The 107,637-nt window shown below is 44.4% G+C and overlaps 6 protein-coding genes across 7 annotated transcripts; 3 read left to right on the top strand and 3 right to left on the bottom strand.

The window, feature by feature from the left end:
• Positions 1-49,931: 49,931 nt before the first annotated feature.
• LOC138629239 (homeobox protein engrailed-1-B-like) lies at positions 49,932-54,193 on the bottom strand. Its single transcript, XM_069712818.1, has 2 exons — positions 53,529-54,193; positions 49,932-50,787 (listed from the first exon to the last, which is right to left on the bottom strand). The coding sequence occupies exons 1-2, from the start codon at positions 54,109-54,111 to the stop codon at positions 50,468-50,470; spliced, it is 903 nt and encodes a 300-aa protein (XP_069568919.1). The 5' UTR covers positions 54,112-54,193; the 3' UTR covers positions 49,932-50,467.
• A 546-nt stretch (positions 54,194-54,739) lies between these two features.
• On the top strand, positions 54,740-82,467 carry LOC138629230 (metalloreductase STEAP3-like). 2 transcript variants are annotated; one of them, XM_069712798.1, is made up of 9 exons: positions 54,740-54,765; positions 57,034-57,178; positions 58,673-58,744; positions 65,760-65,821; positions 76,135-76,383; positions 77,471-77,737; positions 77,831-78,358; positions 79,144-79,308; positions 81,062-82,467. In XM_069712798.1, exons 5-9 carry the CDS (start codon positions 76,153-76,155, stop codon positions 81,347-81,349), a joined length of 1,479 nt encoding a protein of 492 aa, XP_069568899.1. In that variant the 5' UTR covers positions 54,740-54,765; positions 57,034-57,178; positions 58,673-58,744; positions 65,760-65,821; positions 76,135-76,152; the 3' UTR covers positions 81,350-82,467. The 2 variants fall into 2 exon arrangements, with proteins under 2 accessions (XP_069568899.1, XP_069568900.1); XM_069712799.1 differs by lacking the exons at positions 54,740-54,765; positions 57,034-57,178; positions 58,673-58,744 and having other exon boundaries at positions 64,133-65,821.
• LOC138629242 (complement C1q-like protein 2) lies at positions 66,578-69,503 on the bottom strand. Its single transcript, XM_069712823.1, has 2 exons — positions 68,658-69,503; positions 66,578-67,911 (listed from the first exon to the last, which is right to left on the bottom strand). Exons 1-2 carry the CDS (start codon positions 69,246-69,248, stop codon positions 67,732-67,734), a joined length of 771 nt encoding a protein of 256 aa, XP_069568924.1. The 5' UTR covers positions 69,249-69,503; the 3' UTR covers positions 66,578-67,731.
• Positions 82,468-82,472: 5 nt separating the features above from the next.
• On the top strand, positions 82,473-84,888 carry dbi (diazepam binding inhibitor (GABA receptor modulator, acyl-CoA binding protein)). The gene is made up of 4 exons (XM_069712832.1): positions 82,473-83,102; positions 83,263-83,380; positions 84,348-84,410; positions 84,572-84,888. Exons 1-4 carry the CDS (start codon positions 83,097-83,099, stop codon positions 84,643-84,645), a joined length of 261 nt encoding a protein of 86 aa, XP_069568933.1. The 5' UTR covers positions 82,473-83,096; the 3' UTR covers positions 84,646-84,888.
• A 161-nt stretch (positions 84,889-85,049) lies between these two features.
• Positions 85,050-90,702, bottom strand: sctr (secretin receptor). The gene is given in 14 exon segments (XM_069712835.1): positions 85,050-85,650; positions 85,728-85,769; positions 85,852-85,990; positions 86,210-86,301; positions 86,701-86,770; positions 86,859-86,919; positions 87,022-87,175; positions 88,135-88,267; positions 88,427-88,536; positions 89,209-89,317; positions 89,810-89,927; positions 90,343-90,442; positions 90,558-90,629; positions 90,631-90,702. Coding segments are annotated over 14 exon segments (1,419 nt in total). The 5' UTR covers positions 90,664-90,702; the 3' UTR covers positions 85,050-85,464.
• An 879-nt stretch (positions 90,703-91,581) lies between these two features.
• On the top strand, positions 91,582-107,172 carry cfap221 (cilia and flagella associated protein 221). Its single transcript, XM_069712729.1, has 23 exons — positions 91,582-91,815; positions 92,056-92,156; positions 92,694-92,780; positions 92,905-93,000; positions 93,375-93,475; positions 93,699-93,802; positions 94,261-94,420; positions 95,819-95,948; positions 96,156-96,282; positions 96,414-96,525; positions 96,695-96,782; positions 98,453-98,542; positions 99,004-99,099; positions 100,378-100,465; positions 100,731-100,855; positions 101,278-101,358; positions 102,349-102,456; positions 102,592-103,035; positions 103,135-103,220; positions 103,303-103,381; positions 103,602-103,702; positions 106,789-106,875; positions 107,061-107,172. The coding sequence occupies exons 1-23, from the start codon at positions 91,686-91,688 to the stop codon at positions 107,170-107,172; spliced, it is 2,733 nt and encodes a 910-aa protein (XP_069568830.1). The 5' UTR covers positions 91,582-91,685.
• The last annotated feature ends 465 nt before the right edge of the window (positions 107,173-107,637 follow it).

Raw genomic sequence — 107,637 nt, 5'->3', positions numbered from 1 at the left:
GTAGAGAAGGTCAAGGGTCAAAAGTCGAGGGTTTAAGGGCTGTTAATGCTCCCACTGGGCCTGACACCTGTCACACATGTGGGAGGTAGGATAAGCTGTCAGTCTGATTCAGTGTGTGTGTGTGTGTGTGTGTGTGTGTGTGTGTGTGTGTGTGTGTGTGTGTGTGTGTGTGTGTGTGTGTGTGTGTGTGTGTGTGTGTGTGTGAAGATGGACACCAGCAGCACTTCAGCGGGAAAAAAAACGGAAAGCATGTGTTGAATGTTATGGGGTTTAAAATCACTTTAGACCGTGTCAAGTGTGTGTGTGTGTGTGTGTGTGTGTGTGTGTGTGTGTGTGTGTGTGTGTGTGTGTGTGTGTGTGTGTGTGTGTGTGTGTGTGTGTGTGTGTGTGTGTGTGTGTGTGTCCGAAGTCAAACACCTTGCACGCTGCACCTGTATGAGCGGCTAAAGTTACCTCAGATGGACATTTGTGGAGAGGATCGGTATGTGTGTCAAGCTGTCAAGCTGTGACACACACACACACACACACACACACACACACACACACACACACACACACACACACACACACACACACACACATACATGGCATAAATCAGTGTGTCCCTCCTATGTGGAAAACAGATTAGTACATTTCTCTCATTGGTTACTAATTATGAAAAGCCCGATGTTTGTTTTTTTTCACATCGCATTCTTTGGTGTTTATATAACAGAATGAATTAAGAGTAATCCGTCTTCCACGCGTTTGTCCTTCAGTCCCGGGAGGCTCCATACATGTGGTGGCTTGACTCGCCAGTAGATACACCAAGTGTCTAATTGTTGCGATATTCAACTTTTTATAGCAAACATGTCAGCGTGTTAGAATACAAAATGTTCCGCTGCAATGGCGTAATGTGATTTACAGCACTTAAAGATAGTACAATACAGCGCAGGGAGAATAACACAAAAACTCTAAGACGAGCACTGTAGATTTGGGATTGTTTATATTTTATAAAGCTGGATACCAACACAGGACAATATTTGGCTCATATGCTGTGTACGTCCACAGATATGTAGGTTGCGTGGACTCCTGCGGATGAGACGTACACGTATGCCAACACAGCAGATGGCGGAAGTGTCTCCATGAGTACAGGCACATATGAAATGTCCAAAAACAACAACAACAACAAACAAACAAAAAACCCGCAGGGAACTGCAGGATTGTGTTTTCAAACTTAAGTGCTGCACTTATGTAAAAAAAACAAATAGCTGCTTTCTATCCGAGCGGTCCCCCCCCCCTCCCCAAACATCTCTTCCCCACACTTTGGTGCCCAGCAAATGAGACTCGACAGGACATGAAATTGGTGTTTTGACTGGGGACTTCCTCCCGTCGGCCAGCTCTGTGTTTGTCTGCGCTCGTGTGACAGTAAAGCTGCGAGCCACCCTTCAGTCGGTTTGCAAACGGCTTCTGTTTTCGGCTTTGCGCATTTGCTTACGGAGCGAGGCATTGTTGTTTTCCGCCTCCCGACATCCAAAATGAGTTGGAAACGGAGGCGCCCGCGGCTGCCAAATCCGCAGCTCTGAAATGGATCAGTCTGCGTTACATGTAGATTTGCTTCGAGGAGAGACAGATTTGATGTATGGCAGCGGCTCCGGCTCTTCTCCGTTTCTTAATGAGAAGAATTAGAGCGACAGTGATGACGGTTGTGCCTCCGCCAAGTGTTTTAAAGGGACACGCACTGGTTTTACATCTGAAGATCAGTTTGTGTGTCCCGACTCGGGAACACGTCTTCTGTGGTTCTGGAGGAAACTGTTAGAAAGATGCGGGCATTTAGCGAGCAGACAGATATGGGTGAGTTGCATTGTGGGAAGTGTAGGATTCAGCCTTTTTCTTTTTAAAGCTCTTTTTTTGACAAGTCCCCTGTTGTACCCACTCGAAATAACATACCGCTTACCTAATAAATCATCTTTACTTAATGCTCTACTTTTTAGATGCTTCATGTAATATTTCTCAAGGTTAGCTTTTGCTATGGTGATAATTATATTTAAAGTATACTCGTTTTTTACTATTAGATCTGCTAAATCAATCAAAGTAAACAATAAAGACCTAAACTTGAACCAAGCAACAAGGTTTATGAGTGTTGCAGCCATCTTGGTCATTGGAGCCAGAAGTGACCATATTTGGACGAGCTGAGGAGGAGTGGGGGGGCGGATCCAATGACACTACGCCCCGCCCACCTGTGCTGGCAACATTACTGCACCCCGGACCTGTCAATCAAACCAGGCACGCCCCTAAGCATAAAGCTCTCTTTGATGCCTAATATCTAATTAATGAACACTGATCAGAAGGAGTAAATCTAGCAAATGACATCATAATGACTTGTGAGGAAAAGTGTATTGACTTTATTTTTAATGAGAGAAGGAGCCAGAGATTTATTGGAGACAGCCCCTAGTGGCCCTCAGTGGCATTGCGTTTTAAGACCCTTTCTGCATTGGCTTCACTTTGCAGATCCAAAAGCATCCATCAAAACCAAACAGGAAGTGTTGTACATCGTGTATGTTTGTGTGTCTCCTTTACTGCGTCTGCACTTCTGTGTCGAGCGGGTTGATTGTCGTCCAAGTGTGCGCCTGCTGCGGCATCTCTGAGTGTGTTCGCTCACTAAAAAAAAAAAAAAAACGCCCAAAGCCTTGTAAGACAATGTTACTGGTAATTAATAAGTCAGGAAATGGCAGAAAACACATCAGTCAGAGTTTGGAATAATGCCATTCTTCACTGTGTGTGTGTGTGTGTGTGTGTGTGTCTACAGTATGTGAGTGTGTGTGTGTGTACAAGCCACGCACTAAGTGGGATATTACTACAGTGACCCCGGGAGGCAAAGTGATTAAATTATAATCAGCGCGGATTAATTAATCTATAATATTTATTCCTATTATGGCGAGGGGAGAGGAGGCACGGAGCTAAGAAAAGGTTATGTACGCACGCTCCTCGCTCTTTGTCTCCGTGAAAGGCGACGCTCGGGGGCGGGCGAGGCGACAAGGCCCCCTTGACAACGCAGGCAGAAGGTTATTGCTGATATCAAACGCCCTGCATGCAATTATCTGTCACAACAAATAATTAAGAGGGCTGATAATGAGGAAATTAACATTTCCATTGTGGAGATGCTTTATTGTGTGCTTGGGTCACTGCAGAGTCGGCTTCAAGAGCGGCTGAATAAATTATCTCTCTTCTGTGTGCGTGTGTGTGTGTGTGTGTGTGTGTGTGTGTGTGTGTTGTAGTCTTTAGAGGATGATAAGCAGAGAAGATCGTATCAGTGTGTGTGTCTTTGTGTGGAGGCATTTTAGTGCAGAGCACCACGGTGCAGCGTGGAGGGCCTCCGGGTCACAGACAAGCAGTCAGTGGTGTCAGATTCGAGTGACACCTAACGGACCAATCAGAGCGTTGAACCCGCCCACTTTTCACAAAAGCATCCCAGGATTTAAAGTTTTATTTGTCTTCCAGCGCGTATGTGTATGAAACAGTAGTTTGTTTTTGTTTAGAGCGGTTTATTCATTGATTGGTCGATCGCCAAAGAATTAATTAGCAACTCTTGGCAATTCCCTATTTTTTTACGCTTTATAGACAGAATAATAACATTATATATAAAAAAAAAATAATAATCATTAGTTACACTCTTAATTATGTCGACATAACACATGCAGCTTGGTGGCTAATATGGCTGCATGTGGACGGCACTAAACATAATTTCACTAATGAACTAACATGCATAGATTTATTATGATTAGAGGTTTACTTGATTAGTAAACGAACAAAAACTATAAGCTACAGAGGATCTAACTGTTTTGGTTTGCTGTTAATCATTAAACTTAATTTCCTAAGCAAAGACTTTTGCCGTTTTCTGCCTCCAGTTGAGGATTTGCTTTAGATCATACCTCACTGAATGATTTTGGGTACCTCCAGGTTACAGTTATATTGTAGCAATAAAAGATGTTGGATAATGTTATATTGTTTATATTGATACAGCCATGGTGGGCATATGAGGCTTACTGCACTGTCGCCATCATACTGATCAAAGGATGTACAGTTAGGCTGCGTTTCACCAGGAGAAAGCCGACACTCCAATGGTATCCTAAAATATCACAAGGCGCCCTAAATCATTTTCACCCACCCAGTTAAATAAAAATCAAAGCGCCCCTGGAACAGGAAAGGAGGGCGGAGAAGTTCGACAATTAACCCGGATCACAGTGTGAAACTGTGGTCTCCACGGCAACGGCGGTTTTAGTCACATCACAGGATGAAGCAAAGGATGGAGGAAAGATCTGGCTCCATCTGTGGTCGAGTCGGGGCGGGTGGGGTGGGGTGGGGGATGGGGTGGGGGGGGGTGCACGTCGGGGGATCTCTGGGTGGGATCTGTGTTTTCACAGGAACTTGACCCCCAGACACACACACACTCACACACCCAGAAAGGGCCCTGGTTGCCATGTGTTTTGACTGACACATCTTTGACGCTCTGTGTGCAGCCAAGTTTAGCTCTCCTCAGTGTGTGTGTGTGTGTGTGTGTGTGTGTGTGTGTGTGTGTGTGTGTGTGTGTGTGTGTGTGTGTGTGTGTGTGTGTGTGAAGGAATATTTCCTGGCTTTTGAACTCCTCCTGATTGACACAAATGGGTTTGGGACAGCCCCCCTATAGGTCAAAGTGTGTGTATGTATGTTTGTATGTGTGTGTGTGTTGGTATGACAGCTCTCGCTCCGGCCCCCCCCCCCCCCACCCCACCCCTGTGGCTCATATTGAGGGTAATTTTAATACCCCAACATGTTTAGGAAGAGGCAGTGACACCGCATTGTTCCCCCACAATGGAGGGCAGACGGAGGGAGCTGGAGGTCGGAGGGGGAGGGGGGGCCGCCGGACAAAAGGAAGAGCGAGAGCTCGCGGCTCGTCTTCTTTCACCCGCCGCGTCTAGACGGCGATGCTCCACGCAGGGTCTCGGAAGAAAAAGAAAAAAAAGATGGAAAGAGAAGGGGAAGGAGGGAGAGGAAGGGAGGAAAGGATGTGGAGGAGGAGGGAGGAGGGAGGCGGGAGGAGGGAGGCGGGAGGCCTGTTTTGGTGGTCTGATGGAAGCCACAAAGGTCAAAGCTCGCTTTATGTGTGACGGTGCGGAGAGGATGATGAATCAGGGAAAATCTGCAATAAGGTTGCTTTGGTTGACTTTGTATTCATAAAAAAAAAAATATATATATATATATATCTATCTATCTATATATATATATATATATATATATATATATATATAGATAGATAGATACATATATGCCTGGTCATGTTGGGGTTTCTGTTAGTTTCTGTTATCTTCCAAAGGAGCAGTTTTAATACATTATTTATCCCACTTTTTATTCACTCTGTTAAAAATATTTTGACAAAACAATTTTTTTTTTAAAACACTTTACATGAGATCACAATAATTAGTGCAACTTCAAGCAATCTGTAATATTTGCGAGCTCGCAATTTAGCAAAATTCCCGCTAAAATACTTTCTGTAATTCCCTGCAAACAAAACTCAGCATAATAACAACAATAACAATCATTTACAGTCAGCAAGGCTCTGAAGCGTCAAAACAAACCACAGCACTGGCAGCTTGGAAAAACTGGAAGTGACGGGGTTTAATGGAAGTGTGGTTAAATGACTTTTATTCACACTTTGAGTTGTAAGAACCTGCTGTTTGTTTTTGTACGCGTTAAATTAATATTATTAAAATAAGCACCTAAAGCGCTTATTTTTATAATAGGTGTTGCCTTTTTTAGCATTTATATAATTTCCAGTGTGCCTTTTATAACAGGAAGTGATTACATATGACTCCTTTATTTGGTAGTAGTTTCGAGAAAATCTAAATTTTCTTCTTCGACTTGCAATTTTTGCGGATTCCTGCAATTTTAAGGCGAAAAATTACTTAAAACTCTGCAAATAAGGAATTAAGTTACAGCCAGGAGACGCTCAGTTTAGCTTTGCACACAGAGTGGAGGAAAACAGCTGGCTTGGCTTTTTATTTACCTTTGAACTAGGCCAAACTAGCCGTTTACCTATTTTAACCGTCTCCTGGCTTTAGCTTCATGTGCAGCCTTTCAAAACAACCAACCTCCAAACCTAAACTCACAAAGAGCATCTGGAGGCAACACGTGCGCCTCCATCTTCCTCCATGATTTACACGGCGTCATTAACATAAATGTCAGACAGTAAACGTGGTATCATTGTGGCACACTGATCCCCGTCTCCGGGCAATCACGGAGGAGAGCTTCAGGTTTTTGCGGCTTTAATTCCAGTTTTCAATTCTGCACATGTAAAGCATGAAATGACACGGCGTTGACCGCAGACCCGACATCATGGGGGAGTCCGCACTCGGACTTGGTGGCGAGGAACTGCAGATGAGACGGAGAGGATGAGACAATAAGGCCGGGACAGACATAAACAGATCGGCATGTGTCTACGAATGTGCGTGTACAGTATGTGCGTGGATGCTCGCGGCAGGTGGCGGCGGGACCTCCCGGCCTTCACCGGATCCTTATTTTAGCCCCGTGCTACCTAGCCCGGTCCAATACACATTTCACCCCGAGGGCCGTAAATCGCCAAACAACTGGTGTGGTTGGGCCTGCCACCCACTGTGACACGCCATCGGGCGGGCGTAAAATGGGCATGTCAAATGCCATCAGAGGGCGAAACTCTAGAGGCCCCGCCGGCTGCGTCTTTCCCCTCCTACAGACCCAGAGATGGAGGGCCCACTGAGGCCTCCGTGGAGGGAGGACCAGCAGATTTAGGTGTTTAGCAGCACCGCTGTTGACTCACTGTCACGTCGGAGGCAGAACAATATCACTACTTTTTATTTGATACTCAGCAAAACCTTGATTTTTAAAACGCTGGAGAGAACGTTTCATACGTGAAAATATAGATGCAGCATTTAACTGGAAATAAAGAAACAAAGCTAAATGTCGCTTAAAGGAAAAGTCTGGAGATTTTCTACATGTCTAACCATCAACAAACCCAAACAATGTCCTACTTACACTGTTAAATTGTGTTTTGAATTGTGAAAAATATCCCACTTGATCTACTTTGAAAATAATTTAAAGTAAACTTTTTGCATCAGAATATTATGTAGATCAAACAAGACTATTCTTCTTCCAAACATTTTTTTTTACATAATAACATAAATTAGTAAGTAAAGTTAACTTCATTTTAGCGTTGCAGTCGTCTCTTTATTTGGACTATTTTACAGATTAGCGCGTGTATTTTTTAATTTCAGCCAACTCGACTGTTTACTTTTCCGTACTGAAGTGAGATGTCCTTTGTTTTTCCAAATGTTTCTTGTATTATACCGTAAGTTTGTGTAACTGTGGTTCGTTCCAAACGCAGCCACACAGTGTGAGTGCTGCACCGCGGTGAGCAGCGAGGAAGAGAGAGGCAGCAATGCAAGCTGCGTAATGATGTCCAGCACAGTGGGCGTGAATCCTGAAAAGCAGTGATAAAAACCTCATTAACTGTAGTTAGTAAAACAAGGCTCCTCCCACTTTGTAATTCTACTGGAAGATAGTAAATAAAACAAGAGCGTTGTTCGTTATGTGGATAGACCTTTAACAATTTAAACCGAAGGAGACAATGCACAAGAAAAACGGGGTTGAAATGCTCCTTTAGTAAAACATTTAAAAAGGCCTCCGAGTGACATTGAAATCCATTTAAATCACCCAAATGAAGATTTCCCCGTGTTTTCAAGAAACGCAGATAATCTACATAACTAGATTATATTTATGGCGAGACGCAAACTTTTTTGCACGTTCGCGTCCCGCTCAGATGTTGTTTTTTTTTGTTGTTTCATTCAGTTTTGCACGATAAACTTGTCATACATGCGTTGAGTAATGATTTTTGAGCATTCGCGGAGAACGTGGCAGATAAAACAATAAACCGTCACGTTTATCTCCGGATAGACGGAAACGCGATCAGTTGTTTACATCGCTCGTCTTCAAGTCAACTTTCTCTTCTCCTTCTGGGATTAACACAACGTGGCGTTGTGGTGTTGAGTAACGTTCTGTAAATCAGAGTGTTATCAGTCATAGAAGAAATGTTAAATAGGAAATAAAAACCTGATTTTAAGGTTTGATATATGGCTAAATAAGGACGGGGGGGGGGGGGGAATAATCACTAACAACAAATATAATTCTGAAGTAATTGAATTTGTATCTTATTTCTTTAAATGAAGATATTTGCAGCTCTATGTTTATTCTAAAGGATTAGAACAGCGGTGAGGTTTTTCTTCACCACTTAAAATTGAATTCCCTTAATTGTAAACGTTTCTTGTGTTCTCGTTTTAAAACCCCATTTTACGTCTTTCGTTTATGGTGTTATTTTGTTCTCCCTTGCCAACAGACCCTCCGCCCAAACAGAAACAAACTTTCTGAATATGTCCAGCAATGTTTGGCCTTGTTGCAGTTAAACATATAGAAACTAGGATTATTTATTTTTTTCACTTCAGAAAGGTGCAGTTCATTTCAGGTTTATTTTAAATCTCCCACCACGTCGTTTCTTTCTGTTTTGCCTCTCACTGAGCGGCTCCCTCCTCCTCCTCCTCCTCCTCATCACACACACACATACACACTCTCTCCTGCTCTCTCTCTCTGTGTGTCAGCCTGGCCCCTCATTTCCATACGAAAGTGCATACGGGGGGGGGTCCGGTGGTCCCCAGAGCGCACCGGCAGACCGTGCGCCGCCCCCCATTCAGCTCTCATTTCCTCGAGCCCCCTCGCTGGATCCGTCATAGTGTTGCTCCGGCGCCCGTCCGATAGCGTCAGAGATGCACCTTTACGTACTTGTCTGTGTGTGTGTCATCATATCACCAAAAAAAAAAAAAAAAAAAAACTCAACAATACACACGCCAAAGCCACCACACACACACACACACACACACACACACACACACACACACACACACACACACACACACACACACACACACACACACACACACACACTCTGTCACCATCTGTCAATAAATGGGACAGCACTTAGAGAAGTGATTCACCTAATTAGCAATCAATTAGCTTGTTACCACCAGCAGTAATTACCTTTTATAGAGCCAGAGAGGAGTGCAGCTGCTGCCACTAATAAAACCTGGACCCTCCTCCCCGGCCCTCCGCAGCTAACAAGCCCTGTCTGAGAGAGAGAGAGAGAGTTATAGGCCTGTGTGTGTGTGTGTGTGTGTGTGTGTGTGTGTGTGTGTGTGTGTGTGTGTGTGTGTGTGTGTGTGTGTGTGTGTGTGTGTGAGAGGGAAAGTGTGTGTCTCAGGCAGGGGGCCCCGGCAGAGCAAACACAGTCCCCAAGGGGCCTCTCTCTTCTCCCTTTTTAACGGGTTTAAATCCTCTTTTAATGAATATAGGGTCAAGCTAAATGGGAAATCCATCATGGCGATAAAAGCAGGGGGGAGGGGGGGGGGGGGGCTCCAGCCGGGGAGCTTTTCAAACGGGTCGACTTCTGGACCGCGGGGGACGCGATGCTGTACTCCCAACTTGTTCTCACTTTGTTTCACGTAGCCGCGTCAGCGCCGGGGCTGCGTGGACGTCCAGAACCGAAATGGGAACACGATACAGACGCGATCCCCAGAGGATGAACCCCGATTTGCTTCAAGCGTCGCCATGTCGGTTGACATTTGCGGTTTTGAGTGACAACTACCGAACGGACCGGCTTTAGATTTTTGTACGGGAATCTGTGGTCTTCCTCAGGGTCTCTTCGGTTTGTCTTGAACTTTGGTTTATGATCAAATACCCGCAAAACTCACATTCCCATCAGCCCCTTCTGTGCTTCGCGTTTGGTGTTCATGTCTGGAAACCTTTGCTCTTGTCTCTCAGGATATTATAAAGCATTTTTTTATTTTATTTCTATGTAAACTAGAGCCCAGCTGAGTTTATTGACCCATATTAGCCTTTCACAGATATTGGCCTCTATTTTTAACTTCCTAATATTGGTATCGGCCCCAAAAACACTAATTTGTAATTTTACACTCAATCCTAAACATTAGTATTGATTTAGCTTGTTATCCCTCCATTCAACATTATATCCTGAGTTGCAATGTTGGTCGTGCAGAGTTTATGCAAGTGTCTTAAATTCCAATATTTTATATTATTGGCTTATTTTTGCTGGTGTTTTAACATGTGAGCAGCTTTTTTTACTGCGGCTGGCCGAGGTGGAGTCGACTTTAAGCACTTCATAGTTTAACGTATGCAAAACATTGACACGTGCAGGACTGCAGATTTATCTGATGATTATTTCCTTTAGTTTAACGAATGTGGAAATATAGTTTCCCTGAGGCCAAGGTGACCTCTTGAAATGTCTCACGTCGTCTCACCAGCAGTCCAAAACCCGAGCACATCTCCTCCTCCTCCTCCTCCTCCTCCTCCTCGTGTCCTTAAGCACCTCCTCTTTGAAATCCATCTCTTATAATCCAGCATGCTCTGCTCTCTCCTCCCTGCGACTATCCAGGCTTTCACTATTTATTAAACAGCAACTTTGAATCCTTTAATCCTAAATGCAACGCTTTATCCCCTGGAGCAGTGAGAAAATAAATCAGCATGTTTTTTTTTTCCTTCTTCTTCTTCTTTTATCCAGCAGCTCACAGATACCTATGTGGAGCCGTGGGCCCCCTGTTTACTTGTAGCAGCATGTGGGCTAACAATGGCCCCAAGTGGCAACCAAGGTTAATCCTATATGTCGCCATTATGCGGGGTCAAGCTGCCTCGCCGTATATTTAGTGTGTCATTAATTTCCAACCTGCTACTGCTGCTGCTGCTGCTGCAGGAGCAAGCTGCCGCTGCTCAGGTCCCTCAGCACACACACACACACACACACACACACACACACACACACACACACACACACACACACATGACTCGCTACATTAGCTAAATGGCCAGAGCTCCGTCTCTCTCTTTTCCTCCCTCTAATGAGACGGGTCTCTGGATCGTGTAGTCTATTCATCATCCTGCTTGTTCCAATCTAGCTCTCCTTTTATCAGGGTTTGGTTCGAGGGCCGAAGTCGTCAGCGGCGACATAAATCACCTGTCAGCATCGGTCCCCGGGCTCCCATAATGCTCTATTAGCAGGTCCGGCGCCGTTATTATTGCCAAAGCAGCAGCCAGGTATCACAGCGGCGGAGGCTGCGATCATTACAGCGCGGTGACTGTCCATTATTTTGTTGTCGTGTTGCTGCTAATAACCGAGGCTCTTTTACAACCAGTTTCCCGTGTCGTGGTTTCAGCTGTAGCGTCTGTGTACAACCGCGAAGAGGCTCTACAGGATTTGGCCTCTTTAAAAGCCAAAGGAAGGCGTACACGTAAAGTCACACACCTGAACAGAGGAATACACACACGTAAAACTGCAAGAGACGCTTATTAACGAGGAAATTAATTTACGAGCCGGCTGCCTGTTTTCCGGGAGGACACACAGGAACATCAGAGAGACTCACAGCAGAAAGATTCAGAGTCCCCTGATTAATACAGCTCTTTGTTAACTCTTTATATAAATGTTTTGTGATTACAGATTCAATCACATTCTGTCTTGATGCTAGAGTTCTCTTTCATAATGTGAAGCTCTCTGCTGAGGACCAGGAGATGAAAACGAAACGTTGCTAAAGCAACACGGTCTTCAAGAATATGATGGAGCCTGCTCGTTAACGGCTTTAATATGCAATTCGATTCTTGATTTCACAAGGAGCCAATGCAGAGAAGTAAAGATCATCTCTCCGGTCAAATCCCGTCGGTAAGTTATTGTCAAGAAATCAAACTAGTGAGCTGAAAATGACGTAATTTGACATCTTGACCGAGGATTCAATCTGCGACATTAATTTAGGACAAAATAAACAGATGTAACACAAAGTCAGCGCAGAAACCGGGAGCTTCAAAGTTGAAACCAGCCAGACTCTCCTCTAAAATCACTTTGAACGCGAAAACCCTGAATGTGCACTTGTGCATATGGCAGCTTCGTTACATGGTTCATATATAAAAGGGAGTCTCTACTCGTGGATTTCGGTCGCTTCGCTGATGTGTCCCATGAGGGGGGAGAAAGAAAAAAAAAAACCCACCCGCACACAGACACATTTGACCCCCTCCACAAAAAAAAAAAAAAAAAAAAAACCACTGAGAAATTGAAAAACAAAAAGTAGACGCAGGACGCCTCCGCTATCTCTCTTCATGAGAAACTCGACCTCTTAGCACCCACATCTGCAGCCGGTCCCTCAGGTCTGATCAGTAGAGACAGGATATGACCTCATCTGTGATCCCGCGACCCGAGGAAGTGCTTCAAAAGAAAACGAGAGTTCATCTCAAGACTTGCACGAGAGATGAGGTTGCTGCTTGACCTCGTATGGAAGCGATGCTCTGATTTAGCTTTTTGTTTTACGACGAACATGTGTCGGGTAAATGAGTAAATGCTGTCTTTGTTTGTTCTGCGCAGCTGTGAAGGAGCACGTTGGATCCGGAGCTGGAAAGCTGCTTTGTGTGCAGCCGGTTCAGGCGGACTCCTTCAAGTGGCGTTCGGATACGTCTGATCGTAACGACGATGCCTAACGCTCTTTCAGATGCTAAATATATCGGCGCAGCCAGCTTGGCAGTGACGCTTAATAATCAGGCGATCGTGTTTTTTTTGTGTTTTTTTTTTTACAGTGTAGAAAACAGAGATTCATTTTCTTTGTTTTGTCGCACCAAAAGAAACATCAGGATTCACCTCGAAAACGCTCGTCTGTCTGTCTGCTCGCTCTCAGCTTTCCTTCATGCGTAGTTACTCTCCCATCAGCCTCCTGCACTCAGCTCTGTTTGTCTGGTCATGGATGGCTGTGTATGTGTAGTGTTTGGATTTGTGTGTTTGTGTGTGTGTGTGTGTGTGTGTGTGTGTGTGCCGACCAACCAAGACAAAGAAGGGAGGTCGCCAGGGGAGAGGATGGAGGTATCCGTGAAGGCGCACACACTCCTGTGCCGACTGAGAGAGGGCGAGTCAGGGGAGGCGGGGAGACAGACACTGGAAAAAAACAGACAAGGGGGGGAGAGAGAGAGAGAGAGAGAGAGAGAGAGAGAGGGGCTTTACCCATCATCCTCTGGTCCACAGCCAAGTGCACAGATCCGTCCGATGGGAGCGCAGTCGGTACACCTGTTCGAACCAGCTGGCCGGCACTACCTGTCTCAGTGGCGGCTTCAGCCCCAGACACACCCACACGCTCAGGGAGGGAGGGGGGGGGAGTCACGGTGGGAGGAGGGAGGGTGAGGAGTATCTGTTCAGTGGGTCCAGGTGAAGATCCGACTAAATGTAACGGAAACAAACCTGCAAAATCATGAAGCCGGTTTGAGAGACGGCGAGGAGGAAGTGATCCCTTCGTTCTGATTGGTCACTTTCATCTTTTGTGACCTTAATCGAATTTTTTAAACGTTTTTTTTTTTTTTTTTTGTTAAGTGCAGTATAATTTACAGTTTGTGAAATGTTGTTGTGGTTCAACCTCTTTCATGTCCCGCCTGTTGTTATTTATGAAGATCTGTCTGCAGGAAGAAGCATCAGCTTGTGGTCTTGCAGCCTCATATTGTGTCTCAGACTTGTGCAGATCTGTGATCAAAGAGGAATTAGCAATTTAAAAAAAGGAGAATGGAGCATGCATATATGTCTCACAATGATAAGACGATGAATGGAAGGAGAAGAGGGACATTTCTTTGACTCTGTACATTTTAAATTAGTGAAGGAAATAAAAGGGAAACATGGAGGAGTGAAATAAAAAAAAAAAAAGGCAGCAAAAGGAGGAGATGTCCATATGAATGAATGAATGAACAGATGACTCCCGGCACCTCCCCTCCTCCTCTGCTCTGCTCCGGGCTCCACAGATGTGCGCCGGGTGATAAACCCCGAACCAATTGAGGTGATACGACAGTGGCCCCGTATTAAAAAGGCCTAAATGGCATTTGCATGGTGTAATTACTGCTGGCTGGCATCGCTCTTTGTGTTGTTGAGAAACCATCCCGACGAAAGGCGCAGCGAGGTCGGAGCGGCAGCTTGTTCACAGCTGACTGTGTGTGTGCGCGTGTGTGTGTGTGTGTGTGTGTGTGTGTTGTTTTTTTCATATGACGCATCCTGACCTGCTCCTCCTCTGTGTTTCAGGCTGTTGAAGACGGCACCTGACTGAGCCGCCGCTGCCCTCTGTATTAAATTCCTGCTGGAGACAATAATGATCCTGACATGGAAGATCACATTCAGCAAACATGACACCCCGGCTGGTGCCAGCCGCCGAGGCCCCCGCAAATGTAAGTCTCACCAGATTAGATGTCTGTAAGCAGCTTCGGTGTGCGTGTGGAGGAGATTTTCTAGTCGATGGATGGAGAGGGAGGAAGTGTGTGTGTGTGTGTGTGTGTGTGTGTGTGTGTGTGTGTGTGTGTGTGTGTGTGTGTGTGTGTGTGTGTGTGTGTGTGTGTGTGTGAGTGAGTGAGTGAGTGAGTGAGAGTTTCAGATCTCATCCCCTGAAATAGACTTTAAAGAAATCTCACTCCGGCCCATCCAAGCAGCGTTTCCGATCATTCACTTCACACTAGAACCAAACACACACACACACACACACACACACACACACACACACACACACACACACACACACACACACACACACACACACACACACACACACACACACACCAAAGCTCGACGGGTTTATGGTCGCTACCTATTTGATCAACTTATAGACGGGGTTTTGTGTCAGATGGTGAAGTTGATCCAGAAACACGACTCTCTCGCCGCGTGTTTCCCATTGAAATCATAATCGTGTAAGAATCAAGATATCGTCTTTTAATTTCTATTTGGTTGATAAATAAAACACGATATCATCAACCTATAAACATTTCCTCAAATCTGCAATAGTTTCTTTTCTGAGGAAAGACCGGAAGAATTCAAAATGCCTGAATATAAAGGAATCAGACAGAATGTCAAATTATGTTTAATTGGTTATTAAAGGCCATAAGCTATATAATAGTTCTTACATGTGTTTCATTAATTATGTGGTGTCACTTTGTATGTGGTTATTTAATGAACCAGGACTTCATTAATTACCAGTGTACCAGTCAACTCAATATAAACACGCAGATTTAAATGAAACTAGATTCTCTACAAGCCTTAGTTGATGTTGGACATCAGGAGTCCACATTCATCAACACATTCAGGTTCACTCTGTGAACCTGAGGAGCTTCCAGGGCCTTCGGGGGTCTGAAAGCCTTTCCAAGCTTTCGCGCCCTTCATCCTGTTGATTTTCCCGCCTTAGCAGCCAGCTGGAAGTGGCTACGTCAGGTAGCTAAGAAGCAGACTTATATCCTTTTTTTTTTTTTTAGAGCCCTTAACTATCAATGGCGTCTGCAATTTTCACAAAACTTCATTGTAATTTGTGTGTTGTTTTCATGGAGGCGGAAATAAGGTTGGGCCGCACAGCAGCAGCTGAAACTCTTAAACCAAACTGGTGTCTCAAACACTTTCTTCTACTTTTTATTTTTTTATTTTTTGAATATCTAACATTTCAATCTGAAACATAAATAACAGAATTCCTGTCAAAACTGCCTCCTCGGCATTGCGACCAAATTTAGTTTTTAATGCTTTAATGTAAACACAGATCCCCCCCCCTGATAGAACGAAAGCATCACGTCCTGTCTAAATGTATTTTGGGGGATTAGGCCGAGCAGCTGACAGTATTGATCAGTGATGCGTGATATCTTATTTTCTCCCCTGCACACTATCAGTCTATATACTGTACGTCTCATCGTCTATCAGCGTGTGATTTAGACACGTCTGTCTTGTCGGCTTGTTTTCTGATTTTTCTTTTTTCTCGGTACAAATATGTGCATTCGAATAATTTAAAAGCAGAAACACAAATCCGAAACCGCGCCCGCGCTTTCAGTGGCTTCAAAAATGAAATTCCTTGTTGTTTTTTTTGAGCCCGGTTTGTTCTGAATTCTGAATTTTGTGCTCAGACACAGGAACACACTGCGATTCTCCTGCGTCAAACCCCACCCGCCCGGCACTCCCTGCGGGGTTAAACAAACACAACAGTTGTTTTCCACCTGCTGAGCCTGGAAAAAAAAAAAAAGTGTGTGTGTGTGTGTGTGTGTGCATCTCCACGTGTGCAAATCTCGCGCCCCCCCTTTTTGAGCATGTTTGTGCTCCCACTCGTGCGCGCGCACACCCGTGCGTGCCGCTACAGTATGTGCGTGTGTCAGCATCGCCGCTCCATCTCCCTCTGCGTCTCCTGGAAACTGACAACTGGATAATAGCTTTTTACTTTTCCAGAGCAGGGCTCCGGAGAGAACTAATATGATTATAAATCATTATTCAAATAGAAAGGTGAGCAGCGACGCTCAGGATAGTAAGAGAGCATGATAATAGCATCATTACCTTTTATTTATAATTCCGATTTTTTTTTTTTTCCTTGTTTTTTTTCCCTCTTTTTTTTTTGTGCAAACGTGGCAACTCAACCTAATGCAGGACTAAGGGGGATTTTAACCGGCACATGAGGAGGTGCACATGCATCAAACCGTCCTGCAGGAGAGCGCTGAGATGGGAAGATGAAGTGATTTGAAAGAGGAAACATTTATAATACGGAGAAGCGTTTGAAGGGGATTTAGCTGGTTACCATGAAGAAAAATCTTTTACATGGGAATTATATATTTATTTGATAACAGATACTTTAAAAAAAAAAAAATGTGTCCCTCACCTCTAACCAATCAATAGTGACCGTTCACTCCCAAGTCACCTGACCAGGTCATACAGCCTTTCTTATAAAAAAAAACAGGAAATGACCTCAAACTGGGAAAAAAAAAAAAAGACTCCAAAGAAATGTTGAATTCACATATTTAAACTAAAGTAGACCGAAAGCAAGAGAACATGAGAATAATAATGATATATTATAACTATAATAACATGACAATTTAGTATTCTGGTTGTAAAGAATATCACTCAAAGTGTGCACGTGTAAAAGTGACGCTTATGTTTCAGGCTAGTTTCTCTCCGTTTTCAAGGCTTCTCGTAGTAACATGAAGTTTAACATGAATGTTTGTGTGTTTGGTCCTGAATTCTCTCAGACGTTTGAAGGCTGCTGCCAGAGCTGCAGAAACTGTCCAACTGTTGTCCCACGCTGAGCAGGAAGATTGACTTTGACATGTAAAATTGATCAAGCGAGTTATTTTAAAAGGGCAGAACGTTCCTTGGACTCAGCTTTTGCCGGCTGACACATGGAGGTAAACCTCGCGGTAGCGAGACTTCCCAGCATTCCTCACTTTACCGCAATAAGTATGTGTAAAAGAAACATTTAGGACGCTCTCTCTTCCTTAGATTCAACTGTGATTTATTGGACTTTGCCGACCTGGACGTCTGAATTGTGTCGTACATCGAAGTCAGACTTTGAGTTTTTGTTCCGTCTGTTTATTATCCGCTGCTCTTAGTTTCAGCGACGTCTCGACAGGGGAAACCTCTCTTTGATTTTTACTAACCGCTTTGTTATTCTGCTGCCGTTCAGGTAGGAGCGCCTGATGAGCAGGCAGTGCCTCGAAAAGCGTCGCGGAAATTCAGATGATTTAGCAGCCGATTAGTCACGAAGCCGCGGCTTTGTGCGCAATACGACAGGGAGGGATAATAGAGCAAATCCGTCTTTGTCAGAGAGCGCGGAGATGCCGCTCGCTACAGACTTAGCGATTCCCCCCCGCTGACAATCCCCAACGATGTAAATCTGAGGAGATGTGAAGTGACTGAAACAATGTCGTCTCCAGTCGAAGATAAGATTGCCATTAAGAGCAAAGAAGATCCCGACTTAAGAGCTGATTGAGTATCAGTTTTTTTCCTTTGAGGTGATGTCAGCTCTTCCCGGTCGAAGATCAAAATCGCTGCCTTGATGTTCGCTCCAACGAAATGTTTCTGTTTAATCCGACCATGTAATGAGGGTTCGTGCCAGCGTTGTGCATCTGTGTGCAGCGTGCCTGCAAATCCAGCGGAGGTGTGTGTCGTATGTGTGCCGGCTTTTTCATTTTCCACGGCGTCCCACCGAGTAGGAATCTCACCATTTGTCCTCCAGCTGATTTCTGTAAATGCAGCAAAGAGGGGCCCAGCCCAGTAACTTTATTTTTGGCCTTCCAGCTCTAAGGCGTAACAGATGTCACTCTCAGCTCCTCTGGCTGCAGAGAAGAAACTCTCAGAGAGGGCTGACGGGTGAGAGAGGAAAGACAAACAGAAAGTGTCTCCTAAAGTCCATCGGAGAGGAGAAGAGAATATTTAATCAGGGACTGCAGTGGGTTTCTGGGTATTGAAGTCCCCAACTTGACTTTAAAGGCTGAACAGTGCAGCTTTACACTCACAGCCAGCAGCTAAGCAGCATCTGCAAACAAACAAACAAACATATCTACATTTTTCAAATGTGGACACAAACTAGCGGCATTTTAAGTTAAGTTTTTCTCTGAAGTGTTTTGTTTTCAGTCAATCAGCCAATGACCACTATCTAGAAATGCCTTGAAATCCGTTTAGAAGTGCTAGAAAGAAGGTGCTTGTTATAATGAAATCATTAGATTCAGACTTTTTCTTTACCCTGACAACACGCTGTGCTCCTGAACACAACCTCCAGTAGCCAAAACAGCAGGACTCAAGGTTTCTGAATTGTTAAAAGAACGGCCTGTCAACTCAAATCAAGTCCATTTATATATATATATATATATACATATATATAGATATATATATATATATATAGAGAGAGATATAGATATAGATATAGATATATCGCACATTTAAATGTAACAGATTCAGCAAAATGCTTCAGAACACATTTTAAACACGCTGGATAGAATCAAAACAGATTTGCCTCTAAAACAAACAACACATTATCCCTCCTGTGAGCTGTCATCAATACTGTAAAAAAAAAAAAAATATGAAATTGAAAATTAGGCCTAAAACTGGCCTGTAGAGCTTTAAAACGAGGAGGTGTTAGACACTGCTGGCGCGTTACCCTCAATCATTTCTCATCAGTTTTCACCTTTCGTTGGTGAGCACAGGAAACGTGTTTTTTTTTTTTACCTTACATCCGACGTTAAATCTTGATACAGTAGACGGAAACAGAGCAGCTCAGATTAGAGGCCGTCTCCAAAGGACATTTTTGTCCTCTTTAGGCCAATAACAGTGTTCGCCGCTTATCGCTCCTTCCAGTTCCAGATAACAACAACATCCTCTCAGAAAAGCGTGGTTACCTTTGCATGGCAATTATTTCTGAGGTGCCCTTAAGCAAGGCCCTGAACCTCTAATTACCTCAGTGGAGCTCCTGAGTGGAGAACAAAAGAAGAACCGGGCGCTTTTCAGTAAATCATTGACAAAAGAACAATGCAGATTCAGCAAACAGAGCAGAGGTAGTTTAGGAATCCAACTTGGATTGGAGCCACAAAATTATTTCACGAAGCCGTGGTGAAGACTGTCAGAGCTGCAGGGCTCTGCTGATGGATGATGAAGCGGGGTTGGCCTGGGAGACTTGACCTTGTAGCCTAAAGGAAAGGGGGGACCATCATTAGTGTGGCACCAGGAAGGTTGTACACTTGACCTGACAGGCCTCACCGTCCAGATAAGAGTGAGGGATGAGCTTCGGTTCCTCCGCCATCTAAACCTCAAACAATTTCTCCTCTCTCCGGCCTGGAAGCCACCAGCACCTGGAGCGAAAACCGAACAACAAAAGACGAATGAAACCCGACTGCTCGGGTCCTCGCCGCTCTGCCTGCAACGTTTCCTGCCTCAGCAACACTTCTTCATCTCCCTCCTCCTTCCTTCCTTCCTCCTCCTCCGCCCGCCCTCCCTCTGCATCCCCGGCGACAGCGCGGAGACTTGTTCGAAGACTGATGTCTGCCCCAGTTTAACTAATTAATCTTTCTCAACTCCGGAGCTTTTTCCCGAAGCCCAGCAGAGCCCATCAGGCCGCTGAGTGATCACACCTGGGTTTTTGTGCTGCGGAAACATCACTTTACGTCAGGTGACGCGCGGGGAAATGCCCGCCGCGAATTTTTCTTTCTTGTCCTGAATATCCTGGATCTGCACTGCTGCACGTCCCAGGCAGCTCTGCACCGCATCTCCAGCAAAGACGTCGCAGCATCCTTTGGACGCGAAGGAGCAGCAGCTCTAGTCCGAGTTCCCCTCCGGACGTCGAAGCTCCTTTCCCCGATCTCTAAGGCTCAACCCGGCCACCATGCGGAGGAAAATCACGGGGGTCTCCCAAGGCTACAGGAGAGTCCACTGCCGATGTTCTCTGGCAACACAGGAAGTAGTGGCAGACATGTAGTAGACAGTAGAGTCTGGTGTGACGAGCAGGAGAGACCACATCTTGTCATAACCGTGATCTCTTTTCTAACCATATTATCGTTGCCACGGTAAAAAAAAAAAAAAAAAATGATGCCCCCGGATTGAGCGATCTAGCCTCTTGCACATTCGTCCTTTCACAACCTTCATATTTTCGGTGACGGCGTCGGACTGGACCATCGACAAGTGCTGTAATAAAGACCGAGCTTTGCTGTACAGTATACCTCAGCTCTTTCTTCATCCCCATTTTGATGCAACAGCCTACATTACTGCGGCCAGTGTACTTAACCAGCCATTAATCTAACTTGGACAGATCGAGACATCCTTCAGCTGACAACTTCGGAAAACCCGAATAAAGGTTAAACAAACCAAATAGTTATTGAAGACTTAAAAACTACCGCTGTACGTCCAGCCTGAAGACAATAATAAATCACATTTTGAGACATTAGTCTTACTACAGCAAATAAATTACCAATGCTTTTTTTAAACCAACCTTGGCACATCAGACTGCATTTCGGTTTGGCTCTGTTCCCTTTTATCTGTAAGAAATTTACAGGAAACACTTCTGTTTCCTTGGCAACCAAAAGAGAACCAACAAAAGCACCTCATTGTCTAGTTTTACACGACTTATTTATATTATACATCAAACGCGAATCCCTCGGAGACGTTTGGCATGTATTGGTGTTCTTTTGGGGGGGAAATCTGCTGGATCGTTTAATAAAAAAGATGCTTTTAGTGTTTCTGGCTGTAGAGAAGATGTTCATACTATGAACAAGTTGCAACATCTCATCCCACGCGAAATAACATTTATGGGAAACGTGGTCCTAATGCGGACAAATAACCAGCACGAGCATAGATCATTTCTGCCATGATCTCATTTGTTTATCACCGTACCCAGATGTTACAGGTAATTTGACAATGATATACTGATGTTATTAATTGTTAGGCTTTAAAAATCTGACCTCTTGAGCACGCGGTGGTTTTATCAGACGGTAACAAATTATGTCTTGTTCGTCATAAATTCAGAATACATAATGTTTGCTTCGCTGTCTGGGCCAGGTAGGATTGTCTGTCTGCGGGACGGCAGAGTATGAGCTCTTATGTCAAAGCTTCATTAAGTCCCGGTCCGTGTGCTGATTGTAACCAGCTGTACTCCGAGGTACAGGCTGTGTGTGTGTGTGTGTGTGTGTGTGTGTGTGTGTGTGTGTGTGTGTGTGTGTGTGTGTGTGTGTGTGTGTGTGTGTGTGTGTGTGTGTGTGTGTGTGTGTGTGTGTGTGTGTGTGTGTGTGTGTGTGCGCGCGCGTCGGTTCAGTGGACAGTGAGTTATATCGTGAACCGATCTAATGAAGGTCCCGGGGAGGAGAAAGATGAGATACTCTTGATATGTCCTGGAAATATGATGCCGAAGAGTATCCCCGATGTTTTTTTTTTTTTTTTTTTCTTTTCTTCAGAGTTTGATGACATGATATAGAGCGCGGCGTTAGTATGGGAGCAGCAGTACAGTAGGACGTGAGACTTTCCCAGGGCAGTTTCAGATTCAGTCCACCGACCTTTAGGTCAAAGGAAAGGAGAACTGATCATTGGAAGAACTGGACCAAAATGTCCTTTAAAAATCGAACTATACTTGATGTATTTTCCGCATTTAAGGCTACATTTTTCTTAAAATGTTTAACATATTTCAGCCAGCTACACTTGAGTATAAGATGCATATAGAAGCATGCCGTTTCCTAGAAGTTGCTGAAGAAAGCATGTACTTTCTGGTCTGGGAGTGAAGGAGGAGAGCGGTTTGGCGGTTTGACCGTAGGGCCGCAGGGTCAACCCACCGGCAGCTCGTGAGTTCCTATTAAGGACTCAGACATGTAACCCTTTGTTAGCTGTGCGGATAAGACGGACACACGCACGTTTGATAAAGTTTTGGTGTTTAAAGATTCAGAGTGCACCCATGTTAAAACTCCTCACGTTGGGGCAGCAGCAAGAACGTCTGCCGACATGTTTTAAAAAAAAGAAGTCTGTTTAACGTAAAAAAAAAAAAAAAAAATTTAAAAAAGCCTCTCTTCACGAGTTGATTGGCGTTGGCTGGTCCGTTACAGAACTCAGCTCCATGTTGATTTAATAAAATCACACCTCGTACTCAGTGGGACTCCCACCCTCTCACGGCGGATTGATCTTCACCCTCGCTTGACTTCTAAAGCCAATAAACAGCTATCACATGCTGATCAAGGAGAAGTGAAACTGTTACTTTTGGCTCCCTGTTCTTGGCTTTGATGTGAAGTCACTGGAGGACCTTGGCTGATAGACTAAATACACACAGACATCTGCACCTCACTTCATTCCTGTTTTATGTTCTTTGCAAACATGTTATTTTTCTCTTTCTACCCGGCAACCGCAGAGAGAGTCGTGGTAGGCTAATGAAAATCGGCTGTCGACTCAGTGATTGATTGCACGAACAGCCAATTGGAGCCCCGCGACTCCCAAAATTGATTTCATGTAAACCAACAGTGGCACTGCTGCTTCTTCATTTCATTAAAACGTATTCGGGGCTTCAATCCTTTTTATCTCTGACTCGTATTGAATGAAAAGCGAGCCAGCCGGGATACCTATGGATCCAGAACCATGTGTGTAGCAGTGCAAATAATTCTAGTTTTCATCAAAAGGAAAGAATAGAAGGAAGAAAGGAGTTAAGAGGAACGGATTGAGCAGAAAAACAAAGCATGTGCCAGATGAATTAGTGAAGAATATATCATGGAAAATGACTTCTTTACAAAGCGGGGGTCATGTACCTGTATAGGATTTAAAAAGCTCCTATGAGTTATCATGCTATCATTCCACGCTGTCAGTGCCTTATTATTTGGAGGATCACTGACGCTCGTATTGTATTTCACTTCTTTTCTCCTTTAGGGAGCTTTCGTCTGCAGCCCTGCTGGGCCCACTCATAACTGGAGGAGTTTTAGGACTTCATAAGTTTTCCCAGAGAAAAGCCACAAGACTTATTTAGCTGTAATCTTATCCTACGTCTTTATAGAAGCCAGATCTGGTGCATCGCGAGCTGCAGCAGTCAGATAGGAGCCGTGGAAATGACACCCAGCTCTGAAGTTGCAGGGGAGAGATGAGCCGTTTTCGACTTGTGAGTGTGATCGATAACGAGGAAGAACAACAAAAAAAAAGAAGAAGCTCTAAAGACACGATAAGTTCTGCAAAGGTAGAGCTTTAAGACGGGAACTCCTCTAATGTAAAGCTGCCCATGTTTAGACCCAAAATGTCATTCATGTTTGTTTTAAAACTTGTTGGCTAAAGTTGCTACGACAGACGTTAACAACTTCCTGTTTAGAGTAGGCTGTCCTTGAAGAAGTTTTGATACCTGTAGCTTAATCCCAGAAACGGTTCCCGAATGACACCTTTTGTCAATCCCGATTTTATGAAATTTGTTTTACTTTAAGAAAAATTAAAGTTCAGAAGGGCAGAGTGTAACCCAGGTTGGTTGTTTTTTTTCCCGTGTCTTTAATTTTCAGGTGTCCCGTACGAGACTCCTCGCACGCCAGCGACGTTCCCGAAGCGCCTCAGACGCTGTCGGCAGACGGCGGCTACCTGGAGAAGCCTCCGGTGACTGCAACACAACTAAGACAGGTACGTACCCAGAAATTAGTTTGAAAAAGAGTTGACGAAGTGTTTCTAATGAAGGACTTATGCAAGTTGAAACCAGGTGATTTTATTTATAGATACCGTGTGTGGCTCGCTGACCCCGATGATATTTACTCTTGTGTTAAAATAGAAAAAGTTGTGCATCTTAAAACAGAAACGTGGTCATGTGGATTAAAACGAGGCACTTTTTCACACCAGACAGGATTGAAGCTATTTTAACAGCGCCGTAAAAGAAGTCCATTTTGGTTCTTAGCTCCAATGCTGCATGCAGCATCCAAATCTTTATTACTTTAGTTGCCTCACCTTCAGTATGACCTCAACTCAAACCGGGCTCAGATGTGGAAATGCTGCGTTGACACAAACAAGCCATTTCCAGTGAGAACATGTTCACCTCATGCATACTTTAGCCAGCGTTCACGCGTTTTTTTGGGTTTTTTTTTTTAGAGTCACTGAGGTTGAAGATATAAAATAAAGTGAAAGATTGATTCTAATAGTCTGCTAAAGTAGGTTTTGAATGTGAACCTACACAGAGTTCAGCGCGTTTGGTTGCCTCACACTCGCTTTTTTATTTCCCACATTCCTTCCCTCACCACAGCTTTACCCTGACTGTCATGCAAACACACTGCAGTAAGCTCGAATATTAAGAACATTATTGGGTTGCATATTTCGAGGTTACCACCTTTTACTCGTCACTGTGTGTGTGTGTGTGTGTGTGTGTGTGTGTGTGTCAGCTCGTGATTTTGAGCCAAGCAACACTTCATATGTCTTTTTTTTTTAAATTTTATTTTACATCGTGGAAAGAGAAAACGGCGTGAAATTGCGTGAAACCTTCGGATCCCCGTCTCAATGGTTGGTGTGTTTTCACTGTAAAACAAATGGAATTAAATGAAGGTCACTTCAGCGTGTATGTGTCATATTTGATCCTTGAAAAGGGGAGGCATTGTGAGTCGTCGCATGACCCAGTATCATTTCGTACAAAGAGAGTTGACAGCGAGGTAGAAGGAGAAACACGTGCAGAGACAGCGAGTGAGGAAGATGAGGAGCTGCGGTGAAGATCAATTTAAGCTGCTAAATTCCTCTTGCGAGCTTGCTTACCGCCGACGAGGAATCGTTCTCATATTCTCACCTGATAGTCGCTCGTACCGCCGCGTGAAAAATCGGGGCCACGATCACAGCGGGGCTCTTAATGACACATCAGTCGGCTACTTGTATACCTCGCGGCTGGATGGGTCAATTTAGATCAGAGGATAAATTAATCAGGGAGCTCGGGGAGAGCGTTTCAATTAAGGCAACCTGGATTGAATCGCGCTCATCATCTTCAGCCGAGTGGATTTTCACGAACGTCCTATGTATCGATATGCGTCGAGCTCCTTTTTTAATGTCATTAAAACGGCACCGCGACAAAAAAAAAAAATAGAAATGCCTTCTTCCTTTCGTGGAAGCACGTTTTTCGTCCTCATCTGAATGCTGCGAGCGCAGTAAATGGTGCATCTCGTGCTGGAAAACCGCAGCCCGGGCCGGCTGTTTTGTACCAATGCATGCCAAGCAGTGCGTTCGACTTATCCCAAATGCAGATGTCAGAGCAGGCTCTCTTCTTATCTGATCTGACACGTAACATGGCAGATCTATCTGAGCACGAGGCAGGAAATGAAAATGAGCCTTTATTTTAAATAGTACGCTCGACGACGCACGTTTCATGTTTGTGGAGAAAACTGGATGTTGAGTAGCGTATATATGCCGCATATATATCGTGTTATGCGGCATCGGTCGGCGGGTGGCTCTTCGTAAAGGGCCTCGCGGCCCCGAGTGACACATCGACAGACATCTGAGCGGATGCCGGCGCGCTGCGGTTCGGCCAAAAGCTCAAAGTGAGAAAAACAACTTTGCTCTGAGCGCTTGGAGATGAGTTGGTTTGTGACATCATGTGAACTTGGCAGTGGAAGCTGCGGAGTGAAGTGAATGAAGAAATCAGGGCAGAAACACAGACGCAGCAGAGAAAACGCAGCCTGTATGAACCACAGTACGGCAGAAAACACGCCATTAGATCAGTTTCCTGACGGATCGATTAAGACCTGCTTCCTTTGTAAGGAGCAGCAATGTAGCATTTATTCACCGCCGAGGCCTTAATGTTGAACGTGTGCTTTAAAGTTCTCCCGAAGCCTTTCAACTTTCGGCTTTTTGCTCAGCTTTTCCTCCCTTTTATTTACAGAGTTGTACACTTCAGTATGTGGAAGCGTTGACGTTCTGTGTTTCAGCAGGTTTTCAGTCATCAACGGCAGATCAAGGTATCGACATTGTTTCTGTTTGTTGTGGTAGCCGTTTTTATGAGTTGTGGAACCACACTTCCCACAATGCCTCGGGGGAACGCAAGCAGAGCACACTGTGTCGTGTAGGGTTACATTTTGACCTGTGGTTTTATGCATAAAATCGCCATGTTGGCCAATTTTCACTGTGAAAAGTCCTTTTAAATGGAGTGTCAGCAGTGTTTAAGTGGATGGAGATACTGTTGTCTCCAATGTTTGTGTCATGTCGTGTCGGAGATGAAGTTGTTTTGAGTTTTGGATCCGGGGTTATTGTTACATTTCAGTTTTCAGTTAGCACGGCTCTAAAGTTGGACAACTTGCAAAAGACATTTAACAATGGTCACGATCAATATATCGGTCTTTTAGTCCCGAATATGCCTCCAGCTTTAACCACAGTGTTTACTACGAGTGCACGATCCCCCCCATTTTCGGTCTGTCTACACTGTACTATCTGAATAAGGGCAAAAAGAAAATGATCTGCACGTCCCATAATCCATCTTCCTTCAGACCCTCCCTGCGTGTTAAATGTCAGCGTCTTTCAAATTCCTCTCCCTCAGTTTGGCTCACGATTGGCTTTTTGAGAATCCTCGAGTAACGTCACACGAGTAATTTTCCGTTTTCACAGCCTGAGTTATGACTCATAAACTCACTTTGACGTGTAGAATTGAAAGAAAACCGCTTTTAATCCAGTATGCTCCCCAATAAGGAGGCAAAAATCTCATCTTTTTTGTTTTCTTTTTTCTTTTTTAACGAGGGGGTGTTTCGCGTGTAGTCATCACATCCTTCGTCCTGCCACCTCGGCTGATTAGTCCTGACCGGCAGAATGTGGACCGGACCAGATGTTCCCGATCACGAATCAGAGCCCATTGACGGCGATTTGATGAAGACGCAAACAAAGTGTCGGAGCGAAGACGTGAGGGACGCTGGGAGCGGGCGAGGCCCGGTCCCCGCGGGCTCGTCTGGGCTCTGACACACACTGAAGGAGACGTCGCTCAGCGCTGCGAGCACTGTGTTACACGAGTTGACGAGAAGTCGGAGAAACGGAAAAAGAAGAGGTAAATAGAGAGACGGCGGCGATGAAGAGAGGGCTGGTTAGTGGCTCTCGACGTGAACTCTGGCTGAACCCCCCCACACCCCACCCTCCCGCCCCCGTCTCCTCCGCTGCAACCTCAACGGGGTGAGGCATTCGGGTACGACTCGGAGACATCAAACCGACAGCAAGACATGATATCTTATTTTTGTGAGCCGCGCTGACACAAATTCAGCCCTCCGCTTATTATTTTCTCATGCTTGTGTAGAGAGAGAAGTTTCGCACACCAGAAAAACTCGCCGCCAAATCATCTCCCAGATGTTCCTGCAGTTTCCTTCCACTTTGATTTCAAATAATTGTCAGATTGTTTTCATGACGGAGGATAGAGACGTTCTCCTTGTCAGAACTCCGAGTTTCTGATTTGAAAGAAATCCTTGACCTGCGAGTGCCTTCAAATTAAGCCGGAGGAACACCATTGCATGTGCATGCAATTGTATCTGTCAATCCCTGCGTGACTATAAGACATGTGGACAAGCCCTCAGCGTACGTGATTTTGTGCGTGTGTGCGTGTGTGTGTGTGTGTGTGTGTGTGCGTGTGTGTGTGTGTGTGTGAAGGAGATTGTGTTGCAGCTCCACATCATTGCTGACAACGTCATTTGCAGTCTAAAGAGATAAAACTCGTGTTTAAAATATACATTACACTTAAATTGCCGTAATGGCCGAGAGGCGCGGACCTCCTTTATCGCGCAGCATCCGACACTCGGGTGGAGGCATTTATTTTTTTTTGATTTTTTTTTTGATTTGCTGATTCGAAAGCGGGCGCAGGACGGTATCGAATCGTCCTGATGGCGCGCCAACGTGTCGTCTCCCTCGCAGCTGCGCTCCCCGCGCCTCGCTGACAGGAGCTTCAACAATTAAAGCTGAACAAATAAATGGCTATCACACCACGCAGGGAGGTGAAATTGGCCCACTTCAAGCATATCAATCAGAGCAGATGTGTGTTTAGATAATAGAAAGACCCGCAGCAGGGTACGTTTCTATCGAGTGTTTGAGCTGGTTTCTACAACAGCTGCTTCGGCCGCAAGTAGCTCAAAGGTGCTCTTACTGGCCACCGCTCGAAGCTGCAGTCCAAAATATTTTGATATTACCATGGATTAAAATGATGACTCGTAACTCGGAGAGTTATTCCGTGACGCTGTAGTTCTCCTCGGCTCTGCGGGGCTTTTTATTGTCCTTCGGCTCTCTGTTTTGATACTTTTGTTCGCTCTTACTGCTCTCACCAGTGAACTCAACCTGCCTGGCAGACAGACGAAGCGTTAGCAGCCAACTTTACATAAATATATGAAGGAAAATAACAAGTGTATTATATTTAGGTAATAATTAACAAAGCATGTCTTCCTGTTGATGCTGGACTAGCCCAAAAAAAGTTACTTTATCCATTAAGAATCATTCATTTAATTAAAAACAAAATTATTATTATTTTTTAACTGTGTAAAGTGATATTTTGATAATTATACATATTGTGAATGAGGATTTTCTATATATTGTATATATACTCCTCCTGTAGGAAAAATAGTTGAAATTAATGAATCTTTAGTTTTGGCTCTATTGAAACAAGGTTAAGGTTTAAGCTTAGAAGATGTGATTTAAAACTTTTTTCAGGACCCACAGGAACCCCGTAATAGGCAACATATTTTGATGATCTCATTTTGAGCAACAGAAAAGATGTTTTCAAACTCCTAAAATTTGCATTACTTTCATTATAACTTGGTCCCAGTCCGGGATGAGAATTCCTGGGGAGCCGAGAGTCCCATTGATCCTGCTTCCACTATTTCCACTTTGAGCTTGACCGCCTGCCTGTGGCTACGAAGTCTGCCTGCCATCCAGGGAAGATAGTAAAACAGAAACAGTTTGGGCCTAAGCGGCGGCAGGGGCGGCCGCCGCAGCAGCGGCGGCAGCGGCGGCGGCGGCGGCGGCGTCTCCGAGCGTTTTGCTTTACTGCCACAACTGCACATTCCAAATGGAGTCTCGGCTGGGTAAGAATGCACGCGGTGCCGGCCAAAAAACCGGGGGAATTAGCATAAGTGCCATGTTCGATCCATCAGCGGGGGACTCAAATGGCTGCTGGTCCTCATCCCATCCCACTTTTGGCCTTGTTTGCGGAGGAAGTCGTGAACTCGGAGAAGAGGGGAAGAGGGAGAGGCGGCCTGTTTAAGTTGCTATTTGCTCTCAGAGTAATTTGGAGCAGACTTTTTGGAATCAGCGAAAGGGCTTTCGCTGTAATTCCCTTTCATGCTCATCTTCTATCTCTGAAGTCACCACGGGGCCTAAACAGCAGCATAAGGATGCCAGATGGATTAGAGGGATTCTGTCTTTCTCTCTCTTTCAATCGCAACATGTTTTGTGGACAGGGATCCAGAAGGCAGATGACAGAAGACCAAATCACACTGGCTCTTTCTCACTGTCACTCTTTTCTTCCCTCACAGTAACTTACTCTGACATGTCTGTTTTTTTGGGTTTTTTTTTCTTCTACTCCTGCAGCTTGCTGAACTGATTTCCTCCCTCGCATTGTGATTTGCTTGTGCAGTCGCTGGAAAGGGATGACCAAAAAAAAAAAAAAAAATTCTATTATTGGGTCCTGGTTGTTTTTTCATAGAAAATAGAGAAGTGTTTCATCCATTTATAGTGAAATCCAGGTTTGATTTCTTCTTGGCACAGATTGTCTGGCTATACCGCTTCCTTAAAATCAAAATGAGCTCTAAATATGAACTTTTAAGTAACCTACTTACCTACTTGCTGTCACGTTAGTGCTCGCTCACGAGTTACGCTGACTCATTACTGATGAGCTGTCTCGCTTTCAGACGACTCCACACGGTCGAATTCACTCCCGTCGGTGACAGCTGGAGGTAACATGTTAAGTGCTATCGCGGAGAGAAAAAAAAAAAAAAGAAAAGAAAAGGAAAAAGCTCCCCGGGTCGGAGTCATCTGCCCGGGATCTGTTGGGCCGCTTACGAGGATCCTCATAAATATCTCTCGCCAGCTCATCAGCCGCACCGCGCACCGTTTTCCAGGCCGAGCTGCGGGCTGGTGGAGACGGGCGGTGATGGATGCAGTCTGGCAACGGTCGCTCGCAGCGCCGAGGGCCGCATAACATGATAACACCGGAGCGGGAGCGTTTGTTTGTGCAGACCAGGGACTCTTCCAGTTCAGATGGAAAATAGCACTATTTATTATATTTCTGTTTGTCTTCAGGCTAAGCTAAGCTAACTGCTTCATGATACTCTGCCGGAACATAAAACGGTTTGTGTTGTTGTTGTTTTTTTCAGTTGCAGTGCTGGGAATCGTTCAAACATTTTCGATACTAGTACCGATACCCGACGCCTCGACGTTGACGCCGCTTCCTGAACGACAGTTTATTTCGATAGCAAAAAAACAAACAAACAAAAAAAACATTTGAAGAAAAACTACATTATACATCTTAAATTTTCACGCAGTTTTATAGGGAGAAAGTGTAACGCAGTTTGTTTTCTGAAGCTACAAGAAGCAGATTCCCTCTAAATGCCTCACATACAGTATAAGCTACCGCGAGACACTACAATTTACGGATGTTCCCGAACGTTACTCGGCTACATCTGGTAAATGCGGTGGTTCATAGATGCTGACGAGATTGACTCCTGTGAAAACATAGCAAACATTGTGCGTTAGTCTGGATGAAGACAAGGTACCAATATTTGGTACCAAGTGTCATCATTTTTTCTTATCGATTGTACCGAAGCAATTCAGTCCGTGCCATAAAAGCATAAAAATGTCTTACCCGGATCTTTTCAATTGGAACATACAGTATTACAGGCACTACCTCGTTCTATCTGCCTGCATCAGATGACTAAAAGCATTGTTTCTCCAAAAGCATTGAACACTATCCTCACTTTACCCGGCGTTCGATACCATCACATGGACTGAATCTGGAAAAGCTGCACATGAAAAACATGCAAATTCTCAAATCACTGTTTGGCAGCGGTAATATAACGGACTGGAGAGTCGCCAGTTTGAATCTGCGTTCGGGAACTCTGGGTCGGGATATTAAATGAGACACGCTAGTCCCACTCCGAGAAAAAAAAAAAAAAAAGTCCTAAACTCCCGAGCGCGGCGAAGGTATTTCCTCAAGGCTTTGAGAATGAATATCTTCGAAGTCGACTTTCCTGCTCAAACAGGGATGCTCTCAATGTGACAACCACTACACGCTCGTGCCAGGATGTATTTGCTGGCGAGACGTCTCCCGGGACGAACGTGAAATCCGAGTGTTGGTTGCCATCTCTGCTGTCATGCTGCTTGTAAGAGAATTATTCGCTCGTCCGTAGCTGCTGTCGTGACAGGGTCGCAGTGTCACGGCAATGAAATTACAGCTGTCGTTAGCTGCCGCGCTCGCTCGCTCGCACACACACACACACACACACACACACACACACACACACACACACACACACACACAATGAGAGGATTGAGAGGATCCTGGTGGGTTTTTTTTGTCAGGATTTGTGTTGAAGTGGGGGAGAAGGTCAAATAGTCGAGGGGTTGAAAATGGAGCAGATTAAGCCGGTAAAAAAAATAAATAAATAAAAAGCTTCCGAGTCCAAACTGATCACCTGAATTGGCAAACGCAGCTCGGTTAGCTTCTTAAAATAGTGAACTGATTTCTTTATTTTTTTTATCAAGTAGCAGCAGCTTTAAAAAAAAAAAAAAAAAAAAAACCATAGCAAACATTACAAAGATTAAGGTGATGTTTTGCCAAGAACTCCTCCGTAACCTTGGCCAAAGTTTTCCAGGATTTCCCTCGTCCACCACCACCTCACACCTCCCCGGCAGCCCGCTCTCACCAGGTGGTTTGACTTTACAGCCACTTTTCCACTTGAGGACTTAATGCAGACACACAATCCCAGCTGGAAGCCATTAGGCTCACGGCTCAGCCACCTACGCCAAAGTCATAACACCAGCTCAATCAGCTGGTACAGGAGGCCTCCGACGGACAGGAGGACGCTCGGTGTGTTTTATCGTTGCTCCTGGACAGACGTCCACTGTTTTAATCAGAACTGTGTTTGTGACCAATTAGGTTGATGCGGTTTGGACTGCAGTGTCATATGATCAGACGGGGTTTCATGTTTGGACTCATCGCTCTCTGAAGGATATCACCAGTGTCTTTAATAATAATAATTCTTAATAGTTGCGTTGGCAGATACAGAAATGAAACAGGGCTGTAATGTCTTTCCCTGTCGAATTGTAAATGAAAACTCTCTCTGGACCTTTTTACCAAGAAGAGTGTGTTTTGTGTCTGTGTCTCAAAGGTGCATTGACTTCGGTGACGCTCTCCTCCGATTGGCTGGCTCTTGTCTGAGTGACGCAGGCCCCGGGCCAATCACAGGTCTTCTTCCGTGCCGCAGCTTCCATTTTCACGACAGAATTACTGCTGGAAAGAAATCGAAATTTGAATTTATTTTAAATTTGTATAACTTGTTGGTGTCTTTTGGTAGCTGCGAAAGGAACTTGGAGTACTTCATAATACATATTCTCGCCTCATTTAGCACGTCTACGTCCGCTGCGGGCCGTAGCCCAAACAAGGAGCGAAAAGACCTTAAAGCTTTACCGCTACAGAGCAGTGATTGCTACTGACTGCTACCAGTGGGACTACACGCACTTTGGTGTAATGTAAGACGCACTTTATGTCCCCCGTGTAGTTTTGATACCCAGTCCATCGCTGCGGACCGCTCGTCCTCTGATGTGTGAAAGATCAAGGCGCGTGCAGATGGTCCTCGGGTCACTCAGGTCTCTCACTCTCACCGCTTCTCTGCTGCGTGACACCCACGGACACAGGCGGCTTTAGCCTCTGGCTGACCCGGCCTTGGCATCTTGACAGTTCAGCGGGTGTGTGGTCGTCATGGCGGCAAGTTTATCAGTTTATTTGTCTGCTGAAGAAAACAATTGAAATATCTCACTGGGGAAATGTCCGGCCTCGTCTCAGGGATGCAAACAGCGACTCTTAAAACGACGCAGTATTTTTCCACTCCCATTTCGGAAACTTCTTCCGCAGCGTAGTTTTGGAGAAAGCTTATTTTCGGGTGTGAAGTAATCCGGTCTGGCCCGGCCGCGGTCTGCTCCGCGTTTTGTAAGCCGGAGTCCTCTCCGAGGGTCTTCAGAGGTCTGCGGGGTCGCCGAACACCGAGCCGCGCCGAACAGAGAGACATCTGTCCGGGCCTGGAAGGATTTCACGCTTCTGGCCGTCCAGATGATTTAGGCCCTCCAGGACTACCTGCTGCGAGAGGCTCCCAACGGGTTAACCTGACACAGATGGATCCCCACCCAGCGCTGAACACACACATGGAGGACAGCGCGCGTGTGCGCGCGCACGTGGACGAGGGTAAAGACAGATGCAAGCGTTGGACGTATGAGAACAAAAACACACCGACGTGCAGAAATCGCACAGACTGAGTTCTGCGCGCACATTCATATTCCCATGTCATCCCACACATGCAACGAGGAGAGCGCTGAAACGCAACATGCATGTAAGAAATTCCACTTTTGTTTTTGACATATCTGATGGGCTTTGTTCTTTTAATTGGTCTTGAAATGAACCAATTTGCCGATGAGGCAATTACAATTAACAGTTCTGATTGCAGTTAAAGAATCGATTGATCATGTGAGAGTAAACTGTAGTCGATTGCATCCAATCAGCATTTCAATCATCATCGATTAATGTCAGCGCCGTTTCAATTAGCTTCGTAATTAGCGCCTTGATGTTTACCCCCGTGGGAATAAGAAACAGTGCGGTCAGGGATAGTGACTCTTTTTTTCATTTACAAAACGAATGTTTTTCTGATAAAAAAAAAAGAAATAAACACCACTCTCGTGTCTGTTTGCAAAATGATGAAGTAAGAGCCAAACGGAATGTCAGCTTAGCTGAACATAAATATTATAAAGATGTGAAACCGAGCTCTTTCCAAACAAAATCCTCAATCCAGCAACTCTAATACCTGTTTCCTGCCTTTATTCTGAGCTAAGCTTCTTTAAATTGAACCCACCGATGAGGTTGTCATGGATCTTCTAATGTAAATCTCATCCAAAATGTTGAACTATTCCTTTAAAGCCCGTGGAAACTATTCGGACATTTAATAAAATCTTCAGAAGTTGTTTCAAAAAAATAGTCTCGAAATTATCGTCGTATCCTTATCTATGGCTAATCAGTGGACAGATAATGGTCATGATGTCATTAAAGGGCTGCGTCACAGATTTATTGTTTGACATTTTGTAGAAGAAACATTGTCAAAATTGAGGAAGAAAAGGTCCACTAATGTGTTGGCCAGGCTCCAAAACCAGATTTCCCACAATGCAGCTCGTTAGCGCCTTTAACAAGACTGCCCGATGACATCACTGTCGCATTACTCAGGTTACTCATGATCGGTGAATTGTCCCTTTAATAGAACCAAAAATGCCATGAGATCAACCAACAGCAACTACAAAATCCTCAGAAAACACACAGCAATAACATCATAAATTGGTAAAGAATTTCAAAATAATCTATTTTAGATGACAAATATGTTTAAATTGCATATTTATGATGGCGAGAAAATACAGTGATCGTCTAGAAAAAACATTTAATCTCGATTTGTTTTTTTTTTTTTTTTGCCCCACATTTCTCTGAGAACTTTAAAGTGACGTCATGTTTGGTCGAATCAAAAAAAACCACCCTCCGCACAAAAAAGTTGATTTCATTTTAATAGCTAACCAAATTTGTCCGGTGGGTCTGACTTCCTCCTCTCCTAATTCTGTAAAGCTGCCTCTAAACTTCCCTCTCTGGAGTGGCAGGGATCAGCAACATCTGGCCAGGACATCAGGAAACGCCTCTCTCTAACACACACACACACACACACACACACACACACACGGAGGCACACTGGTACTCCGACGTGCACTCCAGCGAGCGTGAGGCTTGTGAACATCTGGCTTCCCAGACTTCCCCCAAGAGGGAATCAACTTTTTGTTGTTTTCCACCAACTGCCTCTCGTTGCAGTTTTGTTCCTTCTTCTCCGTTTTGTCCACATCGATTTATGGACCGACTACGTGTCGTCTTATTCAACCTTCCCTCCTCCCACACCCGAGAGTTTATGTCATCCCTTCGGACGGCTGTAAATTACGGCATGCATAAATGAATCGTTATTTTCCCCCTTGTATTTTATAGACGTGATGTTGGGCCCACTTTCTAATGTGACAGCCTTCACGAAGGGTTGTAATTAATCAGCACTAAATCACGACGTCTCCCTCTTCGTAGATTTGTTATGAGCAGTTAGCTGGCAGCTCGGCCCCTCCGCAGGCAGCTCTCCAAACCGAGCTCCGTCCAGACCAATGTTATCAAGCCGTCAATACGTAAATAAGATCACCGTCACTGAGCGTTTCTTCTGCTGTGGGAGAAGATAACCCCGCGTCCGGCTTTAGACCAGTCTGAACAGACGGAGACCGAATTCTCATTAAGAAACATCTAGTAAACAAACCGACCGCTAAAAACATCAAAAACGGCAGCAACTGCTATGAAATTGATAAATATCGAATTCGAAGTGAAATCAAGTCCGAGTAAGTCACTGCGTGTGACGCATTTACACGCGACGGAGGTTGAATCAAAGTTCAACATCGAACAAATCAGAAAGGAGCCATCAGAAAGACGTTTACATTATTAAAGAGAGAATAAGTGCAATAAGAAAATTTAAGAAACTTAAAAAAAAACATATCAAGCCAAAAACAAGACACGGGAAAATACATGCGCAGCAAATAATACGGTAAATAAATAAAAGCTTTAAAAGGTGATCAAGAAATAAACAAAAACAAAAATGAAGTAAATTAGTGACTCGGTAAATAAATAAGTAAATACATAAATAATTAAATTGATAAATAAGTATATGAATACATATTTTCAATTGGGGTTTGAGCGTTGGTTGTGAAGCTGATGTGGACCAAAATGAATTTAAAAAAACAAAACACTAAAGAACACAAACAAAACAAAGGTAATCAGATTACTGTAAAGCATCAGTGATTTTTTTTTTTTTTTTAGCAGTTTAATGTTTACTTCATCCTCCTCTGACATCCTGCAGTTTGACTTATAGTTCTTCATGTTCATCAGTCTGACCTCTGACCTTCTGAGAAAGCGCTGCAGGATACTTGGACCTTGAAATATTTCACACCTTCGTACTCTTTTGCAGACAGATCGACGACATTTTTCTAATAGCATATTAGCAAATTGAAGACCGTTTTTTTTAAATCACTTTAACTTGTATTCTGACTTTCGTGCCTCTTTGTTAAAAGTGCATTAACATTTCTAACAGCAGACTTTATGTTGGTCATAATTAACTTGCCTGCCATTGAAGGAACAAGGGAAGATTAGTCACTACTTGGCAACCTGACATTTGTTCACATGAATGGATTAAAGCATTCATTCCATATTCAAATTCAAGAGCGTTTTATTTGATGCAAAACAAAGCTAAACTCGTCTTAAAAAAAAAAAAGAAAGAATTTAAATTCAAAGTTTTTCATGCTGATCATCTGAGCTGAGTGAAAAGTCCCAGCAGTCTCACCTCCTTTTAAATTCCCGCTTAACTCACCTGTTTAATCGCACTCGGGAGTCTTTGTGCAGCAAGTGAGCCAAATAAACAGTGGAGGCGAGCTGCTGCGTCGGTTTCCTCGGGGGGGCGCCCGGCTCCGCCGTCAGCCCACCGGGGGCCTGTTTCTACACACATTAGCGGTTAATTATTATCAGCCCGCAGCCGTAATGAGCTCGGCATCGACCTGTGGCTGTATGTGTAGCAGTAATATTACTTAATGGAAAAACAATCAGCCGGCTTCTCCCAAAGAGTGTGCATAGATAATAGTTGATTGATGAGAGCGAGAACAGGGGAGGGGAGAGTGTGTGCGAGTGTGTGCGGGTGGGTTATTTTTAAGTGCGTGTATCTGAAAATACTTTGCGGTAATTTAAATAATATCTCCTACCGAGTCTAAATAAAGGCCACGGATCTGTTTCTCAGCAGCCCAGTGGAACTCCAAAGAAGACGCAATGTGGCTCGACTTAACACTGTAATGAAAAACTGAGGCTTCTCACATCTGTCTTCAAACACAGCTCGAACCAAGGAAAAGGTCTTCGCAAGACAAAGAGCACCAATGCGAGATACGGCCCCCGTGACGGAGCCCCGCGTGATACTTTTTAATTTATTTACTTTTGCACCACTTGCGAAAGTGCGAACGTTTTCCAGCATTTTTTTTTTTTTTTTTTTTTTGGCTGGCCGACTGCGAATGTGACTTTTCTGCTGCGCACATGTCGGCGATCCTCTGCGGCTCATCAACACGGTTTTCTCAAATTCTGCTCAATATTACAGTTAACATCGCCCTCTGCTATTATTAATAAGTACGGCCGTCGAGCTAATCTACTGAAGAAACGATGATTGTTGCGCGGTGGGACGGCCGCAGCCGCAGCTCCACCGAATCTCAGATTTGAACTTTTAGTACCGCGTTCACTTCCAGGCAGCTTTCATATAAACAGTTATTAATGTTCAATACATCTGGACTCCTTTATGCAAAACATGCAAAAAGCACCGAGAGTCCCGGACCGCACCAAATGCACTCTGCAGCCGGGGGGGGGACATTTCTAAGAGTTGTTTTGGATTTGTTTGGATGGTTAATTGTAAGTTGGGCAGTAAACGCTTAGTGATTTCAGTTGATGTATTTTACTTTGAGCGTTTAAATCTTTTGCCACTAAATAGTTTCGCTGCGTCGTTACTCGTCTGAGCTGCAGGTGAAACAAAGTTCGCCGACGGTGGCTCGGTTCGATGAGGCGTCCCGGTGAGCCGGCTTTGAATTGAATGCAGTTGTTTTCAGCGACGTTGAAGACAACTTTTCTTTTCTTGAATGAATGCAGCGCAACCTTTATCTTTGGATATGAACACTGCAAACAAAACACCGTGGCGAGTCCCTCGACCGATGAACTTTACTGCACTTGACTTTACCAACGGCTTCCCTCGCTGCGATCATTCGCCCCGGTTCGGTGGACTGTGTTCATTTTTTTTTTTTTTTTTTTTTTTATCCCCCATACGAAGGAAACGCGCAGAAAGAACGTAACCAGAAAGCTATTCTTGAACGCAGCCTGATGCAGCAGCGTTACACTGCTCTGAAGTTTGTATTTGTGAATTCCTGTGCAGACATGGGAAAAACACATGGACACACACACACACACACACACACACACACACACACACACACACACACACACACATGGACAGGACCTCTGAATTCCCACCGCCTAAAGATGGCCGGCATTTTCCGAAAAGTTTCAAGTCTTTGATGCGTCCTCGCTGCGCACGCGTCGTCGTGCAGGGGTCAAAGGTCAGACCGCGAGCCGACGCTAACGGCGGCCTCTCGCAACCGCTTCCTAACGTGACCGGCAACGTTGAGGGCTCCGAGGCGCCGCCGGACCTGTAAGAGATCCCTTTCACTTTTAGAAATCCTCCCTCTCCGTGTCACTTTGCGGTTTCGGAGCCCGTCGCGTCGTTGCAGGAGGTCGTCGGCGCGCTGACACAAATCCGATCCCCGACCAGCTGTTGGAGACGGCTCATCTTCTGTCGACGAACATCTGCGGTTCATCTTCCGCAGTTTTGACGGGAAAACGCAGAGCTTTCGGCTCCCTTCTGCTCCTCTCTTTTTCCTCCCTTTTCCTCCCGCTCGCTTCTCTGATGTTTGTTTTTTGCCTCGCGGCCATCTGCTCTCGATGATTTCTGAAGTCCTGACTTTAATGCACAGAGGCAGGCGGAGGCGAAAAGAAAACAAAATTAGTTTCTCTTCTTTTTCTTTTTCTTTTTCTTTTTTTTTTCTTCGTGCCGCGTCGTAACGTCTCGGAGAACGACGCCCGCGTCTTCCGCATTGCGCGTTTTGAACTTTGACCCCCTCCGATTGCTCACGGGGGCAGCGTCGCAGGTGTTCGGCCGCACACCTGTTGGAGAGAGGCGAAGGAGCAGGGACGCCCAAAAAAAAAAACAAATCGGAGAAATAAAGTCCACATGGATGATCAGAAAGGGTTTGACCGTGACGTCAGAGTGGAGATGATTCGCTTGTGGTTCTCGTCCTTATCGCATCATCCGCATCGGAGATCTTACACTAAATATTTGTTCCACCCTGCACATATAAGTACACAGTTTTTTTTTGTTGTTGACGTGTGATACAGGCTATGTTGTTGTTTTTTTTCCAACACTGTATATTGCTTGTTTTGCACCGATAACTGTTTGTTTTGGAGTTTGAAGGTCGGTTGAGATGAGTTTTTGCGACCGCCCCTCAACCGTGACCAAACGGCGAAGACTGCTCTGTGGTATTAGTTGCTGCTAAATATAAAAACGCCCCCCGCCCCCCTCCGAAAAAAGAAGCCGAAGCCCAAAAATACGTAAAAAAAATGTTTTTATAATGCAACAATTAGTCCATTAATCGTTTAGCTGCTGAAAATGAGAACAGGAAATGAAACACCAACTTGATTAATTGTCATTTTTTTATTTTAAAAAAAAATAATAATAATAATAGATGATAAACATGAAAAAGAACTTGTATTGTGTGCTGTCGGTCGGGACAAAACAAGACCATTTCGGCTGAGCCTTCGGCTTTGCGTTCAACACCATTTTCACCATTTTCTGACACTGAAAAGACCAAACAATCGAACAAATAATCGATGATGTAAACCGATGATCTACATCAGCTTATATTCGTTTCTTAACATGAGCACGTGACGTAAATGCGCACTTTCGCAGGGCTTCACCAATGATTTTCTTTATTAAATACGCCGTTGTCTTGTTTTGTCAGTCTGACTGTCCAAAGCACACACAAAAAAATAGAAAACGTTTTTCTACTATAAAAGCAGGAAATCCAAAAGTTTTAAAAAGCCAGAACCAGGGAAGGTTTGTTCCTCCCGAGTCGCTTCAAAATACATTACGTCACCAAATGTCCACAATATACATCGACACTGAAGCTAATATCAGCCACAATCACAAGTGTTTATGAAGCTCGAGGTTTAAGGTTTAATCCCAAAAATAAAGGCTCAGCTACTGAACATGTACATAACATAACATACAGTGTTACATTTAAATATCGAGGTGTAGAAAATACAGGAAAGTCATTTAAAATCAGGTAAAACCAGACGTAAAACATCAACAAATCGGATTCTGGAGATTTCCTCTCATGACTGTGACAGCAACACAGAATGATGAAGATGGAACACATGCACACTGATAGACTGACGTCAACACACACACACACACACACACACACACACACACACACACACACACACACACACACACACACACACACACACACACAGATACAGACAGACAGACAGACAGAGAGCTGTGCTTCACATGGTATGTCACAGACCACACATTGTGCCGGCTGTGTGTTAAAACAGTTATTCACGGTCTCGCATTCTGCTGCCTCCATCCAGAGATGAGTCGGCCGTGTAACCTGAACTTCTGGCCTTTGTGTGTGTGTGTGTGTGTGTGTGTGTGTGTGTGTGTGTGTGTGTGTGTGTGTGTGTGTGTGTGTGTGTGTGTGTGTGTGTGTGTGTGTGTGTGTGCATCTGATATTGTGTGCATGTGAATATGACAAAGTGCACACATATAAAAGAAATACATACATGTGTGTATATATATATATATATATATATATATATATATGTGTGTGTGTGTGTGTGTGGAGTTGAATATTGGTTTAAGATGATGTGGATTACTGTACTTACACTCAACCCGCTGTCCATTAAATTACTCGCTCTCAACTGCAGCAAATTGGATTCATCGTCAGCGGCGGAGCAGCCAGACTCGCTGAATACGGGAAGCTTTACTGTCTTTTGTCAAGCGAGGCTTCATAAATAACTTGGACTTCCTCCGCTGGACGCCCGCCAGTGGCTGTTCACTAGAAACTGCGCGAGCTCCGAGCAGCCGACTGCAAAATGGACTGCCGGCTCTTGACCCCTCGAGGAGTTCAGAGGCATATTTGAATTAATATTTCTGCAAGGGGAGCGCGGAAGCAATCGACCGCCCTCGCGAACCGCCGCCGCGAGTGCGTGTGAGAGTGTCTGCAAGCAAACCGAGACCGGACCTGTTCAACCGGGGTTGTTAATAGATGATGTGGGAGACAGATAACGCTCCCCGACATCCTTGCTGAGTTGGTTTAAATGTGGTGTTCTCTCATTTTGCTTCGGCTTCTCCAGTTTGATGAATTAGTGGGGTTTGATCAATAACTTTAAATCTCTTTAAACTTTCCCTGACTGTTGCTGCTGTACCTCCAAAGTAGCGCATCTGTCTGCCAAATAAGCCACCATGTAGTTTGTGTTTTCTGCTGTCAGCGAGTTAAAACACCAAACTAACGTGCTGTAAAGTTTTATTTCCACTTGCAATTTACAAGCTAATGAAGAAGATTAACCAGCTGGGATTTATTATTTTTTATTACGATATAAGTCAACACGTACCAAAAAATGAAGGGTGATTTTGGTGCAGTGGCCAAAATGCATCACTACAACTGGTCCAAACTGGACCAAAAGACATTTCTTCCACCACATAGAATCATCTGTAAAAAAAAAAAAAAAGGTGAATTTGATCCATAAAAAAATTCAATGAAATTTGGAAAGTCTGAAAGCATCAGGTCTCCTGCAGAAACATGGTGTCTTTCAGAATATGTGCCAGCGAGTGACTTCCATAGGAATAAATCAGTCCATGCTTGGAGGACATTAATATCAGGGGGGGGCGCTCTGATGGCAGAAAATTGAAACTGTGCACCTCTGACAGTCCAAACAAACGCTAAAGATACATCTGCTCATCTCATAGCCAAAAAAAAAAAAAATCTTTGAATTCCAGCTCAGATTTAAAAATACTTCCTTCCTGCTGTCCGTCCGCACGCTGCCAGTACCATGCAGGGAAAGCATATGCACAGATTTCACAGCTTACACAAACACACACGTGCACACGAAAGTGCCGACCCACATTCATCATACGGCTCGAGCAGCGATAGTGCTCCCATCAGAGGGAAGGTTTTCTCCTGCCTCCCCTCCGCCCCCTTTCTCCTCTCTCCCCCTCCGACCCCCTGCCCCGCCATGACAGCGAGAAGTCTTCCCATGCGCCGGGTGGCCGCCGGGGGCCCCACGCACAGATGACATCAGCGCTCAGCCCGGAGGAGCTCCGTGACAGCCGTATGTAAATTGAATATGACTAATCGCTTCCCCGCATCACCTCTCGGCACCTTTAGGGCCGCCGCGATGAAAGACGAGGCGGGGAAAGAGGAGAGAGGGAGAGAGCGCCACGTTTGAAGTGCGAGAGGAGGGCAGGAGGGCGGCCATTGTTTTATTTCTGATGACTAAAAAAGCCACAAATGATTGTTGTTGTTGTTGTTGTTGTTGTTAAAAGAGAAGCTAACAGGTTAGCGGCAGCTAACGGATGGTCGTGGTGCCTTCGGTTCTCGTCACAAACTCTCCAAAATATGCCTCTCCGCGGGGCAGCGGGCGAGATCGCCGCCTTCACCGATGACCATCTCGTTCTCACGGCTTTTTTTTTTTTTTTTTTTTTTCGGTGGTTCGCAGGCCGGGACAGAAGACAGTGAGGCAGAGTTAGAGAGGCGGCGGGAAGATAAAGTGCTTCCACATGTGGAAGGCATGAAGAAGAGGCAGAGGTGCGCGTGGCCACCCATATACAACAGGGGAAATCCCAGGTGTACCCTGCCTTTGTTCTCGCTCTGTTTGTGTGTGTGTGTGTGTGTGTGTGTGTGTGTGTGTGTGTGTGTGTGTGTGTGTGTGTGTGTGTGTGTGTGTGTGTGTGTGTGTACACCTACGATCCATAAGATCCTAAAATGTGCAACCCACGACTCAGAAAAACAAAAGCATTTAGGATTAAATGTCTTTAAATGTCCATTTTTTTCCCCCCCGCCCCCTTTTCAGATAAAATCCACAATTCTAGTACAAATGCTCCAAATGCACTCATCTCCTCCTTTGTGTTTGTATTTCTGCACCCTGTCGAAGTTTTCACACCGATCAGCGCGCTGCGTGACGAAGCAGATGAAAAAGCGCCTGAACGTGACGCGCCGTGCGCCACATATCTGCGGCCGGAGATGCACTGTCATTTTCGTGACGCTTGGTTTTTTTTAATTAGAGCAGAATAACCTTCTTTTAAGTGCGCTGCTCATGAATGACATCGTGTTGTTAGCGGATCGGTCTTCCGAAAAAAAAATACAGAGGTGGTTGAAGAGGAGTGGAGCCAAAAGATGTAAGTTTGCTCCCTGTCTGACACATATGCGAACACTCACTTCACACCAGAGTCCCTTTGAAAAATGGTTGTTTTTACACCGATGCAAACCAGCCGTTGTGCGGTTGGAAAATTGCGCCTCTGGGACATTTTAGCTTCATTTTATGATGCAAAGAAGCATCTTCACACCGATAAACTTCACACTTTTACACAATTTAATTACTTAGTGTGTAAAGAGAAACAAAAAGAGAAGGTTTGCAGTCAGTTAGTGATGCCCCCCTCTGCTCCAATCACCCCCTGATGGGCAGAGTAAACAAGTGGCGCTGCGTATATCCTCCATGTAATCTGGATTTAGCTCGGTGAGATCACGGCTGTTGGAGCAGAGATCCCCCCCCCCCCCCCCCGGACGCTCCGCTGCATTGTGGGAGGTTCCCTCTCAATGCCACCTTTGTCCATTTGTATTAGTGTGTGTGTGTGTGTGTGTGTGTGTGTGTGTGTGTGTGTGTGTGTGTGTGTGTGTGTGTGTGTCTGAGACAGTGCAGTCCTGTTGACAGGCCACAGTAAGTCATGAGTAAACTTCCCGCCTGGTGAGAACTCATCTTTCTGTATCTTTGCACCGCTGGGGCAAAAAAACAGTCTCATAAGACGACACACACACACACACACACACACACACACACACACACACACACACACACACACACACACACACACACACACACACACACAAAACAAATGTTACTCCAAGGCAAGTACGAGAGGACTTGACCCCTCAGGAGTTCAGACAAACTAATAATATTTGAAGAGCGAAGGCCAAAACTTTTGTCTTCGTGCTCAAAGTGAAACTGAAATTTAAACATTAAACTCATCGATGTCTTTTGCTGTATTTACAGTCCTCGTGTGCTGTTTTTATTTGGCTTTCTTCTGACTTAAAACTCAATTGTTACGATATAAAACCCAACCATACTAGTCAAAATAGCGTGTAAATCTTTCAAAGCCGCCACAACACAAACGTGGAAAAGCAACTGAAGCAGGGCGGCTGAACGACGTGAACTAGCTGCTGAACCAGCTCGCATCTAAAACAACATTTATATATCTTTTTATATACAAACTGACGTATTGGCTCTTCAATCATAATTAAATAGCAAAAGTTGCTCGTGACAGAATTAAAAACCCAGCTGAACTCCTGCTGAAGCGAACTAGCGTCCAGAGCTAATGACTCCTGCTAGTAGAATTGATGTCATTTGGTGCAGCTGTATTATCTTTAAATCACACAAATGTGTAATATAATATGGGTCATAAGTTGATTTATTACATTAAAATCGATATGAAGATTAAATCCGAGCAAAACAGGAAAAAAACCTATATTGGCCAAGTCAAAATTAAAAAGTAAACTAAAAGAGCCATTAGTAGAAATTATGAAGGTTATGTGATTTGTATGCCAGCAGCTATTTGTCAAATCGTCTTATTATTTAAAGCGTATATTTTTGTTTTTAGCCCTTTTAGTAAATACAAGTGCAGCTTTTACTTTTTAGCGACACCGTATTATGGTTCTGCGTATTTCCAACGTACAGTCAAAAAAAAACCCAAGGGAAGAATTTTTCAGAAATGCTGAATTGTCTTTTTTACTCCGTGCCAAACACGTCTCCTACCCGATTGAAGAGCGACGTGTCGGCTGAAACAGATGAAACAAATGAATCACACAGCTGGATGAGCCGCAAAATCTCACTTCACTTCACTGTTTTGGATGTCGCTCCGGGAAGAAAACAAACAAACAAAAAACGAGCGCTTCCTCCCGCAGCCTGCTTAGTTGCGAGTGTTTTCCGTTTCCGCAGCGTGGCAAATTTAGCAATTTTGGATGCAGTGGGGAAAAGGGCGATGCGATGTGGGAGCAGCGGGGCATGTGCAGTAATTTAGGGAGAAAAAAAAAAACTGAAGAAGAAGAAGAAGAAGAAGAGACATGAAGGACCGCTGTCTTTGTCTCCCTCTTCTTCTCTCCCCTTTTGGAGGCAGCAGCTGGGAAGGAATTACTCTAAATTTCTCGACTTACCACCACCGCCGGCACAGAGAGGTGATCTAAGAAGGCTCTGTGTGTGTGTGTGTGTGTGTGTGTGTGTGTGTGTGTGTGTGTGTGTGTGTGTGTGCGTGTGCGTGCGCGTGTGTGTGTGTGTGAGCCCAGGCTTTCTTTTCCTTTTCAAACGTGCCTGTATGTCTCTGCATGTGTGCATTTTATTGTGTTTATCTTCACCTCTGTAGCTGAAACTGTACTTCCAACACAGATTAAACAACACTAAACTCTTAGACTGCGTGAGATGCCGAGGTCGCGCCCTCTCTCTCTCACACACACACACACCCTTTTCTGTTTGTTTGAATGACAGGTGGTTTTGCCTGAATGTTTCTGGTGGCGACCTGAGTTTGTTGTCCTCTCTTCTTCTACAACTGGAACAGGAATTTCTGGCGTGAATCACCGAATCAGAAACTCTGAAAATGTGTTAAATCCGAATAAATAAAATTGGCAAGTAAATTCTTGCAAATGTTTCTTATTTTTTGGGGAATGCAATCGCGTATTTTCACCATTGACACATTTAACATGAATGTACCCTGAAGAAATGACTAATAATAACCGGCATTTGCATAAAAACTAAGAAAAGCACAACTATATTTATCAACATGGAAGTTTAAGAAAATTGATTTCATTTTGGGTCATTTTTAACAAAATAAAAGTGCCAAATTGTCATCACAAATGTGCAACATTTATATGTATGTAATTAATTTTCAACATCACTGATTTCTTAAGCATAATTTTAATGCCGGAGCTGGTTGAGAAAATATTTTAAATGCTGTGAAGGTGATTAATCTATAATAATGCATTTTATTTTACGAATGTGTATAAAGAATGCAAGTAAATATTGTAATCATATATCAAAGCTGTAAAATAGCAATGTGGGACGAGCATCACTTTATCAGCGAATGAAGTGTAAGAGGTCAAAGTTCACTGGGAACGCTGCATTTTTGGCGGAAAGCAATTGGAGATAGTGGAGTACGTGGTGTGTGTGTGTGTGTGTGTGTGTGTGTGTGTGTGTGTGTGTGTGTGTGTGTGTGTGAGAGTGTCATCTTCAGTGTCCACACTCTTTGATTGTGTTTGCTGTTGCCGCATTTGTATGAATGTAACTTTCCTAAACAATGAAAATCTCCTCCTCTGCACCGCTGCGTGTTTTTCTTTTCTTTTCTTTTTTTTTCTTACAGTGAGCTGGTTAGCTGCAGTTTTGTGGATATTATATAACAGCGTTGTTCGGGCTGATAAAGCTTAATTTTTTTTTTTGTGTGCCCGTGTGCTACCTGCTCCGAATCCAACTCGTCCACCCCCTCTCCCCCCCCCCCTTCACTTTCAAACAGCGGAGATTTCCAGTGTGTATTCTCCTTTTATTGCTTTCATTTGCATATAAATTAAATCCATATTGTGCCTGGGAGGCAGACTATGCTAACTATGCAAACGATCCCTGGCTTTTCTTTGTTTTACAGATAAACCCTAGGCTTCCTCAATGACAAGGTGGGAGGGAGGGAGGGTGTAGGGGCAGGGGGGGTTGTGGGGGGGTTAGAGAAACCCCCTCTCGCTGTTTCATAATTGTATGAATTTTAAATACACTGTCATAAGACCCTCTTCCGCATTCACAGCGGGGAATGCAACTATCATTATAATATTAGAGCTACAGGGTTAGCTGACCGTGAAAAGCCAGGCGGCGTCCTCACCTCTGTTCACACGTGCAGGCCAGATGGCCACAGACACTGGAATCACATTAGGCTTTCCCTAAACACATCCTCCACTCCTTATTTAATTCCTCAAGTGCATCCGAGTGACGTTCAAGTGCCTTCAACTCATGCAGCATCCAGAATGTTACTACATCCGTCAGCAAACGCACACGTGATCATGTGCGGAGTAAATTAGATTTGAAATCAAGTCCTATGAATATTCATTCATAAATGCTGCTGAATAGTGGCATTAAATTAGTTGCTAATATTACTGGGGGTCCCCTGGAAGGCCCCTTCGAGGACCCCTGGAGGTTTTGATTGGCTGCAGGAGATGCTGCAGGGAGGCTGGCGGTTATTATAGGGCTGCATCAAATCTGGGCTGGGCTGGAATAAAGGAACAACCCATATCAACTTTGAATAATACAAAAAGTGGCAATATTATGGGGGGGGAGGGGGGGGGTCATGTTTTTTTGCCCTGTAAATCACCTTTTAGTCACCATTTGTAAGCCTTTTCAAGAATGATTTCATTTCTACTCGCGAGCATGCAGCGTTGTCTCCCAGTTGCTCATATGCTCTTAAGCTGTAGGTCTGCATATGTAAATAAGTAAACAAGCTCAGCGTTTTAGGATCAAATGTTAATTAAAAGCTGAAATCTGCGGAAGAACCTGCCTTTTACACTGACAGCGAGTCCCCGGTCGTCCTTATTTGAAATCAATTATTAGCAGGCTACGCCGTGCGCTTATTAAATCCGCGCTCTATAGGCAGAGCTGCACACAAACGCAGCGGCGGCACTTGGAAATAATTAAAAAAAAGAAGCTCGAAACGCGGAGGCCGTGAACTCCTCCGCTGCAGACCTCTGCAGGCTCGTTAGCTCTTAATTAAATAACCCTATCCACGATCAGTTGTGTAGAAGCGACGGAACAAAACAGAAACAATATAAATCAGGCCGGGCTGTTTAGAGCACACTCGTGCATGTCGACGGAGCCCGCCCGGAGCCGCCTGCGCGCACGGCCTCCGGAACTCACCCACTTTTTTCGTCGAATTAAAAAAACAAAAAAACACCTCACGCTGAGGACGCCTCTCTTGCGTGTTTTTGTCATAGAAAAAAAAAAATCTGGATTTTATTGTGATGGGAAATAAATCGGCATGAATATAAACTTTGAGTAAAAAACAAAACTAGACCTCAGGGGCCTTTTTCATCCAATTTGAAAACTGATTTCATGCGAAACGCCTCGTCGGGGAGGACATTTTGCAATAGGAGGATGGGCTGGGAGTTTGCCTGAAAACAGCAGGACTGCACGGTGTAAACACTGAATATTGGTCAGAGGCAGTGTCACTGTACACACGCTGGGTGATGTGAGAGGAACTGAGGGCAAATAAAAAAGTAGGACTGCTTCCTGATAACTGATAAAGAAAGAAATACAAGACGATGACCGTACAGCCGGCCACGTGTGTTTTTGGGTTGTTTTTGTTCTGAAAATAAAGATGATGAAAAACAATCGTCCAGTTTTCCTTGTATAAAACCCTCAATCTAATTTCCATCGGTTTGAGACCTGCATGTAAATATATAGGCTATCTCTTCCTGCACATTGCTGGAGATTATTGAAATTGAGGATTAAAATGAAACATTTTTCACAGCAGTATACAATAAAAAATTAAAAAAAAGTAAAACATAAAAAAATAAAAAAAAACTATAGGCTGTAAAAATGGAAAGAAAAACTGTATCGTTGAAACGATAACAGCTAGAGTGTCAATAACTTTCTCAAACCCAGACAAACTTCTGCAGAGCCCATAATGTTTGTCTGCTCTCGCTGACCTTAGAGTGCGACACACACACACACACACACACACACAAAACACACACACACGCCATGTCACAGAGTTCACAGCCAGGCTCAGTCAAACCTGAACCTGAGGTCACGTCAGGCCAAACAGGCCAAAAGAATCCAGGAACGAAGGGTTTTTCCCACAAAAGAGAAGCAGACTGAAAGGGATGTCAGTGACCCATTTCTTCTGGTGTATCTTTAAAGTTCAGCGACGAGCTGCTCGCAGTGAAAGTTCAGCAGCGAGGTGAAAACGTGTAAAATGCCCAGAATAGTTTAATAGGTGAAATGTTATCCATTAAGGAGGAACAAGCAGTGTGTGTGTGTGTGTGTGTGTGTGTGTGTGTGTGTGTGTGTGTGTGTGTGTGTGTGTGTGTGTGTGTGTGTGTGTGTGTGAGAAACATGAGCTGTGTGTGTTGGATGTCTGTCTCTGCCCATCACCTCTCTTAAACATGAAAATAATACAAAAATATTAAATAACCCTCATATATGGTCAGAGAGAATTTAAAAGCGTGTTAGTAATTACGGTTTGCTCCTTTAAACTCGCATGCCCTTATTTTATACTCCTATTTATATTGATGTTTGGATGCTCCTGATGAAATAATCATTTTACAAATTCTCTATAAATTACCAATGAACTGTAATGAATCAGTATGACATGTAATGACGGGTTATAATATATTTAAATCGTATTTTATTCCCAAAATATTGCAACAAAACGCTTTTGTTTTGTATCACCGGAAATAAAGAATAATTTAGTCCATTAACTCCTGTTATTTTTGTTTTGTTTTATTATTATTATTTCAGACTACACGTGAACATATTAAAATCTTTGGCTTGTTTGAGTCTGCGGACTGACGTCAGTGTTGGAGGAAAATATGGAGGGGACCACAAAGAGCTAATGAGACGTTCAAAACACAGCGCGACGAGACAGGAAAGAGGCGGAAGAGAGGTGAGTCTGGAAATTAAATATACTGTGTACAACATGGTAACTGTGTGGCTATATAAACTTTAATAACGATCGTTCATTTATAGAATTATGTCCATATACTGTTACCATAAACAGGGATCTGTTTTTTTTTTTTGTTGTTGTTGTTTTTTTTCCTTTCTTTCGTGTTTTTTTTTTGTTTTTTTTTAAATAGCGTTCCCCCCCCCCCCCCCCCACTTCCAGTTCAGTTATGAGTCATTATCTCCACGAGCGTCCGGCTGCGGCCTTGCGCATGAGGAGGGAAGAGGTGGGGGGGGGGAAGAGAGGAGAGGTGGGGGGGGGGGGGTGTCCGGAGTCTCCGGAGCCTCCGGAGCCGCGCTTACTCGCTCTCCTCCTTTTCCTCCTGCACGGTGGTCGTTGAATGGTTGTAAAGTCCCTGCGCCATGAGCTGCAGCGCCAGGCCGTTCTTGTAGCCGGTGGCCTTTTTAATCTTGGCCCTCTTATTCTGGAACCAGATTTTGATCTGGGACTCGTTCAGGTTGAGTTCCCCGGCCAGCGACTGTCTGCGCTGCTCCGTTATGTACCGGTTGGCCTGGAACTCGGTTTTCAGTCTCTGCAGCTGCTCGGCCGTGAACGCTGTCCGGGGCCGCTTGTCCTCCTTGCTGCTCTTCTTCTTTTTCAGTTTCCGTGTCCTCGGGCCTGGTGTGCAAACAACAATGGAAATAAAATATTTATTCTAAGGCTGGACCACGGACACGGTGTCACACATTTAGGCGCGCGGAGGTGCCCTGATAGCGACCGTCTCGTCTTATTGTCTGCTCAAATGTAGGTCAACAAACCTTCTTGGTGTGAGGTCAGTGAACACACCTGATCTGCTCGACCCTGAAGGTTACATCAGAGGCCATTCGCACGCCGCGCCGTGCCCCCCTTACAGGCCTCGTCCCAAACCAGGAATACAGTGCAATCAGCTTTCAAAATAAAACGAATTAATGCTTTTACTAGACAAAATAAAATAATCAAAAAAAATACAAATAAAAACAGACCGGTATCTCAATGCATCCATTTCCATCGCGTTTTTTTTTTTTTTTTTTCCTCTTTTGAATTAATGATAAATAACACGCATTACACATTTTTCTCTGCAATTCTTACTCTGAATATTCAGAGGTCGACGTCTCATCGAGATTTTAAAACACGAACGCACCCTTTTTTTTTTTTTTTATTTATTTTTTTAAATAACTATTTAACACGTTAGGCGTCTGCTTCGTAGGTGTGCGTTCATAAATGCCTTGGATGTGAACTCGGCCAATCAGAGGAGAGCATGTGGCGGCGTCCGGCACTGCAGAAACAAACACGAACCTTTAACTTTATGCCGGTGAAATAATTCCCCCCCCCCCCCCCCCCCCAAAAAAAAAAAATGTTAAAAGAAGAATAATTGCATGTAGTCATGTCGCGTATTTTTTGGCTTCCATCTCGCTGCTCGGTCGACCCACTCGAGGTTTGTGTTAGGTCGCCAAAAACAAGCGTCCAACCCGCCGCCACGCTTCTAATGAAAACACTTTTGGACACGACAGAGAGAGAGAGAGAGAGAGAGAGAGAGAGAGAGAGAGAGTCCCGCTGCTGCAGACTTTTCACATCACCCACGCACCGTGTCTGCAAGTACCGGCGAACCCGATCCATCCCGAGGTTCATTAATAAACACGACTGCGGCGTTGTGTTGACGGCCTGAATGCACCGTCACATTAAACTGAGAAACGAAATAGGAGCTAAACGTGCAGTGATAACTCAGGGGTGGAGGGGGTGGTGGTGGGTGGGGGTGGTTGGCGTTACGCACAAGGACGCACAAAGCCGGGATGAAACTTGCTCGTTCAATGCGACACGCTCTGGTACCACGTGTAGGTCAACAAAAAAAAGAAGAAGCAAAAAGTAGAATTAAATATTTGATAACAACAAAACAAAAAAAAATACAAAAAGTAAGGGGTAGGGCCTTTGACCTTCACTTTAACACAAGCAGGACCACTGAACCCATTCAAAACATCAATGGGATTCATGTTGTATTCACTGGCTTTAAGTCGTATTTAACAGTACTTTCAGTCCTATTATTAATAATAATAATAATAATAATAATAATAATCTTCCACATTCTTTAACACCTCTCCCCATTTGTCAGAGCCATCCTCTGCTGCGCCAACTTCAAGCTCACCAAAAAAAAACAAAAAAAACAGGTCAGATTTAAAGTCCTACATGAATATACACCTCGGACACGAAATGTTTTCGTCTGCTTTTTTTTTTTTTTTTTTAAATTGAAATAACTACCAAAAAAAATGGTGGATTTTCTGCGCCCCTTCCATCACAGTGCCTCACCTTTTCGTGACCACTGAAAAATCAGAAGACAAAGTCATTGCAATTGAAAAGCTAAATTTATTTGGTTAAATCTGGAAATAAAGCAGACAAAAGGAAGCCCTAAAACATTTGTCTGAAATAATCATCTATTCGCTCTTAAAGTTAGGATACACTTGTGAGCATGGTGTTGTTTTACTAGCCCTTAAAATCACATTTTAATCAACTATTTATACAATGTATTTGTAGTAAGGACCATTCAACAATGTATAATATTGAGGGGAATGACTTCTGTTGGTATGTTTTACAGTAATCCAGCTGTTTTTCCTTGTTTGTTTTTTTTTATAACTTGGATTTTAATGCAAGCAAAATGCTTAAAATATATACTTTCCTCTTCTTTTTTTCCCCCCTCCATAAACGTCCACTGTCAATATATATTTGCCACCATGTTTTTGTGTTTGCCAATAAACACACAGAAGTATTGTTCTCGCCCCAAACAGAAACAACATGCAGGCTCAGTCCACACTTTAAATGGATGGCGGCCTGTGTTACATTTATTAAAAGAGAAATTTTAAAACTGCTCACTTGAGTTGCCCTGAAAAATGATGTGCCCTTATTTTGAAGCTTTGTTATTGTAAATACCCCCCAAAACTACAAAACATAAACAACAACTCACACGTGCTTTTATTTTTATATATATATATATATATATATATATGAGAAGGGTTATGAAAATTAATCAAGCTTTTGCCTGCTTTGTATATGCTTCCCTTTTTACACCCTATTTTAATATTTATGATTTCATTTTACGTTTTATTTAGGTAATTTCTGCTTAATACTTTATTTCATACCGGCTTTTATTTTTCCAAAGCACATTAGGAAGCATTACAGTAAAAAAAAATAAAAAATAAAAAATAAAAATAATTAAAAAAAAGACATAGTGAGCTGCCAACGTTAAAGTCTGAGTCTTTTTTATAAAAAAAAAAAAAAAAAAATGTAAGTGTCATGAAGGAGTTTAATAATACCGCGGAGAGAGACAGCAAAAGTTCCCCAGCACTCAAGCACCCCAAAACGGTGTAATTCGGGGACTACTAGCGCCTTACCAGATGAGGGCCGGTCCGAGTACCGCGTACAGTAAACCCAAGCGGGCCACAACAGCGGCTGGCTGTCCTTCGTGGTGGTCGTAGACCCTCCATTGCTGCCACTCATAACCATAATTGACGAAGGGCTGTCTGCGTATCTGCCCGTCCCGTTGCTCGCCGGTTCGCCCTGCTTCGACGAGTTCTGCTTGGACGACGGCGACGAGGACGTGGACGACGAAGACGACGACGAGGAGGAAGAGGAGGAAGAGGAGGAGGAGGGCGACGACGACGTGCTGTCGCTGCTGCAGTTGGAGTCCAGGCAGAGGCTGCCGGTGTGCGGCGGCGGCGGCGGCGGCGGCCTCGCTCCCAGCGGGTTGACGTTTTCCCGGCCCGGCGTCAGGCTCCGGTCGCGGTAGCCGGGCTCCTTCCTGCAGCCGAAGTCCGGCCGGAGGATGTTGTCGATGAAAAAGTTCGTGGTTCTGTGGGCCTGCTGGGCGGCCTGGTGGGGCAAGATCATGGCAGGGGATGGGAGGTTCGGCGACAGGGACATGCTCTCCTCCTCGGTCGAGTCCCGGCCGCTGCTGGGCTCCTTCTGCTCTTCCATAGCCGGTGTCGGGTGAGACAAACGTCGGCCTCTCCGCGGCCAAACTCCACTTGTTGCTCGCTCTCCCGCCCGCCCCCCCTCCTCCTCCTCCTCCTCCTCCTCCCCTTCGTTATCCAATTTAGACGGACCGCATGTAAAAAAAAAACAACAACAACCAAAAAAACCAAAAACAAGCCTTCTCGCTAGAATAAATACCTGCGCTCGTTTCTTATATCACCTACAGCGGAGACATGTCTCCGAATAGTCTTCCGAGACCTGGCATAGCGAGCAGCTCCACGTTACGAGCAGTGTCCGTGCCTCTCCCCGGCGCAGCGTAATATCTGTGTATCCGCTCTTCCCAAACTCTCCTAAAAACCGTTATCTCTCTTTCCCCCCCCCCCCCCTCCCCCGCGTGTGTTTCTTCTTTCTCTTACACCCGGCCGGAAGCACGCGTGCGCGTACACACGCGCAGCGGACCAATCCGGCGGCGAGGATCGTCCCTGTCACACTTCGACGACGTCCAATGCGAGGGGCGAGGGACGTTGCGCGGCCGCGCGACGCGCGCGACGGGGCTCAGTCCGGGCGAAGGCGAAGGCGCACGTGCATACGCACGCCGTCCCACGGCAAAAACAAAAACAACAGCGGGGCAGCCTCCGTCCTAAATGTCCCAAAGAGGTGCAAGAAAGTGGGTTTTTTTTTTGTTTGTTTCATTTCGTTAAGCCACATTTGGAGTTTTATGAACTGTTATTTACTTACAATGCCGAGGAAATTCATTTCAAAGGAAAATACGTCACTAAAATTAGTTTTCATTTTGGTTTAGGGTATCGCCCGCAGGGCTGTTCGTTGACGTGTGCCCTTTTAAAGGCTTTTTTTTTTTTTTTTTTGGGGGGGGGGGGGACAGGTTAACACCTACACGGTAATTAAACGAACTACAAACAGCAATGAAGACTATAATTTGGTGTAAAAAAAAAAAACTGCCTAAATTCCGATATATCAGCTTTAAAGATGGCTATTGTTGCGTAAATATAGAAAGATGTGCGCCAAGAGTCACTAAATGGTGTCGTGTTTTTTTTTTTTTTTTTGGGGGGGGGGGGGACGCTAAACGTCTCTAAAACGGTCCATCGGGTTATTTTCGGTGTTAACAAAGCGTTTTCTTTTCTATTCAAACGGCACTTTCTTGCCTTACCTTCCACATCTGCAGCTGCTGTGGCGTTTGGGCCAAATAGTTCTTCATTACGTATATATATATATATATATTTTTTTTTTATAAATTTCATTTAAACAAAGATTTCTGACGGCACCACAAACACCCCCCCCCTCCCCCTCATATGACAAATATCCGGGGTGAAAACTGAAGTTTTACAGAAACACAGTGATAATGAATAGTGGGTTGGTTTTTTTTGTGTGTAAAATCTTCCGATTATGAATAAAAAATTGCCATCAAGCTCTAATTGGCGATTTGAAATAATAATAATAATAATAATAATAATATGAATGATCGTAATAACAAGCGTGAGCGTGATGGTGGTTGAACGCCGCCGCGGTGAAATCTTCATCCCACAGGCCGGAGTTGGAAGTCATGGCTACTTAATTAAATTCCAATTAGGACAGTATCAATATGCTGTTTTAGCCGCAGAGCCTTTGTGGCTAAATGAGCTCTCAGTCTGCTCTTATCTGGCGCCGCAACGAGAGGCTGCTTTGAGAGGGGCCGCGAAAGATAATTTATAGCTTTTAATTAGTCTTCATTCCGCCCGATGTGCCCGGTGTTCATCACGGGGAGCGGGAGGGGGGGGGGGGTTGAATAAAAAAAAAAAAAAAAAAAACGAGTCAAAAGCGCCGTCACCGGTCCCTGGCAGGGCCCTTAATCAAAGTGAAGCAGGGGGCCGCGCTGCAAGCCACTGTAATTTCCAAGGTGCTGATAAAGCTTGTTGAATAATAGCGGGGGCCCTCGGAGACACCATTTACAGAAATGACTTTATTGACGGCTTAACGTTGGTAATTCATTTTACCTTTCATGTATCGGGAGCCGGATTTGTCGCCGTAATAGGATGATAAATGCACTGACGGATCGCAGCCCCGGTTTTTATTGAGTAGCCTATATACTGGAGCTGCTTCAGCAGCACGCACACGCACAGTCACGATGCTGTGTGTGTGTGTGTGTGTGTGTGTGAACCTGAACTGCTTCTTCTTCTTCCCAAACATAAAAATAAATAAATTAAAAAATGCGGTTTTTAGGTGACCTGTGATCTCCCACCTACATGAAACAAAGGCCAAAGCTCCATTCATTTTTCTCCTGTTCGTCTTCTTTTATTTCCCAGCTCAAGTCCTGTTTTGGTGTTTTGCTTTCATTCTGGCTCACACTCCTGCAAAAAGAGGAGGCTAGACTTATATTTTAAAGGTACAAAACACCAACTATCTCCGACAATTCATTTAATCGCACGCTGTATTTTATAGTTTTAAATTTTAAAAAAAATTTAATTTTTTTTTTTTAAATACGGTCACATTTTTCGTGTAGAAATTAGTAGTTATATATCAAACGGGAAACAGTTTCAGCTGTAAATGTTGCTCAACAAAAGCCAAATAAAGAGACAGCATGTGCAGGGGATAACATAGTCTGTCTGACCTTCACTGTTAAAAATAAAAAAAAATAAAAAGAGCTCAGATTTAACAAAAAAAAAATATTTTTGCTTCAGCTCAAAATAGTTTGATAAAAAAAAAAAAAAAAAAAATGTAAACCCAGGTTAACATTGTAAATCTGAAGACAATTTACACAACAAAAAATATTAGCTTTAGTCAATTATTTGGGCTTTAAATGCTTGAACCAAAAGGATCAATTCATACTTTTTTTTTTCCCCAAAGCCCAAAAAAAAGGCTGCAATTCTATTTTTGTATGTCTGCTTCCTGGTTGTTTAATATTTTCTTTCTGTCTTTTTCCGGTTGAAGGTGCTTGAACGTGGTTTGATCAGAGGTATCAGAAGATGTCCCAGATGACAACGTTACTGCGTGATGATGATACTCTGGAGAAAGTTGTTGAACGGATCCACGTCCACTGCTGCTGCTGGCTCCTGCTGCCACCTGGTGGAGGAAGGTGAGAACTGCAGCAAATGATTCCCTCCGTGTTGGCGGGTTTCCGAGTTCATTCATGCTCAGTTAAAAAAAAAAATAGCAGGTTGGGAAGTGTCGTCAGATGGTGGAACAGAGGATTTAATAATTTTACTCAGTAGAAGTTTCATTTCTGTTTTCTGTCAGTTTAAGGTCCTTTTTAAACGTGACTAAACATGAATCAAATCGGCTCCTGGGCTCAAGTATCCACTTCTGTACAAGTTAAAAGCAGCACGAATACTGTGGCGCCATCTAGTGACCGAAATATGCAAACGATGTATTTGCTGTATTTTTGAGCTGCATCTAACTTCAGACAAAAGCTTTTCTACTCTTTAAAACAGAGTAATGGGATGCAACTAAGTACATTTACTCAAGTAACGTACTTGAGTGACTGCAGATATTTTTATAGACACACAACTGCTCTGTTGTCACAACACAAATACAAAATATCTGGCACTCATAAACGATATACGTAAACAATTTGCAAGTCCCATCAATCACCTCCGAATGGAAACAAATTATTTTAAAAAAAATAATACAAATATGAATAATGTAATACAAATTTGAGATACATGATAAGGAAATTGAAAAAAGGCTGGAAAATGTAATAAGTAAAAAATAGATTTAGATAAAGAAGCTATGTCCAAATAAATATTACATATGAAAATAATTACTTTGCAGCAATAACAATACAGATTATGGTTTTTATATACTTGTTCAAGGTTTCCATGACCTTGTTCTTATGTGGTTTTTATGTTGTCTTAATTTATCTTTCCATTTCCCTTGTTTTGCACCGACTTGGATTGTTTTCTTTAATTTAATTTGATCCTGCACACTGACAATGGAAGAAATTGTGATTCTGAATTCTTTTCAGCCAGTTACAGACGCATCCTTGCAGTACTCTGTATGTCCACTAGATGTCAGACTACAACAGCTGAAACTGCTCTGACCCTTTTCACCACAGTTCAGGAGAGAAACAAGAACAAGGGTGACATCACGAAAAGGAACACTAATCAATGAAGATTAGTGGGATGCAAATAAGATGGATGAGCAGTCTGGAAATAGTTATTTTCCTTCTTAAAAGCAATCAAAGCCTACACTACAAAAAGAGTTGGTTTCTACGTTAAAGGACTCAATAAATAACTTGTATTGATTTAGAACTGTCGCAGTTATAATGTCAGATAAGTCGACTGCCTGAGAGATCTGAACTGCAACAGAAAACAGAAATAAACACACAGAATCGAGACATAATTCAGAAAAGAATACGAATTCCACAACTCCTTTTATATTCTTTGACTTTTCGGGGACAAACGTTACAGAGACATCACAAACTTTAAGGAGATTTCAGCGCCGTCACTTTCTGCCCCTTCAAATATTGAAATGCCAGCGATGTACGGCGGACATGTTTGCATACTAAACGGCGATTATCATTCACTGAGTTTCCTCCCTCTCTCCCTCCGTCTGTCTCTCTCTCTCCAAGGTCCAGGCTCTCTGCAGTAATAATACATGAAGGGCTCCTCTCCCTCATCCATTAATCAGGAGGGAGGCTGAGGTAACGCAGGGCTGATCTTTGGCCTTCACACACATACACACTCACCTCTCCTTAATAATTGAAAGGATATTAATGCAGATAAATAATTAAGCTGCGGGAGGGGGGGGAAATCTTTTCTGAGTTCTAATGAGAAGAGGGGGACAGATTGCTCCTCAGTCTTATTACGCTGTGCTGAGAAGTTTGTGGAGGCTTAAGGTGATGATAAATGGGCCCATTTGGTAATTGGCAAATTAAATCGATGCAGGCACTTTGCTGGGCGTCTCAGCACAATGTCTCTTTTCTGCATTCGTGGATTTTATTTTTGGCTGTTGGTTGGTTGGCCGCTTTGCTTCAGAGGTTATAAGGGTTAAGGGCAAAGAGTTAGGGTTAAGAGTTAGGGCAAAGAGTTAGGGTTAAGAGTTAGGGTTAAGAGTTAGGGTTAAGAGTTAGGGTTAAGGGTTAGGGTTAAGAGTTAGGGCAAAGAGTTAGGGTTAAGAGTTAGGGTTAAGAGTTAGGGTTAAGAGTTAGGGTTAAGGGCTAAGGGTTAAGTTAGTCCCAAGAGGATGAATCTTTGCGATTTCCATGATCTTGACTTTTCCTTTAGCACCTACAGGAGGCTGAAACTGACGGTTAGTCACGAACCGTCTGGACAGCTATTGAATGGACGGCCGTGAGGTTTGGTTCAGATCATACACTGTAAATAAAAATGGGTCTGGAAAGAGAAGCCAATGCGAAAATGCCTTAAATTGCAATACCACTGAGGGCCACTAGGGGCGGGCTCCAATAGAGTCCCATTCAAAAAATAATAAACTTCTGTCCTGATATATAGAGTCATTCTAGTGTCTTTAGCTAAATTCCCTCCCTTTGATCAGTGTTCTGGTGTCCTTCAGAAAATAATACCATCATTAATTAGATATTTGGCATCAGAGAGAGGTTTGTTTGGGGGGCGTCTGGTTTGATTGACAGGCCGTGGGTGCAGGCAGGTTATCCTTCGTTCCTCCTCAGCTCCTCAACTTGAGGCTGCAAACCAATAGGCGGGTGCCCTATTGTCCAGATGTTTGTGGTCTCCTGATTTTACTTCTATGATCCCCTCACTTTTTATTTTTGCTCCACCAACAGGTCCAATTATCCAAATCCAATGAAATATGTAAACGTACGTTAGATGGGTCTGGCTGTTTTCCAGTTTCAATGAGTTTCTATCTACCCACTGCTATTGTGACAGCTACGGCGATACAGAAGTAGCTGTGGCTGATGTTTCAGTCTCTTGAGATTTGACAGCCATGTCTCCCTGTACGGTAAATCCTAGTGACTTTTGGGATCCTCTCATTTTTGGGTTCATTTTGGGATCATCTCATCAGCATGCTGATGTTAACATTTAGTCGGAAGCAGCGCGTCCTCACTTATCTCCCGATAGGACTGCGGATTCACTCTTCTTTGACCATTTGGGTTGCTGTGAATGAGATGAGATGAGACACTTCCATATGTAAACATCTCTACTCGTCTGCTTCTTGATGTCGTAAATACGTGAAGTCCCTGTTGATTTATTTGTTTTGATCCATCCTTTTTTAAAAGCCGTGTCCTGATAATCACTGCTTTTGTTCATATCGTGAAACAGCCCGTGTGTAATGACACACATCAGCCACATCAAGCAGTGCGGGCAGCAGCGTATGCATGACTGAGGGAGTCTATCTGTGTGTGTGTGCATGTGTGTGTGTGTGTGTGTGTGTGTGTGTGTGTGTGTGTGTCCGTCCTCATCAGCCATGCTGCCTGGGGCCAGTCTAACCTTTCAGTCAAGTCTCCGAGGAGCGTCTCTCTCATCTGGCATCCTCGGCCTGTCACCGTCATCATCCAGAGGAGAGATAAAAACATACAGTCCTTATTGGCTTCGGTACAATAAAAGCCGCCCGCTTCAATGACTTATTTCTGTAACCTTTACGCCCCTATATTCAGGACTGACAGATTTGTATGACACGGGATCCCAAAATCCTCCTCAGAGACGCAGCGATAAATTAATCATGTCTCAGATAAGTCATTATCAGATCTGAAGGCAGACAGATGACGGCCATTTTGCACAGTTTGACTTTTCTAACGGTCACGATGACGCAATTCACAATAGTAAATGAATTGGCTGTCTTTTCTATGGTATTAATAGCAAGCAATGAGTTGTCAGTGATGTTCTGCAATCTGCTGCATGCATGCAGATGCAGTTTGAAGTGCGTTTTTTTTGCGGTAAATTTGCAGAAATGAGAAAATCTTGCAATTTTTGTTGAACGATAATCACGCTGCACATCACTGATAGATTTTTATTACGCATCTTTTATTATTTACCTATTGAACTTGGAGAACCATGAGGCTCAAAGTTACAAAATAAAAATAACAAAAGTGACTTAGCTTTACAGAACAGACAGTTTGCTTTCAAAATAAGACCTGGTCGACATCGTTTGGCAGCACGGTGCTTTGAGCTGAATACTAATTCTACTTCATTACAAATGATTAGCTTTATTGTGAATCAAAATACTTGCCGAACTTACATTTCGCTTGCACTGAATAAAAAGTTAAAGGCACGCAAGGGTCGACGCGGAGAGAGTTTCAGATGGAGCAGCAGGTGAATGTTGGACCCACGGTTAATGCGCTGAAACGTCTTTCAGTCCTGACAAGCCGGGGGAGGAGGCCGGACATAAATAATGACAACATAAATGTAGGGGGAGAACGAGGGGAGGAGGTAGATGATGAGTGTGAGATTGTGTGTGTGTGTGTGAGAGAGAGTGAGATTGATCTGTGCATCGTCTCCTTTAGCCTCTCATTACGGCCCAGCCCCGAGAACAAGACGGAGATGCGTTTCTGACAGTTGTGCCGTTTTCCAGCCTGTAAATCATCCGTGTGAGCGGTTTTATTTGGGTGTTCTGGGCTCAAATGTCCTCACAGAGATAGAAACATAATCTCCTAAAGAACAGACATTACAGCTGCGTTTGAGCACGACTTAGTGATTCAAATTAAAATCAATCATTCAGTCAATCAATTATTTTATTTATAGTGCAAAATCACTCTGGAAATAATGGTCCCAATTAAACTGAATAGAATAATAGACACCCACATTAAATTATCAATGTCAAAATACGATTATTAATAAAATATAATTGTTAAGGAAGTGTTGCGACATCATGCAACAGTGGCATGCAAATGCACCGGGAGCTAAAAAGAGCATAACGAAGGGAAGGTTCAGGGTCATCTGAGCCAGTCCTAATTATAAGTTTTATCAAAAAGGAAAGTTTGAGACCAATCTGAGCGGTAGAGGGAGGGTGACCGTCTCATGAATGCAAACTGGGAGCTGCTTCCTACTCCCAGCTCCTACTGCTGGGGGCTCCTACTATATTTACAGAAAGTCTAGGAACCACAAATAAGTCTGAAAGAGTCTGAGAGCACAGTGATGAACTGGGACGACACGGAGTAGAAATGAAGGATTGTATTTCAGGTGAAAGTAGAATTAACGATTAAAATTAGAATTTATATTTGAAATAGACTGATAGATACAGATTAGTCCAGGATTCAGTTTCAGTCAGAGTGAAAACACTGGATGTGAAACATGACATCCTGCTGCAGTGCTAACTTTGAAGGCTCCACATTACAGCAGAGTCAGAAACCCCAACAACTCACAGATGGGATGTTTTGTGTTTTATCCATAACTGGCATATTATGGCTGCATTTTCAATTAAATGACTGTTTTTGATTACTTCCACAGTTGTTTTGGGCTATAAAATGTCCGACTTTTTATTGAGGTTATTACTACGAAGCCCAAAACAGCATTTATTCACACTCGAGAAGCTGCGACCGGATTATTTTCGAACCGCAACAAGTCATTTAAATAGTTTCCAATTAATTTCCAGTTGATCGCCTAACATGTTGAGAGACTCCGAGTTTTTCAGCTTTGAGGCTTTTTTTTTCTTTGCCGGCTTTAAGTTTTTGTCCTTTTAAAGTGTCTCAACAACAACAATAGCTCAGTAGAATACATTTTAAAAAGTTATTTTAATGACTCAGAGGACGATGATGTGATCTCTGAAACTCCCCAGATGTGAGCGAGTGAAAGAGGTAGGAAGAAAACAAAAAAAGAGCAAACAGAATGAACACGGTCGCTGACATACTGTAGAGTAAACACACGTGGTGAGTATTCCCGATGCCATGTGCAGCACTGACAGGAGAGCCGGGATGTTTATTGTGTTTGCCGAAGCACTTATTTGCCAAATAAGCCTAATCCTGAGTTTATACCCTTGAAGGGGCGCAGATGTGTTCTTCATTTGCTTTGATTCTTTTTTTTTATTTACCTCCAGGAGAAAAAGAAATATGCCCAGTCTTCTTCTTCTTCTTCTTCTTCTTCTTTTTACCGTTCTCCGTTTCCTCCCCTCTCGCCCCGTTCTCTCTGTTTCCTCCTCGTTTGGCCGATTAAACCACGGAGCAGACCGACAGATGAAGTGACTCAGCATTTGGCCGAATCATTCCTCAGCATGTGAACCCTGAGCATAAATTCCACCAAAGCATAGGAGAGACACTTCTATCTGTTCTGTATGCCGTTTGGGCTGTCGAATCCATAACAATGCATCATATTTGATGCATCGTACGTCACCGTGGTACATAAAAATGTTTGTGGACATAAAAGTCAGCGGTGAGCATGAAATAAATGTTGTGAAATATAAAGTAGCGTAAAATGGAAATGCTCAAGTAAAGTAAACAGGATTGAGAATTGCTCTGGATCCCTCATAGGTTCTTAATGATAATTACTGTATACTGTAATTATATGCGACATATTGTATATGAACGACCCGTCTCTATTTATGTCATTTATTTGAATCAATTTGATTGTTTTAATCAATTAGCTTTCGCTGAAATGCTACAAGAGAACCAGACGCTCACTCGCCATCACTCAATGGTGTTTATACTGTTAGAGTTAGAACTAGTTAAAATGGAGCTGTGAATGAGATAAATAGATATTTAGGTCAAATATGTCACCGATAAGAAGAAGCAAAGCATAAATACTTTACAGTTATACTCCACTTTCAACTTCGATACCTTAACGGAACCAAAATGAAGGTTATCAAATTAATTTGAAGCTTGTCGAAAAGCATAAAAAAAAAAAAACAGCTACTAAATTAAACACTAATGATTACTTTGGCTGAATAAATAAATTAGCCACAGGTAGCCGCCGGTAAGGCGTCACGGTAATCACAGGAAGCTCTCATCTTACGTCGTTACTGTAAATCATGTGTTGCGATTGCTCGCGGACTGGAAAGACTGCAAACAGCCACTGTCAATAAGTTTCATTTGACTTCATGTAATCGAGCAGGGTCGCCTGGCTTAACATAAAGACTGGAAACGGGGGCCGGCGGCGCGGTGCCGCAGCAGACACGTTGGCGCTGCGGATACCCAGCGTGCTGCAGCCGCACATCGAGGGAGGCGTCGCGCAGACGCCATGTAAGCAGCGCGTCCCAGGCCTCACTTTTAACAACACCGCGCTTGTTCTCCTCGTTGGCAAAGTGCGCCCAAAAGCCAAGAGACATTTTCCACGTAAAAACAAATAATAGATAAATATTCTCTCATTTCTGTAAGAGAACAATAAAGGAGAAAAAAAAAGTTCTACCCCAAACACAGTCCCACTCTTCACTCTCGAAGAAAAGTCTTTACAAGTAATTCTACTTTTAAACAAAGATTACAATACTCCCACTCTTTTTCCTCATTTAGTCATTTTCGCACGGTCCCTAAACACTCAACATATTCCTCAAACAAGCAATTCATTAAAGTTGAATCCATTTGGCTCGTTCTTTTCTTTCACAGATTCATTGTTCTCATCCACCGTTGTCTTTAATGCGACGACTCTTCTTCCCTTTAACTTTCTTTGTTTAGTTTTCCAGAGAGGCTCTTCTTCCCCACCAGCTGTGTGGATTGTGAGCTCACCACACTAAGACTTTCTCAAAAAAGAAAAAAAAAAAAAAAGGAGGAAGATAAGCAGAAGGTTTGAAAGCGTCAGATAAAGAAAAAAAAAAAAAAAAAATTCTGTCATTTGCATCTCGGGGCACGAACTCGGATCAGCGATCACCGCGGCGACGAGGGGGAAAAAAATCCGCAGGGCGAAAGAATGAGGAGAGGGTTTAAAAATGTCCACATGATTTAGCTGGCCGTTGCCGGCTGCGATATTTCACGCCACGTTCACGCTGAAATCGACTCGAGGCCGGCAGGTTCGGCTGCAGACACGCGTTCGGGTCTGTGTGTTGCTCTTAGATTCGACCGCAGAAATCAATCAAGGTGATCACGGCTAAAGAAGGCGGCAATTAGACGTGCACTCTAAACCTCGGCAGCAGCGGCGTCTGCGACACATGCTGTCATTACTACAATGTGCTGCCTGTTGCTCGGCTGCCTGTCAAGCTGAATTCCCCCGCACACTATAGGTGTGTGTGTGTGTGTGTGTGTGTGTGTGTGTGTGTGTGTGTGTGTGTGTGTGTGTGTGTTGGAGGCCTTGTCCCACTTATCTCATCCATCAGAGAATTTCACTACCCCGCCTGTCAGTCAGCAATCCCTCACTGTCACCCAGACTGGAGGGACGGAGCAAGCCCGATCATCTATTGTCTTGTTGTGTGTGTGTGTGTGTGTGTGTGTGTGCGTGTGCGCGCGCGCGTGTGAGCATCCGTCAGGCAGCTGGTGACACGTACCGCTGTTGATGTCTCAGTTGGTGTCAGCAGCTCCACTTTTCATCCCCGAATGCGGCGGCGGCGGGCCGAGAGCCGTTCCGAGGCCGCCTCTTCGCTTTGATCTCTGAAACGGTTCGAAAGACCTCCGCCGGTTCACATCTCCGCACCGCCGCCGTCGCCTCACAGAGACGCTGATTGAAGGCTGCTTGCCGCGCGAGAAACACGAAGTACTGCAGTTGCCCCGCGGAGAAAATCAAACCTGCGCCGGCTTTAAATCTTCACTGGAGATTGTTTCGCGTCATTTGAACCATAAACGACTGTTGACTCTGCGTCGGCTTCATGTTTTGTCTCCTCTGTTGCAGAGAATCGAGGAAGACGATCGAGACCCACAGGGACGGGGCTCGACGTCCGGGTGGTTCAGCAGGTGAGTCGACCCAGATGTAGATCGTCACGCGGTCGGCGACGCTAACGCAGAAACCAAACGAAACTGCGAGGTCCCGGCGTGCCGGTCCTTTTCCCAGTATTACACCAGAGCGTGTAACACACCCGCTCGTCCGCTGGAGGGGGACGCCGCGTCAGCGTCACGCTTTGCCTCGCTTAGGTGTGGAAAGTAAACGTTTCCCTTCACGCAACGCGAACTATCGATTTGTGATGATAATACTCAAGAAGAACAGAATCCCCTCCGACGAGGACAGAGTCAGTTTGCGGAGTGCAGGAAAATCAACCACCACCTTAATAGAGGTTTATCTAACCAGAGGTGCTAATATTTGCTTTCTCATGATTTCCATTTAAAGTGACAGGAGTGGTGTGTAAACAGCTGCTTTGTGTGTTTTCCGGAGGGGGTGACTCGAAAAAAGAAGAAAAAAAAAAAAAAAAATCTTACAACGCCCACGAAACAGCTGTCATCTATCATCTCGATGATATTTGAGTCCAGTAAAGCATATTTACATCTAAGCAGGAGCTCTTCTTAGGCCGCAATCCAGCACGGCGCAATCGGACCGGCAACTATTTTTTTTGATAGATTCCAGAAACGGCCAAATGTCTGCGAGGGGATAAATGGCAGTCCCAAATGAATTTGAATACATTTAATGGACAGCTTCAGATGTAACCTCGTTGCAGGTGCAAGGGATTCACTCGGTCAGAGATTCTCACACGGAGCAAACTTTTTTTTTTTGTCAAACAGTATTTATTGTCATGGATGAGAACAAAACCGAAGGGCTCCAGCGAGGGTGCGGGACGTCCGCCCGCGTCCGTTACCGCGCGGTTACTTAGTGAAACACTGAACACGACTCAAAGCACCGCGGGTTCGTCAGTCAGAACTGTCTGCAGCTTCTGCAGTTTCCGCTGACCGTGTCGAGATGCCACTGTGCTGCAGGCCTGTTTAAAGGACAGATTCACATTTAGTTCACTAAAGAGGAGGGGAGAGGGTGGGGGGGGGGGGATCTCTCACGCTTTTAGTAGGCGAACTAATAGCTAACAAGCTTGTTCGCTCGGTTGCAAACTAACGGGAAAAAGAAGTGAACAGTTTATTCACAAACTGGATCTGGTATTTACTTCCTTTTTGTCTGCAAACCAGAATGAGCCCTTCATGCATACGCAGCGAGGGCGAGGGAGTTCAGTTAATTGCGACCTCGCCACTAGATGGCACCAAATCCTACACACTGCTCCTTTAAGTAAACCCCAGGCAGCGCTAATATGCTACGACCGCTTCCTTAACTTGGCGCTCTTCGTCTCTCGGTCTCAGACTGTCAACATGGTTTCGTTGTTGGTCAAGACGGAAACTAAAATTTGAGCGAATTGATTGATCATTTTAAGTAAATCTACTGATTGCAAACATCTATTTAAATGAGATTTTGCCTGAAATGTCAGTGTTTCCAATGCGGCTGTGACCAAATAGGGTAATTTGTACTCTCGCTGGTCTGACATCCGATTTGCGCCTCGATTTCATTGCATTTGTTTTGAAATATTACATGCGCACTGCGATTAATAAGAGCTTGCAGTTATTTCCCCCAAAGCAGTTTGGAAAAGAACAGGTACATTTATAGGGGAGCTCTGATTTACCTGGAACATCCATTTTCTCATACTGAGATATTCGCCTTCGTGGTCACTGAGGACAGCAACCTCTAGAATAACTTAAATAAATATATATATGTATATATATACAAAAGGGTCTTTGACATAATGAACAGAACATACAGTTTCAGATAAGACTGTCAATGTGGCACCTATCTGCAACAGAACAGAAACATATTTGACCATAGACTTTACTGGAAACATTTTTTTCAGTGATGGTTACTGTCCAAGGACCTGCTGCTGCTGCTGCTGCTGCTGGGTTTAGTCGGGGTATAAGATAAAGCCGGAGAAGGTGCTGTACTTGTTGTTGTTGCCTCCGTGAGCTTTGCCGCCGTCCAGTTTGACGTAGACCTCGTCTCCAGAGTCCAAGTGCAGCACGGCACTGTTGCTGGCGTAGTCGTAGTTCTGGTCTGCGTCCTGAGCTATGGCGCTCGCCCGAACCTGGTTTGAAAGAATGGAGGAGAGGGAATGCCTGTAATAGACTATGAGTATGATAGAAATAGAAGCTGTAGAAGCTGAGAGGCAAAGTGGAACAGCAGTCGTGCGTAAAATGGTTAGATTCTAATTTTACATCGAGTGTGAACTGAATGACCAAAAAAAAAAAATAAAAAAATTCGACTTTGATGTTTATCTAAGTTTGAACTGAATCCTCTGAAAGCCCCTATAATGAACAGGTACCATGTTAAGACTCCTCCGTGACCCCGCATCCAACTGGAGACGTATGCGTCTGAGAAGTACGACTCATCCGAAGGGGATTTACGCATGAGCGCCACTGACAAACAGAGCAGGCAGACAGGCTTAGAGATGACCGAAAATTTCACTGATGTTACATCGAAGTCATATAAAAGCAATGAATCGGTTGACTACGCAGTTCTATAACTCGTGTTGAGGGGAGTAAAGGGCGAGTCGTATGCCATGCTGCGCGCTTTCGCGTAAAATCCACACGCTGATAAGTTTACGCGTCTTGCATGGAATATTATGAACTTTTAAAAAAAAATTTATTTATCATTTCTAATCAAATTGAATCAAATCTAAAGTTAGTTGGCACCTTGTTCTTGATGTTAAACACGTTCATTTGGATTTGTAGACGTAGTTTCCACGAACAGCAGCCGTTTTAAAATGGGTTATAATTTGCCCACAGCTCTACAGGGGTCTTCGTTATTGTTCGTTTTCAGTTCTAGTCATACCTGTCCGTTCTTGCACAGGTCGGCCCACATGCTGGTCCCGTCTCCTCCCCGCATCAGCACATGGTACGTGAAGAAATAGATCCCGGACACATGGCAGGTGAACTTCCCGGTGCTCGAATCGTAGTGGTTCCCCAAGTTTGTAATCACGTCGTCAAACTTTAACACCTCGTATCCCTCGTGCGGATTCTTCAGACCGACGTAAAACGCGATCCTGAACCCGGTCGCCGTGGAGTTCACGCTGTCCGTCTCACCCCCCGCAGCTCCGGTCAGCGCAGGGAACGCGACTTTGCCGTCGCCGCGCTCTCCCGGTGGCCCCCTCGGACCCGGGGGACCTGGCTCCCCCGGCGGCCCCCGGGGTCCCGGTTTCCCCGGTCGTCCCGGCTCCCCGCGGCTCCCTTGCGCCATCGGTGGCTGCGGAGCGACACCGTTCACGTTCTGGATCACCTCCATGGCGGTGGCGCCTCCCGGTTTGGGGCTGTACGGGTCGCAAACCATCCGGCAGGTGCCCATCATCTCGTAGTAGTGCGCGGAGGTTTCGGAGGTGCGCAGGAACAGGAACGGGACGGCAACGGCCAGAGCCAGCAGGACCATCGCGACGGCGGTCACCAGAAAGACCACCGACCACTTCCTCCGCGCCGTTCGGGGACCAATGGACGACACAATATCCGTGGAGCTGCTTTGGGAGGGAATCGTGACAGAGGACAGAGGGATTCAGGAGGACAAAAACAAAAGAGATATGAAGTTCAGGAAGTGAGCATTAACTCGATCCAGCTCTTCTAATTGGTGTCTTCCAGCCCATGGGCAGCGACTGTGACCGGAGAGAGGGTGCGCCTCTTGGCTGGATGGATGGGTACGCGCGGACAGCTGCGTCCAGACGTCAAAGTTAGCAAGATGAGACCGGAAGATAGGGTTATGGCCTTCAAAATAAAACCCTAGCTGCAATTTGTAAAACAGTCAAAAGGCATTTCAACTGTTGAGGACAATTTTCAGATGCTGATTTTGTCCTACATTACATTTGACATTATAAACGTGATCCTTACACGTAACTTAAAGTAGATGCTGATGTATTACTTCTATTGAACAGAGTAGCTGTGTATGAGTATTTTCAACTTTATTTATACCATACAGCTAAATGAATTCAAAACATTTATAGAACAGCTAAATATTAAATATTAAGATTTTACATAAGACAAATCAGTTTATATGATGTGAAAAGCCCACAGTGTTATAGATTAAACAATAAGATGTAGTTGAAATTAGCTGCACCTCCCCACTACATAAATAAACTTACTTTAGGAGACATTTTGAATAGTGTGATTGTACTGAAGTAAACTATCTGGATACTTAATGCACCACTGCAGGCTAATCACTACATTCAATTCTTCTTATTAAAAGCAGATGTGCGTCCTTTTTGAATGAGGCTTTTATTTCTAAATGCTGAACAGGAAGTGTCCTCTCAATTTGACAAAAGAAGAAAGGTGCGTGAAGTGCATAAAGTTGTGTGCACAGTTGTTATGATCCTGACCACATAGATGAATGTATGAATCCATGCATACATGCACAGCCTTAAAATGCCACAAATTCATATTCATTTTCACAAATCTCAATGGAATCGAGCCACTTAGAAGTTCTGATAGGCAGAAAACATTGCGGGCATAATTTATTCATTTATCCACTAATGGAAACGACGCTTCCTGAAATACGTCTGTTGACAAGAGTTAATAGAAAGGTCGGAGGCTTAGATTTAGACGGAAGTATAGATGGAGATGGATCGAGAAGTAGATGGAGTCCGATTTGCTGAACAGCTGAAACTTGCAGCAGTTGAATACACGACCACATTTTGGACTCAGACCACGAGGGGGTCCTTTCAAAGTCACATCAGATGGCCGAGGGCAGGTTCACGACGGTGACATCAAATGACCGACTGCATTGGTCACTCCCACACTCCCACCAGACAGAAGGGGGAGTCGGGTGTGTGTGTGTGTGTGGTGTGATGGATCAGCTAATCTATGCAGGGAGGGGACCTGAGATGTCTGACGGCTGTCGACACCTCCAGCTCCGAGCTCCCCGTGGCTGCAGGGATATATTTGATGTCTTGTTTCACAAGATGGAGCGCCGCCGGCCTTGAATTCAGATCCTCCGACAAATTAAAATTCCTGCCGTGCACGCAGCCAATCATTACTCTATGGCATACAGATTTGTCTTAAATGCCTCCTCAGCCTCTTTTGTTTCTTTTTTTTCCCCCCGGTGAGGCCACTGGTGTGTACTTGTTCTAACGGTGGGGTTTGTGTGCACACATCCGCTGAATAAGAACTATTAATGCCATTCACTGGTTATTGCCAAAGACTGCAAGATTTTGAGACACTCAATAGAGACAGCCTTTGCTCATTGAAAATAAAAGTGCCTATTGATTTTCTCGTCAAGCTCAAAAAAACGTACCCCGAAGGACCTGAAATACTTGAAAACTGCGGGTCGGGCGGGAGGGGGAGGGGGGCGAGGGGAACTAAGCACCTGGAATTGGAGCACAGGCCCCACATCCACAACAGAGGCTTTAGAGCTCAAGGCGACGTGGAGAAATCTTCACAGGCTGAAGACGAGGCTTAGCTCAAGCCCGGCGCCCCAACCAATTTCAGCTTGTGCTCAGCTCAGCTTTAACTCCCCAGAACACGGCTCCAGCTGGGCTGCTCGTGTCTGAAGGTGAGACAGCACGGCAAGTCATGAAATCGAGGTTAAAAATCTGACGATATATATATATATATATATATATATATATATATATATATATATATATATACGAACGTCCCGGCCGAGCTGGAAATGTGTGTTTTACATTTTCATCGACCGCAAACTGAAAGAGGACGAGTGAAAGTAATAAAGAGCACAAAAAAAACAAAAAAAACAACTAAAAATAAGTATGCAGGGAGGCACACAGAGCACATTATGCTCCCCGAGTCTGCTACGCGACTGCAGAAATGACCTTTACTCAGGATTAGTACAGTGAACTGTATCTGTAGGCTACGATGAGCCATGCACGACACACTGTCCACATTATGCACTGCCGAGTCTGAGATCGTCCCGCCCGGCGCTGCTGTCGTGCACACAAACCATATGGAGAGACAATTGATTAGCTGCCTACAGACGCGGATCTGTGTGCAATCAGGTAAAAACTCCCTTCTGAGCGCTTTAGTTTAATATCTCGAAGGGAATTTTAAAATGGGGACGAGAGTTACGGAGGTCAAAATACTGCCGCTGAAGAAAACAAATGCAAATGAAGAGAAATAAACCTTTTGTTTTCATAAAAGAAGTCTTAAATCTTTTACTTCAACTCGTGAAAAATGGGATTGAAAACTAAATCGTTTTATATTTATGTTGGGTGTAAATTAAAACCAGTTGTTGTCTCGTCTGACTTTTTTTTTCTCTCTCTTTAAAGGCTTTTCAAAATATTTCCAGTCAGTAATTCCCTTGAATTACTGAAATCTGATTGACCCATTGACCTTAAATGGAAATCACAATGTTAGAAATTGTGGAATTACTTTTTTTTTTTTTTTTACCTTGAGTTTTATAATAATCTTTTGGATTTTTATTAAATCAGACTCGGTTGGTGATACTTTTTTATGGGATGGTGTGCGATTATGGCAACTGAATATATTTACATTTAGTAATTATTTCTCATGGTAACGCTGTTTTTATTGGTAGTGGCCGTTGTTTTCACACTGGATAATAAGTCCCTTCAAGCTATCGACAGGAAACGCTTTCAAAAGAAAATATTTCCCGGAAATCCATCTGAAATTGGTGTAAAATTTGAATGGTGGTTTCTTTAGTGGTGTTTGAAAGTGGATAACTATTTGCAACTATTTCCATAATTCAGAGATTGCTGATAGTTGCTGCTGCGTGCGATTTACAAGCCATTCCAATAAACTCATGAATTAAACATCAGCATGAGAAGCTGCGTCTTGCGCTCAGTCATGTTACTCAATGAGCCCATTGATGGCCACAAACCTGGTCTGTTTATCACATTTTAGTTGTCCCCTGGAAACTTTTCTTTTGCAGTTCATTTCCATTTTGTTCATTGCTATTTGCAGTATTTGTGTATCTGGTTGTGTTTTCTGTCGTTGCAGCTCAGAGTTGATGCTCGTATTTGCATGTATTCTCTTGAGTTGCACCTTTTCTTTAGTTTAGTTAAGCTTTTGAGTGGTGCGACAACCTTCTCTAATTAATCTGACTGATAAATGCCAACCGCACGATGAGCAAAAAGAAAAAGGCCTTCGAAACATTTGCGTGTTCAAAACAGCAAAGAGAAAAGCCTTCAACAAAACTGTAACCGCCGTAGTTTCACTGTGTTACGGCAGCATTTATTCGTCAGTCACTGCAATTACCGTCGGTTTGCATTAGCAGAAACGTCCCTCATTTCCTGGTCATAAACGTCACGGGGTATTACTGTAAATCTGAGCGAGAAAGCATCGCCGACCCACAACGCGACAGCGACGACAACTTTGCAACATCAGCTCCCGTCTCGACGGTCGACCCTAATCCCGCGCGAAGGGGCGCCGGGGACACCGCCGCCCTCCCTGGATGCAAAATGCCTTCTTGCATGTAGCGGGTTCGACAGCGAGGTCCCGTGGGGACGTTAACGCGGCCGTACCTGTCCACCTCAGCCCAACCGCTCGCCACCTCTAACACACTGTGTCCCATCCGGGCCGTTTACTCCATGCAAGTCAGGGTGAAATACGCTTCGCTTCTCACTGACCTGCATGCATTATACAACCACCGGACCTGTTGCATGCGGGACCGTTAAACCCTGTCATTTCTGGGGTAATTAGACAGCATCAAGAAGCAGAAAAGCAAAGATAAACTTGCTGTACACTATTTATTATTTCAGCATTTTAAATCCACGCGAGGAGGCTTTTATTTTTGCATTGAGTTGCCTTGTAAGATTAATGAGTTCCCACGTCAGGACACATTAGTAATCAATACGTATAGATGAATAATTTCTAAATTAAATATGTATGTCAAGGACTGCGACCTTTTGCATTATAAACAAACACAAGGCCATGGCTCAGAGAGAGAGACTGAGAGAACGAGTGTGTGTGTGTGTGTGTGTGTGTGTGTGTGTGTGTGTGTGTGTGTGTGTGTGTGTGTGTGCGTGCGGTGACACTGATGCAGTGCAGCGAGCCGCGGGGATTCAACCTTTTGCAAGTGGCAAAGGCAGACGTGATGAAGTCATGTTGACAGTGCATAACCTGCGGCCACACATCTTTTTAACACAGTTTTGCTTCTGCTTTTTTGTTCTGATCCCAAGGCCCGCGTATCAAATTCACCCGTTTTACGGCAGCAGAGCGGGAAAAGGGAGACGTCGCTGTTAAAAAATGAATCACAAGGGGGGGGGGGTGATTTTGAGATTTCTTGTGTTGTCATCAAAGAGAGCATAAAGCAGTTGGAGAGCTGCAACTAAATCAGTTGTCATAGTTGAGATTACAAGCGTGGAAGCAGCTCTCCGAGTTTGTAGCAAGCTGCAACCAGCAGTGACGTCGCCCGTTGGTTTGCGAACGGCTGTCACGAAGTCTGGAGTCTGGATTTTGGTCCGTCGACATCTTGCCAGTTCGGAGCCAGAAGTGACCGAAGTGACGATACTGACGGCCCTAACCTGACTGCACCGCAGGCCTGTCAATCAAACAGACACGCACTGATTAATGACGGGATTATTTTCAGATGGACCGCCAGAAAACTAATAAGAATGAGCAACTTTAGCTAACAACAGCGAAATATCTCGTGGAAATTTTTTCTATTGACTCGAGAATATTATGAGAGAAGTCGAACGGGAGTCTATGGAGGCTTTTTAGAGCCGACCTCTAGTGGCACTCGGTGGTATTGCAAATTTTGGCCTCATTTCTCAGATCGTGAGAGTAAGATGAAAGTATGTTCCAAATATCACGGAAATCCATTTGATAATGTTCAATTATTTTTACCAAAAATATATATATATAAATATTAAAAATAAAAAAACTATGTCTGATTACATTATCCCAATTGATCATAAACCATTTTAATAAGCGGTGTGCCACAAGGGTCAACTCTTGGCCCAGTGCTTGTCTCTGTTTACCTCCTGCCCCTCGGCCACGCAATCTATTACTCTGATATCTCTGATCAGTGTTATGCTGATGACACACAGCTGTGTCTTTCTTTTAAAAAAAAACAACAACTCCCTGAAGCTAGACACAACCCAGTACAGCCTTGCTGCTCTTACATAATATAGTAATATATGTCTGGCAAAACAAAACTTAATTTCACCGGCATGGATACTCCCTTCAGTATCCACGGTAGTGTTTTATTTGACTTTCTCTTGATTTTAAACTGTTTTGTTCACTTCAATCTGCTTATTTTTTTACACATACGGTCTCGTCTGTCTTGTACATAATTACCCACCCCCGCTTATTTTTCCTGTCATGCGGTTTCCGGGCAGACTCCTGTATCACAGTTGCTGCAGAGAGCACAACGGCTCTGCTTTATCTTGCCCTCGCAACGTGGGGGCGTGGCTTCAGCCGCCGCGTCATCTCAACAGGAAGAAGCGCTCCGGTTTCCAGACGCGGGGAAACGAAACAGCTGCAAGTAAGTAAAAAAACAACAAAAAAACAACAACAACCGCGGCTGTAAGTACAACCAAATGATTCCGTCGTGTAACGTAAGACGTTTGTTTTGTCGAAATGTCGCGTTTACGCGTTGGGGGGGGGGGGGGGGGGGAGTAACTTTATTCGGCGGCGAAGTTTCCACGAGTTCAACCAAGGACAGTAAGAAGGTGCTCTCAAACCGTTTTACTTGTTTTGAAGCGAATGCCCATTTGGATTTTCTGAGTTTAAGGTTTTAATCGCTTTCCGGTCAGCTGTAAACAAACACAACCGCGTTCATGAAGGTAGTGTCGGAGTCGTGGCGGTTTTCTGGTAAATTCGGCATATTGCTGGATGATGTTAAAAGCGAGCACGCTTTTATATGTTTTAGTATTTGCACCGCTAATGAACAACATGCAGTGTGCGCAACTTATGTCCAATTTGTTCCGAATGGAGTTAAATATAAAGCTCGATATTATAGGTACGTAATTTGCGGCCGCTGTAATAAGGCTGCGTGATACGCCTTTATTGTATTATGGGATGGATGGCGACTCATCGCTCTGATGGTGCAGCATTGGATGTAGGACATGCCAGTTGAGACACGGTGGTAATGAATCACACTTCTCTGTTCTAAAAAGGAGCAGACAGATGAGTGATGGAAACCTTTCGGTAAATACAACCTGCTGTCACACATGCGCGTCTTCATAATGTTGATAACTCTCTATTTAAGGTGGCATAAAAGAAGAAATGGCAAGCATCTATAGCGTGGTTATCTATTTATTGCGTGTACACATGAGTAACTACTTGAGAAAATATCAACAGAAATAATCACAATAATAATAATAACCCTGTCCCCTCTCTCTCTCTCTCTGTAGGTTTTTTTTAAGTGTATTATGCCCGATCAGATGTCTCGGCCTCTGATCCGAGGACGAGGAGACGGGGGAGGAGGCTCCAGACACCTCGAAGCCTCCGCGTCCGCGCCCGGCGTCCCGCTGATCGGCATCCTGGGAACGGGCGACTTCTCCCGCTCGCTGGCCACGAGGCTGGTGGCCTCCGGCTACCACGTGGTGGTGGGGAGTCGAACCCCGAAACGCTCCGCGGCTACTTTCCCCAAAGAGGCGGAGGTGACAGCAACTCTCACATTCACACTCGCCGTATAATTGGTGTTTTTGTTTCTCATCCCTCCGGGGATAATTACACATTCCTTTGACTTTCCCCGCTGGGGATAATAACTGTTGTTGTCCCGCTGAATTCACCCCGAACAGACAAGTTAAAGACGAGAGTCAGCCGTGGGAAGAGTGCAAAGCGGTTAATCTGCCCTGTTATATCGTCAGACTGTCAGTGTGTTTCTGTCGGTGCCTCATTGATCCGTCAGCCTCTGATTGATTGATCAGCTGCAGGATTTTTTTTTTTTATGCATTTCTTTATCACCGTCACCGTATACGGGTGAGATACAAACGAATAGTGGAAAAAAAATATACCGTATATCAGCGTGTGTGTTTGACTAAAGTCAACTTGGCAAGTCGAGAATTGTGCATTTTAACAACGTAAGATGGTGTTTTGTGCTTTTACTGCTCATTAGCAGAGACATCGACTCCTCTCAATGACGCGACTGCTCCGGATAAAGATGGAGAGGAATTGAGAAAACAGGGGAGATCTCCTGTCTCGAATTCATGGCATACATTTTCTAAAATCCCATGAGCGTCTCCAAATTCTCAAATCTTTCGTTTTTGCTTTTTCATCGTGATTAAAAATGCACCTACTGCAGGTGACTCTCCATCACTATCCTCATTTATGTTTTAAAATACTGCAAATTATATCCCGCTTAGAAATAGCCTTCGAAAAGGGAGATAAAAACAGAAGTACAGAGGGTCGTTGCTCTGGAGATGTTCAACCGCCTCGTCTCCTCGCTTTTGTGTAAACTGAAACTTAACAGGGTGTCGCCGACTGGAGAGCGGCTGGTAGTTGCAGGTTTCAAATCATCACATTGGGAGTCTTCGGTCCGAACTGTCCGTAAGAGCTTCACGTTTCGTAGGCAGATACGGAGACCGTTAACACAACAGAACGACCACCAGCTTGGTTCTGTTACTATTCTTTATCACGCAGACACTGTATTCAGTCTGTCCTGATCCAGGGAAACTACGAATGAAACTACACGAAGTGAAACGTGGGAGTTGTAAAGTACAGTTATTTTGTATTTCCGTCTTCCAGGTGACGTCCCAGCTGGAGGCAGCGAACCAGGCCGACCTGGTCTTTGTCGCCGTGTTCCCCGAGCACCACTCCACGCTGGTGGAACTGAAGCCGGCGCTGGCAGGGAAAACGCTCGTGGACGTCAGCAATGGCCTGCAGATCAACCGAGACCGGGCGTCCAACGCCGAGCAGCTGGCCGACCTCTTCCCGGAGAGCTGCGTGGTCAAAGGGTTTAACACCATCTCGGCCTGGACGCTGCAGGCGGGACCTCGGGATGGGAGCAGGCAGGTAGGACGAATCGGCAGGCTCGCGAGTTCGGAATAAAAGGCGCAAAGGAGTTCGAAAGAGAAACGCTTCTGAACATCTGTCGTTTCTCGCCAGGTGTTTCTGTGCAGCGACAGTCAGAAGGCGAAGAGCGCGGTGACGCAGCTCTGCCACAGGATGGGCTTCATCCCCGTCGACGTGGGTCTCCTCTCCTCTTCTCTGGAGATCGAAAACCTCCCCCTCCACCTCTTCCCCTCCTGGCGGATCCCCGTCCTCTGCACGCTGTTCCTCTTCCTCTTCTTCTACCTCTACAACTTCCTCCGGGACGTCGTGCAGCCGTACGTCACGGCCGGCAAGAGGAGCTTCCACAAAATGCCCATCGAGACGGTGAACGTCACCCTCCCCTCCGTGGCCCTGGTGATGCTGGCGCTGGTCTACCTGCCCGGTCTGTGCGCCGCCGTCCTCCAGCTGTGGCGGGGCACCAAGTACAGGCGCTTCCCCGGCTGGCTGGACCGCTGGCTCGCCGGGAGGAAGCAGTTCGGGCTGTGCAGCTTCCTGTGTGCGGCTCTACACGCCGTCTACAGCCTGTGTCTTCCCATGAGGAAGTCCGCCCGCTTCCAGCTGATGAACGCCGCCTTCAAACAGGTTCGATGAGGAAGTAGATCGAGCTTTGTTAGATGTTTTCGCGGATAATAAAAAAAACAACAACAACCAGGATATTAAAATGGCAAAGGACGAAAAGGAAAATTCATATTTAGAAAATGTGCCATCACAACACGATTCATTTGTACGCCATCGTTCCGTTTTCGTAGCCACCGTGTTATACGAGTTGGAAAATCCTCTCTAGTGTTTTCATGTCCTTTTGTCACCAAGTTCCTTTCGTACTGGCCTGAAACAAAGCTGTCGGCATCCATGTTTGCACAGTATTTGTCAAGTTGCCAAGTTCGCTCAGCGCTTCTTTCCTAACGTACCTAATGCTTTGTGTTCGGTCTGAACACGCCACAACACAGAGCTCCAGTCAAACAACGTCAGACAGATGAGCAAAAAAAAAACAAAAAAAACACGTGAAATAGACAGAAGCACCACCAGTATGTCATTTTAGAAATTTCTAATGCAGTCAGATGACACAACCTAGAAAGACCCGTCTAATATGAAACACCGATTCGGACAGACGCCAAACAGCATCAGCCGCCATGACAGAAGTCGTAAAGTCTCTGCAGCCGTGATTTGAATTCACAGAAGCGACGACGTGCTTCTGCAAGCCAAGAATCTCCGGCGCACATCACGGCAGTAGTCGCTAGTTGCGTGTCAACAAACGTTAAAATCAGCGTGCTGCTGTTGTTTTTTTTTGTTGTTGTTGTTGTTTTTTGCGTTCACCCACTTCAAAAGGCCAACTGCAAGTTTGCGTGTCTTGGTGTGTCCTCGTCCAGGTGAAGGCCGGGCAGGAGGACTCGTGGGTGGACGAGGACGTGTGGAGGATGGAGCTGTACCTGTCCGCGGGCATCATGGCGCTCGGGCTGCTCGCCTTCCTCGCCGTCGCCTCGCTGCCCTCCGTGGCCAACACCGTCAACTGGAGGGAGTTCAGCTTCATACAGGTACGCGCGCACACGCACACGCACACACACACACACACACACACACACACACACACACACACACAAGACTCCTCCTCTAGCTTTGAGTCCAGATTGACAGGAAGAGACGTGACAGACGAGCAGGACCTTTGACATGCAGGCGGGCCGGCGTCTGTCTGATGTGCAGACAGATGAACTCTCACAGCCGCAAACATTCGAACACTCCCGAGTGTTTGCTCTCCTGCAGCTGCCCCAGATTTGCTCTTAAACTGGCGCTGTGACGAAGCCGTCAGGAGTGTTGTGACTCAGTACACACTTCCTCCTCTTCCTCTTCCTCTCCTCTCCTCTCCCTCTTCCTCTTCCTCTCCACCATCATGGCCTCCAGTTCCTCGCGGTCTGCCGCTTCCCTTTCATCTCCCCCGTAATCCGGTGGCCGTCGGATTAGTCACGTGCCGACAGCCGGCGTGACGAAAGGCAACTTTCTGCCCAGCACATCCAGACCGGCTGCCAACAGCTGCAGGACTGCGTGTGTGTGTGTGTGTGTGTGTGTGTGTGTGTGTGTGTGTGTGTGTGTGTGTGTGTGTGTGTGTGTGTGTGTGTGTGTGTGTGTGTGTGTGTGTGTGTCCGTGCGTCACTGTTTATTTTGCTAAAAGTCTCACAATTCAGCGGTGAGACAAGTTCAACCTGCTGTCGGCAGATTATCGTCTACTTGACCTGCACGTTGTGAATGTCACCAGTTTTATGAATCGGAGGAAGCCGGGCGACTTTTAGAGCCTCCACGTTGTTAGGGGAACTGGAAACATCTGACTGGATGGCGTCGTGATAAGTGACATAAATAGAGTATTTAATCACTATCAGTCGAGTGCAGCGCAGTAAACACCGACACCCCAAAAATAAAAGCCGACTGTCCGGCAGAGCTGTCGTGTTGGATTCCACGGTGAGTGCGGACAACTGTTTTCGTGTAAAGTTCGACTTTGGGCTTCCTTATGTTTATTTTCACAGCACTATAGCGCATTCGGTGAATAACTTCTTTTAAAATGAGTCTTTTAAGAACAGGCTTTAATAGCGTGTTTCGTTGGGGAACTACTTTCTGCAGCGGATTATTATACACATCCCCGCTTCTGTCATCACTACCCAGTTTTGTTTTCTTTTCTTTTCTTCATATTTGATTAAAGGTTGAGAATTGCTGCTTTTTTTTCTTCCTCAGTATTTTAAAGCCCTCTAATAAATGTTAATTATGATCCGTTCAGCCTAGCGAGTGTGTGTGTGTGTGTGTGTGTGTGTGTGTGTGTGTGTGTGTGTGTGTGTGTGTGTGTGTGTGTGTGTGTGTGTGCGCGCGCGCGCATGAAGGAAGAAAAAAAAAGTTTAACCCCTGGCCCCGACCCAAGCCAAGGTTATTGTAATTAGTGGCCCCTGGAGCTGCAGTCTTTGTCACACACACACACACACACACACACACACACACACACACACACACACACACACACACACACACACACACACACACACACACACACACACACACACCCGCACACTGGTGGGGTTGGTTCGGGTCGTGTGTGTTGGGTCAGTGTGCGTCCTCGGGCTCCGTAACACTGAGCTCATGTAGCAGACCGGCCGCAGCTCTGACGATGCGGGTCGTGTTTGGACGGCAGCCGGACGTTTCCGGTGCGTTCGCCCTCATCGTCACTTCTCTGATCTTTTTTAAGGAGAGTATCTTGAGTTTTAAATGCATTAACTCCCCCCCCCCCCTCACCTTCCCCCTCTTTTACAGTCCTCGATAGGTTACTGCGCCTTGTCCATGGCCACCGTCCACACCCTCCTCTTCGGCTGGAACCGAGCCTTCGATTCGGCCCGGTACCGCTGGCACCTGCCTCCCACCTTCCTCCTGGTCCTCATCCTCCCCCTCGCGGTGCTGCTGGGCCGCCTGGCCCTGCTGGCGCCCTGCGCGGCCCACCGGCTCCAGAAGATCCGCCGCGGCTGGGAGAAGGACCGACACATCCGCTTCACGCTGCCGGACGACGACTGCCACAACGGGTTGGAGGAAGCCAGCCACGTGTGAGAAACGCCCGGCGGAGAGGTGTTTAACACTGATGGCGAATGTGAAGCCGCTGCGTCGACGACAGATTGCAGAGAGTTTTTATTTCAACAAGGTAGCTGGTAGCTCAGTACAGATATTTAACCAGTAGACTGGTGGGTAACACCGTTATTGCACCACGCATCAGTAATGTTATTTAGTTTGTCCTTTAATTTATTGCAGAGCCCGACTGATGCTGGATCTTTGAGGCCGATACGTAAATCAGTGCTGTTCTTTTAATTTATACAGGTTATAATAGTTTTATTGAAGTGATGGGGCTGATGAACTTTCCAGCAATGTGTGCCACAGTCTGCTCTGCTGCGATGCTACAATGAAGCCGCAGCGCCCCCTGCTGGACAAACTGACGACACCGTATCTGAATTGACCTCAAGCAGCCTTTTTTTTTTCCTGCATTGTGTGCTGTAAAAAAATACATTTTTATATTACATAGCATTATGAACATCTATGCCGGTATCGGCCGATAAATCAGTCGGGCTCTAATTTGTTGTTTCCCGTCTGAAAGCGTCAGTCCAAAACTGAAGAGCAGTATTAGCTGTTTGATTCATTTATTACAAATCAGCCTCTAATTGATCCGTTTAGTGAATTTAGTTCCCAATCAAGTCTTTTTAAATCAGAGTTCCTCTCTGTGATCATCAACAGTCGACTTGTCTTTCACTGAAACATTGTGCTGCACACGTGTTAATGTCTTTGTTTCGTCCTCACGCTACAAAACATGTTATTTATTTGGGAGGTCATTTTGTTTTGATATATAATTTAGAGAACTCTTAAGTTGTGTCTGTTACTTCTGTAGAAGAGCGAGTGTGAAGCAGACACGTGATTAAAAAAAACTTGCCTTGGCACCCAATGCAGCCATTTTTTTTTTTGTATTATTTCGATCTCATGTTTTCGTGAATAAAACTCCTGTAATGAAGGTTTAAAAGCTTCTCTGCCTGCTACTGACTTCCATACAGTCCCTCGCTTGTTCATAAAGTGCCAAATTGAACCTCAAAGCGGGCCGTTCGATAACTTCTCAATGTTTCCTCTGTGAACGTGAACGTTGTGATTTGTTGCGAGTTTTCATGTTTAACATTTTCTTATTTTCAATGTTCTGCTCATTTGACGGATACGTTCTCCGAGTCCCGAGTTAAAGTTTTGTAAGCTGTGTACTAACTTTTAGTGTCTGTCGCCACGACGACGAGAATATAGAGAGGTCACATGGAAATTTGCAGAACATGGAATAAAGCCTGTTTTCTACCAGCTCTGTATGTAGTTTAATTATCTTTGTAGATGTGGGGTCCAGATTGGATCAGATTCATGTAAAGACTTCTGAATATTCTCGTATTAAAGAAAAACTCAATCTGACATCATTACCTATGAGGATGCCGCCATCTAGTGGTTGATTTCTGCATCGTCTCGCATGACTTTTACCTTGGCAGGACTGAAATAAAGAGGCTTTTTCTTTCTTTTCTTTTTTTTACAATAAAATCCACGTGTCATATAAAATATTGTTGAATAAATGTCATGCCTAATGTGTAACTTGTGTTCCCCCTTTAACACAGATGTACATTTGATAAGAAGAGAGTCTCCTGCAGTCTTTGCTGACAGACTTTCAGACCTCCCACTTTGTTTTCAGAGCCCGACGACAACATAATTGCAGGACGAGTTGGACGAGCAACCGCCTTGCAGACCGGGACGTGAACCGAGTAAGGAGTGTCCACCTCTAGCTGCCACCATGACTGTAAGTACAATCTTTTCTAATGACATGACAAAGGTTTGAGGTGATCTCTGTCTGGCACGTCGAGTCTTTGACTTTAGCTCCACGTCTTCCTGATTACAGAAGAAGTCCGACAGTCGTAGCGCAGGTGATGATTTCAACACACCTTCCGTCTTCCCTCCAGGTACCCTTTAAGAAAGCAGCCGAAGACGTGAAGGTGCTGAAAACGAGACCCGAGAAGGGAGAAATGTCTGCTCTGTATGGTTTATATAAGCAGGCCACAGTGGGTGATATTAACATCGGTGAGTGACTGCAGTTTCGGGTGTTATTTTTTTTTGATATCCTGGCTGAACCTGTATGGACACAGTGAGACACGTGAGGGTGCGGTGGAGGACAAAAATGAAGTCTGACAAGTTTGGTGTCCTTTTATGGGTGATTGTTTTATGGCGTTCTGACAAACAAAGAAACTTTTTTTGTTTTAATCTGCCCTAATACGAATTTAACAAAGCCCATGAATTTTTTTTTTACTTTCAGTTGTTTAATTTCTCTTTAAAACTAGATATTCACGATCAAATGAGCTGAAATTAAGCTATACATTTGGCGGGAAAGCATCTTTAAACACTGGAAAGGCAAAGTGAGTGACATCACCTTTTTCGAACTAAGCCACCAGAAAGAGAAAAAACAAAACAAATACAGAGTCCCAATTAAATTAACCACAGCTGACAAATGTGTTTTAATGCAGGATACCATCGCTCAGTCAGTGAGCAAGAGAGTGAATATATTTACTCTGTTTGAGGTACCTGAGCATTTATTGGAGTATTTCCATCCTATCTCACCCCCCATTTATTGCAGCTTCAGTGACGTTACAGATTATCGTTATACTGCAGATACAAAACACGGAGCTACCTCGGCTGCAACAGCAAAATGCCGCTCGCATATTAATACGTCAGAAATAACATTACAATATTATGCACAGTAATTGTCAGGGCCGTAGCAAGGATTTTAATTCCTTCTGATCTTTTGTAATTTGTGTTTTATTTCTTAACATTTAGGCTTAACTGCTGTTTCAACACCTTAAATTCGGAATCATTTGTATTCATCGGTCTAAAATTAGTCCGATTTTAAATATACCAAGTGATATTAGTGAAGTGAACCTATAAAAATACCAATCGTGTGTATGTTTGTATTGTAGACTGTCAGACCACTCACACTAAAGATATGCTGTCTTTTACAAAGCCCAGTTATTAATGGTTGTTTTTATTCCCGCAGAACGTCCGGGGATGCTGGACATCATAGGAAAAGGAAAATGGGACGCATGGGACGCAAAGAAAGGTCAGAAATACGGTGCCTTTCAAACAAAAATAAACTAAGTCGAGGACAACTTACTGTATCGTAAATCGTCTGTAACTTAAGACACAATTAGTCTTCACTTGCACGAACTGTAATTTGCTCCGTCACATATTCCCTCTGTTTGTTTCTGTCTCCACCGACAGGTCTGTCCAGAGACGAAGCGATGGCCATTTATGTCAATCTGGTGGAGCAGCTGAAGGAAAAATATGGAATGTAGAGTCTGTTTCTAGTGATGATAGTAATTTTGTTTTTTTCAGAGTCTTACCACATTTGTTTTCTTAACCGAAAACTTCAAAACAGAGGACACAATTTAGATCTGATTTTACACACCGCTGTACTGTTTGGTACCTAATGACTGTGTACGTTTACATGCTGGAGAATAATGCCTGCGAGGAATAATTTCTGATGTTTAAATGACTAGTTCACCAATGTGGGAACTTGGTGAACTGCTGAAACCATATTTGTGTGCGTGTCTGCTAATTATGAAGCTAGAGTCAGTTGGCATTAAAAGCAGAAGTAGGGAAACAGCCTACCCTGTCATATAGTGAAACCTGCCGTTAGCTGTTTACCCGTGTCGGTTTAAATGTCACTCAGTAGTTGTCAAGTCTGAAAAACTAACTTGTCCTCAATTTTGAGTATCCATTTTTGTTTGTATTATATTTCTTAAGTCCTCCAACTTTATGGAAGTGCAGCTGCAATACTCCTTTAATTGGTATTTGATTTAGATGTGAAAAGGATATTAAAGAACAAATTCACAATTACGGCATAGGGAGTGCCAGAATTAAATAAAATATCTCTGTGACACTGGGTTTAAATATCTGGACGTTAAGCTGGACGTTTAAATGAAATTAAATTGGATTCAACGTCACCTCAAACATTTGTGACGTTCATTTTGAGACGTGGGTCTAATTCCTACAAACAAACCAGCCGATGGTTCCGCTGCATCAGTAACTGACTGTCAGCGCAGAGCCAGAGTCCGTCGCGTATCGATGAGGAGGAGGAGAGAACGAGGAGATGAGGCCGACCCCGGCCTGAATCACGTCTCCAGGGTGTCCGCGGGGAGTCCGCCGGTCGCCGGGCCGCCCGCCGAGCAAGGCAGCAGGGAGACCTGCGTGTGAGGAGACCCGCTGTGGCTGATGGAGCCGTGATGCTGCCTGCGCCGACTGGGCAGGTGCCGAGTCAGCCTCCACCTCCTCCACCTCCTCTGAAACTCGTGCTGCACCTGAGGAAAGTACACGTCGTGGGTCCTCAATTGAATCCAGACCTCACGAACTCGCGTTCAATCGGCCGAGTTCTTACCTCGCCGTTCACGAAGCAGTAGAGGATCGCGACCACAAAACCCTGAGAGGTGTGAAACGGAAAGGTCCGTTAGTTCTGGTCGCATTGCAGCGAGGTGGTTGGATGTTGCGTGCCTGCGATTCACCTGTGTGGACGACAGAGCCAGCTCCGCAAAGGTCCAGATCTTGAACACGGAGCTGCTGACTTCAACAGGTAAGAAGACAAACAGGATGTAATGCAGACCGAACAGAGCCACCAGGAAGAAGGTGGACTTGATCAGCCTCCTGGTGGGAGAAAAATCAAACATTTTCCTCATTGATAGTAAAAAAAAAAACACGTCCTTGTATTTGCTTCTGCCCCGCTTCCGTTTGTGCTCTTATTCTGAACTCCAAAGCAAATAGGAATGAGTTTTTACTCCCTTATCATATACAAAAATACATGACCCATTGCACTGCTGGCCTCAAGTTTACACATCAGCTATATAATGACCTCCGCGTACTCACTTGTACTGGCTGAATTCATTCCTCTGTGCGTCTGGCATCCGGAGTTTGCTCACCAGTATCCTCAAAATCCCCAAGAAGAAGATGAGGTTCATCTGAAACGATCACGTTCAGTGGAAACTTGTTACCGGACACTCAACTGCAATGCACATACAGTAGTCAATAATATAACCTCCATATTTTAATAACTCATTTATTAAAGCTAACGGGAGAATCATGCTGTTTTCAACCGTTCTGGATTCGTCACAACACGTTCCTGCAAATGTTTCACAATAAAAGCCTTGTTAAATAATGAAGGGTTTATGTATACTAAAGTTCTAAAGGGCTTTTATTTGAAAAGGGTTTACAGGACGTCCTGACTTTGTTTCAGTGCGTAATGCAGAAACAACTTCTACTCCAACTCGGTGCAAAAAAGTAAAGAAGTGTAATTCCCCAAATATCAAACTTATTCCTGAAACCGTCTGTTAAAGGGGAATGAATTGTGAAGGTTTTACAGATATGGTGAGAAGAACCGGCACTCGAAGAATCCACCAAATCCACTCGTGTCTCCTGGTTTCCCAACAGCTTTGGAAATAAAATGAAAAACAATTGTAAAAATCACTGTATTTGAAAATGTAATCTCTGTAAGTGAAGCAGATTTGAACCTCCTTACCCTTCATCTTCATAAAAATACTTTGCGCACCCCCAGCAGACGACAACAACCAACGGTAAGCCTGTGTGATGACGTAAATCACGGATGAACCGTTTGATTGACAACACTGAGCTGTGTGTGTGTGTGTGTGTGTGTGTGTGTGTGTGTGTGTTTCTCTCTGTACCCCAGCTCAGGACGATGTACCAGGCGAGGTGCTTCCTCAGGGAGAAGAAGGAGCGGCTCACCAGGGTGAACAGGAAGTGACCCTCCACCAGCAGCCAGCTGTAGTTGGCCAGGATGGAGTAGTTGGAGAACATGAGCACCACCTTACAGGCCACCTGCAACACAGAGGAAGAGCAGAGGAGGTGAGTTGAGTTGAGGAGTGCTATTGAAGCTTTGGGAAAAACAAAAACAAACAGCAGAATTTAGTTCCTGCATCAAACATTCAGATAAATAAGAGGGATTTTCAGTCATATTTTTTTTTTTTTAATCCAGACAGAGTTCATGTTTTCGGTGTTCTGCCAGAAACGAACAGTAAGCTGCACTTTTTTTTTTTTTTTTTTTTATCATTCTGATTAAAATGACCGTGATGGAAGAGTTCAGTTCAACTACAGTTCAGATCTAATACAGTCTGACGTTTAATCGCAACAGCCGTGAGAAATGCAAAATGACTACATCGCCTCCCTGGAGATGAACATTTCTCTCATCTCTTCAGCACAGTATTGTTTCCATTATTGTGCTTTCCTTAATCAAGAACGCATCCTGACTTCCACTGGGAGCACTTCCTGTTTAATTGTTTACATGGTCCTGTTTTCTTTTGATGGATTTAAACTCTCCCTCTGCAGCTAAATGTTAATCAGCTTGTTTATTCTGACTGAAGTGTTTTTATGTGGAATTTTTTTTTTGGTTCTTGTTTTGGCCTCTAAATTGATTTCAATAGGGATATTAAGCCCCACATTAACGTGGCTACCGTTGCATGCAGTTTTATCTTTTGAGAAATCATTTGCTGATGTGCTTATTTCTGTTTTTTTTTTTTACTAATTAAACTATAGCACACGATTAGCTTAGCAAGTATAATAATATTCCAGCACCAGAGATGTCACTAATTAATATGCAATATCTTACTTATTCGATGCATATGAAAACCAAAGAGCAAGTTGCTGTTTTAGAAGTTGGTTTTCTGGAACTGTTTCTTTGCTGGAAGTCAGCCAAGAGCACATATGATGATGACTTCGGGTCACCAGCTGGCTCTTTGTTATAATGTACAGAGTGAGAAGGAGAGTCAAGCCACTCATACCGGGTAGTAGTCGCAGTGGTAGAGCTCTTCATTGGCAAACAGCATGGCGTCTCGGATGAAGATGAAGACGGCTCTCAGGATGAAGGAGACGAACAGCTGGATGTGAATGTAGTTCCTGGTGCAGTGCAGCTTCCTGCAGAAATGTTAACATTCAGACTTCGTGTTTTTTTTGTGTTTTTTTTTTTTAATAACTCCTCATCTTCAAAAGGCAGCTTCAACTGTGATTTAATCTACGATGGAGGCTTTGACAGACTTATCTGTGTTTGAACGAGGGACGGAGGAAGGAGAGCACCTGAACAGGCAGAATATGGTGACGGCGACGGTCAGGGAGATGAGGGAGAGCGTGTATCCGGCCGTGTACATGGTCTTCACGTAGGAGAAGTACAAATGGGAGTCTGAGGACTGAATGAGGGAGAGTGGACAGAGCTCAAGGACTTTCCACAACAGAAGGATTGGACAACACATCTGAGGCTTTCATTGATGTATTAGCTCCAGCTACAATGTGGCTCGGAGTCAAGCAGTTGTGTGTGATTTATTCAGTCTGGAGAGAGGGCGGTTCGCAGGTCTGGGATCAGATTTCATATTCAGTTCACAACCAAGAGTTTGGTGAACTGCCAAACGTGTTTAACTTGAGTATGTAAAGCATTTGTTTCTTAGAAAAGTCCACTTATTAGCACCTCTAAAGTTCACATAGAGTCTCGTTTGTTTAAACACAGAAATGTCACTAGTCTCCTCCAAGAAACCGTTCGAGCATTTAACTTAATATTAAACCCCAACTTGTAGTTTAAAAAAAAACTGGCTGCTGGCGCTAACTTCACGACTACACGAGAGCGGCATCAATCTTCTCACCTCACTCACGGCGAGTGTATTTCCCATGTCGCTAAAGTATTTATTAAAGCATGCCAAAAGCCTTTTTTTTTTTTAATTTTTTTTATCACTTCACAACCTGCTTCCTTCTCAACCACGTCAATAGGGATGACCTCACCCGAGCGATTGCAGCACTTTCTCAGTGCACATCTGGTTGTGTTTGAGTCTCACAGCTCTGACGTGTTCAAGGACAAACTAAGAACCGACCTCTGCGAGAAAGTGCAGCGTCTCGTTGAAAGTGTAGCCGCAAGCATCTTCGTGGGGGACGAGCGGGTCCGTCCAGCCACTGATGGTGCAGTTACGATGCACTTCGCCTGCAAAATAGCAACACGCACGCGCACGCACACACACACACACACACACACACACACCAGTAGTCTGAGTAAAGATTTAAGCCCCCCCCCCAAAAAAGTACAATTTATCCTGGAATATGATGTTTTTACAAGAGGCTGAAAGTGAACATCTGCGTTCAGAATATCAGACTCCAGAAGCGTTAACATAAAATTCATCATCGTCACCTCCCAACGTAAATCGAGCCCTCTTCACGCGTTACCAGGCGTCTCTGTGTACACAAGCATTTAATGGCTGAATGTTTGGACGGAGACCCTCAGAGGGAGAAGATGTCTCACTTCCTTTTGAAAACAAATTAGTTTCCCTGGCAAATATTTAACCACCGCACCGTGGCATAGATAATGGGTGGTCTGGCTGCAAATGTGTGTCACCGCCTGTGTGTGTGTGTGTGTGTGTGTGTGTGTGTGTGTGTGTGTGTGTGTGTGTGTGTGTGTGTGTGTGTGTGTGTGTTTGTGTCTTACTTTCTGTATTAAAAAACTCCGGACAGGGCTGAGAGACGGTTTCCCCGAGAGATGCAGGCGGCCAGCAGTTCAGGTTGTCCCACATTCCTGTACAGTGTACGTTGGTGTTGTTTTCTTAAGACAGAAAATGACTCTTTTTTTTTTTAACATGGTGGGATTCAATACAAATAATATAGGCACGATATGAAAAGTCAAAAAGTCACGACGACTGATTTTATGTTTAAAATTGCAGGATAAGAACTGCATCTGGATTAATCTTCGTCCTTTAATATACAGTAAAATCCCTTCTGTGTTTTGACTTGTGGATTTTCAGGGTGCATTATGTTATGTAACCCCTAGATGTCATTAAAACACTGCATCAAAATCCTGTCAATAAAAAGACAAAAGATTAATTCAAGGATTTAATCCACCAGTATTTTCTCAATGGTAATTTTCACCGAGCTGTAATCCTGATTTACTCTGTTTCTGTAACGTAACACATCACAATAGGGCAGACACACTTTAGAATTTATGAACTGCATTGACTCACCTGTTGCTTTGTGTGACTTTGAAAGTAGCAGATCTTTCATGCACTTGTCTTCCTCTTTCAAAAGATTCACATGAGGGTGACAACCAGGGGACGACTTTGCCTGTAAAAAGCACACACAAAAAAAAAAAAAAAAACGGAGGAAATTATGCACTTGGTCTTTTGATTTAACAGATTAAAATCAAGCATGCCTCTTTTTTTTTTTTTTTTTTGCTCACCTGGGGTAACAGTAACACCCCAAGTAGTCCAACTTTTTTCATGATGTCAAACAGGTTTCTTTTCCCCATCAGGATGTGTTACGTACGTCCAAGCCCCAAGGCGCATATCTGATTAGAATGAAAAGTAAGCATCCTGCCATGCATCAGATATACGAGGTCTGAAAATCAAACATGAGCTCACTCAGTGGAGATAATCGCGCACCGTTTTTTTTTTTTTTTTGCAGGACAATCTGATAAGGGCTTTTTTTTTTTTTTTATCAAGGTATCTTTGATACATTTTGCTCGTCCTTTTGTGACTTTCAAAATAAAACCATAAATTAGGCATATAGATATATATATATATATGGGCCTAGAGTAGTACATTAGTGAGTATACTCAGTAGCATAACTATAAGTAATAGAAAAGTTAATTTTAATAACCTGTTTTTACCGTACAGCATTTGAATTTGCAAGGACTGCAAGTCCCATTGTTTTGTTTGGCTTTTATTTTGGCGGTAAGGAGGTGAGCTTCCGGTCTCATTTTGGCGGGTTGACCGAGTTTAATGGCCAATCGTTGTTCGCCCACAGGACGTTAAGTCCCGCCCCCTCAGCTCGCGCGCGTCACTATGGTAACGACGGTGTTTGGCGGTTGGGTCCTTTTCTCCAACAGCAAGATAAAAGTATTTAAACGACACGACAATACACGGAAGGTGACTGTTGTAACTCAAAGCAGCAGTTTGTCTGTGACATAAGTAAGTTTCAAAAGTTATTTTCCTTAAGACGTCGACAAAACTCTTCTTATTAGCCTTAATTACAGTCAACGCCAGTTAAAATGCATCTAACAATACCCGAGTCATTTGCTATCGTTAGCCTCCTTGCGCATTTTTAATTACCAACTGTTCGTAATATTAAAAAGGCAGGAGATGTTTTTTTTTACATTTTTATATCAACAAATGCTCAAGTGACTCGATTTAAACTTGAATTTACATACATAAAATACAAACCCGCTGTCCTTTCGCGTCTCTCTCTTTTTTTTTTTTTTTTTTTTTTTTTTGGTACAGCATTGTAACACGGCGCCGTCTCCTTCGCTGCCCTCCGGCCTCCCGCCATTTCTCTCACCGGGGGGAGCCGCCGCTGACCTTTTGCCGGGATGGAGGTGGCCCCGTCCGAGCCGCAGATAATCTCGGAGCCCCTGAGGAGGGGGACACCTCTGCCTCTGAGCCAGCTGGTGGAGGAGAGCAGGAGCAGCGCCAGCGTCCCCAACCGTCTCCTGGAATCAAGTACACCTCTGAAACCTCTTACCGCAGTGATACCAAGTGTTTAACCTTGCAGTGACATTCAATTTATACACAATGGCATCCATTTTGTCAGAAGAACCAGTTGCCTTTGTTGTGTTACGTCCCCCTAGTTGCTGCTTATTTGGGGTTCAGTACAGCTGATGTGTATATTTTTGTTTTCCCTATGTTGAACTCATTTTGTGTTTATTTTGTGTTTTTTTTTTTTTTTTTTTGTCCTTATAGAAATCTACGCCAACCTGAAAAGCAACGGCATGATCCAAGCAGAGCCGTCAGAGCTTCACTTCAGCGGGTTTGAGCTCGGGAAGGATTACATAAAGATCCTGGTGAGCAAAACAATTTTCTGTCATTCTTTCTACGCCTCAAGTGTAAAGAGGATTATTGATTCCTCCTTGTTGTGAAGAACAAGCAGGGTTTTCCTGAACATTATAACACTTAGATGCAACACCTCATTCTTTTTACAGCCCCTCAGCCACTATAGCTTCACTATGAGCTTTGTTTTACCAATATTGTAATGATTATAGTCCAAAAATTACACGGAAATAAAAAAGCGTTTATTCAAATAACTGCCCTTCACAGCACCTGACTACAGAAACTCTTCATGTCTTGGAGTTGTAATTTTCCTGTGTAGTAAGAAGCAAACCCACGGAAACAAAACAGTATTTGAATAATTGTAAAAATCTCATCTTAAATTCCTCTCATTTGGTTTAAAGGGTACATTTTGTTTTAATTGAATAGGGCCTGATATGCGTGATGAAGCGCTGTAGATATAAGCATCACGAATGTGGAAATGGTTTTCCTCGAGTGCACATGATTGGTTGGAAACGAATGATTTTCTTTTCGCTCCTCTTCTTCTCCATCAGAAACTAATCAACATCTCAATCGAAGTTATGAATATTCACATCATTCCCACCCAAACCAAGCACTTCCAAACAACTTACACCAAAAAGGTAGGTTTTAATTTTTAATTTATTTTTTTCATTATAAATTGCTGACCGAAATATAAGCTTAGTACTCCGCTTGTCTTTGAGTGCAATCGGTGCCCTCTCTGATGATTCAACCTTGTTTTCCAAGTGTCGACTCATCCCGGGCCTCGCCTACACGCTGAAGGTCAGCTTCTGTCCCGACGAGTGGCGCTACTTCTACGACTGCGTTCGGGTTCACTGCAAGGTCAGCCTCCGACGCTTTGGATGGCACCGCGGTCGCTTTGCTGCTGGTTTTTTCCTTTTCTTTTTTCACCTTGAACATTTAACGGAAGCTGATTTTCAAGGACTTTTACAGCGGCGCTAAGAACAATTCCCAGAAAGACGCAGCTCCCCGCAGCAGCCGGCTCACGAGGCGCGCGTCTTATCTCATGGAGCTCCGCAAACATTTATACAACCGCGAGCAACAAGTCCTAGCTGCTTTAATTTATCTCTTTTTATATAATACGTCCTCGTGTTTACTTTTGAGACCTCTCTTATCTCTCTGCTTCTTCCATATCTGTCTCTCTCACGTTTCCCTCTATTCATTCAAACCCACCTCCACTCTTTTTTTTTCTAAAGGGGGAAGAGAACCTGTTAATCCCAGTTCATGCGTACCCTGTCATCGACGACCTGCACATCCCTCCTTGTATCGACCTTGCGGCCGTGCCACTTGGACAAAGGTGTGTGTGTGTGTGTGTGTGTGTGTGTGCGTGCGTGCGTGTGTGTGTGTTGGGATCTATGATGGAGTGTTTTTCTGACCTCCCATCTGCCCGAGGTCCTGCCTGTCTCTTTGTATTCTTCCATACTACCAACCATTCTTCCATTCACCCGTTAGTGTGAAATTGTAGAAAAATAAATAAATAACCGCATGTTTGTTTTTCGTCTTCCTCACCTGGTCTCCAGCGTGTGCCACGTTATTCCCCTGAGATGCAGCTGCCCCACTGACTTTGAGTTTCAGGTGTGTGTCATTCAGCCACACGAGGCCTTCTCCATCCATCCACTGGCGGGTAAGGACAAGGGAAATATTTAACGTAACGTCCTGAAATGATAAAGAAGGTGTTTTTTCTTTTTTCTGTTCTCGTTTAGCCCACAAGATTAAAGATTGTAATCCACCAGCAAGAGCATGTGTGCTGCGCTTTCTCAAACCCTCAGAGCGTCGTGTGTTGTGTATTCAATAAGTCACCGAGGAGGCCTGCAGTTTCCACACGCTGACATAAAGCAGTAGAGTCTGGAAGGCATCACAACACATGGCGGAAGAGGCTCTTAACATCTGAGTTACAGCTGTTTTAACTTTGTCCGAACCTGGAACGAGAAGAAGAAATACAAATGCATTTCTCATTTCGGAGATGCTTTTTCTCCTTTTTTTTTTTTTTTTTTAATTTATTATTTTTGACCACTTTACAAGTCGGAGCTGCTGCTGTCGCTCGCTGCTGAAGTAATTCTCCTTCCTGTCTTGCTCTTCCAGGTGTGATTCCAGCCAACGGCGAGGTGAAGATCACCGTGACCTTCAGCCCTTTACGCCACGAGACCTCTCAGGTCACCATGCAGCTGGTCGTTTCCCAGTTCAACACCCGGCCTTACCTCTGCACCGTCACCGGCAGCTCCGCGCCTCGCCAGGCTCACAGGTAATACAGGCAGTTAAGTGACATGTGAAAACACCGCAGCCCTTCTGTGGTCTGTGATGGTGCATTAAAGGTGCACAGATCGCACAGATACCGCTATCTCAAACCAGCAGTCACGAGAAATGATTTGTTTCAGGGGTGGTGTGGACATTTCACTGTCCTGCTCTCCCTGTGTTATCTTATCTCACCGTGCTATCTCACACTCCGACTGTTGCCTTTCCTCATTCCGCAGCATGTTTGTACCCACTGTACAATCACCCGCTGAAGCCCACGACATGCACCTGTTGTAGCTGTTGTGTAACAGGTTGAAACGGGACTTTTAATTCACAACGTACTCATTCTACCGGATGCTACCAGCCAGTGGTGCATCGGACATCCTGAATATGAACATTTCTCCTCTGCTGCTGGATAATAAAACCTGTACTCGTGTTGTCTCAGCAAACCAACCTCCAAACATGCACCCAGCTGGACTCAAAGAAAATGCCCATATGTTCCTATTTTTTTTTTTTTTTTTTTTTTTCCAGCTGCCAGGACCTAATGTTTAATTCTGTTCCCATGAGAAAGAGGGTGCCATCCATCACACGGCTGCAGCTCCATCCACAGCACTGTCTGCCGTTATCTCGGCCAAAAGTTAATAATTCATGAAAATAGCTCGGTAGCTGGTGCAGTGATATCAAGATGGATATGTTTCCCGATGGATGTTTAGCATATAAAACACTCTCCCTGTGTTTGTTGTTTCCCACAGTGGAACCAAATAAAAGATGAAATATGTGCGAGTGAAAGATTAAGGATCGTGTTCTCCGGCCCATGTTGTTTCCAGCTCGAACCGATGTCTGACACTCGCCGGTTGCCGAGAGTCTCCCGCCGGACTTATCCGACGTAGATAGAAGGTTATTCCTAAAAGAAACAGATGGGGATCTTTTTAATATCTGCTTCTGTGTTCCACCAATCTATTCAATCTCATGCAATCTAACACACACACACACACACACACACGCTGCAATAAATTCCTAAATAAATCTGGTGGATCCTTTGTGACGCTCGTAATGTTCAGCTCTTGTTGACACAGTGTCAGCGAGGCGCTGAGCCGACTGTGCTGATTTAAGGCTGCAGGGATTGAAGTCGTCGTATTAAACGGCGTTACTGTACTGAGAGCTGTTTCTAATGTTTTTTTTTACACAGAGAGGGAGCACTGAAAACATTTGACACCTGGAAACATCAAAGTAGTATGAAAATTCATTGTCTGGCCTCTGACCTGGTTGCTCAGCCTCTCAGCTGATACTATTGTTTAAATATTTCAACAATTGCTCCTTCACGAGTTTTTATTCTTTACTTTTAGCTAATAATTAAAACGACCCATCACGTGTATTTTTCCTCTCTCTTCATCTTATTGCACGATAGCCCGCTGGGAAGAAAGCCGGGTCGAGGAGCTGCGCTGCCTGCGGAACACAGACGATCTTCACCTGCCAGCCAAGTGCCTCCTCAGAGTAAAACCAAACACAGGCCGAGCAGAGAGGCCGACAAGTCAAAGGTAGCCGACTGGTCATCAGTCACCGTCTCTGCTGTATCTTGATTTAAATTTTAGGCGAGCTTTTTTTGCTCTGATTTGAAAGTAATTTATACTTTTTGAAACTAAAACCTTTTATTCTAGACATCGAAATGATATTTTCATGATTTTTCTTCTTTTTTTTTTTTTAATCCTACATGTCCTGCTGTTATTTCTTTACCCCCCCTCCAGGTGCTGAGAGTTCAGGCTGATGTTAAGCCTGAACTCACCCCGCCGGTGGATGCCTGTACTCCTGCAGGCGTGGCAAAGATGCTGATCAGGGACGCCAGTAAACTCAGCTCTAAAAGCCTGAAGGAAGGTAGATACAACCCACAGGTTTTACTCTTGGAGCTGACGCCTCATCAAACCTGTTGCAATTGCATTTTAAACTGCGCACATTACAGTATGTCTAATGTCACATTTGTTTTGCCGGTGCCCTCTTCGTTTCAGCCATGTCCTGCCGCAGCACGTCAGACCCGCAAAGCAGGCAGCTGAAGGAGGTGCTCTTCATGAGGAAGGTTCAACAGAACATGAAGGAGGAACAAGCCAACCACCTCAAATGGTAGGTTAAACTCAAATATAATTTACCTGTGAACGTTTGGACACTTCCAGCTCTATTTCCTTACGCACTAAAGGTCACGTCAAAGGTCACAAATAGCAACTATTTTAGTGTATATGTGCTTTTTAAGGTGACGGCTTAATTGATAAGTAAACCTGTATATCTCACTCAGGCAAATTCACCTAGGTACGGATCCCATGTCGGAGAGAACCAGGAGGCAGATCGTGGAGGAGAGAGAGATCGCTCTGCATCAATACATGGTGAGACCTTGCACTCAGCGAGGACACGGAGGAACATGAAATAAACAACAAGAGTGCATTGTTAGTGCAAATACGGCTAAAAACCCAATGAAATAAAAAGTCAGACTTCAAATCCTAAACTGCTTCACAAAATGTTTGAATGAGAGCAAACTATTGATTTGACAACATTCCTTTCGGTAATTATTGTCACGGCAACACTGGCAGCATGAGGCTACGGCACGCACTGTGCCTTTGGAAATCACAGTAAAGTGAAAGTAAAAGCACAGTAGCAGAAGTTCTGCAAACTTCAAAATATAAGTATAACTTATACTTCTCAGCCGCGGCCCACTTAAAATGACCACGTGGGTTTTGAGCCACCAGTTGATACACGGTCTCTTCCTCCGTGGCCCTGATGCAATCCTCCAGCTCCCTCTGGGAGAAAAGTTATGTAGGAACTCAAATCTACTTTCAAGACTTGCTTGCATGTTTAAATGCTCCACTGTGACTGACTTCTGGTCCTCGAGGCTCTGCATTCCTCAACAAATACAGCTAGATGTAACAGAAACCTGCAGGACGCGGACGTTCGAGGACGTTGCTTCGGTTGCACAGCATTATCATACACGGTGTGCCCATCAAATCCTCTCCGTGCTCAAATGATTTGTCACACTAGAGCAAATCTTTCTGGTTTTGTTGCCGTAGATGTTTTCATGTTTTCGTGTCAGGCCTTTGAGTCTTTTTATTCCACTTAATTCAAAGTGACCTTTACCAGATGGGTTGATAATTAATCACTTATGCGGGACTCCGTCGGCATTCCGATGTCATAACGCGGTTCAGATGTAGTATTATTAGATCCATACTGGCGTTTGCACCCTTTAAAAAAAACACAAAAAAAACCTCCCTCTGTCTCTCTGATTTATTTTATTGAGTCTGTGTGGAACTAACGCAGCCAAGGTAACATCGCAATGAGAAATGTGAGTCTGTGAGTGTGTGAGTGTGTGTGTGTGTGTGTGTGTGTGTGTGTGTGTGTGTGTGTGTGTCCCCGAAAAGGTTGCTGGAATAGTTGACAGACCTCTCACAGACACTTACCAGCACTTCCGTCCCCACCTCCCCTCCACCTGCGCTGTTTATAATGCACACACACACACACACACACACACACACACACACACACACACACACACACACACACACACACACACACACACACACACACACACACACACACACACACAGAAGCGTCCTCCGCCACACACACTCTGTTTCGCAGCCTCATATCACCACGCTTTGGTGTTTTATGGGAACTCCTGTTTTTATGAAGGGATCATCTCCTTCTACACTCGATGCCCTCTTTGGAATCTGGACGGAAGGCCTGAAGGTTTTACCAAAAATAGAAAGAACACCATTTACTCTTTGCTTTCATACTAATTTCCCTTTATGCCGTAATATTTGTAGCGGCTTTTCTTAACCGATTTTGACAGTGTGACAGATATGGAGTAATGCTCCAGTGAAAATGAGCTCCTTCTTGTCAAACTAAAGTCATATTTCTTTCGCTACTGATCCATACTGGCATCAAGTCACCGACGTTCTGTCAGTCAGCCGGTCCACTTTGGTCTGGACTTAGATATCTTGAGTCTTCTCATTTCAAATATTTGTGTACTTTACAGACTTTCTGCCCTCTGACTGTGTTTTAGGTGAAACACGGAGATGTAATGCAGGAGGAAGACTTTGCTGCCGGACAACCTCGACTTTCCTCCAGACGGGTGCTTCGTGAAGCAGGACGGGTACAGATTCACTTTTCCTAACAGTCGCATTTCAGATGAAGAACTGGACACATAAAATGGTTGTTTTCAGTGAAGTCTCAGCAGCTCAGCAACTCTTCACATTCAAATCTAACTATAGCATGCACAATGTTTAGTTAATGCTGAGTAGATCTATATTTTGTCTTAGTAAACGTGTGAATAAGCTTCTACCAAGTCAGAGCTTTTATTCTTTGGATGAGGGGTGTTTTACAAAAAAAAAACAAAAAAAACCTCTCCCTCAGTGGCCTCAGTTTAAACCGATCTGTTGCTCACAGCTCTTTTCCAATTTAATCCAATCTAACGTTCACTTTTTACTATTCCCCTCTCCTTTGTCATTTAAATACTCCAAGCTACTACTTCACGGCCCTTTTTTCATATGCACTCAATGTAAGCGTTCCCAACGAGCATGTGAATGTCAGCGATGTCTTCCTAACGTCCTCCAGGCCCCCGAGGGAGCCCCGTCCTTCCAGTTTCACCCCAGCTTCCGGTGGGAGCTGAGACGAGGAGCCCTGCGACTGTTCCAGCAGACAGCACGCAAGGTACACGCATGCATGCGCCCACGTTGCCCCGTCCCTCGGGGGAGCACCACCGTCCCTGCAGCTCAGCCATGTGCGAAGTCCTCACGCTAAATGTATGATGTTCTTTACAGCTCAGTCAGTTTTCCCAGGAGAAGCGGCTTCCAGTAAAAGTCAACATATGTTCACCCGGTTTCTTAAAGCCACTGGAAGTGTCTCTGAACAGTGGGTCGACAGTGTACAGCTGTGACCTTGTTGTTGTTTTTTTAGTCAGTTTATTTCTGTTTGGTTGTTTCTAATGTGAACTGCATGTAAATGGGTTGCAGTGTGTATTTCCCTGCTGTTATGTGAGCTCAGCTTCTTGCTTAAATTGTTTGATGGGTTCTTAAGTAAATAATTAGTCCAGCAACATGCGCCTGGAAAAACTAATTATAAAACTAAAAGAAACTAATATTTCATGTTTGTTGCTTGGAAAGCAAAGATATCTATATTTTATGTGGAAGAATTAGGACAGATTTACTTCTTCTTTTTTTTTTAACTGAAATTGATCCAAAATGAGCTGTTTAAACATCTTGAAAAGTTGGCTGCAGTAAAAAAAACAAAAAAAACAACCAAATTAAAGTGTTATATTTAAAACAAAAAAAGACACTGTTTACTGAGTTCAATTGTCTAAACAAGATATGTTGATCCTAATTGATCAATTTCCAAGTGCAATGTTTTGACAGGAAACCAAGGGGTCAAGAGAGAAACAGATTCATAACAAAAAAAATTCAGATCAACGCAAGAACGTCATTCAACACCAGAGTGCACTTGTTTGCTCATTTGACCTTTTATTAAAAAGTATCTTCTTTATTTTGTTGTATCAGCTGAACAAGTGCTGCTGCTCATTTACATCATATATTATAACATCATTAAATCCGTATTCGGCGGCTTCAGCAACTTTTCAGACTCCTTCACTTTTTACGCACTCCGGTTTCTCTGTCCAATCAGTCGAATGTCCCACAGGTGGGCTGCAGTGAAGCTCTCCTCTCATCAACGTTAATCAAAGCAAACAGGAAACACCTGCAGCCTCTGAGTGCTGGCGTACATGAAAGATCACAGTTTAAAATGCCATTTTTCACCGGTTCCTGCTCTGGTCCGAGTCCACTGCGCATCTTTGCGGGCTCATTATGAAATAAGGGGAAGTTTAAAAGTCAAGAAATAATGAAGTCTTCCTCTGACGCCTCTCCTGGGATTACAAGCGCCGAGGATCCTGGGTAATGGAGTGACCCCTCCCCCCGCTTCCTGTCACTCCCTTTCCAGGTGGTGATCCGATGTCGCGTGAACCGGAGACTGGCCCCTCTTCAGACGCTGGCAGACAGCAGGAGGAAGCTGCCCTCAGCTCAGACAGGTTGTGATTATCCAATGATCTCCTCATTCAGAAATAATCTCATTACGCCATGTCTGGTACGCGCGCTTAATTTAATTTATTCCTAGAAGAAAAATGGAAATGAAATCCCTTTGAGTTATTATGAGCACGCCTCAGGAACATAACTCTCTACGGAGCTGCGTGTATTGACGACTGCAAAAAAAAAAAAAAAGAAAAGAAATGCGCTTCCTTTTTTCTCTTTTGTTGTTTTTAATCTTCCGTCACCTCTTTTGTATGTTTCCTTCAGCTGGAGAAGAGAAGACGTTTGACCTGAAAATCTCCCCAAAGAAAGTCTTTTCATCTTCCTTCCCCGCTTACTCTAATGAACATGACCCCCTGGTGCAGACACTGCAGGACTGCCAACAGCACACCGTAAGAAATACAGATCAAACTGCTAGTTGGATTTGGATTTAACCAGTCCTATTATGTCAAGTAATGTGACCAGCAGCCTCTTTATTAAAGAGTTCAGTCCCTTCTTTTACAAATCAAAGTGTTTGGACACGAGATTCCTAAACTGCCCTAAGTGGGAGGTGACTTTCAGAAGACGAGAGCCCGCTGAGAAGTGAGCGCTGGCTATTGTCCCGCACATGAAACGATCTCCATCCATTCGGTCCCTGCGAAGGACGTCGTTTGATCTGGTAGAATCAAAGAGGAAGCTCCGTTTGATTAAATCTGTCATTACCCAGCCGCCCCGCAGAGAGAGAGAGAGAGAGAGAGAGAGAGAGAGAGAGAGAGAGACCAGCTTTGGTGTTCAGTTCAACAAATAACGCCATTTGTCTCCTTCGCGTTTCCAGGCTCGCTTCGGTTTGGCCGCAGCGGCCGTCGATCCCATCCACGGGACCGTGACCGCACGCGCTCCTTTCTTCAAGCTTCAAGTAGGTATTTATTGCAGCAAGTACTCGCACAACACGTATACATCTGTAGATATGAACCCCGCAGCAGCGGCGGAACCTGATGAAGTGGTGCTAAAACCATGAAGCAGAGATGAAGCGTTTTAATCCTTTATGAAAATTATCACCGGCTCTGTCATGCCTCTTCTCTCTCCAATTATTGGTGTCGTGACCCCTCAGATTTATCTTCGGACCCTTTAGAAGGGGTCACGAGCTCCAACAGTAAAATTTAATTCACGCATCGTCGTCTGTGGAAACATTATTATGATGTCGCAGCCGAGGCGACGTGTTTTTACTTTTTAGAGTACAAGTATATTTTAGTGAATACTGCTGTACGTTTGAGTAAAGCTTTGAATGTCATACTTTTGTCTTTTATTATGTATTGTTACGTTGGCGTGATGGTGCTTTATCTTTTTTTTTTTTTTTTTAAGGGGGATTGTATTGTTTTTTTTGGACAATTATACAAACATTGTACAGAATGCACCGACGCGCAGACATTTACACATTTGTACAGATGTATCATAACAATAATAATGTAGATAGCGTAAATTCAATTCAGGATAAAACGAAATAAAGAGACATTAAAAAAAAAAAGAGCTCGATATTCCATCTTTGATATACCTTTTCCTTTTTTTCATGTTAAGTCCAGAGGAACTGATTCAAGAACTTCTGATGTGGTTAAATAAAATTCATCCTGGTTTTTACAGAGGGAATTTAATTTGTGCTTGTTTCATGACATCCTTTATTGGATTTGGTGCATTTCTCTGTTTACAATAGAATTAATTCAATCTGCGTGCCGGTCGGCTGACAAATAATACCAAACTAAGAACCACTGTAGCTTCACTAAATAACCATGTTAAAACTTTGACTTGAGATATATTTGTTCCAGACTGCGCTGCAGTAATGGCAGCGTGCGCGTGTTCGTCCTCTGCTTGGATGTGATGTTCTCACCGTGTCCTTGTTGGTACTTTCCAGGTTCCTCAGCGCTACAAGCTGATGGGCTACCGGCGTGCGTCCGCCTGGGAGGCCTTCAACATGTTCGTCAACGCCGCTTTGAGCAGGCCTCTTCGCACTGGAGCTCCGGTAACTACACTGCACCGGGACTGAAGCCAATATTACAGAGAGATGTTTATTCATTCATAATATAGACAGTTTATTTGTCCATTCATCCACCCTGATCCACCTCATCACTTTTTTATTACCTTTTTGGACACGAAGGTGCCCAACAAGGTCGCAGCTCAGTCTCCCGGCACAGTGGAGCCCAAAGCAGAGGAGGAAGAGGAGCCTGAAGATGAAGAGGGGGAGGAGGAAGAGGAGCCTGAAGAAGAACATGGGCCTGAAGAAGAACATGGGCCTGAAGAAGAACATGAGCCTGAAGATGAACATAAACCTGAAGATGAACATGAGCCTGAAGAAGAACATAAGCCTGAAGAAGAACATAAGCCTGAAGAAGAACATAAGCCTGAAGATGAACATGAGCCTGAAGATGAACATGAGCCTGAAGATGAACATAAGCCTGAAGATGAACATGAGCCTGAAGATGAAAAGGAGCCTGAAGATGAACAGGAGGAGGAGGAGGATGGGGAGGAGGAGGAGGAGGAGGATTTGGAGGCTCTGGAGGCTCTGCTCACACCGTGTCCAGCAAACCCACTCAGAATCTTTGTACGGCTGTGATTTATCATTATAAATGAAATCTAAAAATGCTTTTCCACACGTGATACATATACAGCAACATATTTAACTTGTGATATTTTGGTTTAGATTCCAGCTGTGGGCCTTCAGACTTACAAGCCACCTCTGAAATACATGGTGAGCGATGTGGAGTTCCTCCTCTCCCCTGTTCTCAGGTAACCAGTCATCCTCATGTTACATGAAAGCCTTTATATTTCACCCAATAACCTCGAAACAACATACAATGCCTGTGTGCAGATGTACCGTCCCCGAGAAACACATGAGTGACCAGAAGACAGAAACTCGACACACTCGGACGAAGTCGCTGGATCACATGGTAATTATTTTTCAGTCTGAATGTTTTTATTCTCACAGTACTTGACCGGGATAATTTTTTCAATAAGACGCTCAAAGAAATATTTCCCTGCAGGACTCGACTGTCTGGGAATTCAAAGAGGCATTTTATTTTTGGAAAAGTATTCCTTTCAGTTCAAAAATATCTCCCGTTTTCCATCTGAAGTGGTTTGATCTGGTGTTTTCTCCTCGGCCGACGACAGGAAGCGATCCCGGAGATCACGAAGTGGAAGTATTTGGACCGGATCACCTTGAATTGTTGCTGGGACCCTCCCGATGTCATCGGCGACCGTCGCCCGCGCAGGTAGGTCCGAACTTACGCGCGTCCGGTTCAGCGCCGTAATGACTGAACCTCAACAGAGCTGCATTACGACGTGCTACGGGAGGCGGAAGGCCTTTCATGTACCCGCTGTCATCAATGAATTATCAGGAAGAGCTGGAGTTTGACGCTACGTCACCGTACGGTGTCGTGTCGGGCCAGTTCCTGTTTCCTTCTTGTTCACTGAACAAGGCAAAAAGGCCGAGTTAATACTGAGAGCAGTGAACAGAGAGGGTGCGCTGTATTTACCATCAAGCGGCCCGACGCGCAGTAAGACGCTGAGTCGCTCCGACTGGAGCATCGTGGAATCAAAAAGTTATTGTTTACAGAGTGGGAAGTGGTTGTTGTTTACTTCCGCTATCTGTATCTTTTCAGCCTGTGGAAGAATTTGAACTTGCGACCCTCTGGTTGCAAGAACATTGCGAGACGGAAATTTTTTTTATTAACCACATGAATACATACCCGGTTCGTAGTTTAATGTATGGATCTCATTGTCAAAGTCATGTCTTGTTTTTTTTTTTTTTTTTCTAATTGGTCTCTTGGAGTTTCCGTTCCGGTTATTATATTTACACCCGTACGTTGATTTGTTTTTCAGTAAAAGACGGCATCCATCTCGTATATTTAAAATATTTAAAAACGCTGCTGCCGATGTTCAAGCGCCACAAGACGTGGCCTGAAGTCATGTCTTGTAAAAAAAAAAAACACAACAGTAAATACCCACTGGAATAAAAAAGGTACAATTTAAAGTGAAAGCCTAAAAAAAAACCAAATAGAAGTACTGAAGTAGTAAAGAAGTACTCCCTGTTTGTGTAGAGCAGATATTTGTGTTCTTGGCGTAGATATTCTCCTCTCTGCCCTCTGCCAGGTTGCCAAGACGTAGCATTTAACAGCTTTGCCCTCACCCCCACCTCATCGTCTCACATACAGTATTATTGAAACATGACTTCTCACAGTCTGCTGGAATAAATACGTAATCGTTGCGTCCGCACGACTCCCTGCACCTGCCAGGCTGCAGGATGTCAAACCGTCCGCCTGTAATGTATCCAGCAGAACTCATCTCGCATTCACGGAGCTGGGAGATTTGCTTGTACAGTACAGTGTGTTGCACTTAAAGCACTTTTCAGTTTGGATTTTGAAGCCGTGGTTCGTATTTGTGGTTTTTTTCGGGTCTGGTTTTTGTGCACCAAGCAGCTGCTATTTACATCCTGTCGGGATATTAATTACAGCTTATTTTGCTTCAGTTTGGAGTGTTGAGGTTCATTTTCTGCCTCTGGTTTTTACACCTTTTCACTTGCAATGCAAACGAGCACATTTCAGCTTCGACTGAAGCGATATGTGTTGATGCTGCTCTTATTCACAGACAAAAATACTAATTTAAACCCCAAAAATATATCTTTTAAATGGACGTGAACTCATAATTTTTCTGTAGCTCTATTGTATACCTCAAGTAAAGTGTGTACGTGTGTGTGTGTGTTTTTGCAGAATCTAGGTCATACTGTATGGAGGCAAAGTTCTCCCTTCCACTGTGAAATAATGATTTATTCAGCCTTAAATGGACAGTGAAGAACGGGCTGTATTTGGATGTCGTGTATTAGTGAACACGGCACTGGGCTGTCCTGTTCTATTTGCGACGCACCGTGTGCTTCTCTCTGCACCCTGTCAGAAACGGTAGCACTCAGGTGTGCAAAACACTTTGTGTGTCTGCCCCTCATCGAAGACAATAATGCCGTGCACACCGTAATCCATCCTGCGCGGGGGGGGTGACTCTCTGCTTTTTCTTCAGCCCGTTTAAAAAAAAAAAGGGAGCTAATGAAGCGACGTTCCTCGAGAGGTCTGAAAGCGTTTTGCCGTCGTTATCGGACGAGCCGCCCGAGTTGATCCGGGCAGCCGCCGCACTCGTTCCTGCGTGGGTTTGAATCTCTACGCTGACACTCTCTCTCACCTTTCTGTCGACTTCCCATTTTTTTTTCCCGCCTCCCCCCCCCCCCCCCCCGCGTTACATAATCAGATGGCTGGCGAGGCAAAGTATTCGCTCTCTGCCTGTCGGCGCTGATCCGCAGGCCGACTCGGGATGTATTCCTCTTTATTCACGCAAGAGCGAGCGTTCCCGCCGACTCCCGGCTCAGTCGTGTTAATTTTCGATCAGCGGCTACAACCTCAGAGTCTAAAGTCGTCTCGTAAACACAAAAATGAATGCCGAGTGGCCACGGCGGAAGACGGGAATGAAGTTGACAGCCACTTCAGTCGTAACACGGTTGTGAATTATTAAAAAGAAGATGTCATGTCTCGGCTACAAACACATCGGAGAACTGAGTGGGTACCGAGAGTTTTTCTGTTTTGGACCTCAAACAGAATAACTACTTTCTACACAGTGATCAGTTGAGTCATATTACACAAAAGGGAGCGCTTTGGCGTCATGAAGTGTCATAACAGTGATGCAGTCAATAAGCATCCTCTTGGGTGATATTGATCGAAATATTTACCAGGTAATTAAAATGTGTGCCGTCGTGCTGATTTGAGCACGTTCTAAACGTACGGTTGACCGATCAGATTTCTTGGTCAGAACTACTGTACACGTATGATATTAATTATTTAAACCCAGTGACCGCCGGGTTCAAAGCATGCAGCTAACTGACAAAACTAACCTTTGCACCCTGACCTCTGACCCATTTAAACTAGCAACACTCAGGTCAACTTAAAAATGCTGTTAAAATTAGGGCGTATGATGGAAATCTTTTGAAGTCCGTTTCACAAAAGTAGACCCATTGACACTGATACCGAACCGTCGCCAGGGCAACATTGCGGGTCGCCTTCCGAAATCCAACCTGCAGCTCGTCGGTGTCTTAATTTCATTTTCCCCTTCAAGCGGAACCACCTTCCACTCGGGAGCGCCGTCATCTCCCTCCACCCCGTTCAAACCGAGATCTCCAACCCCTCGGAGCGTTTCCTCTCACGTCAGTGAGCCGCCGCCGGTGTCTCGGCGCTGTCTCCGTGCGGGGTGTGTGTGTGTGTGTGTGTGTGTGGTCCACCTCTACACGGCCGGGGCAAAGCAGTGTGTGTTTCTCCTATAGGTCCGACAGCACCGGCATACGTCCGCTCACGGCTCCTCCGCCTCTCGCCGCTCTCCCCGACGACCCGGCACCACTAATGGCCACGCTGTAAGCACCCCCTGCACCATTTACTCTATTGATCTCCTCTCTGGCAGCTTTTCCCATCGGGTTTAATGGGAGACGGCTCCTCTCGCGCTCACATTATGCGCGCGTGTGTGTGTGTGTGTGTGTGTGTGTGTGTGTGTGTGTGTGTGTGTGTGTGCGCGTGCGTGCGTGCGCGCAACCGTGCGCAGGTGTGAAGGTTCAGGAGTCCAACTGACACCAGAGATGATCAGTACAGAGTTCTTGTATGGGGAAGCTCTGGTCGCCAATAGCAACCACGCCACGGGAACAACAGCCAGGTGAGTGTGCCGCTAACACGATGTGCATGTTACCAGGAAAAAGGATGACTCACACTGTTACAGCCTAGTAGACGCATCCAGAGTTTGGGGCCCTGATGGATGCGTGAAGGAAGCACTTCCCATGCAATAAATAGGATACATGTTTATTCCTCAGAGGGGAAGCGGTCCGGATAAACCAAACATGAAGTTAATGAATGTGTACCTGGAGTTCCTTCCAACAAAAAGCTTCCCGGGAACTGGAACACACTGAATGATGCGACATTTTAACTGCTGTGAGAGCTCAGCCTTTTCCCCTCATCTCATCCTGAATATAAGCTCATTCAAGCCACCATTTTGCGTGACATCATACTGTTGCGTGCTAATATGTTGTTATACTATTGATGGAAATGGGTGGCGTTATGTAGCACATGATTATCTAGTTGCTAGTTAATGTCGATGCTGATATGACTGAAATGTCCCTGCTAATCTG

This window comes from Brachyistius frenatus, unplaced genomic scaffold (assembly GCF_029030835.1).
Source record: "Brachyistius frenatus isolate BFR_SWC_R1_liver_20210118 unplaced genomic scaffold, ASM2903083v1 Contig_112, whole genome shotgun sequence".
Classification (NCBI taxonomy): domain Eukaryota; kingdom Metazoa; phylum Chordata; class Actinopteri; family Embiotocidae; genus Brachyistius; species Brachyistius frenatus.
This window is presented reverse-complemented; position numbering and strand designations above follow the sequence as displayed.

Coding starts and splice junctions, on each gene's coding strand:
- LOC138629239 (XM_069712818.1), bottom strand. CDS start 54,111: ATGGAAGAGCAGAAGGAGCCCAGCAGCGGCCGGGACTCGACCGAGGAG. Junction 50,788..53,528: donor CTCGGACCGGCCCTCATCTG/GTAAGGCGCTAG, acceptor TTTGCACACCAG/GCCCGAGGACACGGAAACTG.
- LOC138629242 (XM_069712823.1), bottom strand. CDS start 69,248: ATGGTCCTGCTGGCTCTGGCCGTTGCCGTCCCGTTCCTGTTCCTGCGC. Junction 67,912..68,657: donor ACCTGTGCAAGAACGGACAG/GTATGACTAGAA, acceptor CTTTCAAACCAG/GTTCGGGCGAGCGCCATAGC.
- LOC138629230 (XM_069712798.1), top strand. CDS start 76,153: ATGCCCGATCAGATGTCTCGGCCTCTGATCCGAGGACGAGGAGACGGG. Junction 77,738..77,830: donor CTCGGGATGGGAGCAGGCAG/GTAGGACGAATC, acceptor GTTTCTCGCCAG/GTGTTTCTGTGCAGCGACAG. Junction 78,359..79,143: donor TGAACGCCGCCTTCAAACAG/GTTCGATGAGGA, acceptor GTCCTCGTCCAG/GTGAAGGCCGGGCAGGAGGA.
- dbi (XM_069712832.1), top strand. Junction 83,381..84,347: donor AGTGGGTGATATTAACATCG/GTGAGTGACTGC, acceptor TTATTCCCGCAG/AACGTCCGGGGATGCTGGAC. Junction 84,411..84,571: donor CGCATGGGACGCAAAGAAAG/GTCAGAAATACG, acceptor CTCCACCGACAG/GTCTGTCCAGAGACGAAGCG.
- cfap221 (XM_069712729.1), top strand. CDS start 91,686: ATGGAGGTGGCCCCGTCCGAGCCGCAGATAATCTCGGAGCCCCTGAGG. Junction 93,476..93,698: donor GCCGTGCCACTTGGACAAAG/GTGTGTGTGTGT, acceptor CCTGGTCTCCAG/CGTGTGCCACGTTATTCCCC. Junction 94,421..95,818: donor GCGCCTCGCCAGGCTCACAG/GTAATACAGGCA, acceptor ATTGCACGATAG/CCCGCTGGGAAGAAAGCCGG.